Genomic DNA, 144,179 nt, shown 5'->3' with positions numbered 1-144,179 from the left:
CATTTTCCATTGAAACCACTTGATTTTGTTTCGGCATCCTTGGATGCAATTCAACTGACGAAATACCATTTTAAAAGGGCACATAATCAAAAGTGATGCAAAAAAGAAAAATAAATAACTTTATAATTAAATTTTAAAATAGTTGTCAATGAAATTAGTAATTTTATTTCAATCTATTTGTGTTCCATTCTCGGTTCCAACTTAATAAATTTTCTGTTTATAGCAAAGATTACAAAATGGCCATCTTTCATCCGAATCCGTTGTATTTTTGTTACAAGGCGTCACCAGATAGAGTTATGAATTTCTTTCATTAAACATCACGCGGTTTAAAATAGTTCCGCTATTTCCTTAAGTTTATTACGGTTAAATTTTATCCAGCTGAATGTTATGAAATATTAGTTTAACAAATATGTTGAGATAGTAAACACTGAGAATGAAAGCGGAAACGAGTTGAGGTGATGGCTTTGCATTTGCACAAGTGACGTACAGATAAAATTTCGGCAAATTTAATTTAAAAAATTAGTTCGTAGCATCAAATGTGAAGATTGCAGAAATGAACTTTTCTATAGTTTTATTGGCAGATTAGAAGTTAATGCCGATGTGTTAAAGGTGTGCAGAATAACCGAGTTGGAGGTAAAAATTTTAGAACAAAATCATCAAAGTATAAACTTAGCATACTATTGTTTATTGTTTATTGTTGCTTTTTAATCGTCTGACATATTTGTCTTAATGATAAAACTTAATTTAAGGTTACATAAATAAATAAATTGCTCGAGCGATGATTTTTCAACTATTATTTCTCAATTCGTCTCTTAGATAAGATTCAATACGACGTTTAAAGGTTGTGGTACATACATTGAAGTCGAAAAGCGTATAAAATCGTAGGAAGCTAATTTTTGCAGACCGTAAAGGGTCGTTACTACCATACCGCGTACTTCTTGATTCGAGTGAAAGCCAGTCTCGATTTCGAAGAGCTCTTTCTGGAGCATAGATATTACAGCGAGATAGCAACCATGAGCAGTCGATTTCATTTCGTAAAACCTTCGCCACGAACAGTGATTGGCCGATGACATGACGATCCGAGAGTGTGTGAAGACCCAGTAAAGCACAACGCTGGGCATACGGTGGCAGGTTTAGAGGATTCTCCCAAGGCAACTCCCGAAGAGCATATCGCACAAATTTTCTTTGAATAGCTTCAAAACGTGCAATCCATACAGCTTCAAATGGCCACCAAACAAGGCTATTATTATGATATCATGATAATTCGAACTCTGACACGGATTTCAAATGATGCACGGGATGTTTTTAGAGGATTAGCCGAACACATTTTGGATCAATATGCTTTAGTTAACTATCGAAACTTGTTGTTGAAATTATGTGTTGATTTTTATCTGAAGTTTCGGATGGAGTCCTTCGCTAAGCAACATAATGATTCTAAAGAATCTCTTCAAAAAAAAACTTACAAAGTTAATATTGTTTAGAAATGAATAAAATGTTGTTTTAAAATTTACCAAACCAAAAACCAATTACAAAGATTTTTGAATTAAAATTAGCTTGTGTATTTAATAAATAAAAGCCATTTGAAACGCTGACTTTTTTGACCATATTATCGTGTTTTTCTTTAGATATCAACTCCCTTGCCGCTGGTGATTCTTAATAATTGTTTTTAAAAACTTTTTTTTTCAATAAAAAAAAAATATTTTTGAAACCTTAATTTGTCGAACATTTCATTATCCACCCTTTCGATATGTTTGTTGAGTGAAAATGAGATTTTGACAGAACCAGAGAACCAGAAAAACTGGCACACGCGATTAGTATGGGAAACGTCAAGTTGCCAGGGGGTTGGGATCCGGTTCGGGCTCCGGTTGGGAGTCACCACGGCGCTACATCCGTTCGAATACGCCAAAGTGCTGATGCAGGTTAGAACTTATGGGATGGGAAGATGGGGTGGCGGAAAGCAAATAAGTGCTGAACTTTGATCATCGTTGTGATGTTTCTCAAGGTTCCGATAACATCTGATAAGCGCATAACACATTATCTATTTTTAGATCGGATTTGAGCCGATTGCTCCCGTTCCAGGAAGGACACTTTTCGGCAGGCCTACTATGATTCTACCCAATGTTTTTAAATATGGTGAGTATTGATTGGTTTGAATTTACGAACTTCTCCTAATCTGCTCTTGAAATTGCCAGCACAATTCATCAAAGATGTCGATGGTTTTAGCGGGTGTTTCAGGGGTTTAAGCGCCAAGATCGTCGGTAACATGCTGAGCGCTTATTACAGCGAGAAGGTAGCCGACGAAATGGGTTTGGAAGCAGCACCAGCTGACAAACGTGCGGACTCTGCTGCGCCAACTCCGGAAGAAGACAGCAAGCAACTGGACGAACAATTCAGGAAGCAACTGAAACGCAACGTTGTGGTGCACACGGCTGGGGTCGTCATTTCACACCCGTTCCATGTGATATCTATACGGATGATGGCTCAGTTTGTGGGCCGGGAGAAACTCTACACAGGACTGTGGCAATCAATCCGGGAGATTTGGTCTCAAGAGGGAATCGCAGGTTTTTTCTCTGGATTCATGCCCCGGCTTATTTGCGATTTGGGTTGTCTCGTTATTTCAAGTTCGGCAACCTATCTGGTTAGCAAGTACCTTGTCCGGGAGCGAGAGGGTCGAGTTTATGTTTCAAGCATTTCGCAGTTTGTAGTATCAAGTATGTTCTATCCGTATCACGTGGTATCAACTAGCATGATCGTTAACGGATCTAGGTGAGACTATGTTAAATATCGGTTGTTGTTCTTTTTTTTTCTTTTGAGAAATTTAACAGCAAGCAGTCGTTTTTGCCAAAGTTGATGTTGTATATAATATTATTTTTCAATACTTCCAGACTGAAGGCAGGCTCCATGCCATCCATGGAACAGTACAGCGATTGGAGAGACTGCTATTCTAAACTTAAAGCCGCTGGTCAACACAAACGGGGAAACTCGCTGTTCTTTAGGTGAGTTCTTCCGTAGTCTAGACGTATTTTCATTCACAATCGATCGATTTGAAATTCATAAATTCCTTTTTTTCTTTCAGATATACCTCACGCGCTTTGACCAACAGTTATGAATCGAAAAAACTGATGAACTAGCTCCAATGCTAAACAATTTGAACAGTGGGATCAAATGCCACGCTCGCAAGCTGGAACGCAAAAGCTACCGCCAAGAGTTAGTCATATTTAGCCCCTTTGTGCTTGCAAGATAAGTATCAATTCAAGTGACAAACATTTATTCCATTTACTAAACAATCGAATTGAAAATGCACATGTTAATCCCCTATTGAAAGATATATAGGTACTTACTTATAATTGAGCCTCCAAACTGATTACCGTTAGGAGATTTTGTTGAACTTCTTTTATTAGAATTTAAACAAATTTAGTGGTCGCATTTATTCAGCTCTACGCAACATGTTTTGAGAGGTTGGACCACAACTCATGGTTTCAAGAATTAAACAAAAAATCTGCCAAAAAGTCTTCGTGTAGAGCATTTGAATCATTTTAGGTGATCTTAGAGTTTTGTTCTCGTTAGCAAACTACACAACTTGTTCTTTATTTCTGTTTGAGCCGGACTCTTTTTGTTATGAAATTGTGCAGAATTCTCAAAAAGACAGCACTTCATGAGCTGTAACATTGCGAATTTAAAGATTTTCTTCTCCGATTCATGGATTAATTGCAGTTGTTGTTTTTTTTAGAAAGAAATCCTTTGTATGGCTGTTAACAACTGCTCGTTCACTTTGAGACTTATCTATAGACTGTGCCCACCTGATGATAAAGGGTTGCTAACCGCAGTTAAAGTGACGCTGACCAACTCAAATCAGACCAGCATCAACGATAATAAACAATTGAACTAGCTCCGCCAAACTTAGATTGAAGGAATGAAACCAAATGAACCAAACTGTCCCAACATTTGTTAGCTGATTACTTATACTCATAAAGTAACTGCCTATATACAAGGTCTTGGCGCTTCGATTCAAAAGCAATGCTGTCTTAAGACGTGGTTCAACCCCTTATCATATTCACACATGTTGTGGGATCTTAAAGGTCTCAAAAACTCAGCAAGATCTTCGCTGTAGCATGTAGAAGCAGAAAAACTATTCAGGGGTGGTGCTGACAGGATACTCACTTCGTCGTTCCCCAATTGGCCTTACCTTGACGGTTAAAAACTTACGAAAGGTGTTGCAGCGATGCGCATGAGTTACTTCGAAAGCGTTACCCAACATTGATTGTTCAAAACGATTGTCGGTGCTTTATTTAAGAACAACCCACCATCCCGAAAACACACTGAAGATGAATGTCAAGGTTATAAAAAAAGAGGTCAAAAATTCAAGAAATATTCTTCTATACAGATTTATTTAAATAAATACTCTTGGTATCACCAATGTATAAGAACAGCTAAAATTAAAATACCCACCGAGCTCATTAAACCAGTTGAAAGGACACTCACCGCGGCGCCTCCTCCGGCACAGTACAGCTTGGCACAATCCCCTTCGGTGAACCGGCGATATCGCCTCTGCAGTTCGCCCCAATTACACAACCCCACGTTACACCAATCGAACAGTAGTGCCCTCTCATTGAGGAAGAAAATAACTTTGACAGGTTCCACCGGGTCAGCGCACTGATACTTAACGGCGGCCACGTTTGCAGCAAACGGCGTTAAGACGCTGGATTTGAACAATCTATTCCGCATTCCGTGGTAGTTGTCCGCCCTAGGAGCCTCTCGGTCCTTGACGGCACCCAACGCCGTCAGAAAAAGCTGTATCTCCGATTCGTGAGTGAAGTAAGCCGTCACCAGAGGATCGTCAGGGGATGCGAAGTGCCTTATCATGTCCGAAACTGCGTAACATGCCAAATCGGAGCTCCTCTCGTAACCGTAACTGTTCTGATAGTAGTATTTCAGGTCTTCTCTGTATTCTAAGACGTTGACCTGATTTTTGGTGAATACGCTGCACCAGGAACTCAACTGCTGTAGATGCCAAGCCTGCTCGAACCTACATGCGTTCCACATGGCATCGACCTGATCCAGGCTTAGGTTGTACCGGAATCCCAACCGGGTAGAAATATCGGACAGGGTGATCTGGAACAGTGGCGATGCGATAAATTTGTTCAACTCCGAATCCGGCAACTTGTTCTTGTCCTTGTTGGCATCGTATGCCGGGCAGAAATCGTACGGTTTCAGTAGTTTGTCATCGGTTGGTTCCGGTTCCGGTTTGATGTACTCGGACATTCCATCGCCGAACAATCCCTCGACAAACGCCTTGAAACTGGCCTCCGTTCGCTGGCTATCAGTATGTCGGAACTAAAAAAGGAAACAAATTTATCTATGATCAAGAGCTGGGAAGATAAAACCACTTACCAAAAATCGCTCCTTCCGATATTGGCCCGAGAACACCTCGTAAAACCTGTCCTGGTACCGCTTGGCCATGAACTTCAAATCGTTCCAGCCCTGCACCGTTAGGAATGAATCAAAGTTGCTGGTGATGTTACGATCCCAGTGCCAAAGTCTAAGCAGCTCAAGATCGTCCGGGCACATTCGACCGACATCCGGTGCAGTGCGTCGATTTTCATAGTTATCGATAATGGAATCACGAAGCTGTGGAGAGGAAAGAATTTTAGCTTTAACCTGCTGAGATGATTTAGGAGTACCAGACTTACATTGGTCAAAATTTGCGGCAGAGACTCAATGTCTTTTTTCCCCGGAAGCCGCGTGCCGTGTCTGCTCAACAGCCATACTTTAGAGGGGATACAATCTGCAGGATGATGTTACAACATTTAGAAACGAACTAGGCAATCTTATCACAACTCCGAACTTACTAGGAACGATGTACTCTCGATTCGAGGTCGGTGCACGAATTACTTCGTACGCCGTTTTGGTGCTGAAGTGTTTGGCTTGGGTTCGATCCGAATCGATGCTGTAGCAGTAGTCCTCGCAGCACGTGGCCTGGCTGCCTACCTCTGGCAGTGCCATTAAAGGGACGAGGACGACGACGACGCTAATGAGGTAGCTCATTCTCTGCAGGTTTTTTGGACTCATCTTTATTGTGTTTCGACTTTTTTTTGTAAGTGTCTGAAATTATAAGATCAATCCGCTAATAACAAATTATTTTGTTGGAAAGGCTTCAGATTTCAAACTTTTTCATTGAGATGGCTAAAAACTAAAACTTGTAGGTAAAAGGTGTTGAGAACAAAATTTGAGCCGTTATTTTTAAGCCTGGGAGGATGGACTAATGTACAATACTTTTCGGCGCTAGATTGAGTTTATCTGCCTCTTTCATGACATTGACGAATTCGAACTTTTTTGATGCCTAGATTCAGAGGCACGTTTACAGCATGCCAACAAGTGGCAGTGTATATCACATGATCTCATCAGCTACCTTCTCAACACACCTAATGAATGAATGGTTCAGACACCAGAATCGATGACACAATAATTCTCACACCACCCGGTTCAAATCTCTCACGCGGCGTTTTCCGATGGGCCGCGTGTAGTGATAAACAATTATCACTCTCATGTGGTCCGCGTGTATAGAACCATACCTGGTTGAAGCTCATTCGAAGTGATGGAATGTGTTCTCTAAAAAAATGATACTTTTGAAGATGTCAAAGGACCTACTTTAGTCGAAAAAACAATTTGGTGTCAGTATCGCATTCAACAATTAAATAAGCGAAAGAAAGTACCTATGACCTAAACCAGTGGTTTTCAAACTTTTTTCGCTCACCGCCCCCTTTTGCAAAATTTTCGAGCTCAAAGCCCCCCTTAGCAAATGAAAATTTGGATCGCTTAAAATCATTAGCTTTGGCTTGATGTTGTTATAAGGCTTAACTCAAAATTAATTTAAATTTATATGAAGCCCTCAGAGCCAAAGGGGTATTATTTATAAGTGTAAAAATGGTCGATTTTGATTTATTAATGTTTAATGATTCTTATGTTTCGAACAACATTTGCTTCATCATTTTTCAGATTTTTAGTATTTTATTTACAAACTATTTTGTAAGAAAGAGAAATGCATTCTTTTAAATACATGGTTAATGACCAAACATAAAAAAATTAAAAGCGTGTTTTCTCGAAATTTGCTTTCACTCACTTATACTAAGGTTGCCGGAATTTTCCCAGCATGTACCGGAGCCGGACAAATCCGGGATATTTTATCTAAAAACCTGGCTAAATCCGGGCGTTTGATAATAAAATTGTCGATCAAAAACCGGATTATATCCAGGCAAATTATGAAAAAAAACTTGAAAAAAACTTTTCATAATTGTTTTTATGAAATTGCTCAAAAAATTTCTTTTTGACGCGTAAATAAAAATATTAACAACACATTTTGTTTATATTTTGATTGTTTTGGCTGAATGAATAGTTCCTGAGAAAAACAGGCCTTTCTCACATTGAATCCGGGCAACCGGGCTGGACCGAGCAAACCCGGATAAAACCGGGCAATCTGACAACCTTAACTTATACCCATTTGGTTCCAAGGGCCACTTACAACACTTTTTTCAATGTAAAGTTTCCTGCACACTTACTTGAACTAATTAATAAGTTTGATATAAAATCAAATATCTTAAATTTTGGTAAACAAAATTTTCTTTTTACCATTAATTTGCATTAGTGTTGAGAACTAAATTGCATTATTAAATACAAATACTGTCAAGTCGGTAAAAAAAATAAGAATAGTATTACTTCTTGATATCTGAATTCAAGTCCTGTTCAAAGTTCAAAGTTCTAATACAGATTTTTTTGAAGGTATTTTCTGTTTAGCAGCATTATTCTTTTTTTAGTATAACCCAAAATATTCTTACCAAACAAGATCAACATGTAGAGCGTATACAAAATCAGTGGCAATATAAAAATATCTTTTAGTAACATTAAAAAATAATTATTGAGATACTGGATCGAAAAAATTGCTTTCAGCTCTGTGAAATCATAGATATTTTAGTCTTCAACCTGATGTCTAGTTTTGTAACGTTATTTCATTTTTTGCATCTAACTAACTCGTTGTCATTCATAATCTACGTTGTTTCGGGATTTGTGAAAATATGAATTACGACCTCACCGCACCCCTGAGCCCTTCCAACGCCCCCCAAATTTCAACATTGAGCTCACCGCCCCCCTGGAAGCTCTCAACGCCCCCAAGGGGGCGGTAGGGACCACTTTGAAAACCACTGACCTAAACGATTCGGTTGACGATTAGTTTACTGACAAGGGAACTGAACCGAAAACGGATATGATGTGCAACAACCCGTTAAAACCGTTCTTCGTGACAATGGTAATTACACACTCCGCTTAATGTTCGAACGCCATACCCAAAAATCGCGGTCTTTTGTACAAGCTTCACGATCGAGGCAAGCACATCTATGCGATGCGAGAGCACCCGTATTCTCGAACGCGCAATTACCGAAATAAGAATGCCCATTTGGAACGTGTTGTTGTGTTTCGCGTCGTGCCGTATTAACAACGCGTGTGGATCATTTGGGGTCAAATGGGGGAAATGCGAAAATTAAAACTTCCACCCACCTACACACGAAGCTCAATCTCAATTTCCAGAAAAAAAACTTTCATTTTATTTTTACGAGTTGCTTATTTATTTTGGAAATACTCCAAAGCCCACCATAGAGAGTGAAACATGCTTTCATCCCAGGCTGATCTTGAAATGCATCGTGGTGCAATGAAAGAAAAGAAAGAAAAAAAGAAATTACCTACGTAACATGTTTCTGCATCTTCGGTCTGAGTCTGTCGAGGATAGCAGTGAAAAACCTTGTCCAGCACAATAACCCAGTCATGCGCGTCAGTTAAGCACTTTTATCGTTGGCCGGCGGGCGTGTGGTTAGATGTGATCGAACCAATTTGAATATCTGGACCTCAGCATCTAATTGCCGAAGTTTGGTAGCTCGAAATCTCAAGTCTCTTCTTTCAAATATCAAAAATTTACAAGTGTTTTCCGTTTGAAAGGGAATGCATGGAATGAATGCGAATGCATGGAAAAAGACTTTGATTTTTTTCTCAGATGTCATGCCAATTGCGAAAACCGTCCAACAAAGCCGGGCTTATCGCAAAAATCTGTGCAAATAGTTCGTGTAAAAAACCTTGATGTAATTAGGTAAAATTTACAATGGGTTTGATAACCTTTTACCTTAAATTTTTTATAAAATCACATTTTGCTTTGCATGGAGATAAATTAATCAAATGGTTCAACGAAATCATCTTTTTATTATTCAGCTCAACAATAGTCGTTTTTGAATACTAACAGTTACTTTAGGATAAGCATCGACTTTCGTAAAAGATTTTTCTAGGCAGTACCTAAACCATAATGTACTTCTATTTGATCAATATACTCGATCAAAACATCCAAAAAGTGCCAACCTCGGCGATTCCATCCATATTGCAAAGCGCTATCAATTGGTTTACAATAACACCCCCGATCGAGCTAGCAAATAAAATTGCTGACTACCGCACAAAAACTTGCTAAAATGTTGAGTCTCCACTCGACAAGTCTTGATAATCGTTGATGACACCATCAACCTACAAATGCCACTCAAAGCACTTGACAAAAAAAAAAAAAATAACAAAAAACTGCGCAATTGAACATACCTAGTACTTACCTCAACAACTTATTTTTCGGTTGTTTAATTTGCCTTAATAACTCGGCGAAAACAGGGCTCTGCTTTGAGAATGGATCCTGTATTCGACGATGGGACTCGATAGCCTCTTTATAGTTTACTACATATAGGTTTTCATGACATCTGAACAGGTGTATACTCATAGAAGTCAACGCACGCTACAGAGCCTCCGGTTGAGTTTGCTGGGGGACTCCACCCATTTTCTCAAATTATATGTGAACCTAACGACGTGCGGTAAGAATGTCTCGCGGGATTTGATACACACTGGAAAAGCACCCGGCCGCTTGAGTTGTGTCTACTCTGTTCAACAATCTAGGTGACGATCGTAACGGTTAATCCTCAACCAAATGCAACAACGACCCTTTGCCTAGGGTAATTCTTCTAGAGTTCTTGGGCGGGAAAAGAGCATGCAACTCTCTATACCACCAAAAGAAATAGGTACTTTCTCCTTTGGTGGAATTTCAAATGGTACCGACCCGACTGTAAAGCGACGACGCGAACACCGCGAGAACTGGATTAAGACTGGTTAAGGTACAAGCGCGTTCCTTAACACATACTGATGGATTGGTGCGGATGACGATCTGCCTGCTGTTGATCGTTCTTCTATACTACAGGCACCGTACCGGTGAGACCGGTGAGGAGAGCTCGCTCAGTTGTTGTTTCAGTGTTTCTACCGTTTCTACACAGATGTTGAGAGAGTGCCGCTGATACTTTTTCTTTCTTTTGTTTGCCCTTACCTTTCATCTATCTTTTTATCGTGTTACAGGTTCAATACAAATTACTGATTCTTGACTTAGTTTTTTTTACTTTGTACGGCATTTTCCATCCTCTGGGATGATTCATCCCTAATTTCATTCTTGACTTTGCCAAACTACTTTATGATTTCGTTAACGTATTAATGACCCGTGAACCTCAATTTCTTTCGGTAAGTGTGATATTTGTCTTAACTAACAACAGAATGTGAATTCTTCGTATCATGTTTGTTCTTTTATTTTAAATCAGAGTTTTACGTACGTTAATTATAGCTGATTAATCCGAATTTTCATAAATACAAGTACTGTGAGTACAACTTATTTGCATTAAGTGATTAGGTGCTAGAGTTACGATCTTTGTCACTAAACGTAGCAGTAAATTGGTAAAAGCTTTTTATTCCAACAACGATATCCTACCACCCGTTGAAGTAGAAAGCCAACCGTTACAACACGGCAGGCATTCGTTTCTCTTCTCTCTCACTCTCTCTCCGCAACCATTCAATGGTAATCTTGCTAATCAGTCAATTTAATCAACTTCCTCCATGTGCGAGGCATCCTCGGAGTCATCCACTAGTGGTGGGGCATCACCAGCGCCTCCAGTTGCAGCGGCAGTGGACTCTTCCGGAATAACTTCGTCTTCGTCGATGCCAAGACCCAGCTTGATCATACGGTAAATGCGGGAAGCGTGTACTCCAGGTTCATCCAGCGAAAATCCAGACGATAGCAGGGCAGTCTCGAACAGCAGAATGACCAAATCCTTGACGGCCTTGTCGTTCTTGTCGGCATCGGCACGTACACGCAGAGTTTCGACGATGGAATGATCCGGGTTGATTTCCAGGTGCTTCTTCCCGGCCATGTAGCCCATGGCAGACGAATCCCGGAGGGCCTGAGCCTTCATGATACGTTCCATGTTAGCGGACCAGCCGTACTGGGACGTAACGATACAGCAAGGCGAATCGACCAGACGGTTGGACACGACAACTTTCTCTACCTTGTTATCAAGGACTGACTTCATGACCTTGCACAAGTTCTCGAACTTGGCCTTGTCTTCCTCCCGCTTCTTCTTTTCCTCTTCGTCTTCTGGCAGCTCCAAACCTTCCTTGGTGACGGATACCAGCTGTTTGCCCTGGTATTCCTTCAGCTGCTGGATGACGTACTCATCGATGGCTTCAGTCATGTACACAACTTCAAATCCTCGCTTCTTGACACGTTCAACGAATGCGGAGTTCTTGACCTGGTCGATGCTTTCACCGGTGATGAAGTAGATGTGTTTCTGGTTCTCCTTCATGCGACCGACGTAATCAGCCAGCGAGCAGTACTCGTCACCCGAGGCCGAAGTGTTGAAACGCATAAGATCGGCCAGCTTCTGACGGTTCTGACTGTCTTCGTGGATTCCGAGCTTCAGATTCTTGCTGAACTGATCGTAGAACTTCTTGTAAGTCTCCTTGTCTTCGGCGAGTTCTTCGAACAGCTCCAGACATTTCTTGACCAAGTTTTTGCGGATGACCTTCAAGATCTTGTTTTGCTGCAACATCTCACGGGAAATGTTCAGAGGAAGATCTTCCGAATCGACGACACCCTTGATGAAGTTCAGGTAGTCTGGGATAAGTTCTTCGCAGTTGTCCATGATGAATACTCGTCGCACGTACAGCTTGATATTGTTCTTCTTCTTTTTGTTTTCAAACAAATCGAAGGGCATACGGCGAGGGACGAACAGAAGCGCACGGAAGTCCAGCTGACCTTCAACGGAGAAGTGCTTGACGGCCAGATGATCTTCCCAATCGTTGGTGAGAGACTTGTAGAACTCTCCGTACTCTTCCTGAGAGATGTCGTCAGCGTTACGAGTCCAGATGGGCTTGGTCTTGTTCAGCTCCTCATCTTCGGTGTATTTCACCTTGACGGTCTTCTTCTTCTTGTCCTTTTTCTCTTCATCGTCTTCAACATCCTCGATCTTTGGCTCCTCGTCCTTCTTCTCCTCTTCCTTCTTTTCTTCTTCGGCTTCATCATCGCTGACTTCCTTCTCACGTTCCTTCTCCACCAGCAGCTTGATCGGGTAGCCAATGAACTGCGAGTGCTTGTTGACAATGGACTTGATCTTGCTCTCCTCCAGATACTCAAGTTGATCTTCCTTGATGTGAAGAACAATCTTGGTACCACGGCCCAATGGCTCGCCAGGGTCGGAGCGAACTGTGAACGAACCTCCGGCCGAAGATTCCCACACGTACTGTTCGTCATCGTTGCTCTTGGAGTAAACGACCACCTTATCGGCCACCAGGTAAGCGGAGTAGAAACCCACACCGAACTGACCGATCATACTGATGTCGGCACCAGCCTGCAGGGCTTCCATGAAAGCCTTCGTGCCGGACTTGGCAATCGTACCGAGATTGTTGACCAAATCGGCCTTGGTCATACCGATACCGGTATCGATGAGGGTCAGTGTGCCGGCTTCCTTGTTCGGGATGATCTTGATGAACAGCTCCTTGCCGCTGTCCAGCTTCGAGGGCTCGGTCAGCGATTCGTAGCGGATCTTATCCAGGGCATCGGAAGAGTTGGAGATCAACTCACGCAGGAAGATTTCCTTGTTCGAGTAGAAGGTGTTGATGATCAGCGACATCAGCTGAGCGATCTCAGCCTGGAACGCAAAGGTTTCGACTTCGGCTTCCGGCATCTGGAGCGAAAGGAAGATGAAGAACAAGAGAAATGACTTAGTGTATTTTTAAGGATCATAGTTAATTAGTTTTTGGTTAGAAAGTTCTTTCTTCAATGGAAAGAATCGCTTCCAAAGCGTTTATGTTTTCTAATTAGCTTTTATTGCGGTTTGCGGTGGGTTTGTGATAACTTTTTAAATCGACAGCGATTGATTTGATATTTGACTTCCAACTCGACGGTTTTTTGTTAAACCTAATCCCTCATCAGCTCTAGTCTAAATATGACACAATTAGAAGTTTGGGGAGTTACCTATAACTTTTTTCAGACGCATCCAAGAAAAAAAATCTCTTCTGAATTCCATAATAAATTCACGAAACAATTAATGCTGTATTTTTGTGGAAGCCCATACAAAAAACAACCCTATTGAATTCTAAATGCATGTTTTATTGATTTTTTTTTTCTCCGACATTGAATAACGTAATAAGCGATTGTTGTGGAATTTTTTCTAAGAATTACAAGGGAAGGTGCTCGATTTTTCATATATTTTTCGAATTCGAGCAGTAATCTAAAGTGTTCAAAAACAAATTATAAAAATTCGTGTTGGCCCAGATGTATATGAAACATGAAGAATCGTTAGGTGTACTGAACTCAAAATTTATGATTTTGGACTTGCACCCCTCTGATCCTGAGGGCCCCAAATGTAATTTAAATACAATTGAATATTCGAGGAGAAGATTAACTACATATGTATGTGTGCATTCAAAAAAAAACATTTTGTGGTTGTCCTAAGATAGCTAAGACCAAAAGTCACAACTAGCCGAATAAAAAATGGTTAAAGAGTAAGAAATAAACGAATAACTCAAAAATAAAGATTATTCAAAATTCTAGTCTTTCAAACGAAAGACATATTGAATATTGACTCAAAAATTCTTGTTTGAGTTTCAAGTTTATTGTTCGAAATTACGGTAGCCTCAAAATTACATATAACTTACATGACATAGTTGTACAAGGTGAAGGATAGAAAACGCAAAGTGAGATTACAAAAGAATATATACGGTTTTTTGAAATTTTGCTCTTAATCACTGACGAGAAGTATAGCGATAGGGTTGTTTTTTCCAGATCAATGTAATTGTTTTATTGGATTTTTTTTTTATTTTTTTATCGAGGGGATAACGTGAAATTATATAAAAAAAAACTACAATTATTTTTTTCAAAGAAGAAAAATCTTCTCAATAAGGTCATTGAGATGTTAAATGTTGAAAACTTAAAATATCGAACGTTTTCAACTACATTCAGGACTATGAATGTTAATTGAAATACATACAATTGATACTTAGACAAGAAATTATGAAAGAAAGATTATAACATATTATTACAGTTGTTGCAATTAATGTATTTCCTTGACCCTAACTATGATTTTATATCGATGGGCTGACGTTAAATCAATAAAGCACAATTACAATTACAATTTGCCTTTGTGCTGACTCATCATGATGCACCATGAGCATATTTGGCAAGCAAGATGATGAAAATTTGTAATTTTAACGAAAAAGCATACATTTCTTAAATAAAAGCCATTTTCTCATCATAGCAGTCCTTTCAAATTAAAACTTTTTACAGGGAAAAAATCTATATTTTCTGCATTAAATGTAAGTCAAGGTTGAACACATCTAAAAGAAAATTGACCTAATTTTATCAGAAATCTGAAAATTCACTTTCATTCAAAAGTATTAAACCTCCCCAACTTTTACTTGGGGAAATTGTTCAATATTGCGGAAAAATTTTCTTGAAAAAAAAACGTGCTCTCGATTAGATCGATCAGCACCATCTTTCTTTTTTCCACAGTTAATCACTCACCTTGATAGCGTTTGCTTCTTATCAACAGCTGGGTAAACTATAAAACACTTTAAATTACACTCGGGCTCCAGTAGTTTACACTCTCGGGTAACGTTCGTTCCAGAAAATTCTGGACTTCCGGAAACACAATCGGTTCTAGAATTTTTGCAAGGGAACGAAAGGAATCTTTCTGCGACACAGCCGGCTTCGCAAAACGTTGAAGAAAGAATGATGAGCTGATGAGATGAAGAGCCAGAACAGGAGCGTTGCTGAGAAAACGCTTTGTTGAGAGATGAGAGTGAGAGATGAGAGAACAAAATAATGGCGCCGGCCGACGCGTGGAAATTCGAGAGAGACGCCCCTGGCGTTCGGTCGACGAGTCGGGTCGGCTTGAGTGAGAGGAAAAACGTTCGGCTAGTGGTATTTGCTTAAGTGGTCGAAACAGTTTTTGAGCCAATTTAGGAAGAACTGTTTTGCTTCAGAATTACATGACGATTGAGGTGAATTGTATTGATTAAATCAATAAATAATTATTATTCTTGTTTATTGTATGTACTGAGCGTTATGGGAGTGTTAAACCTATATTTTCTTGCATTGAACATCTGCTAATTGCGCAGTCCAAAACAAACACGCTCTTTTTTTTTTTAAACTCAAAATTAAGTAGTTTTGGTTCAAAACAGCACTTCAGTGGCTTCCCTCAACTTTGAGTTTGACAGGGCAATAACAAAACTAAGTTCTGATAGGTATACTCAATACTGAGTTCGGCAGCCGAACTCGGATTTATCCTTTTTTTTTCGAGGGTAGCTGATTTTCAGGGAATTAAAGGATGATTAAAATTTGTTGTACCCGGATGTTGCTGTTCCGGTACATTGCATTGCAATTACAGAGCGGTGGAAAGTTTTGACACTCCCGGTCAAAGAAAACTTCCGGATGTTACTTCCCACGGGAAGTAAACAACATCCGGAAGTTTCCGGACATTCCAAGCCGCTCACCATATGATGACAATGACGGACAGAATTTTACGCTGACACGGTGAACATGCATTTCATTATGAAGTTCCTTCATAGTCTTCCGGTATTTGTTCCGGAACGACATAATTTTGCGACGTGTTCGTTGGTTGCTGTTCCGGTTCGGACTGAACTCGCTAAGTGTTTTCAGTCCAACAAAGAGAGTTCAATTTTTAGTTCATAAGGTCGAACTCAGCTTTGATTCCTCGCAGAAGGAAAAAAAGGGATCAATTTTGAGTTTGCAGTTCGATCTCCGTTTTGATCCATCGCAAGGAGGAAAAAAGGGTACTTAACTTTAAGTTCATAGAATCGAACTATCTCATTCGTCTCCCATCAGTCAGTGAACACGGTCGTGTTTTTGTGCAGCCTCGTGTGTGAAAAAAGTATCCTTTGTTCGGTTGATAGGAGACAGTTACCGCGTTCAATCCGGTGTTTTTTTTGCCGTATGGTGACACAGAAGACAATCAAATTCCTGCTAGCTACCGAAGCAGAAAAGTGCCCTCGCTAGCAAAGTAAAGGACTTTCCCGAAACTTGGCCTTTCGAGTGCTGGAGGCCAGCAGTTTTTTTCTGCCTGCAGTTGTTCCCCGTGAAAGTGAAGTGGCCCCCTCTGGAAGTGTTTCCCCTACCAGGCGGGTGAAGGTCGTCGTCATTGTTTGACAAACGGCCTGATAATCTTCATTAGTCTGGTTGTCCCGCTCGTTGAGATTCGTGGCAGCCATCTTCAATCAACGAAGGAAGACCACGTGGTTGGAGCCATCGTTAGACACTGGACCATATATACGACTTGGAAATTGGCCGAATAGTCGTGAAGAACGAAAAAATCAAACAAGTTTGTAATTTCTTTTATTTTTTCACTGTTTCTACTCTATCTTTTTTCCCTTTTTAATATTTCAACAATTAAGTGCTTCGCTCATATTTTTAAAACGGAGACATTAGTGTCTCCGTTGAAAAAATATGAACGAAGGCGGGGGGTTAAACCCCTCAACTGATAATGATGAGAATATGACCTACGAGAATGAGGAGCATCTGGAGGATCCAGATGCTGCTGGTCCCTCAAATGCTCACATTTCTCAGACGGACAGTAATTCCTCATCATCAGTTGAGAGTAGAACAACCCGGCTCCGAAAATATGCGGAAGGTTCATCTTCTTCTGGATCTTGGGTGGTTTTTATCCGGCCCAAAAAGAACGGCAAGCCTCTCAATGTGGTACAGATCACCAAAGATCTGGCGAGGTGGACCTCTGTAACCAGCACTCAGAAATGAAAAAAATATGAAAATTATTATATTTCAATAACTCCGATATTTCTCTGACATTAATATCCAGAAATATTAAAAAATAACTATTTCAGATATTTAAATTTATGCATCCGAATAATTTCTTGGCGTGTAATGATCCAATGCATAAAATTTAATAACCGAGAAATTATATATTATTTTGTTCAAACAAACGCTTTGTGCGTTTGAGTCCCAACTAAACGGGTATGAGCACTGTAGTAAATGAGGTAAAGAATAGTAATGAACAATTAAGTTAGATGTAACTTTACCGGTGAATGACATAAGAAGTAGAAGAGAATTTTATTAAGTGTTTTTAGCTCAAACGCTTCGGAAACCGTTAGAATGAAATGGTACATTGACGAGAATTGAGAATTGCAAGAGTAAAAGAGAGGTGAATATATAAATCGGATGGATGAGGGTGCCGAAGAAAATACGAGAGCATTCTATCTGTGATTGTTACTGAAGGTAGACGCGCCGAGATTAACAATTTAAAACGCGAAAAATTCCGTCACAAAAAAGCGAAATTCACACAGGATACGACAATGGCGTAGTTGCTTCCGTAACCGCTCGGTAAATTGATAATTATAGTGAAAACAGTGAAACGTGACTTTTAACAGTGCATTTAAGGTTTTTTAGATCAAGTAAAGCAAATATTTAAGCAAGGCCACGCGGTGGAAAAAAAAATGGAAATTTATGAAAAAGAACAGAGCGAGAGCACTCTGAGATAGAGCGAGAGATCTCTGGATAAGAAAAATGGAAGTTTTCTCTGATTGAAATCCTCGGTTTGAAGCCTGAGGAAAGTAAGCCAGTTGCAGAAAACAGTAAAACAGAGCGAGAGTACTCTGAGTCAGAGCGAGAGATCTCTGTTTGAAAACATGAATAAATTAAATGTTAGAGCGAGAGACTCTGATATGTCAAATGATGCGATTATTGGCCATGCTATCTATTTGTTCCTTCTTTTTCTAATAATTTAAAAATCTCGGTTTGAAGCCTGAGATTGAAAAAAAACTTGCGAAAGTATGAGAATTCTTCGGTTTATGACCTGAAGCAATTTTTTTATCTTTTGGCAAACGATTTGGATGGGCAAATCAAACAAAAATAAACTAAAATTGTGTTCGGATTGGGAAGGTGAAAAAAAAAAACTTTCTGATGATCAGAATCGTAGAATTGTTAGAAAACAGTACAGAGCGAGAGATCTCTGAGTTATAATCAAAAATGTTAAGAGCGAGTGACTATTTGCACGATTAAAATAGAACGTAACAAAGGCAACGAGGCCAGTTTTCTTATGTCAACGTATCTAAATATCTAGGTTCTTGGTTGACATCCTAAGATTCCAAGATGTGGAGATAAAGCAATACAAAAATGATAGAAAATCCGTTGATCCTAAGGACAGGACCAGAGATACTTAAAATAAGATTGTTTATAGTTTAAAAGTAAGAAATTCTTTTAATGATGTTGAGAAACGGAAATAGCAAAAAAAACCATGAAAGGTACCTAATGTATTTTATGTTTTTGTTGATTCTGCAATTTGGAATTTTCTGATTATTTCAGATTTTTAGTCAATAAAAAGGTTTTCAATCGAAATTGTTTCTTAAAAAATCTGTAAGCACTTTCGGCAAGCTATCGCAAGCTATAATTAGAGCGAGAAAACTAAACATTAATCTTCCCGTATAGCGTAATGGTAAGGAAGCCAATAACGATCAAAGAATGATGTGTAAAAGCTGTCAGATATTGAATTAAAAGGGTTTCTTAAATGGCTTTTTGATGTGTCTAATACTTGAAAGATGATATGTAGCTATGATGAGCACAACTTCAAACGATGGAAACGCTATCGGGGGGTTGCATGAGTGCGAAAAGCATGCAGCTAAAATCTCGCCAAAATTTCGGACAGATCTTAAGGGATTTTTTTCTTAAAAAGAGAAAGAATTACTTTTTGCTTCCATTGTGCGGGCACAAAAAAAAAAAATAATAAAAAAAAGGATAGAGGGAGAGATACTATAAATGAAGGCAGAAAATCTGGCAGTTATGTTTTGTCATCGGAATGAGACTTTTCCATGTGCGCGATTAAGATCCAGCCAAGATAGGCGTGTTCAAGAGTGCTGTATATTAATGTTATGGCTTCTTTCACACGATTTGTAACAACTGTTTATTCATTACTAATAAGAAAAGAAATAAAAGCTTACATTTCCATGATGTGGTGTGTAATGTATTATATCTGAGAAGGTAGTATCAAACTATGAAAATCTTTCTGGATTGAAGTAAGCGAATAAATAATTGTTTTTCAATTCGCACGTATTAAGATTCAAGGATCAAAGAGACAACGAAACTGATTTTCAAGTAAAAAAAAAAAAAATAACAACAGCATGCGGTAAGAAATCTGCTAATTTTTTTGTAGAGTGCTTACAAATCGGGATAGCAAGTAGGTTTTTTTTAAATAAAATTGCATCAATAAGTATTAGTGAATTGATCTTAAGTTTTAGTGAATTGATATTTCAGTTCAGTAATTTAAAGAAAATATTATAGCATGATGGAATCAAGCATTTCTTAGATAATAAATTGTTGCGTAGCAATGATACCGAGAATTACAAGATTTTTTTATCAAATCAATTAAACAGGTTTAGATTGAGTTTTGTGAGTTTTATAGAAATGTTCATAAATTTTGAATACTACCGGATAAATTTATATATTGAGTAAATAAAATTTTGAATAAAATGAGAATAGAGAAGGAGGATAATGTAGTAAATGAGGTAAAGAATAGTAATGAACAATTAAGTTAGATGTAACTTTACCGGTGAATGACATAAGAAGTAGAAGAGAATTTTATTAAGTGTTTTTAGCTCAAACGCTTCGGAAACCGTTAGAATGAAATGGTACATTGACGAGAATTGAGAATTGCAAGAGTAAAAGAGAGGTGAATATATAAATCGGATGGATGAGGGTGCCGAAGAAAATACGAGAGCATTCTATCTGTGATTGTTACTGAAGGTAGACGCGCCGAGATTAACAATTTAAAACGCGAAAAATTCCGTCACAAAAAAGCGAAATTCACACAGGATACGACAATGGCGTAGTTGCTTCCGTAACCGCTCGGTAAATTGATAATTATAGTGAAAACAGTGAAACGTGACTTTTAACAGTGCATTTAAGGTTTTTTAGATCAAGTAAAGCAAATATTTAAGCAAGGCCACGCGGTGGAAAAAAAAATGGAAATTTATGAAAAAGAACAGAGCGAGAGCACTCTGAGATAGAGCGAGAGATCTCTGGATAAGAAAAATGGAAGTTTTCTCTGATTGAAATCCTCGGTTTGAAGCCTGAGGAAAGTAAGCCAGTTGCAGAAAACAGTAAAACAGAGCGAGAGTACTCTGAGTCAGAGCGAGAGATCTCTGTTTGAAAACATGAATAAATTAAATGTTAGAGCGAGAGACTCTGATATGTCAAATGATGCGATTATTGGCCATGCTATCTATTTGTTCCTTCTTTTTCTAATAATTTAAAAATCTCGGTTTGAAGCCTGAGATTGAAAAAAAACTTGCGAAAGTATGAGAATTCTTCGGTTTATGACCTGAAGCAATTTTTTTATCTTTTGGCAAACGATTTGGATGGGCAAATCAAACAAAAATAAACTAAAATTGTGTTCGGATTGGGAAGGTGAAAAAAAAAAACTTTCTGATGATCAGAATCGTAGAATTGTTAGAAAACAGTACAGAGCGAGAGATCTCTGAGTTATAATCAAAAATGTTAAGAGCGAGTGACTATTTGCACGATTAAAATAGAACGTAACAAAGGCAACGAGGCCAGTTTTCTTATGTCAACGTATCTAAATATCTAGGTTCTTGGTTGACATCCTAAGATTCCAAGATGTGGAGATAAAGCAATACAAAAATGATAGAAAATCCGTTGATCCTAAGGACAGGACCAGAGATACTTAAAATAAGATTGTTTATAGTTTAAAAGTAAGAAATTCTTTTAATGATGTTGAGAAACGGAAATAGCAAAAAAAACCATGAAAGGTACCTAATGTATTTTATGTTTTTGTTGATTCTGCAATTTGGAATTTTCTGATTATTTCAGATTTTTAGTCAATAAAAAGGTTTTCAATCGAAATTGTTTCTTAAAAAATCTGTAAGCACTTTCGGCAAGCTATCGCAAGCTATAATTAGAGCGAGAAAACTAAACATTAATCTTCCCGTATAGCGTAATGGTAAGGAAGCCAATAACGATCAAAGAATGATGTGTAAAAGCTGTCAGATATTGAATTAAAAGGGTTTCTTAAATGGCTTTTTGATGTGTCTAATACTTGAAAGATGATATGTAGCTATGATGAGCACAACTTCAAACGATGGAAACGCTATCGGGGGGTTGCATGAGTGCGAAAAGCATGCAGCTAAAATCTCGCCAAAATTTCGGACAGATCTTAAGGGATTTTTTTCTTAAAAAGAGAAAGAATTACTTTTTGCTTCCATTGTGCGGGCACAAAAAAAAAAAAATAATAAAAAAAAGGATAGAGGGAGAGATACTATAAATGAAGGCAGAAAATCTGGCAGTTATGTTTTGTCATCGGAATGAGACTTTTCCATGTGCGCGATTAAGATCCAGCCAAGATAGGCGTGTTCAAGAGTGCTGTATATTAATGTTATGGCTTCTTTCACACGATTTGTAACAACTGTTTATTCATTACTAATAAGAAAAGAAATAAAAGCTTACATTTCCATGATGTGGTGTGTAATGTATTATATCTGAGAAGGTAGTATCAAACTATGAAAATCTTTCTGGATTGAAGTAAGCGAATAAATAATTGTTTTTCAATTCGCACGTATTAAGATTCAAGGATCAAAGAGACAACGAAACTGATTTTCAAGTAAAAAAAAAAAAAATAACAACAGCATGCGGTAAGAAATCTGCTAATTTTTTTGTAGAGTGCTTACAAATCGGGATAGCAAGTAGGTTTTTTTAAATAAAATTGCATCAATAAGTATTAGTGAATTGATCTTAAGTTTTAGTGAATTGATATTTCAGTTCAGTAATTTAAAGAAAATATTATAGCATGATGGAATCAAGCATTTCTTAGATAATAAATTGTTGCGTAGCAATGATACCGAGAATTACAAGATTTTTTTATCAAATCAATTAAACAGGTTTAGATTGAGTTTTGTGAGTTTTATAGAAATGTTCATAAATTTTGAATACTACCGGATAAATTTATATATTGAGTAAATAAAATTTTGAATAAAATGAGAATAGAGAAGGAGGATAATGTAGTAAATGAGGTAAAGAATAGTAATGAACAATTAAGTTAGATGTAACTTTACCGGTGAATGACATAAGAAGTAGAAGAGAATTTTATTAAGTGTTTTTAGCTCAAACGCTTCGGAAACCGTTAGAATGAAATGGTACATTGACGAGAATTGAGAATTGCAAGAGTAAAAGAGAGGTGAATATATAAATCGGATGGATGAGGGTGCCGAAGAAAATACGAGAGCATTCTATCTGTGATTGTTACTGAAGGTAGACGCGCCGAGATTAACAATTTAAAACGCGAAAAATTCCGTCACAAAAAAGCGAAATTCACACAGGATACGACAAGCACATGCTAGATTCTTCAGTTGCTAAATGCCTTTCAACTTGACTGCATGCAGATTCCATTCTCTTTAAATATTTATCTGAATCGTATTTAAAAAGGATGGACTCAATTGCAGCATGTAATATTACCAGCGAAATGCACATGTTTTTATGCTATGGTCAATTATGCACATTGACCATAGAACATGGACGAAAATCAAACGATTTTCGTTTGGTTTTTCTGTTTATTTCTGCTTTAAGCGTTTGCCTTTACGTTACGGCTCAAACTTTTATTTCTGACCACCAGATGTCGTTCCATAACATTTCTCAATGCATAAATTTTAATCGCAGAAATATTTCTCAGTGAGAAATATCCCAGTAATTACACCATGAGAAATATCCGTGTGCGTAAAGAGGGAGATATGTGAAAATACCTAAAATATAACTGTTTGATATTTTATTTATTTCTGAGTGAGTGTTACAAAATTGCGTGCAAACAAGCTGCGCGTTGTTGTGGGTAACTCGAAAGCTGCTAACGAGATTGTAGCCAGCAATTTTCTGAATTTAGAGTATCACGTTTACATCCCGTCTCGAGACGTAGAGATTGAGGGCGTGATCACAGAAATGAGTCTGGACGCGAAATTCGTTAAATCCAACGGCGTTGGTAAGTTCAAGAGCCTCGATTCGACTTCTGTCGAAATCGTGGATTGCCGTCAACTCAATACTGCCAACGTCGTAAATGGAGTTACAAAGTACTCGCCTTCAGCTTCATTTCGTGTGACCTTCGCGGGTACCGCCCTCCCTCACTACGTCTTGATTGACGGAGTTTTAAGGCTTCCTGTGCGACTCTTCGTGCCTCGACCCATGCATTGTCAAAATTGCATCAAATTGGGGCACACAGCGTCGCACTGTTGCAATAAGCCACGCTGTCCCCAATGCGGGGAGAATCATGGGGCTGGAGCATGCTCAGCAATAGAGCAGAAATGTGTCTATTGCGGGGGCTCACCCCATGAAATCTCTTCGTGCGAGGCATTCAAGAGTTGCTGGGATAAACAGAAGCGCTCTTTAAAAGAACGATCGAGACGTTCTTATGCCTCTATCTTAAAGAGCGCTTCTCCACTGGCCCAACCTCATTCGAGTAACATCTTTTCTGTGTTGCCAGTTGACAACGAAGAGGCGACTGACGAGGAGAACCCTTTTGTTTTCGTTGCGAACTCCCGGAAACGTGCTAAAACAACTCCCAAGACACCCAAAATACCCAAGAAAATCCCTACAATGAGCCCTCCAATCAGTGTCCCTAAAAAGCCGAATGCTGCAGAACAACAAAAACTAAATCCTCCTGGATTCCGCACGATATTTTCACCACAGAATAATCCAAGTCCAGCAGGGACCTCAAAGGCCCCCATGAAAAATGCAGTTTTGTCAGAATCCACTTCCCAGCCGGGATTGTTTAAGTTGGCTGACATTCTAAATGGAATGTTTTCGTTTTTCAACGTTTCTGAATCCATCAGAAGCATTGTAACAACAATGCTTCCTGTATTAAAGACATTTTTGAAGCAATTGATGCAAACTTGGCCCCTCATTTCAGTGTTTATCTCTCTCGATGGCTAATTTACGCCGAGAGGTCGGAGATATCACTGTGTTACAGTGGAATTGTCGTAGTTTAATCCCTAAACTGGATCCGTTCAAATTTCTTCTTAATGAAACTAGTTGCGATATTTTTGCCCTTTCTGAAACATGGCTTTCTTCTGAATCAAACATCTCCTTCCACGATTTTAACATCATCCGTCTGGATCGCAACGATTCTTATGGAGGGGTGCTTTTGGGGATCAATAAGCGGCACTCCTTTTATAGAATCCACCTCCCTTTATCAGGAGGAATTGAAGCTGTTGCATGTCATACAACTATAAGAGGTAAGGACTTATGCGTTGTCAGTTTGTACTGGCCTCATAGAGTTGCAGTGGATCGAAATCACCTAGAGGACCTGTGCTCAGTGCTTCCTGAGCCAAGGTTGATCCTGGGTGACTTCAATTCACATGGAACTGTCTGGGGAGAACAAACTGACGATTGTCGTTCTACTCTTATTTATGACATTTGTGACAGTTTCAATTTAACAATTTTGAACACGGGTGAAAAAACACGAGTACCTAAACCTCCTGCAAAACCAAGTGCAATTGACCTCTCACTCTGCTCAAATTCACTATCATTGGATTGCCAGTGGAAGGTAATCCCTGATCCCAATGGTAGTGATCACTTGCCAATCAAAATTACAATCACCAATGGGGCCAGCACTTCAAATTCAACAAATATGGCATATGACCTTACAAGACACATCGACTGGAAAAAGTACTCGGACGAAATAACAGATGCCATTGATTCTATGAATGTTTTACCTCCTTTGGAAGAGTATCACTTCCTTTCACGTTTGATCCATGAAAGTGCACTTTGCGCCCAAACAAAACCCATCCCAGATTCAACTGTTCTTCGAAGGCCCCCAAATCCATGGTGGGACCAGCAGTGTTCCAAGCTTTATAAGGACAAATCAAAAGCATTCAAAGATTTTCGAAAACATGGAACCCTTGTCCTTTTTGAATCATACGTTTCCCTTGAAAATCAGTTCAAAAAATTGATCAAAGGGAAGAAAAAGGCGTATTGGAGAAATTTTGTGGGTGGTTTATCAAGGGAAACATCCTTGAGTACCTTATGGAAAGTTGCACGAAGCATGCGTAATCGATCATCTACAAATGAAAGTGAAGAATATACACATAGATGGATATCCAACTTCGCACGGAAAGTCTGTCCAGATTCTACACCTGTGCAAAAAATAATCCGGAACGTGCCTTCTGATAGGTGTGGTCTGGATTCCAGCTTTTCGATGGTCGAATTTTCACTTGCGCTCCTCTCTTGTAACAATTCAGCTCCGGGAATTGATCAAATCAAATTTAACTTGTTGAAAAACCTTCCGGACGCAGCAAAATTTCGCTTGTTAAATTTATTTAATCAATTCTTGGAGAACAACATTGTTCCTTAAGAGTGGAGACAAGTGAAAGTTATCGCTATCCAAAAGCCCGGAAAACCAGCATCCGATGCGAATTCGTACCGTCCTATAGCGATGTTGTCTTGTATACGCAAGTTGATGGAGAAAATGATTTTGTTTCGTTTGGATAAGTGGGTAGAAGCAAATGGTCTCCTTTCAGATACTCAATTTGGGTTTCGAAGGGGCAAAGGGACAAACGATTGTCTTGCTTTGCTGTCTTCAGAGATACAAATGGCGTATGCAAAACGTGAGCAAATGGCTTCAGTGTTTCTAGACATAAAGGGAGCTTTTGATGCAGTGTCGATAGAGGTTTTGTCAGACAAGTTGCACTCCCGGGGTCTGCCTCCTCTATTGAACAACATCTTATACAGCTTGCTTTGTGAGAAACATCTGAACTTTGCTCACGGAGATATTGCAATTAGAAGAACCTCCTACATGGGTCTCCCGCAGGGTTCATGTTTAAGCCCACTTTTGTACAACTTTTACGTAAGTGACATCGACAGTTGTCTCTCTGAAGGCTGCACTTTAAGACAGCTTGCAGATGATGGCGTAGTATCTGTAACAGGTAATACTGAGTCACATCTGCACAGACCTTTACAAGATACTTTAAACAGATTGTCATCCTGGGCTTTGGGGCTTGGAATCGAGTTCTCTCCAGAGAAAACGGAGTTAGTGGTTTTCTCTAAAAAGCATAGACCAGCTCAACCACAGCTCCAACTTCTTGGCAGGACGATCACTCAATCGAGGTGTTTTAAGTATCTTGGGGTTTGGTTTGATTCCAAATGTACCTGGAGAGCACACATAGAGTATCTGAAAGGAAAATGCCAACAGAGAATCAATTTTCTCCGATCAATCACTGGCACCTGGTGGGGAGCCCATCCAGAAGATCTTTTAAAATTGTATCGAACAACTATCCTCTCAGTTATGGAATATGGTAGCTTCTGTTTCCAGTCGGCTGCCAAAACTCACCTCATAAAACTCGAGCGTATCCAATACCGTTGTCTTCGCATCGCTTTGGGCTGTATGCCCTCTACGCACAACATGAGTCTTGAAGTTTTGGCAGGAATACTCCCTTTGAAAGATCGATTCAATCTACTCTCACTTCGGTTCCTCATTAGGTGTGAGGTCATGAACCCATTGGTGATCGTTAATTTTGAAAGGTTACTTGAGCAAAATTTTCATACAAGATTTATGTCTATATACCATGTCCTCATGTCGATGCAGGTAAACCCTTCTTCGTATTCTCCTGCTCGTGTTTGTAGCCCAGACTACGATAATTCTTCTGTCCAGTTTGATTTGTCTATGCAGCAGGAAATTCGTGGAATCCCGGATCCGCATCGTCCACTTCTGATTCCAAGAATTTTCGAAGCTAAATATAGACACGTCGATGCTGATAAATTGTACTTTACTGATGGATCACTTATAGAGGAATCAACAGGATTTGGAGTGTTCAACGAAATATCTAGCGCCTCTTACAGCCTCGAGTCACCATGCTCTGTGTATATAGCAGAGTTAGCAGCAATTCATTGGGCTTTGGACAGTATCGCTTCAAGGCCAGTCGGGCACTACTTTATTGTAACGGATAGTCTGAGTTCTGTTCAAGCAATTCACTCAATAAAACCGGGAAAGCACTCGCCATACTTCTTCGAGAAGATACGGGATAGTTTGAGTGCTTTATCAAAACGTCGCTTTACCATCACCTTTGTTTGGGTTCCCTCTCATTGCTCGATAGAGGGTAATGAGAAGGCAGACTCTCTGGCAAAGGTGGGGGCGATGGAAGGCGACACGTATCAGCGTGAAATCGCCTTCAACGAATTTTACTTTTTAGTTCGAAGAAACTCTCTTGTCAACTGGCAACGCAAATGGGACGAGGATGAGGATGGTCGGTGGCTGCACTCGATTATCCCAAGGGTAAGCCTTAAACCATGGTTTAATAGATTGGACCTGAGTCGGGATTATATTCGTATATTTTCCCGTCTCATGTCCAATCATTGTTCCTTAGACGCGGTACTCTATCGTTTTGATATTGCTGGCAGCAATTTGTGTAGTTGCGGCCAAGGTTACCACGACATCGAGCATATTGTTTGGTCGTGCGAGGTCCATCTAGTCGCTAGAACGAATTTCATAGACTCCCTTCGGGCCCGAGGAAAACCACCCTATGTTCCAGTGAGAGATGTGCTGGCAGTGATAGACTTGGACTACATGTTCGAAATATATCTTTTCCTTAAAGCTATTGATCTTCGTCTATAATTCTTTTTATTTTCATATTTCCCTATCTATTTTCTTTTCTTTAAAAAAAAGTGAACTAGAAGTAAGCAAACTATTGTAAAAAAAAAAACAAAAAGAGTTTGGCTCCTTAAAGCCTAAAGGTATGAGCCGTTTCAAATAAAGAATTAACAAAAAAAAAAAAAAAAAAAGAATCGAACTATGTTTTGTACCTCGGTCATACTTAATTTTGAGTTAAAAAAAAAGAGCGTGAAGGGACAGAAGGGACACATTTTTTAAAGAAAAAAGCTGGCAACGTTAATGACTGACAGCATGCTTCCATGCACGGTAAACAAAGTTACTCTGTTCTGTATAAAAATCCATACAGATTCGAGAAAAGTGTCTCCACTTAGTTTTAAGTTTGGGCGCTTTACGCAGAGCGTGAGCAAAAAGCTTTTATACATTCGAAAGCTTTCAGCCAGTTAGTCAATTCTGTATATTTTGACATGGGGATGCCCATGCATTTTTAAAATTTGTGTAGAAAAGTAAAATTAAAGAAATTTCTAGAAAAAAAGGCTCTTTTCGAAAAATAAATCTTTATTTTATATAAATACATCATGATAGGCAGCAATATACATGATTTGAATGCGAAATGAAACTATCAAACATATGACCATCCTCGCGTTCCACACGGAAGGTGCTCCGTATGTGGTCACTCAGCGCATGAAAGCTAATGTGCGAGCTTTACTGGAAGGCTGATAGACGAGGGCTCTGCACCGGTTCCTTACCGACGACACCGCTAGGAAGCAGCTAGGAACGTGTCCAGAGGGAAAATATTCTGCAGTGCCACTCTATTGCTAGAGCATTACATTGCAGAGCCACTAAAAAAAAACAAAAAAAAATTACTCATGGATTGTTCATCAGATTTTAATTCCAAAAACATACCATTTAAAAGTAAGCCGCCTGCTTCTCGCCATAGTCCATATAGAACGGGATCCAGACCTGGTAGGAGTACTAAGGGTCTTTCCGATCTCATCGAGGTTTTCTTTCGGAGACATTTATATTATCCGTAGTGCAGATAAATTTCACCTGTTGATTAAATTAAATTGTGGTCAGAGAAATAAAACCACATATAAACACAAAATATGATTAATGACGATGATTAAAGCAAAACTAATGGTTACCAAGAAAGATCAATACCTGCTTATTTCTCACTTGTTTCCCAAGAGCCATTGGTAAGGCTGCCATCGATCCTTTGAGCTGCATCGCCATAAATAGGATCTAACCAATGGATTGGAGTGTTATTTATGACACGTTACAGGATTCGATTTGTTTGGTGGTTTGAGCTAGCGCGGATCCGTTCTTCGCATTTTTCCAGAACTGTTGGCAGCTTCTTCCGATTCCGAAAAGATATCTCGGCCAATTTCTAAAATGAGATTTGTTTATAGGTAAACTAAACGGTATTTGGATTTAAATAGCTGCGATTCAGCCAACAGTAAACAGACAACAATACAACTGAATAATAAAAACTCACAGAAACCAGAACCAGGTCGATATTGTCTTCCGGCGGTGCCCTTCCAGCATTCTGTTGAAAGACATAATCCCACTGATGAACTGATGTACAAGCTAAGCCTTGAGAAGTGTGTAAAGTCCCAACGACTGTTTTGAATCAATTTATGTTTTTTGGTTGAGCCACCAGATGTCTCCAAGGACACCAGAGAGAACTGTCAAGAAGAAAATTAAATGTAAACAAAACAAAATAACAAATTTTTAGTCAATTATGAAAAGGTCGTATCTATTTAACGAGATTCGAGCAAATTGATTTTGAAGATTTATTACACATTTATGATTTGCGTTATCAAAGTTTTACGTTCAAAGCTGTTTTCCGAATTGCTTCAAACTAGCATGAAGCACTTAATATAAACAGATATGATGCGTGAAAATGCCCGCTCAGAGTAGCTTAGAATCTGCATTTCTTCGTTGGATTGTTAATTTTAAGCTCAACTTAATAAAATAACTGATTCGTCTGGCTTGTTCAAAGTTGTTAGTTAGTCCTTTTTAGTAAAAAGAATCAAGGTAAAATTTGTTTACGACGTTAGTTTATAAATTTTTGAGATCATATACAGTTGCGCGCTTCCAAGAATCAGGTACTTCGAAAGTTGGTTCGGCTTGTTTGAATGATAGCATTTGAAATTTAGAACACGTATCTGGAATTTAATAATTACAGCTTGTATATTTGTCATTTCGTCAGTCTCTCTAGTAACAACATTATAATGATGCTATTTTTCTAAGCTGAAATTGATTCGTAGTTCATCTAATTATGTAGAGCAATTCATGTATTCAAATTTATTTATTAATGAGTTCAAATACCATTGCGCCCTTTCGAAAAATTCTTACTTTCAAAAGAGCTATCTAGAAACAGTGCCATCTATTGCGCCGTTCAAAAGTTACAAATCAAGCAATAGATGGCACTGTTTTTCGTGTAACCGTCGTTACTTTTTTTGCGTGGCTCCGCCACCTAATCCTGACATCCCTGCCCTTAGTGGAGAACCTTACAAAAGTCGCTCAGAACGGCTAACTTCACCCAAATCATCTGTCATCCCGCACGGTCACTCTCCTTCTCTGAGTTATCCATAGGCGTCGTGCTCAACCAGGGACGTCACGGGGAAGTGTGGGCACCCAGAGAGCGACGCACCGTGTAAATTTGCCTCCGAATAGATATGTATGTGTGTCGGTCCACTGAAAGTAAAGTCTCGCAAATATTTTCAGAGCGGAACATGTTCTTTTCTGTCTGTGACCTCGTTAGAGTGCGCGTCGTGTGTAGTCGAAAGTTAAAAAGTACATAAAATTACACGTATTACGAACACTGAAAGTAGTACGGTGCGGTTATTAAAAATTAGTACGATTAAGGAATTGTTAAAAGAACATAAAAAGTGTTAACAGAACTAAACAAAAAAGCAACAAAGAAAAGGTCCAAGAGGGCCTTTTCTTATTTTGTCGGCTAATTATACAGGTTAACTGTCACTACGAGCACACGGCGATATCTCGCTAACCAGGCAGAAGGAAAACCAAAACCTTGTTCGACAAAAACAAGGTTAAGTTCTGAGGACCATCCGGTGGTAAAAGGCCCGCTACATAACCTCGTTCGACCAATTTGAGGTTACCGGCGAGGACCTTTCGGCAGCACCAGTCAGGGGTCACATACAGCCAGCATCGGGCTCTTCCGGGACGCCGGAAAGACGCCTGTTGTGAACCCTGAACTACCGTAGGAAACCACCATACGCATGTGGTTAACCGTTGCTGTTCACCGAGCCAGCCGCCTGTCGCCGTTCCAGCTAAGTTCCGTGAAAAACCAAAACTAACCGCAAGTATGCCTAAATCTATGTGACGTCACAACAGGAAAATTATTATGTACAAATAAACCCCCCCCACATTATGTAAAACCTAAACTAAAGGCAGAGTACTTTACTGGGAATAATTAGTTGATCTACACCTTTTTGATTTCGTTGTTCCATTTCCGTTTCCATATTTCACTCGAGCGAATTTCCATTCGAAATTACATGTTCTGTTTATGTCCGCGTTTTGAGTAGCATAATTACTGGACCTGGGTGCTAGCATGAGAGGTAATCACCCGTGTACGCCCCTGGTTGTCTGATTCCAGTTGGATGCCTCTAGTGCGAGTTCCGCCGAAGGAAAGTGTCACGTTGCAACACACCGACCCTGAGTTCCCACCTATGTTTACTTTCAAAATTTCCCACCCACTGAGCTTCTCCGTGTTATAATTGGCGCCCGCATAAAAATTAACTACGTTGCTTTTCCCAAAATTCCGGAGGGATGGATAGAAGCAGTTCCTGCTGAACTATTAGATCGTTCTCTAAACGATCGCTGGATGTTAGAATGCTGAAATTTTGCTGAACGAGACTTACATAAGTGCATATTTGATTCAAGAAATTTGCTCGATCTTCGACATCGTTTGCGTAGTGAAAACTAAGAAGTTTTCCCCATTACCACCCACAACTTGTATTTTGTGTCGGTTTTAGGAGTTGGAAAGCACAGCAGCTTTCTCAGTGCTTCTCCTCAACCGCAGTATCATCCCGACTTATTGACATTTGCTTTACTTTTTAGGAACATTTAAAATTATAAAAATGGAATTGGAAATTCAAAATCTATACCAAAACATGATGGTACACCATTTGGATAGAGAAGAAATTGTTTATGAGTTAACCATCCGAGCTGTTGAAGTTGCTGATAGAGATTCTAAAGCGGCTTTAATGAGACGACTCAAAGACCGTCTCAAGACTGAGAAAAATGAACTCAATCCAGATATTGACTTTTCGCGTTGTCAGACATCTATCGACCAGGAGATTAGGCTGATTGATAGGGAAGTAAAGTACATCGTTGACGTCTTAGAAAACAGAATACCGTTCGATGGAATTCGTGATACCCTCCGAACTAGACTAGCCCACTTCTATGTGCGATGCACTAGGGTACTAGAAGTAGCAGAAGTTGATACTGACTTGAAGGACTTAGACAAACTTCAGGCTGCGATTCGGGGACATCTACATACTTTCTTTTCGCCCCTAGCTTCCTTACAGAAGGCCCAATCTACTCTGATGGCGAACATCATGAGCTCGCTAGCTGAATTAAATTTAGCTCAAAAGAAAAAATCGAAACCTAAAAAGAAACAATCCTACAAGAAAAATAATTATGTTGAAAATGAACCTGAAAATATCGAAAAAGAAAGTTGTAACGAATCAGAGAGCGAAAATGATAGTACCGAAGAAGAAGGAGCGATCGGTTTTAGCCTCGGTGGTAGAAAGTCGTCGACTCAGCCGCGAATTTTGAAATCTACTAGCGATCAACCGCGAGTTTTAAAAACCTTTAGTAATTCGGCACGAAATCGCGTATCAGATTCGGAAGAGAACGAACGATTTGTTAACCGCGTGTCGCTTAGAACAAAAACGAAATACTTACCATCTCTTCTCGACAGTTCCGATTTCCGTGGATCAAATTCAGATTCTGATACAGATGTTCGGCCTGTTCACCCTCGACGACGCGAAGAAAGATCGCCGCAACAACCTTATCGTTCGCGTAGAGGCCGGCCAGTTTCCGATTGGAATCTCTGGTACGACGGCAAGGATAACGGCCAAGGTTTGATGGGATTCTTGCGCGAAGTCGAATTTACGGCAGATTCTGAAAACGTGTCTAGACAAGAGCTCTTCCGATCCGCTATTAATCTTTTTCGAGGTCCCGCGAAAACGTGGTTCATGTCCGGGGTAGAAAATGAAGAATTTTCGTCATGGAAGCAATTGGTCCGCGAAATTAAAAACGAATTTCTTTCTCCCGATCATGATCACGCGAGTGAAATGCGCGCAATTGCTAGAAAGCAAGGCCCGAAGGAGAAATTTCAAAACTATCTCACGGAAATGCAAAAGATTTTTAACGGTTTCACGAAACGCCTTACCGAGAAAAGGAAATTTCAAATCATCTTTCGGAACATGCGAGCAGATTACCGGGGTTTCGCGATCGCGTCACAGATTGATAATCTCGTGGACCTCAAATCGTTCGGTCGAAAATTAGACGCTACTTTTTGGTACAAATTCCAATCGGTCGACGATAATCCTCAGCGAATGAGAAGTCAGGTGAATGAAGTTTATACCGGTACGAAACCTAAAACTCGAAACGATTCTGAGAAATACCATCAAAAACCGCGTTATTTTTATGGAAACTCGAAATATGAATCAGGAAACGATGACAAACAGTACAAGAAAGGGTTTAGAGATTCAAACAAGTCCATTCAAGAAATCCCCTCGAAGAAAGTTGCCCCTACTGACGGTCTAGAACTTTTACTTGCACAATACTCACCGTTGCCTGAAGGTATCTGTTACAATTGCAGACTCCGTGGTCATCACCATAAAGAATGCAACAGACCTGCCCATGTTTTTTGCCATAGATGTGGTTTCATGAACTTTGAGACCAACAACTGTCCTTTCTGCTCAAAAAACTTTCAAAAGACTGCTTGAAAGGGCAAGCAGCTTCTCAAAATTCAAAAAATCCCTTAGAAAACCACGACTACACGATCGATTTGGTTCAATTAGGTTACCAAATGGTCGATTCTAACGATTATGTTACCCCAAACCAACCGGAAGTAAACGAATTACTTCTTAATCTCCAAAATGACGGTCGTCCTTTCGCCAAGATATCCATTTTCGACTTACCTATCATTGGTTTGCTCGATAGTGGCGCTAACAGAAGTGTTTTAGGGTCAGGAGCCGAAAATGTAATTAGAAACTGTCGTTTACAAATCCACAAAACATCTTTAGACGTTGCGACGGCAAACGGACAAAGCCTGGAGGTTTCAGGTTATGTCAATGCACCTGTGACTTTCAACGGATCAACTAAGATAGTGAGTCTGTTGGTCATTCCCACTCTGAAACAAAAATTGGTACTTGGTTCCGATTTTTGGGACATTTTTGGCATTGTACCCTCACTCCTCACTACCTTAGTTGAAGAAGTTGACTGTTCACAGAGTGCACCACAGTTATCACAAGAACAGCAAATCGAACTAGAAGAGGTCAAACAACTATTTAAAGTCGCTGTTGATGACAAACTCGATGCAACTACCCTAATTTGCCATCGAATCGAGATAAACGAAGAAGCCAAGAAGAAACCACCTGTAAGAATCAATCCGTTTCCAGTATCGCCAAAACGACAGACTCAAATCGACGCAGAGTTGAATAGAATGTTGGAGTGCGGGATCATTGAGAGATCTTACAGTGACTGGGCATTGAGACTGGTTCCAGTTGACAAAGCTGACGGCACTGTAAGACTCTGCATTGATGCCCGCAAACTTAATGAAGTCACGATTAGAGATTCATACCCCCTCCCCCATGCAGATAGAATTTTAAGTCGTCTAGGCCCGTGTGAATTCATTTCGACTATTGACTTGTCGAAGGCTTTTCTACAAGTCCCATTACACCCAAAATCCAAAAAGTTTACTGCTTTTTCAGTTTTAGGTCGCGGGTTTTTTCAATTTAGACGAATGCCCTACGGTTTGGTTAATAGTCCGGCGACGTTGGCTCGTTTAATGGACAGGATACTTGGTGGTAGTGAGTTGGAGCCGTATGTTTTCGTTTACCTCGATGACATCATCGTGGTAAGCGACACATTCGACGAACACCTGACTCGACTCCGCGAAGTGGCCTCTCGATTAAACGTAGCCAACTTATCCATTAATATTGCTAAGTCCAAGTTTTGCGTTTCCGAGGTCAGTTACTTAGGCTATATTCTTAGTAACCGTGGATTACGACCCAACCCTGATAGGGTCGAATCCATCGTTAACTATGAAAAGCCTAATTCACTTCGAGCCTTGAGAAGATTTTTAGGGATGTGCAACTACTACCGAAGATTCATTGCGAACTTCAGTGCAGTTGTACAGCCCCTAACCGATCTTCTCAAGGGGAAACCAAAACTCATCCAATGGAATCAACAGGCTGAGAAAGCGTTCGTTACAATAAAGGAGCTATTAATTAGTACCCCTATTCTAACGAACCCCGACTTTCGCAGACCTTTTTGTATCCATTGTGATGCCAGCGATCTTGCGATTGCTGGGGTACTTACGCAGTATTACGAGGACGATGAAAAACCGATCGCTTTCTTTTCGCAGAAATTAGGACCAACACAACAGCGTTACTGCGCTACAGAAAAAGAAGCATTGGCAGTACTGAAATCTGTGGAAAAATTCAGATGTTACGTCGAAGGATCCAAGTTCGTAGTTTACACAGATGCATCAGCCCTAACGTACATTTTGAGAAGCAGTTGGAGGACCTCCTCGAGGCTGTGCAGGTGGAGCATCGAGCTTCAACGGTATGATATGGAGATAAAGCATCGGCGTGGTTCAGACAACGTGGTGCCTGATGCCCTATCTCGGGCCGTTGAAGAACTCCATGTTTCACCTGGCCAGTCTAGTTGGTACCTTTCGATGGCTGCAAAAGTTGAAAACAATCCTGAAAAAAACAAAGATTATAGATTGGAAAATGGTATCTTAAAAAGATTCATAGCTTCTCCTGAACCCCACACTGATTATCAGTTCTCGTGGAAAGTATGTGTACCCCCTGATATGCAAGAGCAGATTTTAGTGGAACATCATGACGATGCTTTACATCTTGGATGTGAAAAGACTCTGGCAAGAATAAGAAAACTGTACTACTGGCCAAAAATGGCACAGTTTGTGAAGTCTTATATCGCAAAATGCTCGATATGCAAAGAATCAAAACCTACAAATCGTTCCCAACACCCACCAATGGGAACCCAAAGGATTGCTCTAAAGCCTTTTCAAATAATAGCTATCGACTTTATCCAATCACTCCCTAGGAGTAAACAAGGTTGTATTCACCTTTTCGTAGTGATGGATACCTTCTCTAAGTTCTGCCTCCTGTTTCCAGTAAAAAAGATTTCCACTTCCCAGGTGTGCAAGCTACTCGAAGAGAACTGGTTTCGTCGTTATTCCACTCCCGAGTGCTTGATATCCGACAATGCTTCGACCTTCTTATCGAAGGATTTCAAATGCTTCCTCGACAAATATGATATTCGTCATTGGACGAATCCGCGTTATCACAGTCAATCCAACCCGGTGGAAAGACTCAACCGCACCATTAACGCTTGCATCAGGACCTACGTGAGGTCTGATCAATCACAATGGGATTCTCGAGTATCGCAAATCGAACACGCGTTGAATAGCACTCCCCATAGTGCCACGGGTTTCTCACCATATAAAGTGATATTTGGTCACGAGATCGTGAATTCTGGTGAAGAACATCGAATAGATCGGGATATTGCAAGAATTTCGGATTCTGATAGACAACACGATTTACATTCCACACAAAAGTTTATTCACGACTTGGTAGCTAAAAATATAAAAAAGAATTACGATAAAAATGCAAAAACTTACAATTTACGATTCAAAAACGCAGCTCCGGTGTATGAGGTCGGTCAACAGGTGTACAAGAGGAACTTTCGTCAGTCCTCCGCCGTCGCGAAATACAACGCCAAATTCGGTCCACTTTACCTCCCCTGCACGGTCATAGCTCGTGTTGGTACAAACTCTTACGAGTTGGCTGACTCAACAGGAAAATCCATTGGTGTTTTTTCCGCCTCCGATTTAAAACCCAGTACCTGAAAAAGAGAGAAAAAAAAACAACAACAAAGCAGCTGCTCATTTATGCAAACGATACATAAAACTTACCTGACATTCCATACGATACTAATTTTCTTCCATTCCTTCCATCAGAGATCCTAGAGATGTGAAGCATAAACCTAGAATCCCTTCGAATTCCATCGGGATACGCAACCATTTCGGATGTGTTGTAGGGCCCAGCCGATCGAAAACAAAACACAACCATTGCTGATCCAGATGCTAGTAGAAAAGTATTCCTGGTTTTTCAGTCTTTTCCTCCTGCAGTTTTAGCTGAAAACAGATAAGAGATAGAAAAACAGTTAGAATTACCTAAAATCTGCCAATAATTAGCGCTTTCGAGGACTAGAACCGTGAAAATTACCTCGAAACTTTTCAAAAAGATCCATCAGCAGCTTTTCCCTGCTTTTCCAATGTTTACCTTTGAAACTTTTACCCTTCTTTTTTTTTTCATCTTCTGTTTGGTTGACTTGTGTCGTGAGTGACCGTCAAAAATAACCAAAAAAAAAAAAAACAATAAAACTGACGTTTGTCGTGAGTGACCGTCAGCAAAAATCACTACAACAGTAATACACTGAAATAAACGATACTATCCCAATCATGGGATGATTGTGGAATAGAAAACTCGTAAAAATTGACACAATAGTATAAAAATCTTATCTTGTTTAGCACAAAATAGGAAATTTCTCAATGGGACTGTTATATTCATCACCCTCACCACAAAATGAATGAAATTTCATTCATTTTGAGGAGGGACGATGGGGTAATGTAACCGTCGTTACTTTTTTTGCGTGGCTCCGCCACCTAATCCTGACATCCCTGCCCTTAGTGGAGAACCTTACAAAAGTCGCTCAGAACGGCTAACTTCACCCAAATCATCTGTCATCCCGCACGGTCACTCTCCTTCTCTGAGTTATCCATAGGCGTCGTGCTCAACCAGGGACGTCACGGGGAAGTGTGGGCACCCAGAGAGCGACGCACCGTGTAAATTTGCCTCCGAATAGATATGTATGTGTGTCGGTCCACTGAAAGTAAAGTCTCGCAAATATTTTCAGAGCGGAACATGTTCTTTTCTGTCTGTGACCTCGTTAGAGTGCGCGTCGTGTGTAGTCGAAAGTTAAAAAGTACATAAAATTACACGTATTACGAACACTGAAAGTAGTACGGTGCGGTTATTAAAAATTAGTACGATTAAGGAATTGTTAAAAGAACATAAAAAGTGTTAACAGAACTAAACAAAAAAGCAACAAAGAAAAGGTCCAAGAGGGCCTTTTCTTATTTTGTCGGCTAATTATACAGGTTAACTGTCACTACGAGCACACGGCGATATCTCGCTAACCAGGCAGAAGGAAAACCAAAACCTTGTTCGACAAAAACAAGGTTAAGTTCTGAGGACCATCCGGTGGTAAAAGGCCCGCTACATAACCTCGTTCGACCAATTTGAGGTTACCGGCGAGGACCTTTCGGCAGCACCAGTCAGGGGTCACATACAGCCAGCATCGGGCTCTTCCGGGACGCCGGAAAGACGCCTGTTGTGAACCCTGAACTACCGTAGGAAACCACCATACGCATGTGGTTAACCGTTGCTGTTCACCGAGCCAGCCGCCTGTCGCCGTTCCAGCTAAGTTCCGTGAAAAACCAAAACTAACCGCAAGTATGCCTAAATCTATGTGACGTCACAACAGGAAAATTATTATGTACAAATAAACCCCCCCCACATTATGTAAAACCTAAACTAAAGGCAGAGTACTTTACTGGGAATAATTAGTTGATCTACACCTTTTTGATTTCGTTGTTCCATTTCCGTTTCCATATTTCACTCGAGCGAATTTCCATTCGAAATTACATGTTCTGTTTATGTCCGCGTTTTGAGTAGCATAATTACTGGACCTGGGTGCTAGCATGAGAGGTAATCACCCGTGTACGCCCCTGGTTGTCTGATTCCAGTTGGATGCCTCTAGTGCGAGTTCCGCCGAAGGAAAGTGTCACGTTGCAACACACCGACCCTGAGTTCCCACCTATGTTTACTTTCAAAATTTCCCACCCACTGAGCTTCTCCGTGTTATATTCGTCACTTTTTAACGGCTTCTTTAAAAGAGAGCACTGGAAATTTTACACACGTTTCTGAAGATTTTTTGTTCGAGCTTGTACATCAGTTATCAGTGATAATCCTCCTATGTCACATATCCATGGGTTCGGATCAAAAAAATAGCCTATGAATGATACAAAAAAGACCTAAATTAATGATCCCTGACTATACATAGAATACCTTACCAGAAACCCTTTCCGACTGCTCCTATTTTTGTTTCATCCTTAATCCGATTCGATGGTTTTCGATTTCTGTCTAGGAACGACCAAATCACTTTCCATTCTCAATGTTTTACTTTCCGGTGATCTCCTTCTACGCCTTGATGGATTAAAAAACAAAAACAAATTAAATTCTGGAAGGTCGGGAATGTTTTTTTCCTATCGGAAGACGGAAGAAAAGGAGTTTATATTTACTTACCAATTTCCGGAGCACAATATATTTAACACGTACGAACTTTTCATCTTGCATACAAAGAATTGATTAACAATTAATTCACTATTTTTTGGCAAAGAACAAAGAATGTTTACAAATAAATCCTTCACTTTAAATAATCTTCCCGACGCAACCATCAAAAAGCTTTTCCAGTTTGCTTGGGCATCCCTTTCCAACATAATTCCAACAACAGCAACTTTTTATACAGAGCTGCATAATCAAATTTTAGTTTACTTTTGCATATCGGCAGCCCAAAATTACCGAAAATTGAATTGAGGATATACAAATTTTGAACAACAACCGATTAGTTATAATGGAGGTATAATCGCAACACAATTTATGAATAACTCAATTTTTCCGTGTGCGTTTTTTTTTTCAAAAACAAAAAGAAGGAAGGAAACCATCGATGTTTATTACTTTTTTATTGTAAAATTCGTTGTTTTATCTGTATCTTTTTTAAATTTATTCACTTCAAAATTTGGTTTCAACTGTTTTGTGTACCGCGTGTTTTAAAATTGTTATAGTTTTAGAAAGAAAACCGCTTGTAAAACGGATTCATTTTTCGTTCTGTGAGCCATAGTTGATGGCTGGTGTGAGATTACCGTTACTCGATGAGAATGTCGACGGGATCGTTCCCTGGGACGAGGAGGATGAAGACTTTAAACTGCTAACGGATATCGAAGCGGCCGCCGATACCGATATGGAGATAGACCGTGGTGCCCGCGAAATGGAACGGGAACATGAAAGTCTCATGTTCACCGACAACGAAAGTCTACCGGTAAGTACCCTGCAGGGTTTTCTCTTTTGACAAACTTAAAAAAAAACAAAAATCAATTTCAAGGAAACGGTATCGTCCGACATGAGCATGGACGGAATAGTTTTAGATTCTGACGACGAAGATGCTCTGGAAGAGTATTCGATCTATCAAGAGGCTAAAAAGATTAAAAAACAAGCGGAAGCTGAAACGCAGGAACAAGAAGCGATCGAAAACGGAAACTTTCACACTGGCGAAAGTGAACCGGAAAAGGATCTAGATGCCATTAACCGACGGTACTTGGGCAAGGGAAACGTGTCCCAGAAACCTCAAACCATGACCAGTGCGTCCGGTGAACTGGCAATATTGAATTTAAGGAGACCGATACTGCCCGCGAAACAGCTTCTATGCAACTATTTGAAGCGCATGGAACAAGGGCCACTTCAAGGAGAAAACCCGAAACAATCTAAGGAAAACATCAACAGCCAGTTGAAAATGTCGTCATCAAACTTGGCGGTCGACACGATTTTGGCGCCCAGCAAACGACGAGCGCTTTGCGAGAAAAATGGAAAGTAAACCTGCTGTGACGATCGGATCTCAAGAAGATCTTTATTTGTTTGAGATGATCTAACAAATTTTGATATCATTAAGACCAAATATTCAAATGTGAATAAAAGAAAGACGTTTTTTTTTATTCATTTTTCCTTGAAAATCAGCAGAAAATCAATTTTGATAAAATTACGATCAATGTGATGCAGAACATGTTGTAAACAAATGCTGAAGAGATGAGCTTGATAGACGCAAAGCGAGAAAATTTATCACGTAAATTGTTATGGACTGCTGGTGTCTTCACTTACCCCGCTTTATGGGGTAAGTGGGGACGGTAGATTTGCCCTTTGATTTCTCAGGAAATTGTCAACAAATTTGTGTTTTCTTGGTTGAATAGTTACTTTATTGCTTGAGCCGTCCAAAATTTTGAAAAAAGTTTTTGGTACCTACTATTAGTAAAGCATCTTTCAATGATTATTGAGTGTAATTTATGTTGCAATGCACGAGATCCGATTTTATAGAAAATATATACCTACTTATTCCAGAACAAACAAGTACTTTTCCCACCCAACTTTTCGTGATCCGAATGCTAAATAAAGCTAAACTGTATTGGATGAAGGAGAGAAAATTGAAAAAAATGTGTAAGCATCACGTCTGAATAAAGCCGTCCCCACTTACTCCTGGTAGGGTTTAGAGACGAAATTTTAGATTTTAGTAAATAAACACTTTTTTCTTCATTTTAACCGCCGTTTCCTTTCTTAACTGGTTGTTTCGAATGTAAGGATTGTTTCAATGTAGAGTTTTTTTGGCAAGATCCAGCTACTAGTTTACGAGAAATTTACTATTGAAAAAGATGTAAGTCCATTTTTATTACTTATTTACAATATGATAAATATGACACAAATAAACAGAATGCAAAAGACTTTGATTTATTCTTTAAAATAAGGTACACCGGGGCAAGTGCAAACTCGGGGCAAGTGCAAACGATCAACTTTCCTCTGTTACAAAAAAATTAAAAAATATTTCTTCTTCTAGAAGTTGTTGTTGTTGTCCAAACCAACAATCTGACATAGATAAACTGAACTTTCTTTCAATTATTCACTAAAAACACGGCACTGTTTGATTACACACGAATTCAAGTACGTACTAGACATGAAAAGTGTGTTTTTGTTTTGCTTTTTTTGGCTACAAAAAAGGGCATTCAAATCCGATTTTTCGTCGAAAGGTGAGTGCTTGGGACTGATATTCAGATGAAAGCAGAAAATTAATGATAAATTTTCAGTAGACCCTAAAAATTGTGAAAATAATATTCACTCCTGTCAACCCACACTGCGGGGCAAGTGCAAACGACACTACCGGGGTAAGTGCAAACGCACCTTTAAGCCATGTAACATCAGACATTAAAAAAAAATCATCTCAAAAATGGTTCAGCATTATATTAGAGTGGTCAGAAAGGGTATCCAAAGTGTTGTATCTGAAGCGGATATTCAAAATTCCGTAATGCCTTGGCAAATGAAGGTCTTTTGCTTCAAATAACAGTCAGCAAAACTGAAGTTCCAAAAAGTAATTAATATAGCAGAAAAACAGCAAATACATAAAAAAAAGTTGATAAAACATACCGGAACATGCATTAAATTCGTTTAAGTAACGATACACTGACGCATCTTTGAATAAGTTTGGAAAAAGCATTGCGTTTGCACTTGCCCCCATAAACGGGGCAAGTGCAAACTTAGAAATTTTTTCACAAAAGTGCCGTTATTTTTTACCAACATTTTTTAATTTTTCACTTTCTACGGGAATTTGTTGAGAACCATTTTAATGATGCAACGAACGATAATTGATAATTTTTGAAGATTTACATATTTTTCTAGGACATGTGAAAGTTGAACTATGGTGAAAACCGTTTGCACTTGCCCCGGTGTACCTTATATTAAAAGTCAACTTGGTTTAAATTTCCTTCAAATGTTCGCCTTTATTTCTGTATTTTACGATTTTACCTGACGGGGAAAAATGAACAGAAAAAAACATCTGTAACTTTATGTGCTGTAACTGTGTAATATACCTACCTACCTTACTAGGAAAATTATTATTATTAAATCATTATTAAATTTTTCTACATTTATGCCTAAAAAAGTGTACAAATTTTTTAAATAAATTTTATTTAACCCTTGAATCTAGACTAGAGCCAAAAACTGATTACACCTAGGTCTTTTTTTACACTGATAATACGTACCGCGTGAAAAAAAAACCGTGTAAAAAAACCGTGCTAATTGCGGAAAACCGTGTAAAAAAGACCTTCATATTTATGCAGCTTTGAAACTTGAAACAATAAGACATGTAACTAGACACTTTAGACCTTAGACCTGACACCAGAGACCTGAGACTTGAGACCTGAAACTTGAGACTTGAGACTTTAGACTTAAGACATGAGACCTGAGATCTTAGACTTGCGAACTGGTACCTTAGACTTGAGACCTGACAATTGAGACATGAGACCTGAGAACTGATACGTGAGACCTGAGACTTTCGACATGACACCTGAGACCCGAGACCTGAGACCTGAGACAAGAGACCTAAGGCATGGGAAATTAGACCTGAGACCTGAGACACAAAACATGAGACCTTAGACATTAGACATGAGACATGAGACCTGAGACCTGAGACATGAGTCATTAGACATTAGACCTGAAACATTAGACATGAGACATGAGACATGATACATTAGACATTAGACATTAGACATGAGACATGAGGCATGAGACCTGAGACATGAGACTCGAGACTTACCTGAGACATGAGACATAAAACATGAGACATTAGACATGAGACATGAGACATGAAACATTAGACCTGAGGCTTGAGACCTGAGACATGAGACATTAGACCTGAGGCTTGAGACCTGAGATATGAGACATGAGACATTAGACAAGAGACTTGAGACATGAGACATTAGACAAGAGACTTGAGACATGAGACATGAGACATTAGACATGAGACATTAGACATAAGACATTAGACATTAGACATGAGACATGAGACATGAGACATTAGACCTGAGACTTGAGACCTGAGACCTGAGACATTAGACATTAGACATGAGGTTATGTCTCATGTCTCATGTCTCAGGTCTCAAGTCTCAGGTCTAATATCTCATGTCTCATGTCTCAGGTCTCATGTCTCAGGTCTCAGGTCTAATGTCTCATGTCTCAGGTCTCATGTCTCATGTCTCATGTCTCAGGTCTCAAGTCCAGGTCTAATGTCTCATGTCTCATGTCTCAGGCCTCATGTCTAATGTCTAATGTCTCATGTCTCATGCCTCAGGTCTCATGTCTCAGGTCTCATGTCTCAGGTCTCAGGTCTCATGTCTCAGGTCTCAGGTTTCATGTCTCATGTCTAATGTCTCAGGTCTAATGTCTCATGTTTCATGTCTCATGTCTCATGTCTAAAGTCTCATGTCTCGTGTCTCGTGTCTGAGGTCTCAGGTCTCATATTTCAGGTCTCATGTCTCAGGTCTGATGTCTCAGGTCTCATGTCTCAGGTCTCGTGTCTGAGATCTCAGGTCTCATATTTAAGGTCTCAGGTCTCAGGTCTCAGGTCTCAGGTCTCATGTCTTATGTCTCAAGTCTCAGGTCTCAGGGGTCTCATGTTTCACGTTCTTAGTCTCAGAGTTAAGATTTTCCCAACTTCGAAAGATTCTAAATGTTTTCCTTTGAAAAGGACTATTTTCTCTCAAAAACCGTGTTAATTCGCGAAAACCGTGTAAAAAAAACCGTGTTAATTCCCGAAAACCGTGTAAAAAAAGCCGTGTAAAAAAAAAAACGTGTAAAAGAAAACCTAGGTGTACATTGTTTGTAATCAGCTCGGCACCAAGAAATTTAAAAATGTTGTGGGTTCAAAATTGTTCATTCCGATAAAAGATATTATTATAAAAGTCTGCCCTAGAAGCATTAATTCACGAAATTTCAATATTTTTCTGTTTTCCGGTTAACCGCATTCTCTAAAGTTCTAGCAAATTCTCGAACATGGGCCACTTTCGTTTTTCGACTGCTTGGCAATCCCCTCGTAAAACAGCACGCGGTATCGACCCGAATCGAAGTAAACAAACTCTCGAAATTTCCAAGGCGCGAGAGTTTTCCGTTTCCATCTCACAACGCCCGGCCGCCATGCTCTCACTCTCCCATGCGGTTTCTCAACTTATCTCACCACGAACGAGAACAATGCGCGCGTCTTTAACCCCAATCGAGAGGGGTGGTCTCTGGTAGAAACATCCAGAAAGTTCTCGAACCTTCTGGACGGTTCGCGAACGTTCTCCAGCTGACGGCTGAACTGTTTCCGGTTTGCTCGCTCTCTCACTTTCTCGCACGGGATAGCGTTTTGCTCGCCCTTTCGATCGCATGCATTGCACGGCGTCGTTCGGCGTCGTCAGCTGTGCCGGGCTTCCGTCGAACTTTCTAGCATTTGCCGGCACCTTCTATGATGTGTGCTTCGTACAATATAAACGCGCCGGCTCGTGGTGTTCGGTAAGTATTCAAACGCCAAAAGCCAGTGAGTGAGGAAGAGCTCTATCGCAAGCGCCTAGCCAAGAACATAAAACAAGAGTGTGTCATTGAAGGTTTTTCCTAATCAGTGAAGAAAGCAGTGAAAGAAAATTTAAAAAGTTGTGAATTAAGTGATAGTTATCTTTGCCAGTGGTACAACAAAAATCAGTCAAAGTAAGTATCGTCATGATGATAGCTTCTAAGAAACGGAATTTTCATTCATTTTCGCATGGTGATTAAGGTCAATGATTCTAGAATTTTCTTTAAAAGTTTTTCCTTCGAACACGTTTTTTTTCGATTTAATCAGTGAACTTAATAATTCACACGTGATTCTCTTGTCGAAGTTTCCATATGTGACAAGAATGAATCAATTATCTACACGTTTATATTTTTCTTTTTTTAAATAAAGTTTCAAGAAAAAAATCATTGCGTCATATTTTAACTTAACTGTCCCTACAATTTTCCGGATTCAGTTCAGGTTTTCTTCTTTAAAATATTTCATATTTTTCTCAGAATTCAAAAGCTTGGTAATTATTTCGATGTCTAAATTCGTTGAAAAATTTCATTAACGCAGATAAATTTTAATTAGTACCAGACATTTAAATATTGTAATACCTATTCGTTCTTTTCTTTCATTGACCTTCTGCCATACTACGATGATTTCTTGACCTTGACTTACTCATTAGATTTAATTTTTAAATCTTGAATGAAATAAAATACTTAGGCATGACGTTTCTTTTTTAGTCTGAAAATCGAATGTCGACTGAACCCTTAACTAACATTTTCTTCTCCATCCTCTTTCCAGATGCCGGAAGCCGAAGTTGAGACCTTTGCGTTCCAGGCTGAGATCGCTCAGCTGATGTCGCTGATCATCAACACCTTCTACTCGAACAAGGAAATCTTCCTGCGTGAGTTGATCTCCAACTCTTCCGATGCGCTGGATAAGATCCGCTACGAGTCGCTGACCGAGCCCTCGAAGCTAGACAGCGGCAAGGAGCTGTTCATCAAGATCATCCCGAACAAGGAAGCCGGCACACTGACCCTCATCGATACCGGTATCGGTATGACCAAGGCCGATTTGGTCAACAATCTCGGTACGATTGCCAAGTCCGGCACGAAGGCTTTCATGGAAGCCCTGCAGGCTGGTGCCGACATCAGTATGATCGGTCAGTTCGGTGTGGGTTTCTACTCTGCTTACCTGGTGGCCGATAAGGTGGTCGTTTACTCCAAGAACAACGATGACGAACAGTACGTGTGGGAATCTTCGGCCGGAGGTTCGTTCACAGTTCGCTCCGACCCTGGCGAGCCATTGGGCCGTGGTACCAAGATTGTTCTACACATCAAGGAAGATCAACTTGAGTATCTGGAGGAGAGCAAGATCAAGTCCATTGTCAACAAGCACTCGCAGTTCATTGGCTACCCGATCAAGCTGCTGGTGGAGAAGGAACGTGAGAAGGAAGTCAGCGATGATGAAGCCGAAGAAGAAAAGAAGGAGGAGGAGAAGAAAGATGATGAGCCAAAGATCGAAGATGTTGAGGACGACGAAGAGAAGAAGGACAAGAAGAAGAAGACCGTCAAGGTGAAATACACCGAAGATGAGGAGCTTAACAAGACCAAGCCTATCTGGACCCGTAATGCTGACGACATCTCCCAGGAGGAATACGGAGAGTTCTACAAGTCGCTTTCCAACGATTGGGAAGATCATCTGGCCGTTAAGCACTTCTCCGTTGAAGGTCAGCTGGACTTCCGTGCGCTTCTGTTCGTTCCTCGTCGTATGCCCTTCGATTTGTTTGAAAACAAGAAGAAAAAGAACAACATCAAGCTGTACGTGCGACGAGTATTTATTATGGACAACTGCGAAGAAATCATCCCAGACTACCTGAACTTCATCAAGGGTGTCGTCGATTCGGAAGATCTTCCTCTGAACATTTCCCGTGAGATGTTGCAGCAAAACAAGATCTTGAAGGTCATCCGCAAAAACTTGGTCAAGAAATGTCTGGAGCTGTTCGAAGAACTCGCCGAAGACAAGGAAACGTACAAGAAGTTCTACGATCAGTTCAGCAAGAATCTGAAGCTCGGAATCCACGAAGACAGCCAGAACCGTCAGAAGTTGGCCGATCTTATGCGTTTCAACACTTCGGCCTCGGGTGATGAGTACTGTTCATTGGCTGAATACGTCAGCCGTATGAAGGAGAATCAGAAACACATCTACTTCATCACCGGCGAAAGCATCGACCAGGTCAAGAACTCTGCCTTCGTTGAGCGTGTCAAGAAGCGAGGATTTGAAGTTGTGTACATGACTGAAGCCATCGATGAGTATGTCATCCAGCAGCTGAAGGAATACCAGGGCAAACAGCTGGTATCCGTCACCAAGGAAGGTTTGGAGCTGCCAGAAGACGAAGAAGAAAAGAAGAAACGGGAGGAAGACAAGGCCAAGTTCGAGAACTTGTGCAAGGTCATGAAGCAGGTCCTGGACAACAAAGTCGAAAAAGTTGTCGTTTCCAACCGTCTGGTCGATTCGCCATGCTGTATCGTTACGTCGCAGTATGGCTGGTCCGCTAACATGGAACGTATCATGAAGGCTCAGGCCCTCCGTGATTCGTCTGCCATGGGCTACATGGCCGGAAAGAAGCACCTGGAAATCAACCCGGATCATTCCATCGTCGAAACTCTGCGTGTGCGTGCCGATGCTGACAAGAACGACAAAGCCGTTAAGGATCTGGTCATTCTGCTATTCGAGACCGCCCTGCTGTCGTCTGGCTTCTCTCTGGATGAACCTGGAGTACACGCTTCCCGCATCTACCGTATGATCAAGCTGGGTCTCGGAATCGACGAAGACGAGAGCATGAACACGGAAGAATCCGCCCCGGCCGCTGGAGGTGATGCCCCACCCCTAGTGGATGACTCCGAGGATGCCTCGCACATGGAGGAAGTCGATTAAGTTCTCGAAAAGCCTTGAATGATATTTTAAGTAGCGCTAAATAAGCCAGGTTTTTACTTATTTTCGGTCGTATGAATGTGACGCATTTTTTGTTTGCCACGTGATTGGAGTTTGAGTGAATTTGTCGGGTTTTAATTTTACGCGGGTCTCGTATAGATAACAACCTTTTTGAGTTTAACCCGCGTTCTAGCGGTTTACCGTTCAGTAAGACGCTTAAAGTAGTAGTCATTAACGTTTTTGTGAAACTAAGCCAATCTTGTCTTGTTTCCAGAAATAACTTACACATTCTGAACTGAATACCTACATGTAATAGACAAAGTTAAAAAATTCAAATGCACTTAAAATCGGTGTAAATAAATAAACTTGTTTAAAAAAATCCTATCTTTTCTCATTACAAAATCCGAAATAAGTGGATGCCTGAATAACACAATTTAGAACCTCGAGGTTCTTCCTATCTTCTTAAATTTCAATGCTCGCTAGAAGACAAAAAAAAGGCAGCAACAATAAATTTAAAGTTAAATACTGATGGCAACATTCTAAGCCCGGATGAGGCATAAATAAAGATCAGAATATAAGACAAAATCAGCATAAAACTTCTTACTAAAATTTATTTTAAGACTAATTTATGGTTAATCATAACCCAGTCAAAAATGACGGACTCGAGTAGAAAAGGAAATTTCTCGAAGAGAAAGTTACCTAAAATCCTAGATTCGGATTTATTAGTACATATTAGATATCGTCTTTAAAAAAAAGTTGAATCCATTTTTTAAAAGGGGTGAGCTTACTGAATACAGATTCGCAATCGGTTGATAAAAATTAACCACACCATCGACAAATTTCGTGGAACTTCTGGATGGTTCCATCCAGCATGGTAGAGATAAAAGAAAAAGCGCGCGCTTTTTCGATACTCTTTTTTTTTAAAATTCGGACATGTGATGAATGCTGCACTGAACCTTGAAAATACCCAAACTTGAGAACTTTCTCCGCCAACCCGAATGAAACTCCCTCCCTACAGGTTTGGCTATTGGTGGCATAGCTCAAAGTTAAGCTCTTAAAGGAGAACTCATCCCCCAAAATCTGATACCACAATAAAATGGAAATCAAAATAAAAAAAATATCGCCAGGTACAGGAATCACACCCATACCTGCAATGCCTTTGCGATTACCATCTCAGGATGCTAACCGCTCGACCACCGGAGAGTCGTTGAGAGAGGCAGCTACATCATCGTATAAGTGAGACTTTCTGCGAATGAAGCGGGAATAAAAGTTATCCCCCAAAAAAAAACAGTTCTTCGCTTTGTACTTACCCCCCAAACCTAAATCTGCCACGATGGAGGTAACAGAATCAGATGCGCTTACAACAAAAACCCCCCAAACAAACAGTTCTTCGCTTGAAGGACAAGTTTGGCTTATTGGCAAGCTGTGATTTTTTCACAAACTTAAGTTGTCAATCTTGAACTTAGGTTTGGCGGGTGGCAGTTCTCAAGTTTGGGTATTTTCGATTTTCAGTGTGGCAGTTTTCCAGATAGGAATGCGACAAAGTGGTCGAAAAATCAAAATTGGCTCATTTTCGATCAAGGGTAATAAAATTAGACAACAAAACATCAATATTTTAAGTTATTGTTTGATAATATTTATTTAGAAGAACAATTCTAGTCACATGACAAACTGTATAAGTGTACAACGGATTTTGTTTCAGACCTTAAATTTTTTTATTAATATCTTGATAAATATTTTAATAAAAATCAAACAATTCTGATTTTTTTTTTAAGATGACAAAATTTATAAATTTAAATAATGTCAGAATAAAAAAATAGAATTCATCTTCTTATTCCATTGACAAGTCCAGAAAAATTAGATTTCGAATAAGTCTGTGAATTATCTGTCGTGAAAGCCCCAATTGCACCTGTCAACGGTTTTTTCATTCATACACTCAGAAATGAAAAAAATATGAAAATTATTATATTTCAATAACTCCGATATTTCTCTGACATTAATATCCAGAAATATTAAAAAATAACTATTTCAGATATTTAAATTTATGCATCCGAATAATTTCTTGGCGTGTAATGATCCAATGCATAAAATTTAATAACCGAGAAATTATATATTATTTTGTTCAAACAAACGCTTTGTGCGTTTGAGTCCCAACTAAACGGGTATGAGCACATGCTAGATTCTTCAGTTGCTAAATGCCTTTCAACTTGACTGCATGCAGATTCCATTCTCTTTAAATATTTATCTGAATCGTATTTAAAAAGGATGGACTCAATTGCAGCATGTAATATTACCAGCGAAATGCACATGTTTTTATGCTATGGTCAATTATGCACATTGACCATAGAACATGGACGAAAATCAAACGATTTTCGTTTGGTTTTTCTGTTTATTTCTGCTTTAAGCGTTTGCCTTTACGTTACGGCTCAAACTTTTATTTCTGACCACCAGATGTCGTTCCATAACATTTCTCAATGCATAAATTTTAATCGCAGAAATATTTCTCAGTGAGAAATATCCCAGTAATTACACCATGAGAAATATCCGTGTGCGTAAAGAGGGAGATATGTGAAAATACCTAAAATATAACTGTTTGATATTTTATTTATTTCTGAGTGTACACCTCATGTTCGCCGGTGTATTCGTGAGCGTAGTAGTGTACCGTTAGCTTTGGACACCAATAATCTTGTCAACAAACCCAAGCGTGAAACACTGGCAGAATCAACTCAAACACTTGACAAACTTCATCCAGTCATCGGTTTAGCCTGGACGGTAAAACAATTTTAGGTTGCCGAGTTTATGTTGAATGAAATAGTGCGGGTGAAACGCAAATAGTAAACCGTGTAGTAGTGAAACGGCTGTGAGGTGGGTGTGTTATGCTTGGCGCTGGCTGGCTGCCGTCGAAACTATTTTCGGTCGGAACATAAACAAAAGAGGCGTGCGATATTTTTAACCCGTAGTTCTCACGGTTCATTTACGTTCTTTCTCCTTTGTTCCGTGTTTTCTAAGTTCAAAGGTGCGACACAGTGATCAACCACCGCCTATAGTGAAGTTCCGTGAAAATGACACGTAACAGCGATTGATGAAACAGGCTTACAGATTCCTCCCATTAGAAGCAGAAGTAGCAGCAGCAGCTGCAGGAGAGAAACTATGTCACCTAAAGCCAGGTATTCGTCATCAAAGAGAAATGGATCTATAGCTAGCCTTGCAATTGTACTAGTAGCAACTTTGGGCGGAACCATTACGCTGGTGGCGGCCCAGAAGGGATCATATTTCGGGTGCTATCAGCGGGACCGCTCCGGGAAGGCGGAAATCGTAACCGATCGGCTGGACAGCTGCGTGACTCATTGCGAAAGGAATTTCTACAGGTAACTACTCGCTATGATTTTTTTACTCTCCAGTTTTGTTCTCAGATTTGAGCTATGTTTAAGGGGATTATATCAAAATTTGATCGATTAGGTATCATTGGTCAAAATTCCCTGGTGTATTGAGAACAATTATAGAAGTCTACTAGATCAATAGGGTGGCAACAATTTCTTTTTTTAGTTTCAAGAGTTGGTATCAACACATGATTTTTAAACGAAACTTACTATCCATAAATAAGAAATGGATCACTTTTGACTTGAACATGAAATCCGTTTAAAAATCTCTATTAAATTAATGGCTAGACAATGAAAGGCTCCACTCATGTTTGGTAAAGTGCTTGCCTAACTACTCACGATATACTCCACGAATAACCCCTGCTGCCTAAAGTCCATCTGGGACCCGTGACCTTTGGCCCCACCCCAAACTGTTGTTACACTTTCCTTCATACGGTCCGGAGGTCCTGAAACGACATTTGAATCGGCACCTGCATATTCCTCTGGTCGAACACGCGAATAGAGGTCTTGACCTCCAGATTCGCGTGTCAGACCCTGACACTTCTTGCGTATTAGAACTGGTACCTGGTACCCAAATGTACGAATCCTGCTCAGATTTGGCAAGGATCTGTCGGTAGCATCTTGTGGTTTAGTTGTTCCACTTGTCGTTAATCTGCAATCGTAAGATTTTGTACACACGATTTCACTCTGGACCACGGGTAGCTAGAACTAAAGCCCAGTGTACCTTTAGTAGCTCATCAGCTATATTCAGTAGACATGTGGACTTCTGTTGTTTAGAGGTTCCTTGGAACTTGGAGACACTGACCTATGATAAAGACTTTGGGAATGACACGAATACGACTGGACATTTTTGGCAAGATTTGGCAAGATAACTCTAATTCAATTATATTTGAATACTTGTATTGATTGTAAATACTAGCTCAACTAACCTTTTAATAATGACTAGTAAGCTATCTCAGCTTAATTCTGTTGTTGTTCGAGATTTCATTTGCTGACAATCTTCAATAATTTCCAATACACTCTTCCATCGTTTCAGATACTCCGCTCTTTCCGGGACCCAGTGTGTTTGCTTTAACTCGATCCGATCCAGGGTGGTCGAGGACAAGGAGTGTGACCTGAAATGTCCCGAAAGTCGGGAACAAACGTGCGGCGGAGAAAATACCCACAGTTTCTACGAAACCGGCATCGGCGTGCCGGGGCCGGTGCGTAACCTAAAGCTGATGCAAAAGGAGGGCGAGCGTAGCATCAAACTCGGCTGGGATCCACCGGCCTTGGATGGGGTTCCGGTGTTAGAGTATGAGATTACTGCTAGCGTGCTGAACACGTTCGCCAGTTTTCGGGTTTACCCGATGAGCTGGACCGTACACAACAATTCCAATTCCTATGAGTTGTTGAATTTAGTACCGGGAACCTCGTACAATATAAGCGTTACATCGGTGTCGGAAAAGGGCCAAGGTGGTTCGGAGTGGCTGGTTGCGGAAACCGAAATCGGTGTGCCGGATCCGGAGCCTGAAGAGCCGTTGATTTTGCGGCGATTGGACTCCAATATACAGATAGAGATTCCGAAGGCGATCAATGACAACGGGCCGATCAATTACTACAGAGTGGTTGTGCACTATGTCAACGATGATCTGGTGCAACAATTCGACGAAACTTTACTGGACACGTTTCAACGGTCAAAGGAAAAGGGCGTTCCTTATTACATAGCTGCTGAAGTTGAGATAAAGGTATGTTGAAGATTCTCAAATACTGTTTGATGGTTTTAATTCTCCTTTTTCCACAGAATGAGTCGCTGCAATTTACCGTGGGCGATGGTCGTTACTACCGAAATTATTTCAATCCACCGATTCCTCCACGTGCACACGTCCATATCTCCATCGGCATTGTTAGCGTGCTCAAAGGTGTTATCAAAGTTCGATATGCTACAACAACTCACGAGCAACACCAGCACCCGGATCACCATCATGTGAACAGTACTACTGCACCAGAACGCAATGAAGCTCTGATAACGGTTCTTACGGTGGCATGTGTGTTGTTCGGAATCGTGCTGCTGGGAAGCATCATACTCTACGTGTACCTGAGGTTCAAAACACCCACTCCATCGAGACCTCTAACCGACCAACACGAAATGGCTCTTCAGGGTCCAATTCTGGAAGTGGAAAACAATGGTTATATGCCTGATATATACGAACAGCGAGGATTCGAAGCCGAACTGCACGATATAATCGATTCGCTAGCTGTGCACCAGAAGCATGGCCGCAAGTTTCTGGGATTGGAAATCAATAACATCCTCGGATCGGGAAACTATGGCGATATCCTTAAAGGTAGCCTACAGCGCGAGGGAATCGACTTACCGGCCCAGGTCCACGTGGTTTCCGACGATATGGACAAGATCGATCAGATTGCTTTCCTCAATGAATTTCGACGCGTCGTCAAGCTAGAAACCCACCCGAATGTGCTTCAATTTTACGGCGTTTGCGTTACGCCTGATTGGTGTTACGTGCTGTTCGAGGAAATGCAGACGACACTGAAGCAAACTTTGCTCAACGCCAGGATTGCTAACACGGTCAACAGTCCGAAATTTTCTACCATTTCGGAGGAAATTATCATCAACATTCTTTGCCTGGTGTGCGATGGAATGCAGTTTTTAGTCGAGAATAATGTATGTTTATAACTTTATTAAACTAGGTATTCGAACTATTATCATGAACTTTTTTTTTTCATTTCAACCAGCTCGTCAACAAGAAGCTGTGTGCCCGCACCGTCTACGTTAACACCCGGTTCGAGGTCAAAGTGAGTGCCTTCGGACCTCCACTGTACGGTGAAAATGGCCAACAAATCGAAATCACGCGCTGGAACGCCCCGGAGGTGTTGAAGTTCCAAAACCACACTGCCAAAAGTGACGTTTGGTCGTTTGGGCTGCTCATCTGGGAGTGCTGCTGCCTGGGGGCCACTCCGTTTGGCACCAGCACCACAGACAATCTGTTTGCCAGCATACGATCGGGCAGCCGGCCCGAGAAGCCATCGTTCTTGTTCGACGATCTGTACCAAATGTGCCTCAACTGTTGGGATCTGGACGCCGGAGATCGGCCCGAGTTCGACGACATCGCTCGGTACCTGCGCCAAACGTTGCCGATGTTGCGTTACATGCTCTCTTTCGAGCGGAACCAAAGTGTTCAACTTCCACCGTACTTACCGCATTTGGAGTTGAGAAATTGAAGGGATATTTTAAAACGTACCGGTATGAGCAAGTAGATTTAAGCATTTTTTTTCCTTCTCTAGAATAATCTCTCTCGTAAGACTCGAATACAAAAATCTCAGTATTTTATGATACAGTCCGTCCATTTACAAATCTGACTACAAAAGAAGTAAGATATGTTTTTTTAGTGTGCCTTATGTGAACCACAGAATGTTGTATTTTTGTATAGATATATTTGAATAAATCAACTTGTCACTAACGTTTGGTTTCTCGATTTTTGTTACAGATGATTATTTTTGAAAAAGTGACTGAAGAATGCGAAAGAAATGGATCGCTGACAGGTTCAATCAGGTAAGTGTTCTTTTGTCGTTTTTCTTCTTTGTGTATTTCAAGAATATGTACATCGTTGATACATAAAATGATTCAATGGACTGGCAAAAAATTATATATTTTTCATAATGTTTCGTTCAAAACAATATTAAAAACTTTTCAAATCTAAAATTTTCATCAATGAAAACTGAGATTTCTTGGTATGATCAACACAAAATTGATAGATCATACACTCACATCCACACCGAGGGCTAAGGATGTGAATTGGAATTGAAAAATAAGCGATAAACGTGCCAGAAACGTATTGGGGTGTTTTAGTGGCTCCAGAGAGTGAAATGGATTTTCTCTCCTCTTGAAAGGTGTCTGAGCTCAAGTTTCTGGTTCTTGATCTGTCTCTGATTCATAATAAAATAGAAACAATCATATACATCATTGAAGGCGATATTCATTTTAGTAGAAGGCTAATCAGACAATTAAAATTTGTTAAAAGTTGTGTGTTTACCAGGAATAAAGGCGCCTTGAGCAGCGGAAAAAATTAACTAGAAGGCTAATCAGACAATTGAAATTTGTTAAAAGTTTTGTGTTTACCAGGAATAAAGGCGCCTTGAGCAGCGGAAAAATTAACTTTTACAGAAATCGATGAAGCACAATTTAAAAAAAAAGAACATTATCTCAGAGGAGATTGATCTTTTGCAACATTTTTGTCGGTTTAGGATTTACAGAAAGTGCAACTTAACCATTGCTAAAATCACAGGTTTCTTTATTTTCTTCACGTCTTAACATTTTAATGCAGTAGGTTGCAGGTGTGCCTTGGTCCCATTTCGCACCATGCCCAGCTAATTTAAATCGTGTAACTTAGTGCGAATAACTTTACATTGATAGTGGCTCCAGAGAGTACAATTTAGACGGAGTACGAACACGTAAAAAATATACATACAGTTCTGACGAAGTTTGATCACGTGATAAAGCATAAGGAAACGTCATAGTTCTCGGGCAAATCAGGTTGATTTGTTCTGAAAGTGTGGCAAAATAATGACTCTAGATTTTAAATTCAAAACTTGGGAAAATGTATTCAAAAACATTCAACGCGAAAGGGGAAGAAAAACACCTAGAATAGTATTGTTTCAAAGCCACATTTGGCCACAATTCTCCTTTCTATCTCTAGAAGACCAGGTAAGCCTCGAGACGGGAGGGCATCCGGACGGTTGGAGCCTGACCCGCTCAGGAACGCTTGAAGATTGGTCGTCTGCTTGATGTGTTTCTTCTACAACTACGAACTCTTCACTGCGAGCAGGGCTTTGTGGCTCCAAGGTGTCCTCGAAAACAACAGATGAAGATGTATTCTCGGATTTTTCGACTGTTCAACCGGTAGTAGAATTGCTGGATCTTGAGCTTCGGTAGTGCAATTCGAAGTTGGAGCCACGGATTGAGAGGATAGACCAAACATGTCCACGAAAATACTTAGTGGAGAGCATGGATTGGTGGTGTCTTGATTACCGTTGAGCCGAGGTTTCAATTGACCGTGACCACGGAACCCATTTCCAGCGGTTGGCTTCGTAAATTTTGGCGTAAACCTCATCATCAACCTTGAAACGTCGCACAGTGCAGCGTCCAATAGACAAAAATCAAAAAATCGAAATTTTTATTTTACCAAATCAAGTAGGCGGTGCTTTTCATATATGTTTGAAGTGAGCTGCATGTATATAAGTAATCATGTAGGAGCACTTTTATGCCTGTATCAGGCTTATATTGTCAGATAGTTTCAACGCAACACGTGCACAGCATTTTTTCAGAAAAAAATATTCAATTCTACTAATTTTTCTCTAATCTGTTGGTGACTTTTAATGTGCTAATCGCAATGGAAACTGAAGAATCAAGTAAGTAGAAGTCAGTAAGTCAGTCTAGGCCGCCGGTCGTGGCCTAGAGGATAGCGTTCCAGTCTTCTAAGCTAGAGTCCATGAGATCAAATCCCGATCACGGCACATATAGTACTCTTTCTCTGGTCTGGTGGTTTTAGCATTTGTAAGATGCTAGCCATAATATCCTTGAAAGATGTACACCTTTAGAGTTAAGTAAATTAGATCTCTTCAAAGAAACATGAAGTTTCACTGAGATCCTATATGTGTGTGTTCGTTCATTTGAGGGGTTATCTCTGTGATTTATTTCCATATATACAAATATGAAGGTGTTATCGATAAGCGTACTTTATATTTCAAGAAAATGGACATTCAAACTTCAATTGGACATTACAAAAATATATATCAAAATACCTCTCTGATTTTTTCTCCAGTTATCGTTTATAGTATCCTTTAAAAGCTCAAAGTGGTTTCAGCTGCCCGAAATTGCCCGTTTTACAGATATTTACGTTTTTCTAGATGATGTTTTGACTGTTGAAAATCACGATTTTTCACTAGTCTTGTTTTAAAGGGTGGTACAGACTGGCCGTTCCAAGCAAAAAGGTTGATTATTCAGTTTTCTTTCACCCCAGGTATTGGAAAAGGAAGGCAAATCTACTGCATTGGAAGAAATATCTTAATTTTCGCATAAATCGTCATTACACACGTGTTTTTCATGGTATTTTAGGTAAAAATGGCGTTTAAGCTACTTTTGCGATCACGAAAAACAATGTTTTTGGAATAAATTTCTATTCTGATCTGAATGAGATATTGTTCAGAAGGTAAAATCATTTTGTACAATTTTTTGTGCATATATGTATATGAGTCACTTTTGTGAAAATTGTTTTAACATACGCCAATCATGCCAATAATAGTTCACATAATTTCCAACAACTTTCTCTATGACATGTATGAGTAAAAGTGCCAAAAACCATCAGTTTTGATTTTTGTCCCGGTATGCCATACATTCAACGCACTGTGCGTCGCGAGGGAAGCATGCCTTCACTGGGGTTTGACTGTAGCTTGAGTAGAAAATCCAGTGTAGTGCGCATTTTCCTTCCGATCATAAGTTCTGCCGGAGATTTCCCTTTGAGAATCCGACTAGGAGTGAAGCGGTAGGTTTGCAGAAAAGTTTGAAGAATTTCTGCAATGTTTCCACCCTTGCCTTCCTCTATTTTGAACATGGAGCGCTTCATCGTATCGACAAACCTTTCTGCTTTCCCGTTTGATTGAGGATGGTATGGTGCAGTTCGCAGGTGTTGGATACCATTGGATTTGCAGATGTAAATTGCGTTCCGTTGTCAGTTACGATTGTTTCTGGAACGCTAAACCTAGAGAACAGCTCGTTCCTAACTCGACGACAATCAGGAAATGTTGGTTGAAGAATGGACCAGCGAAATCGAGATGAATTCGTTCCCAGGAAGCTGGCACAGCTGCTGCAACGCTCGATGTACTCCGTGATGCATTCAACGATTTTGGACCAAAACACGTAGCTCCGGGCCACAGCTTTCACCCTTTCGATGCCAGGGTGCCCTCGGTAAAGTTGCTCGAGTATTCGTTGGCTGTTCGGAATCATCAGGCAGCCTTTCACAACTGCTAGCGATTCACGATTGGAAAGAAACTGTTTGACCATTCCATGCTGGACACTGCTGAGATCGGAAGGTCATCCTTTTTGGGTGAACTTGCTCGAGGACAGGACATTTACTTGTCACACGCTGGACCAATTTGAAGGAAACAGGTAAAGGTTCGATGACATCATCCAAAGGAATCTTATTAGACGGGATAGAATGTCTGCATATCCGAATTGATTGGTGGATGTCAAAATTGTAGCACAGGAAAGTGAGCGCCCAAATCTAGGGATGAATCATCCTACAGGATGAAAATCCCGGAAAAAAAAGTGAGCGCCCAACGTAGGAGACGATTCGCTGTATGTAGTGGAATGCCCTTTTTGCCCTTTTTGGAAAGAAATATTCGGAGCAAGGGCTGGTGATCCTTCTGCAAAGTGAACCGTCGACCGAGCAACATGCGATGAAATTTGGTAACCGCAAAAACAAGGCTGAGTTCTTCCTTTTCGATCTGACTGAATCCGACCTCAGCTGACGTAAGCGTTCGGGAAGCATGAGCAATTGCCTTGAGAGAACCATCCGGAAATCGATGCATAATGACGGCAGCAATTCCGGATTTCGACGCATCAAAAGCAACGATAATGTCCCCGCTCAGATCGTAGTGGGTCAGCAGCAGATGTGATTGGAGCGTCGTCTTGAATTTCTCGAAAGCTTGTTGGCATTCTTGGGACCAGATAAACTTGACGTTCTTCTTCAATAGTGCAACAAGAGGGGGCTTAGGTTGGTGCATAGCGCGTACAAACTTGCCGTAGAAATTTACCGCACCAAGCAAGGAGCGGAGGGATGAGACGTCTGTTGGTGCTGGTATTTCGGTGATGGCTTCAATCTTCGAAGGATCTGGACGTATACATTTTTCATCATTAATATGGCCCATATACTTGATTCGCCGCTGGAGAATGTTGCATTTGTCTTTACGAAGACGGAACCCATACTCGCAGAGCCGGTTGAAGAGTGCTCGGAGGCGTTTGTGATGGTCCGATTTGGTCTTACTGAAAATGATGATGTCGTCCAAGAACGTTTTAACGCCTTCGAGATTCGCTATCTTTCCGTTCATCAACTGCTGGAATGCCACGGGAGCGGATTTGACACCAGTAGCTAGTCTGTTGCACCGGTACAGTATAATCCTCGATGGGTGTTGAAAGAGGATCCAAAAATCGTTATCCTTCGATAGGATTTGCCGATCAAAACACCCGTGTTGTGGATTCCAATTCAAATTTATCTCTTTTAACGTTAAGGATAAGTTCTCACTCCCGGACGAAAGAAAATTTCTCACTATTTTGCATGGAGTTAAGGGCGTGGAGAGTCAGAATAGACGTAAAATAGCTTGAAAAAGCACTTTCTGTGCGTTTGTTCTCTTGCTTACAGCCTTTTCGGGGAATATTCTCAGAACTAGAACTTACTGAGAGAAAATAATTTCGGACGAGTTATCTTGTTAATTGTTAAACAAGTGATGAGCCAGTTATGATTATCAGATCTGCTCGATTTGCTTCCCTGGGTGTTAATTGTGATCTGCATCTTTGATTCGTCGTCCACTCCAACTTGGAGATAAGCATCGGACAAATCAATGATGCTAAACAACTTGGATCCATTCAGCTTGGTGAAGATGTCGTCCGGTTGAGTAGTCCGCTTGACAACGACTATTGGGGCGGCCCACTGCACTGTGGTCCAAAAGGGCTAAAAGTGGAACTTTTTTCGTAGCACCTCTGTCTTTTATCTTAGCTCTTAAGTGCCTTCAGAACATTTGCTTCATGAAACATGCTTCATAACTTGAAAGCACCAAAAGTGCCCAACAAATGTTCAGAGCATCTTATTCGTGTAAATCCTCATCTAACTATAGTTAAGTTTAAAAAACTAACTTTTAAATAACTTTCATAATAAAACCTTTATAACTCTGCTCTGAAAAGAGATAGAGTTTTGATGTATTCAACAAAGCTTCATATTTTTACATATTCTACAATTTTGTAGTGTAAAGTAAAGCTCTATCTATTGAAATAAACAAGTTAGAATTTTCATTTTTTTTTATAGTGGACTTCGACTAACTTTTTGTGCTTTACAGCTATGAAGCATATGTTTGATGAAGCAAATGTTCTGACACTTAAGAGATAAGATAACAGACAGAAGCGCTACGGAAAAAGTTCCACTTTTAGCCCTTTTGGACCACAGTGCACTCTGAGAAATCCACTGGGGAAATGATTCCGAGATTTTCAAGACGATCCAATTCTTCTTCGACCTTCGGTATGGACATAAATGAAACTCGAGTTTTCGGTTTGCCAGAAGCTGATTTTGCCTGGTTGAGAGTTGAAAGAGAATCCAAAAATCGTTATCCTTCGATAGAATTTGCCGATCGAAGAGAGATTTTCATCCGCAAGAACACTATACTAGTGCTTATCAACTTCAATTTTGCTCTCGATAAGTTGTTGATTTTGTAGATTTTCAAGACGATCCAATTCTTCTTCGACCTTCGGTATGGATATAAATGAAACTCGAGTTTTCGGTTTGCCAGAAGCTGATTTTGCCTGGTTGAGAGTTGGTTGTAGGGGTGGTGATCCCAGTTTCTTCCATGTTGGCTTTGAACGGTTATATCGGAAGCCGTGTCGAATGGCACCTCGATATACACGCCATTGACGGAGACGTCGATGAATTTGCGTCGTAGTCCGCTGCTGATATGGTTGACAGCAAACTACCCATCGATCAATTTTTTTTTTGCTGTGCTGCTTCGCTGAGAGAAAGTTACAGTATCCCTTTTTGTGTTCAGTCTTCCCACAGGATTTGCAGAGAAGCTTGGTGAAGGGGCATTCTCGAACGAAATGCATAGCTCCACATTGCCAACACGGTGTCTTGGGTAAAGTTGATTGTTGCTTGCCTTTCTTCGGGGGTTGATTGTCGGGGTCACCTTCTGCTTTTTCTGTTTGAGTGCACATACTGAAGCAGCAGATGAATGGCGTTGCTCCTGCTCGACCAAAGCGGTATCGTGCTTGAGGTTCTGGAGTCGTTGAGATTCGACGATAAGCGTTTCAAACTTGCAGTTTCCTTCTTCCGATTCCAGCTTGGATAGTAGTTTGATGCGGATATCGGAATCCTTCGACTATTGTAGGCCTCGGATAAAAATCAGCGTATTGAATTGATCCGAGGTGATCCTGTTAAACTCGAAGTCCTCACAGCGTTTGTTCACCGTTCCGGCATACGCCACGAAATCCTCCTCCGGCTGCTTGACAAGTTGAAGGAAAATTGTACCTCTTGCTGAACAGAGAAATCCGGGTTCTAAAGAGCTGTTTGAATTTTTCGACAGTCTATTCAAACCTAAAATCCCTCGGATGTCGTCCAGCTTGGCTCCATCTTGAAGGAAGAAGTCCTCGTACTTTTGATACCAACGGTCAAATGTAAGTCCGTTTTCCGGATCGTAGCAGAACTCTCGAATATTGGACGACAGAGACTCGATGACCAATTCGGAGTTGTTAGTTGGCTGGTTGGAGGCTACTTGAGTGGTGAACCTTTCCATCATCGTCATTAACTGCGCGTTCTATTCCGTCATCTGCCGATTCTGGTCCATGATCATTTTGAAAATGTCTTGCATTTGGTTGTAGCTTCCTTCGGATAGATGGGACATCTTGCTCGGAATAGGCAAGGCTTACTAGATTTTGTGTTCGATAGTCAAATAGTAGAACTGTCATCAATTGGCTAAAAAGCTGCTTTATTGGACTTGAAAATTCGCGGGAACTGTTCAATGTTGAAATTTATTGAACAGCTTGAAACAAAATGTTAAATATGCTGTTTCGATATCGGACTCTAAATTGGAATTCGAGAATGGATTTCAAGATTCTGAAAAGTATCATGTGCTTTCTTTATGTAACGTACACCGCGGAAAGTGGGAACGATGGATATAAAGACAATACTGTGCACTATTTTTTTCTAACTTTCGATGCAGAATGTTAAATTTACTTGTAATCTATCCAATAACTGTAAAAAGATACGATTCCGACAATAACGGTTATTCACAGCGTCTTTTTGTTAACTTTTTAAACTACAATTGCATTGTAGTTGCATGATGTGCATAAATTTCAGTTGCAATTTTCTCCTAAGCCAGCTGGCTCTTGACGATAAATTCTACATTGAAACAATCCTTACATTCGAAATGATAAGTTAAAAAAGGGAGCGGCGGTCAAAAATGAAGAAAAAAGAGACCCTATCTGGGGTAAGTGGGGACGGCTTTATACAGACTTAATTCGGGTGATAAAAAGTTGGAAAAAGTACTTGTTTGTTTAGGAATTAGTATATATGGTTAAATAAGCGTTTCCCTTAAGGTGACCACCCAAGTAACACACAAAAGTAGAATAGGTTTTATAATTTTTGCAAGGAGTTTTATAAGTGATATATTATACTGTTTACTATTTTAAAATGTATTCATTGAAAACCCATTCACAACATATCGCCAGGATAGCTACAAGCGTCTTAAAAAGTCAATCTATGAAACAGCAATAAATTTATCTGATTGCTTTTTTTATGTGACTCTTTGTGCAAGCTATAAAACATTTTTATACCTTTAAACATAAACCATTTGAAAAAGTCATGAAACACCTGCATACAGACCCGTTTTGTTCTATAAAAGCCTTTTTACATTATTTTGTAGCACTTGTGTTCTTATATGATCCTTACGAGAAGCTTCGGTTTTATAAATGTTTCTTAATGACTGATTGTGGCCTCTCTAAACCGTTTATATGAAACAAATCCCTCTATAGGCCAAAATAAGCTTATAAAGGGTATTTCGCCAAATAAAGGGTTTATAAAAGAAAGTTATGCAGTTATTGAACAAAATGTAAATAATAAGATGTTTTTCGACAGCGAAAGGAGAAATATTTGTTTTCGAGTTTGTCAGGAACAACAACGGATGAAATTGACCTCGTCGCTCATCAGAAAAATGGATAGGAATGCTGCTCAGGATTAATTATCCACTGGAAGTGTACAGCTTACCGGAATTGCTCTTGTTCCGCGATAATTGAAGTTTTCGTGAAAATAATCGATGAACAAAGTTGTCTCTCAAGAGCACCAGAACATTGTGTTTATCTAAGTGAATAAAGGTATCTTCGAATAATTTGGAAAGTTGTGTCAATTAACTTTATGGCATGCTGCAATGCTGCATATCTGATTACAGCTGAGAAAGCGTAGTGTTGTTGTGGAATCTCAGGTGTAATTATTGAAAATGATATGTAATAATTTTCTATTCAATAAAAGTTTTAAACAAATGCTCTAATTTTTTTTTATTTGATTATCCATTCCTTTACCGCCAACATTATATAAATCGGAAAGGTTTTATAAGGCACATGTAATGGTCTTTCAAGAATTTTTCTAGAAGGCCTCGACACTTATCAACAAGTTATCAAAATGCCTCAAAGAAACGCATCAAGGCTAAAGCAGTTTTGTAGGGAAGCCTCACAGAATGCTATATAACTTTTCCGATTTATAGAATCGGCATCCAAGCCCCTTTTTCGAATTTTACACACTTTATTAAAACATAAAAGTTATGTAAAAGTTTATTATTTCGATATGTTATTTTACGAAAACAAAATCGTTTTTTAAGTGTTCAATAAAGACTATTATAAATTTTATATATTAGCGCCATTTTTTTGACAAATAATGATGAATGTATAAACGATGTCTTTCTATTTTAGAAAGTAAACTTTATCTTGTGCATGTTTTTAATACATTTTTACATCATTATGGCTGATATAATGTAGAAAAATTGTTTACCAACCGCATTAAAGATTAAAAGTATGAAGCGATATTATTTTAATATTATTGATCGGATTATTATTCATTTAAAGTACGAATTTTAGCTGGCCCCTAATTTTTCTCAACTTTTCTCATATATATTTGCGGTAAATTTGAAAGCGCAAGTGAATCAACAACAGGCAACGAAATTCAGGATGAAAAATAGCATTGATTTACAGAATAAAATGATGATAAACAGGATAAGCTTTGTGTTTCATTTTATTTTTATATTTGTTTCGGACGAGATTCATTTGTTTTAAAATTGATCACCAGGATCCTCATTAAGGAGCAAAATTATTTGTAGATGAAAATAATATAAGTAAAAGGTTTTATAAGAGGAATTTATAAAGAATTTTAAATTTGATTTGGCATGTCAAAGTTTTATAATTTGCTCTACAGAACCTACTGCAGAAGGGCCTTTTTGTGCTGCTAAGCGTTGTATTGCAGTTTTATTGATCCTTACATAACCGGACGCGGTTTTATAGCTTTAATTTATAGTTGGTATGGAGTCCCTTAGAAAACCTAAATTGTTACTTGGGCATTATGCCCTTATCTCCCCTACACTTCACTGTTTCGGGAGGTGATATTGGCAGCAGAATAGAAAAAAACCACCCTCTCATTGCTTCTCCGTCCGATGGTTACGTTTGGAAAAAATATTGTATTTGCATGTAAATAAATGATTGTAACAATATAAAATTCGCTACTAGACAACTAATCATTAGGGATCTACTCAACATGTTATGGTAACTGTCCGCGGCGCCATCGCTGAACGCCGTCGAGTTGCAGCACTGGGCCGCAAACGTAATCACGCTCGGGTAGTAGTGGTTCCAGAACTTGACGGCATGGAACCCGGTCGTGGTGTGGTCGCTCATATTGAAGTACCGATCGATGATCAGCACGCCCGGTTCCTCGTGGGTGAAGGTGTCCCACTTGATGTACACCCCGACCTGGGTCGGATTGGTGAACTTGGCAAAGTTGGCCCACATGGTCATCACTATGTCGGTGACCCGCTTGTCTGCGTTGTCCCATTGGGTCTTGTCGGCCAGCATCAGCCAGTACGGAAGACCCCAGAGGAAGAGCAAATCGAAGTTGTGCGGGACACCCATCCACATGGGGATGTCCTTGAGGGCAGCCTCGGTACGTGGCTTGATATCAAACCGATAGACGTAGGTTTCCGCCTGTTGGCTCATGTGCATTGCCAGTTCGATGGTCGGCGCCAGATACTTCCGTTCAGTTGCGAATTCAATGTAGCGCTTCCGCAGCATCATCGGATCCGTCGTCGGGGGATACGGTTTGTACTGGAACTGCACGGCATCCATGATAATTTCCATATTACCCCCACACATGGTATCGTTGAAGTCCATCAGTGTAAGGTCCATCATAACGGCATCCCCCAGCAAAGTATCGAACATTTCTGCACCAATGCCATGTTCCAACATGTCTCCAACGGCCAGTTCAAGGCCTTCCTCCATATCGGTGTGGCCTATCAGTAGAGGAACCTTCCTAAGTTTGCCCTGATGGACCAGCATCATCGGGTAATCAGGAATAAAAGGAGTTGTGGTATTGCTCAATCCCTGATCTACAACTGGTCCCCAATCGATGGGCGGCGAATTTTCCGCCAATATTTGACCACCAACTCTCCGTAAACAGTCTATCAAACTGGAAGTTGGCCGCCGGAAACATCCAAAAGCCGTTGCCATTTCGTCCAGCGCCGGGGCATACATTTTCGGACTCTTCACCATTGAATCCATCAGAACACTGCCGGACATGATGATAGCCTTGTGGAACATATCCTGGGTCCACTCGCCGGAAGTCAGATGCAACCCGACACACACTCCACCGGTCCCGTGGCCAACCACCGTCACGGACTCCTCATTTCCATTGAACAGTTTAATGTTCCGTTTGATCCACAGCAGGGCAGCAGACTGATCCATCAACCCAAAGTTCCCAGGTGCTTCTCCATCCATGGTAGTAAAGAATCCGAAAATACCTATCCGATACTGGACGATGACGACGATAACCTTCTGCTTGAACACCATCTGGAACGGATTGAGCATGAACGGGGTGTCCCCGTCGAAATCGGCCGTCGGAAACCACACCAGCACCGAGTAGCCTTCCATTGGCATGGTGGCTGTGAAGAGAAAGAGAGATTTAAGTGGTTATAGAAATATTTAGTCATAATAAAGTTAATTGGAAAAATAAAATTCTGAATCTAAATTTCGTTTTGGCAAATAATGTGTTCAGAACATTGTTATTGTGGGCTTAATATGTTCCTGGTACTCAGTAAGACACCAAGTCAGTTCAGCTCATTTGGTTAACTTTCGCTCGGGACATCTCATGGATTGTGCAAAATTGGCACCATTTGTCCTAAACTGCCTCCTTTCAAAGACATCGTATCTAAATGATGCCATAACTAAGCCTGCTTATCGTTGATTGGCTAGGGAAAACCTTCGTTTCGTTTCGTGGTTTCGTTTATCGCTACCTATGTAATAGAATTAAAGAAGGGTTTTTTTCTTGTAGGGTAAAGCCCACTGCGAACAGTAGTTGATCTATTGTGGTAGTTACCTCGCCTCACGTTACTATATTTTATCAGGCTCACCTGCACTATTATTTGAAGTGACTTTTGATTTCTGATTAAGCATCTTGTCCCAATCGGTTATGATATCAAAGATTTAAGATATAACCTTCTCAAGACCCATTTACACTTCTCGATTAAACTATACTCTGTAACATGATGGAATTGGTGTGGAATGGTTGAAAGATGAGATCCTTGGGGCTTGTGATATAGCTCTGTTGGCAAGTCAGTGATATCCCATTGGTTCAAGCCCAAGTGTAAACATCTAACGCAGTTGAACCGGATACGTTTTAGAATAGCAGTCAATAAGTGCGGCCTGGCTATCAGAGAAAATGTAGATACTTGTGTACCTTTATCCTGTTTCCAAACAAGCTGAAATGCATTCTAGAATTTCTTGAATGTCTGCTTCGAATAATATTGGCCTGTTGCCCATAGGAATTGAGATCCTGAGTCTAAGGCTATGATCATTTAGTATCCGGGCACTTTATTTCTGTGATAGCTACTATATTAGAGCTCGGATATGCAAAACTTTAGCAGAATTCTGTAGGTTATGAAAAGGACTATCTTGCCTATTTTTGCCAGATTTTTAAGTTTAAGTTTACGTGTGTTTGGGATATTTACGATGCAAAAAGCCATGGTAAAATAATTTTGCACAAATTTGCGCCTCGAAAATTCTTCATTGTCGACATGAAAACTCATAAACTGTTGATTTTTTTATGATTCTTTTTTGGACCGAATGGTTAAGAAGTATAAGGAGTCACTCTAGAATCCACACGAAGTTCAAATCAAGCATCGGAATGGAACCCTTGATCTTAAATATGGTAAAAAGTCTATGGTTATTGGGGATAACTGAATGCAGACCCCTTAAATAATGCAATTAATCCATTTCCGTCAGTCAAAAAGTGTTGTCCGACTAGTAGACACCAAGTAAATAATTAATAGTGAACAGTTCCTTAAATTGCAACATGTGCAACCGGTTTTTACGCAATGTGACAAATGTGTCCTGATGGACGAAGAAATTTATGTTAGAACCGGATTTAAGAGATCAAATTTTTCGAGATGCCTACTTATGAAAAGGTTCCAACCAGATTTCAATTGCTTTTTCCAGGTGAGTTTGTGTAAAATATCATGATTTTGCAAAGGTTTCACTTCTGTGGTAAAAATAATAGATCAATACATGACTGACACAAGTGTGCAAAGATAAAAAAGAGATTTTATGAAAAAGTAAGATTATTTCTTGAAATCATTGATAAATATTTTTTTTTAATATTTTTATATTAATTGTCATGTTAACACTTTCATTTTCTCTATAGAAAGTTTTTCGATCAAATGATTAGTTTTTAAAATACAATCGTTTGTAACTGCCCGGATACTAAATGATCATAGCCTTTGGTCCGAACATACCTGTTCCAGTTCTTTTATCCATTTTTGACTCATCAGTAAAGAATTTATTCGATCCTGGAAAAACCGCAGGCCCACCTGGCTCCCAAACGTTCTCATCTTTGATAGTTACATTGTATGGAATGTCTTGGTTGAAAACGAAATTTATCCAGTCATCATGCTTTACAATGAGTGAGTTTATTTAGAATTTGTTCAGATTTTTTAGTTGTCCTGTAAGATCCCGCTCAATGAGAGCTTTGTTTTTTGCCTCTAACTCAATAAATTGATGTAGGGTAAATGAGCCTAATTTCGCTATATTTTGTCAGAGGTTTTTAGATTTGATATTATTGCGCCGAATCTTTAATACTTAGATATACAATTTTTTTTGTAACTAAATTCCAAATTTTTTTCTGAACTCTGTTTTGGTTTGAAATAATCATTTCAAGCCTTAATTTACGAAAAATATCATGTTTTATAAAGTGTGTCGATGTTCCTGATATGGCACTAATTGTTCCTAATGTTAACATATGAGGAAAAATGTATCCGCGTACCCAAATATTACACTTTTTGTTTCTGATTTTGCATATGGGTCTGTTTTTTTAATACTTTAAAAAGAAATATCTTAAAACTCACCTTTTTATAAATATAACAACGTTTTTGGAATATGAATAGGGAAATAAGAACTATTTAGATCCTACACAATATTGCTTTACGCTAGTTTTGAAGAAAATAGTGAATATTGAGCTCATTTAAATTCAAAACCTTACCTTTTCCAATGAATACATTTATTTTATTTCAAAAAGTAGAAAATTCATTGTAATGGATACAAATAAGTTCAGTTAAACAGAGCATCATGCAACAGCATTGTTAGATGCAACATTTGGGTACCACAACACTTATTTAACTTTTATTTTAATATAATTGATTAAAATTATCATTTAATGATAAAAAAAACCATGATGCAATAGTTTCTCACATCGTGAGAGAGTTTTCTGAAGTTTTTGAATCTCTTTTGAATTCGAAACATCGAAATTTTTACATTTTTGATGCCGTAAAAAACTTTACACAATGGGACGGATTGACTTAGTGATATTACCTACAAATTTTATATGGAACTTGTTATCCTTCATCAACACTGTTGGTGTATGAATATTTTTCGAACAATCATTTAATTTTTTAAAATAAATATTTTTAAAATGCAAAGAAAAATATAAACTTTAATTCTAACAAAATCTTAAATAACTGCAGATCGTGCTTTATGCGTAACGACATCACAAATATGTCAAAAACTTTTCAAATTTTTTTTGTTTGATTTTTCATTAAGAACAAAGGTTTTTGCAACTTAGATACCCCTTTTTCTTAGTAGGGTGAAAATCGCATGTTATGTAAATTTAAAAATAACTGGTGAAACCAATTATTTTTTAGACTACGTTAGTTTGATGTCCCATTAACCTTAAAACTTTTGATGTACAAACGGTAGGACTATCAGTGGACATTAGGGTTTAAGAAGCAATTGAAGTTGAAAAGTGTTGCATGATGCCCCAAAAGACGGTATACAACGTATTTTATTGAGATTTTTTTTTAATTTTTCCTTTCGATTCTGTTCTCTTTAAGAAGCTCTCTGTAACGCGAAAGGTGCGTTCCTTACAACCTGGCGAAAATATTTTTCAACATTTTAAGCTTTGAGATATACTGAAGTAAAAAAAATCATGTTTTATTACCTCAAAACAGTTCATTTTAACAGATCGTTGAAAATTATGTTAAAACACAATTCTTTCAATCAAATTTATTTCAAATACATTCTATGACTTTGATATAGTTTGGAAACCTTTGACTATGTCCATAATTAGGAACACATTGAAAATAGTGTTCCTAATTGTGGACATTAGACTGAGTCGATTTGGGGTCATTTTTGAATTTCTCAAACCCTGGGGTCTTAAAAGCTTCATTTTGGTCCAAAACTCATCCATGATTTTTTGCAGAATTTTTAAAAAACGTTTACATGAGTAAATTTGAACTTTTAGATTTGTATAGGAAAATTGGATATTTTGTACTGAAAAATCAACATCATTTTTGTTGCTTCTGTGGAACCGAGCCTCCTAATGGTTTTTGTGCTAATTTATATATTTCTTACAGGAAATTTTCCGCTGAACAACTTTGTCGAATATCATAACTTCGTATCTTTTTAGACAAACAAGTTATTAGCTGTTCAACAGGTGTATGTCTTTTTGGATTGATAAATCATGAATTCAATTGACACCACTGCTTGTGCCCCACGAAGTATGGCATGAAAAGTCGTCTTGCAGTACTTCGCTAGGCACCCAGCAGTGGTGTCAATTGAATTTCTTGTTTATCAATGCCAAAAGACATACACCTGTTAAAGAGCTTATAACTTTTTTGTCTAAAAAGATACGAAGTTATGATATTCGACAAAGTTGTTCAGCGGAAAATTTCCTGTAAGAAATTTATAAATTCGCACAAAAACCATAAGCAGGCTCGGTTCCACAGAAGAAACAAAAATGATGTTGATTTTTCAGTACAAAATATTCAATTTTCCCATACAAACCTAAAAGTTCAAATTTACTCATGTAAACGTTACTTAAAAATTCTGCAAAAAATCATGGATGAGTTTTGGACCAAAACGAAGCTTTTAAGACCCCAGGGTTTGAGAAATTCAAAAATGACCCCAAATCGACTCAGTCTAGTGGACATATGCTTTTTTTAGTTTTTACACGAACAAAACATCGTTCTAACATACTTATTACTTAAATCATGATAAAAAACAATCCGACAAAAAATTTCAAAAAAATCGGTTGACAAATTCAGCTTTAATCTTCTATTTCTAAACAGGTGTTTTTTAAGAAATTTGCTAACAATTCCATTCAATTTGGACATACTTGGAAACCGGATTTTACAAAAATCTTGTGAATTAGAAAGCTAATTTGTTTGTAAAATGAAAGTTTACATGATCCTTTACATTATCATTTTTTTGATAATTGTGATAAATTAAAAATAACGTCAAAAACAGGCAAAATCGAACAGTATGTTAACATTAGGTACACATGCCACATTAGGGACACTTACCCTAGTAGCAAAATATTAAGTAGTGCTTTGCATGGGTCCAGCGCGTTGCTAGCCTTGTAAAGTTGTCTAGTTTCTTTCGCCCAGTTTTGGCTCACAATTCTTTGCTTTGTCGGGTCCCTACCACTGCGCCCCGTTGTTACACGCAAAATAATATGCACGTAGCATTTTCTTATAAAAATTTGAGAAACAGAAATACTCGAAACTGATGTAAAGCATCCACTTAGATTTTACGTGAAATTCAAGTGGCAATTATGCGGAAAAAAGTAGTTGTTACTACTAAGGCGCATTTGAAAAACTCTGGTTACTACAAGATTTACGTAGAATCGATATGATGCAACCAAAATTTCGGTTTACGTGAAAAAATCCATAAAAAAAAATTCTAAATTATTTTGGGTGTAGATCTTTTGTGGTTTTCCCCGTATTTACTATAGACACTATAATTTAATATAGTCTGGCAAAGAGAATGACGGGAGCCAATCGAACAAACTTTCTAAATATTGGAAAATCATGGATGAAGTATTGTGATTTTCAAAGCTTTTCAGGCGTTCTAGTAAGATTTACTTAAGTAATTAAGCATAATTTTCACTATTGTTTGTTCACTTATATATCTTAATGATTGAAATATTTTTCAAAAGCGATTGTTAGTTAAAGTGACAAAATAGCACTCAAATTACGAATCTGAGAAACTATTTATTATTTTGATACTGGAGAGAGTTATGAAGAGCTTGAACATTATCATAGAATGGTCGATTGGCTCCGCGCGAATTACAGTTCGATTGGCTCCCGTCATTCTCTTTGCCAGACTGTATGAAATTATAGTGTCTATACTATTCACTGTAGATAGATCAGCATTTTCCCAATTTTGAAGAGCAACACGAACGAAGTTAACAACTTTATTGGAACCTAGGAAGGATCTTATATTCCTTTACCGAGTAGATTAGTTCCCTTTGGTATAAGTCAAGGGCATTCACATAGATGGTGCTCCGATGTTGCCTTCTCAGCCTGACAAAAATGACAAACGTCGGATTGACTTTTTTCGATTAGTTTTTAATGATATCGGCATTCACAGTTTCAGTTTTTTTAATCTTTTTTTGGTAATGGCACAGGGGATTTCATAAATTCCGGATCTCTCATCTTGCGGGATCTTATCCTTCAAGGAGACCAACCGATCCTTAAGGGTGTTGCCGCTCTTGTATGCTGTTTTTCAACATGGTCTGAAAGCCGTGCCCAGCCGTTTACATTGGCCAAACTCGACGAAAATTTAAAGTTCGACTTAAAGAACATAGAAATGCTGTAGACAACAACAGGGTCAATGAATCTAGCGTAGCCACCCACGCAATGGAAATGGGTCACTTCATAAACTGGGAAAAAGTGATCTAAAAAAAATGTGTTAGAAAAGCCTTACATTTGAACGCATGGGAGTCGATGTTCATAAGTACTTCCGAGAAACCGCTAATGAATGAAGATGACCCACCAATTATGTCGCCGCTTTTTACCTTCACCAAAAGAAAAAAATTATAAAGGAACCATCCTTCGACGAATACTACGACACTCGTAGTACAATCCTGCCAGTAATTTTTTCGTGTGATCAGTCGGACATCGTCCTGTAGATGGGCAACATCGAGTCCGTAACCGGTCGACAAAAAAGGTAATTTTGAATCCTTTTTTCCGTTTGTAAAAACGTTAAGTGTCGTGTCCTGTAATACGTCGTGTGTTAATTGTGGGACAATCAAGCTTATTTATATAAAAATTGACTTGAAATATTTTCTCTCAAATTACGTGTTAATTTGCGAGAACCGTGTAAAAAAACGGTGCATATGGCAAAAATCACTGTAAATAGAAGTTATGTAAGAAAAGCTGAGCAAAATCAATCTGCGTTAAAAAAAAAACTTAGTGTACTTTCTATAAACAACTTTGGCTGATGGTAAACGTATAAGTTTGGCTACACATTTAAGCATTTTTTTTAAATTTTCTTAAATGTCCCGCTTTTTTCCGCTGTGTCCCGCTTTTTTTCGTGAAATGTTCCGCTTTTTTCTGAGATTCAGGACACAAAGTGTTATTTTTATATTTTTTTATTTTACGGACCACTTAGTGCTCTGGTCAGACAATTACAATGAGTTTCTGTGACGTCAAATTTGAAACAAGCGATATTAACACTGAACGAAGCAGTGGATTCCAGAACCAGGATGGGCGTTTGATAACGAAATATCAGAGTTCGATGTTAGAGAAGCTTTGACTCTTCTTAATCCTATAACGATTCTAAAGCTAAGGGAACTTGACGCATGTGTCAATAGAAGAGAAGTTACATACATATAAGTGCATGAAAGCTTATTTCGAGAAAACAGGTTTTTAAGTTGTTGTATTTGGCAATTTTCCATATATTTTTCGAAAATTTTTATTTTGTTTTGGAACGTAAAAAAATGTAAATAATATTCAAAAAATCTGAAATAATCACCAAATATAGTTTGAAATATGAAGACTCGTTCGACATCATTAACTAAAAATCGATCATTTTGTCACTCAGCCAAAGGGGTCTCTGAGGGCCTCATATATTAGGTGAAGTAGAGAAATTGGAGAACGGTTGCCATGGACCGAATGAATTACAAGTTTTGATCAAAAACTTGATTCAATAGGGAATTTTTTAGCCTTTTGGCAACCTAAACAAAAAACATATTATTTTTTTATTTTTTCCATGAAAACGTTGTATATACGGCTTCAGTGATTGTATAACCATGACGGACTTTTTAAAAATTATATTAAATGGCATTGACCACCACAAAATTCTGTTACCAATTCAAAGAAAGGAGGGGCCGAACACTTATCTAATACAAGGAAATTACACAAGACATTTATTTTTCGATAGAGAGTTAAACGTATCTGAGAAGTACTGAATATGTCGCCTCGTACGACATGGACCAGTATCCCAGTGGCAGTATTCTTTATGCTGCTGCCACACCGTCAAACTGAATTATTCTTTGCAAGTTATTCAAGTGCCTCAATACATCCCCATACCAGTTTTGAAGTACATTTAAGTGATTTTAATGATTACTAAAGCCTAAGAGATTTTGGGTTTTATTATGTAGTAAATATCCAGCAGACAATTGTCTGCTTTAAACCCACAGAGCTATCGTAGCCTGGGATATCACATGCTCTATCTGTGAATTCAATGAGAGCTTCGTGTCTAAATAGGGTAACGGACCTATTTTGGACTGTTTTGGGAAACGGCGAATCTACTTCTTGAGTTAAAAAAGTGTATGATACCTACAATTTTCAACAGCTTTGTCCATTTATTCTAAGATCAAGGCCTTTTCTATCGAAACATATCGTCGTTTATTGCTATGCAACAAGATTTAATCCTAAAAACTCGTTTATGTAAAGTTACTCTGGTATTTTGGACCACCCTCGGGATCAATTTTGAACTTTGCTACAGTTTTGACAGAGATTTTTTTATTCGTATAATTTAGTTATCTTTTTTCTTTAAACTATCGTAGCCTCTATCTATACTTGTTTGTTGGATATTTATTACTATATGCACCCATCTGTTATTTGTTTGCACAACTACGCTGTAAATAAAAAATTGATGAGAAGGAGAAGGTTCGTAGTTCGTTTAAAGATTTTGGAAATCCCGAAAGCACACTACAATCTCTTGATTCGGTTCAACTGTGAAAAATCAAAACTTTATTTTCAGTTTTCTATCCTTTATCAGCTTATTTAAATGAAATTTTAGATATGATTAGAATGATAGGAAGAAGCTGTCCAAATTTTTCATGGTTAATTTGATTTATGAGTGAAATATTGGAAAATAGTTGCAAGGTGGTAAAAAATATGTACCCGGTCCAACATAAGTCCGTTACCCTAGTAGAATGTCTAAGCATTTCACCTGTGATTCGCAGTTTTGTAATTCCCCATTTTATGTTAAATGTTTTAGTGCAGTTTTTCGTCTCATAGTGAATGCCAAATAAAAGAAGGGATAATTCAATGACAACCAGCAGAGGAGACGGCAAACAGACAAAATTAGGATGTTTTTTATTTAAATTTCGATTAGGTTTTTAATTTAAAAGCTTTTCAAAAAATAAATTACAGTGAAAGAACATCGATAGATGATTAAATCAACTCCTTAACCTACATCATACGAAACTGAAGTGAAACGAAATTTCTCGCTAAACCAGTAACTTCCCAATTTTCACAAGACGAGTGACGCTATTGAGTTGCCCTTTAACCCTCATCCGCATTAGATTTCATTACCCTAATCAGCACTAGTGGTGTCAATTTGACACCACAAGCTCAAATCGTTATAACTTTTGGCGTGTTGGACCGATTTAAACAAAACTTACATCAATAGATACCTTGTAATGTCAGTGAAATATGTTTAGAACATTATATATAGCTAAAGTTACTAGTTTTCTCGTTATTCAGCATGAAAGAAAAAAAATCCGAAAAAACATGCCTCGCGAAAACTGCTGTAGTTCATATGTCTCACGTCCAAAAAAATATTGGCCTTATGCATATGAAAGCTGAAGTTAATGCCTACATCATGAAGACAAGAAATATTTTTTTTAATTTTTTTTAATGAAATGGTCACAAAAAGTTCAAAAAAGTGGTCTAAAAAACCTACTTTTCATTCGATTGCTTGTAAATACTGTTTGAGCGATGGTAGAGTTTTGAAAAAAATATGACTACAAAATGTATTAAAATTCCAACATTTTGCTGTCTTTAGATTTTTGATGCAACAAAAATTGAATTTACTGGAATTTTTCAAAGTTCACTACTTTGCGCGATTTTTTTACAAATTGAAATTTCATCTGTTTTTGTGGTCCACCGTCAGGTTGTACCCGGATTATCAGTGCTTTTACTTTGTTTGGACCAACCAAGAGTATATTCATTGGAAAGCACATTTAATCTACATTCTAGTGAGGTGCTACAATTCACGCTGTGATATTTCACAAAAATATGAAAATTATAAACGTAAAATCATTCCTGAATTTCTAGAGCTACAAGCACCTCGTCCAGCAAAACGTGTTTGTTTGCTCTCCGAGTAGGTACGGTGGGTGGTGATTCGGGCAGAGAGCGAAGCCGACAGTCGAAATAATGATGCGTGTCGTGACTCCCAAATGCAAACTACTAGCAATAGAATATTTACAACCAAGAAATGCACGACACGCATCATTATTTCGTCCTTCGGCTTCGCTCTCTGCCCGAATCACCACCCACCGTACCTACTCGGAGAGCAAACAAACACGTTTTGCTGGACGAGGTGCTTGTAGCTCTAGAAATTCAGGAATGATTTTACGTTTATAATTTTCATATTTTTGTGAAATCTCACAGCGTGAATTGTAGCACCTCACTAGAATGTAGATTAAATGTGCTTTCCAATGAATATACTCTTGGTTGGTCCAAACAAAGTAAAAGCACTGATAATCCGGGTACAACCTGACGGTGGACCACAAAAACAGATGAAATTTCAATTTGTAAAAAAATCGCGCAAAGTAGTGAACTTTGAAAAATTCCAGTAAATTCAATTTTTGTTGCATCAAAAATCTAAAGACAGCAAAATGTTGGAATTTTAATACATTTTGTAGTCATATTTTTTTCAAAACTCTACCATCGCTCAAACAGTATTTACAAGGAATCGAATGAAAAGTAGGTTTTTCAGACCACTTTTTTGAACTTTTTGTGACCATTTCATTAAAAAAAATTAAAAAATATATTTCTTGTCTTCATGATGTAGACATTAACTTCAGCTTTCATATGCATAAGGCCAATATTTTTTTGGACGTGTAGCATATGAACTACAGCAGTTTTCGTGAGGCATTTTTTTTTCAGATTTTTTTTCTTTCATGCTGAATAACGAGAAAACTTGTAATTTTAGCTGTATATAATGTTCTAAACATATTTCACTGACATTACAAGGTTTCTATTGATATAAGTTTTATATGAAGTTCATAATAATTCAAACGACTTAAATAGATTTTACTTTTGTGGTGTCAAAATGACACCAAAAGTCGGAAAAGGGAGTTTTTTTGTCCAGACTTCCAGGGTTCGTCCATAAAAAAAGTAAAGATGCAATATTGAAGAACTTTTGAATTCATCTAGGGTCCCCGAAGAAATTTTTGTATTTTGAAGCTTCTGAAAAAAGTTACAAGCCTTCAAACTTGCAATGGTGTCAAAATGACACCCTAATGCGGATGAGGGTTAAAAATATAAAACAACGCCCAGTAACCTTACTCTCAATAGCCGCTATAAGCTTCTTAGAATGATTTCTTCAACCTGTTTTGATGTGGGTGTAGCATTTTTCAATGATTTATTCCTTCAATTGAAGCAAAAAAAAATATGTCGTGGAAAACTTCTTTTACTAGGACAAATTGGAATATGAAAATGCCTCGACTGTATAGTGAACTAGAAGGTAGTTGTTTGGTGTACCTCAAAAATCACAAGAGGAAATTTGATTTCATTGAACTCAATCGGGTACCTCCACGGTTTTCACTTGGAGGGCTTTAATTAAACTATTGCGTGATGTCTCTGTATTTGGAAGGCGGATTTCTTGCCGAACTTGAGCTCGTTCTTTCGACACGATAGCCAAGATATTGAATGACACAAATAATAATGAATATTGTTATTTGGACTTCGAACGATCGATATATGTAATTACTTTAAGGTCGGTTTCAAACGGTAACATTATTATGGGAGAAAATATTATAGCCTCCAGGCTTAGTTTTAATGGCATTATCATCTGAAAAAAGCCGCAGTTCCAGACCTACATCTCTAAAAGGAATAGTAGCCAAAAAGTTGAGCTGCAAATGTATGTTGTATGTATGATGGTTATCACCATGGGTGGACGGACAAATTTGTGTTCGAAAATTTCACTTAGCTAAAGAATCTCTTCTCGAATAGCTATAAGTTGTATAGAACTGGGTTCGATTCGATTTATCTAAGGTATATATTCAGGCTTTTTTCTCAAAAATTTACCTATATCAACATAAAAATGAAAAACTCTGCATTGTCTAATGAATAGCTGGACCTGTTATTTCCTAACTGACAGATGGATGAAATATGTGTTCTACATAGCAACTTAATTACACATCTCATGGACAAACTTTCAGCCTAATATAAGAGCTACAGGTTTTGGACTCAGAACTGGGTCATCACAAGCGGAAAAAATAGAAGTAAATTGTTGCGTACTGTTGGCACGAAATTCGCAAGCCCCCAATAAAAATATGGCTTTTTTCTTCTTTGTTCTACTTTTGATGAAAAAAAAAATAACGAAAAACTGAACCATGTGTGGAAACAGCCAAGAAATTTTAAGATTTACCACTGAATCACATTCCTTTTGCCGTGCTGATTGGAATGCGGAGTTTTTTTTTGCCACTACTTCAGGCGATAGGTCACGAACAAAAACGAAAGTAATTCGCACCGGAATCATAAGTTCTTCTGTTTTCCAAACTCGGGTACAATTATAAACTTTGACCCAATGAAGGTGTGGTAGAAATACAAAAACTATTAAGCCTCGAAACCATTCGCGGATAATTGTTTCCTTTGAAGGTGGGCGAAATTACCTTTCTCGCCAACCGAGAACCCCAAGAAATGACCCAGTTTGGTCGGCTGAATTCGGTGTCGCGCATTTTAGATTTCGAGAAAGAAAATATTATCGTTTATGTTGAACAATCACGTGTTCCGATAGCAGGAAGGTTTCAACCCCTCCTGCAAAAGCCGTTGGTTAAGTTCTATAATTTTGGCGATAAGAAAAAAATCGCCCTCCGCCCATAATTGTAGGACACGTGTGTGAGCCTCCGTTACAAGTCGGTCATCCTAATGACCGAAATTGTGAGCTGGGAACGACTAGGTGAAGGGTAACTTTTGATAGAAGAATATTGCGTGAAGAACTAAAGCTCAACGACTGCTAAAAGCAGCGGTAGGCTTAAGAGTTACCAACATCACTCGCTTGAAATTACCGTAATCAATAATGGGCAGAACTAATCGTCCTTAATCGAAATATAATAATTTGAAGGATCTCCAAGAACATTTATTGAAATTATTGAAACCTTTTTTAAAATACTTCTCAATGGATTCAAAGTTTTTATTTAGAAATGATTGTATTTTTTCTCCTTAAATACTTAATGTCGGAAAAAAAGAGGCTTAAGCATAGGCAAAACTAAATATCAAAGACAAACTCCATTTCAATCCTATTTATATTTATTGGATGGTTAAATATGCAAAATTCTTCTTCTTTCATACGGTTTTCCATACAAAATAAAAACGCTAATTCAGGAATCAGCCAAATTATATGAAATTCTAGGGGGGCCTGATGGCCCAAAAAGCATCAAAAACATATGGGAGCAAACATGGCCGAGAAATTGGAGAACGGTTGCCAGTTATGTCGTGAGACGGAAAACTATGAAAATAAAATAAAATAAAATAATTGAGAGCAAAAAAGCCATGGTGCCGGGTGTGACAAATTCTGCATATTAGATAGGCCGTATAGAAATTTAAATGGAATGCAGAGGTTTTCATACTTTGGTAAAACTGCGGTGAATCCGTGCACCTATAGTGGATTACCAACATACATAATAACATTATTTGTTCAGTCTTGGCTTTCACTGGACACCAGAATGGGGAAAATATAGAGAAGGTTAGGATGACACGCATGCTTTTTCATTATGCTGTTTAATGTATTATAATTCCGAAATTTAATTGAAAATATCAAATCTTGCCAACAAAGTTACAATTTAAATTAGCTAATTTTGTCTTTTTATAGAGTTTAGAATTATTTATATTCATTTAACACAGGTCTTTAAAAATTTCGAAGGCAAAATAGCTGATTTACAGAAACCCAAATGTAATATTCTATATTCTAATTTATTATTGCGATGAGTATAATGTTGGTAAGTATCGTAATTTCCTAATTCCTTATAAGCATTTAATGTATCAATATTCCATATATACTTTCCTAAATGACATAAATTCATATTTAGGTCTTTCCATATTCAAAATATTATATGAAGCGTTTGGTAGGGATCTCCACGCTTTATTCCGCCCCTGTATCCTGTATCTTTCGCGGTTTTCATCACATGGTTGGCCTGGCCGTAGTAATATCTGCAATGCATAGGAATATGTAACAGGTAATACGCTGAAAAGAAAAATGAAAGACGCAAGTCTTCCATTTTCCAGGATGCCCACATGTTTTGGCCATGTTGATGTAAGAAGAAGAATAAAATAATTTAGAGCAAAAAGTCAATTATACATCTGTACCAACAAAAATAGGTGTTTCCATTTTTTTACTATATGGTTATGGGATTAATTTGTCTTGGACTAGATTTTAGCCTTTTAAAAATTTCATTTTCTGGGTACCTTATATGTCTGTCACTTTAAAACGAAGAATTCGAGAGGTTATTTATCAAAACCGGTGGAAAATTGTAGAAGTTATGAATGTTTTACTGTAACAACAATGCTTGTTTTTTTTAAATAATATTAACCCTCATCCGCATTAGAGTGTCATTTTGACACTATTGCAAGTTTGAAGGGATGTAACTTTTTTCAGAAGCTTCAAAAAACTAAAATTTTTTCGGAGACCCCAAATGATTGAATATTGTATCTTTACTTTTTTTATGGACGAACCCTGGAAGCCTGTACAAAAAAACTCCCTTTTCCGACTTAGAGTGTCAATTTGACACTCCAAAAGTAAAATCTATCTAAGTCGTTTGAATTATAATTTATTTCATATAAAGCTTATATCAATAGAAACCTTGTAATGGCAAAAACAATATGTTTAGAACATTATTTATAGTTTAAGCTACTAGTTTTCTCATTTTTCAGCATGAAAGGAAAAAAATCCGAAAAAACATGCCTCAGGAAAACTGCTGTAGTTAATATATTACACGTCCAAAAAATATTTGCCTTGTGCATATGAAAGCTGAAGTTAATGACTACATCATGGAACCAAGAAATCACTTCCATCTGTACCGTTGAGCCGTCAACACGTACGCCGGAGCATCGTATCGTTGCTGTGTACCTGCAGGAACATTTTTACATTATTTATTTTTTGCTTACCTGTTTTTCAATCAGCACTTTTCAGTGCTAAAATTAAATTATTTTCATTTTCTTTTATTCATATTTTCTCTTTTCTTTCCAGCATGGGGAAGTCATCGGCCGGCTCAAGGGCCGGTAGAAAACGGATTGCCGAACCTAATTCAGGTCAATCGCCCAAAAAAGTTGAAATTTCCAATTCATTCGATGTCCTTCATAACATCGATGATGAGGAAATATTCATATTTAATTCTGATAAGAGTACTAAGAAACCTTCTTCTTCTTATACTCTTAAAAACGAAAAGATTCCACCAATAACGGTCACGATTCCTGACTTCAATGCCTTTCGAAAAGAAATCGTCACTTCCGTCAAGGATGTGAAGATTTCTTTTCAGATCGGTCGAAGGGGAACTGCTCGTATATTGGCGAAATCTTTTAATGATTTTCAAGAGGTTTTAAATTATTTGAATAATAAAAAACACCAATTTTTTACGTACGACACTAGAAGTGATCGTCCATTTAAAGTTGTACTTCGTGGTCTCACTGGCGATCAGACACCGGATGAGATCACAGCTAAATTAAATTCTTTGTTAGGTTTTTCTCCAATTCAAGTAATTCAAATGAGGAAAAGAACCAACACGAATAATACCAGTAGTGTTGGTTTTGCTCCTGAACTTTATTTGATCCATTTTAAAAAGGATCAGGTTAATAATTTGCAAATTCTTGAAAAGGCTCGTCTTATGTTTCATTGTCGAGTCAAATTCGAACCTTTTCGTAAATCTTCTACCAATTTTCTTCAAAATATTACGCAATGTCGTCGTTGTCAAGCTTTTTGTCATGGCACTAAAAATTGTAGAATGAATGCCAGATGCATGTTTTGCGGCTCATTCGATCATGAAAAATCTAAATGCCTTTTTGGTGGTGATAAGCCAAAAACAGAATTTTTTAAGTGTGCAAATTGCGCAGGTAATCATTCCTCGAATTCGCTAGACTGTCCCATCAGGGCAAAAATTATTGCTTCTAGGAAAAATCCCAAAGTTTCCAGAAAAGTTTCTTCTCCTCCTTCCTCTTTTTCGTCTTCACACGTCGGGCCGGCAAACAACCTGCCTGTTCGCGGTCAGCCTCGGCCTACATTGGAATCACGCGGCGGTTGAAAATGGGTTGCCCTCTTCAGGTTTAACTAATAAAAATGGGGAAAAACCAAGTCTCAACGTTCATGCGAAGGCTTGGGAAAATCCCCGAAATTCAAATACTTTTTCTTCTCCTTCCTTTTCTGATCCTAACAATTTTGTTGATTTGGGTGAGATTACTGAGGAAAAATTAAAATTTTTGCATCAAAATTTAATGGAAATGATGCAGCTTATGTTGAAAGCAAATTCAATGTTTGAAGCTTTCCAAACTTCTTTTAATTATGCTAACAAAATTATTATGACTTTGCGATTCCCTCATGGATCCAAATAGATGTTTAAATATTATGAATTGGAATGCTAGATCTTTGCTGGCTAACCAAGATGAATTCTTTTTATTTTTGAAAACTCAAAACATACATATTGCTGCCATCACTGAAACTTTTTTAAAGCCGGACAATAACTTGAAAAGCAATGCTTTCTTTAAAATGTTGCGAAATGATCGACTTGATCGACAAGGTGGGGGTGTAGCTATTGTCATCAATAGTCGTCTCAAATTTAGACTTCTTCCTTCTTTCAATACAAAAGTCTTAGAAACAATTGGAATTGAATTAGAAACGTCTATGGGGAAAATTATAATTATTGCCGCATATTTGCCTTTTCAATGCAGCGGTGAACAGAAAAATTTTTTGAAGGGAGATTTACAAAAACTCACCAGAAACAAATCTAAATTTTTTTATTATTAGTGACTTTAATGCAAAACACCGATCTTGGAATAATATTTCATCAAATTCAAATGGGAATATTTTATTTAATGACTGCTCTGCAGGTTATTATACTGTTGAATATCCTAATGGGCATACTTGTTTTTCTTCAATTAGAAATCCCTCCACAATTGATTTGGTTCTAACGGATTTAGGCGAGCATTGTAGTCAATTAGTTACTCATGCGGACCTCGATTCAGACCACCTTCCAGTAACATTTTCTTTATCCCAAAGTCCCATTGAAAACCCTTTAAAATCAGCTTTTAACTTTCAAAAGGCTAACTGGGAGCGATATATGAATTTTATTGAACGTAATTTGAATGTAAACGTTCCACTTAATTCAATAGAAGATATTGATTTGGCTGTAGAAAATTTGACAGTTTCAATAGTCAATGCTAAAGCCGCATCAATACCTAAAGTTAAACATAAATTTAATCAACCTTTAATTGATGATGATCTTCAGTTTTTGATACGACTGAAAAACATTCGTCGACGCCAATATCAACGTACTAGGGATCCTTATTTGAAATTAATTTATTGCGACCTTCAAAAAGAGATCAAACGTCGTTTAAATTTCATTCGTAATGAAAACTTTGCCAAAGCAGTAGAGGACATAAAACCCTACTCAAAGCCTTTTTGGAAATTAACTAAAATTCTGAAAAAGCCCCAGAAGCCAATTCCTACTTTGAAAAACGGGGATAAACTTCTTTTAACGAATGCAGAAAAAGCTAAAAAATTAGCCCAACAATTTGAGTCTGCTCATGATTTTAATTTAAACGTTGTAAGTCCAATTGATGCTCAAATTTCCCTTGAATTTGATGATATTCTTTCTAAACAAAACGTATTTGAAAGTTCTCATGAGACAAATATTGATGAACTTAAATTGATTTGCAAAAAATTTAAAAATATGAAAGCCCCAGGGGAAGATGGGATTTTCTATATTCTTATTAAAAAGTTGCCTGAAAGCACTTTAAATTTTTTAGTTAAAATCTTCAATAAATGTTTTCACTTGGCTTATTTTCCAAATAAATGGAAAAATGCCAAAGTAACTCCAATTTTAAAACCTGGAAAAAATGCTTCAGAGCCTTCGAGTTATCGACCAATTAGTTTGCTCCCTTCTTTAAGTAAACTATTTGAGAGAGTTATTTTGAATAGAATGATGATTCACATTAATCAGAAATCTATTTTCCCTGATGAACAATTTGGTTTTCGTCATGGACATTCTACTACACATCAACTTTTGAGTGTAACTAATATGATTAACGCTAGCAAATCTGAAGGTTATTCAACTGGTGTTGCTCTTCTTGATATTGAAAAAGCTTTTGACAGTGTTTGGCACAAAGGTTTAGTAGCTAAATTAGCTCGATTTGATTTTCCTGTATATCTCACCAAAATTATTCAAAATTATTTGACTAGCCGAACCTTACAAGTAAGCTATCAAAATTCATGCTCTGAAAGGACACCCATTAGAGCTGGTGTCCCTCAGGGTAGTATACTTGGGCCAATCTTATACAATATTTTTACTTCTGATCTTCCTGATGTACCAGAAGGAAAAGGTAGAAGATTATTTGCTGATGATACTTTGCTTTCAGCCAAAGGTCGAAATTTACGGGTGGTACGCAGTAGATTGCAACAAAATTTAAATTCCTTTTTGAATTACTTGAAAATGTGGAAAATTTCTCCTAACGCTTCCAAAACTCAACTTATTTTATTTCCCCATAAGCCAAGAGCTCAATTTTTAAAACCTAATGAAAATCATTCCATAACTTTTAATGGGGTTTCATTAGAATGGTCTGATCACGTGAAGTACCTGGGACTTACACTTGATCGGAATCTTACTTTTAAAAATCACATTGAAGATATTCAATCTAAGTGTAATAAATATACTAAATCTCTTTATTCTCTCATCAACAGGAAATCCAGGTTGTGTCTGCGAAATAAGATGTTAATCTACAAACAGGTATTCCGACCAGCGATAATGTATGCAGTTCCGATTTGGTCTAGCTGCTGCGCGACGAGGAAGAAGGCCATCCAGAGGATTCAGAACAAGGTTCTGAAAATGATTTTGCGGCTTCCACCTTGGCACAGCACCGAAGATCTTCATCGGATTGCGGGCATTGAATCGATCGAAGAGATGGCCAACAAAATCATCTCCAACTTCAGAGGCAAATCGATGCAGTCTTCCATCGCAGAGATTCGTTCTCTCTATAATTAGTTTTAATATAGGATAGTCTTAGTTTTTAGTAGTAAGTTTAAAATATTTTTTTGACATTACAGGATGTTCTCCTACATAAAAATACTTGATTGCAATCAGCAAAATTAATGCAAATAAATAAATTATAGAGATTAATAAACTATAGGGCTCTGGACAGTTCATCATTGAACTGAACACCTAATTTAATGTAATAATGTAATATAAATGTAATGATGAATTGGTACAAATAAAGACATATTAAAAAAAAAAAATGGAACCAAGAAATATTTTTTTAAATTTTTTTTAATGAAATGGTCACAAAAAGTTCAAAAAAGTGGTCTAAAAGCCTACTTTTCATTCGATTGCTAGTAAAAATTTTTTGAGCGAAGCCGAGAGCCGAAATAATGATGCGTGTCGTGCGTTTCTTGGTTGGAAATTTTCTATTGACAGTAGTTCTCGTTCGCTAGTCACGACACGCATCATTATTTCGTCTGTCGGCTTCGCTCTCTGACCAAATCACCACCCACCGTACCTACTCGGAAAGCAAACAAACACGTTTTGCTGGACGCGCTGCTTGTGGTTCTAGAAATTCAGGAATGAATTTACGTTTATTATTTTCATATTTTTGTAAAATCTCACAGCGTGAATTTTTGCACCTCACTAGAATGTATTGGCTTTCCAATGAATATACTCTTGATTGGTCCAAACAAAGTAAAAGCACTGAAAATCCGGGTACAACCTGACGGTGGACCACAAAAACAGATGAAATTTCAATTAGTAAAAAAATCGCGATAGTAGTCAACTTTGAAAAATTCCAGTAATTTCAATTTTTGTTGCATCAAAAATCTAAAGACAACTAAATGTTAGAAATAGAATAAAATTTGTAGTCATATTTTTCTAAAAACTATACCATCGCTCAAAAAGTTTTTACTACACCCAAAATTCAGCCTCTGTGCCAATGGCGTGTAGTCAATTACATAGCATCATTGGTACAAGAAGATAACGCGATCGGTGCTGATTCGATTTGCTCCCACCGGCATTAATCTCCCAAGTTAACCGAATTGCGTATGTCTGAAAGAAACAAAATAAAAACGCTTTCACGTCCCTCCCTATCGCATCACAAGACGAAGAAGGATGGAAATAAATACCGGCCAACACCAGGCAGCCAGCGAACCGAGCACTGTGCGTGTGTATGTAGCAAAAGCAACAACAAAAACATTCCTTCAATTCACTGGCAAACAACACCGGCCAAGCTGCCCGGCTTTAGCAGCTGTGTATATGTAGCGTGTGTATGTAATAGCAAGCAGTAAGCAAAGCACAGTTCTCATTCAATGGGTTTCCCGTTCCTTCACTCCCGTTCCCTTTCCCGTTTCCATCTTAAGACAAAGGAATGCATTGAAAGGAGGCCAAACGCCGGGAAGCCGCCGTTGTACCTACGTTTTGTTTTGTGATTGATCGGTAACAGAAAGCGTATGACAAATATACCTCGTCCTGCATGAAGCTCGAATAGTACACTGGTTAGAATGTCGGGCTGGCAAGACGATACAATTGGTGATGTGAGTTCGATTCTCACTACAGCGCTGTTGTTTTAATTTTTATTTTCTTGTTTCTGGGATGAATTATCCAATAGGAAGGAAATCCCATAAAATGTTTTTCTTGTTTCGCTTGAATGTAGTGGTCATCATTTTGGTTGGGAGCCGAGTCCTTATGCCAGTTACGGTTTTTCAAACATACCGTCTTCGGCACAGTGCACATTTCAGCGCATTATCGGCACAGAGATTTGCTAAATAGGCATTGGATTTTTGCAACCTCTTCTATGGGTGTAGCAATCGAATGAAAAGTAGGTTTTTCAGACCACTTTTTTGAACGTTTTGTGCCCATTTCATTAAAAAAAATTTAAAAAAATATTTCTTGGTTCCATGATGTAGTCATTAACTTCAGCTTTCATATGCACAAGACAAATTTTTTTTGGACGTGTAATATATTAACTACAGCAGTTTTCCTGAGGCATGTTTTTTCGGATTTTTTTTCTTTCATGCTGAATAACGAGAAAACTAGTAGCTTAAACTATATATAATGTTCTAATCATATTTTACTGACATTCCAAGGTTTCTATTGATATAAGTTTTGTTTAGATCGGTTGAACACGCCAAAAGTTATAACGATTTGAACTTGTAGTGTAAAATTGACACTCCTAGTGCTGATTAGGGTAACGAAATCTAATGCGGATGAGGGTTAAAGAATCATACCCGCTCAGAAAATAAAAACAAAATTATTTCAAGATGAAATTCTTTGATTTTCAATTTTCCCTATCGAAATGAGGTATAATTTAGCACTCATATGATTTTAAAATATCTCAGCAAATATAAAAAAGTTCATGCAAGAATCCCTATATAATATCACACTTGAAAGCGTTATTTTTGAACTAAGATCTCGTGACCATCCCGGTTCGAACAATAAAATTTCACTATATCAATTAGATTCAAGCTGTTAGAGGAACTATTTAAAATTGAAAAAGGTTTTGGTTTCCAATATCATATGCTGTAAATGGAAATATAAGAAAAACTAAAAAAATTATTGACTTTTTTTTCTTGAAACCTATGTTTTTTCACTGATTCACTGTAAAAATGGATTTCTGTCTGTCTGTTCTCTATAGACTCGAAAACTAGTGAAACTTGGCCGGTGGGGGTATTGGAGTTTCCTTTTATGGTTTAAGACCCCTCCTTCTCACATGACGGGGGAAGGGGGCCTCCTAAACAAAAGACTAATGTTTGCACAGCTCGAAACGATCAAGCAAATGGTACCGAATTTGGCGTGGAAGGGTATTTGGGTACGAGAAATGTTCCTATGTTGGTTGAGTACCACTAATTTTTTCCAGTGAAGAGATAAAAAAGGGGGAGGGGGCCTCTTTTACAATTTTTCGCATAACTCGAGAATTAATCAACAAAATTTAACCAAATTTGCCATGTTTTTGGATACGAGGAATATGTCTATGGTTATTTCCTTCCTCCCCACTGGAAGAAGGGAGGGGAGCTTCATACAATTTTTACTTAATAAATCGACAACTATAATAACAAATGCATAAAAATTTTGCATGGAAAGGTATTTGGGTACGGAAAATCCTTTTATGAATATTTGGAATCGCTTACTCCTTCAAAGAGGTGGATGAAAAGGGAGAGGGGGGGGGGGGGACTCCCTCACAATTTTCAGTATAACTGGAGAGCTGATCAAGCAAATGGAACCAAATTTGTCATGTGATGGTATTTGAATACAAGAAATGTTTCTATGGTAAATTGAAACCCCTCCTTTCTTTCAACGGTAATAGATAAAGCGCTTCCCCCTTCCATACCAATTTGTGCATAGCTCGAGAATTGATCGAGCGAATGAAACCAAATATGGCATCAATACGGTATTTGAGTAGGTACAATAAATATTTCTATAAATATCTGAACCCTCCATTCAATCGGAAGATAGGGAGGTGGGATGGGACTCCCTTTCAAGCCTATGCAAAAGTCAAGAACTAACTACGCAAATAAAATGAAATTTGGCGAGGGATGGTATTTCAATGCGAGAACTATTTCTATGTTAAACAATGCCTTTCTTGCATTATGAGGATAAGATTTGGAATCTAGGAAGGGAAGAGGAGGGCTTGCATACAATTTTTTTACAAAATCCGAGAAACTTATCAAACAAATGGACAAAATTTGACACGGAAAATCATTTTGGTTTGGTTCTATGATTATTTGACACACCATCCTCCTTCCAGTGAGTAGGTACATAGGAAGAAGGAAGTGAGCTCAGTAAAATTTTGTTAGCATAAGTTCTCAATTTATGCTAACGAAGCCAGCAAATGGAATCAACATGGCATTTTTTTTTTGTTTCGATTATAGTCGTTTTACCATCTTTATGGCATTCGCGACTTTATCAACGTTGCAGTGTGTGGATCGTTATATAGGGCTTGTGATATAGCTCAGTTGGCAAGTCTGTTGTCTCCTGAGCCGATGTCCACGAGTTCGAGCCCAAGAGTGAAAATCGAACACAGTTGTACCGGATAAGTTTTTCAATCAACACGGCATGGAAAGGTATTTGGTAACGAGATATGTTTCTACGATTGTTATAGACCCCTACGCCTTATAGTATGAAGAGGGGAAGAAAGGAGGGGGCTTAAAAACTTATCAACCAATAATGGAACTATATTTGATATGAGAGGATTTTTGGGTATTTTATAAGTTAGGTTTTTTTTGCGTAAGAATAATTTGAGACCCTCCATTTTCAGGGCGGAATCGGAAAGAAAGAGACAGGTTTTTTTACATATTTTATTAGACATAACTCGAAAGCTCTTATCGAACAAATGGAGCCAAATGAGGCATGTGACGTTTTTTAGATACTTAAAATATTTCTATGGTCCCCTCTGGCGAAGGAAGGGCAAGAGGGTGGGAAATTATAACGTTGAAATTGTCAGATCTTGGAAACAAATTTATGCATAAGATTCAGAAAAAATAGTATAAATCATCTTTGTATTGCAATCGCAATAAAAATTTGAATAGCTTTCGAAAATTTCATTTATTTTTGGAAAGGTGTAGCAAAGCACACCGGGTTAGCTAGTAATGTTTATAAAACTCTGTCGATAAATGATTAATTTTATAAAAACATAATAAACCAGTGAAAACTATTTTTATCCCATTAAGAAGCGCGAAAAGCGTACAAAAAAAGATTTGAGGAAATCCGAAAAGCCAACAAAAATGAATCAAATGTGCAGATTTGATATTCTTAAGTTAATCGGAATGTCGTATTTCATTTCTCATACTAAACAGGGTGACAAAAAAGTCCGGTCACACTTTTATGGGGTCGTCTGTAGCCTACACGTTGCATCTCTCTGGTGCCATCTATATGTTAAATGAAAGGTCTAACTTTGCTGCCCAAAGTGGCATAGTTTCGTTTCTGTGCAGTTTGTTTACATTGAGGTGTGAGCCATGGCAGAGTTAAGAGCAGCTGTTATCGCTGAATATATGAAGGGGTACAAATCCGGACACATATTCAAACACCTAAAACCACTAGGAATCAACCGGATTGTGTATAGGACCATAAATCGGTACCTAGAGATCGGAGGCACCGATGACAAGGCACGATCTGGACGACCAAGGTCTGTGAGAACTCCAAGGCTGAAAAAGATTATACGAGTTATCACGAAAATCTGGGACGAGATGTCGATGAAGCGCGTGCGCGCCGCTTGCGATGACATTCCGAGACGTCTGAAGCTGGTTCGATCAGAGAAAAGTGGTGTAATTCCGAGATATCGTCTGAGAAGTATCTTTATGAGTTACTGAATAAAGCTATGAAAGCCAGATTCAGATTGTCTTCTTATTCTTTGAAATATTGAGATTTTCCGGTATGACCGGACTTTCGCATCTAAAAGGTATAGTTCGGGTCATTCACATTAAAAATGACCTTCAGTTTACTGAGTTCAAAAATGCTGTAAACTAGTGTTATATAGGCAGCATTGACATTTCTTGTCTGCCAATTAGATGTAAACGAACGCGTTATTTTGTGAAATTTGTGGTTGTATTTGGAGTATTTCAGGATCTAGCAAGCAACCGACGCAGTCGCACAACCAGACGATATCAAGGCTAATTTAGGTGTTTCCATACGTTCAGTTGAAGACCTGAAATCGTTTAACTTGTGGTTTAAAAGATTTTTGAGATTTAGTTTCATTTTTAACACCATATTTTGCTTCGAAATCCTATACTCTACCGAACGGCAGAAAAAATTAAAATAAACATTCTCTTTTTTTGCAAAAGCCTCAATTACTTGTGGTCTTCTAGAAAGTGGACTCTTGATTAGAAATTGTTGATTAGAAATTCATGTACTAAAGTATAGTTATATTCACCAGTGTTGAATTTTCCCATCCGTTAAATTGACGAGTTCCCGTATAGATAGGTTTAGCTAAAAGTCCGTAAACCTAGTGTTAAATAAGTTTTCGATCGTTTCAGCATCAATTTTAGCATGGTTAAAAATTACTTGAAGAGTTTAAAAACACAACCGGTACTAAATTCTCGATCAACAAAACACATTTCCCCGCACATTCTTTATGTTCGCTATGATTTATGAAATCGCCCCCTCTCACATAGGACTATAAGGACTTCAGCGTTGGCCGAACACAATCGGAAACTACTCATTTCCATTTCGGTGTTCCCTGGAAAGGGTAGAATAAATTGTGCGGGAGGAAGTTCTAAAACGTTATTTTCTTTCAACAGGGTTGGCTCTCCACCGGGTTGGCTGCTTTTTTTTTCATTCGATTCGATAAGTTGGACAGAGAACTGGTGTGGTGACTTAGAACGAGGTCAAAGATTCGTTTGACCCAGCTCAAGGAAAAGCGGCCTACACTTTTTTTCGCGACCACACCAACTACATGTGACCGGCAAATTGGGGTTGCCGAGTTTTGAAACGAAAACTGTCTAAAGAAAATCCATTGTAGGTAATGTGTTTTGGGTTGGATGAGTAGAAGCGAAAATTCAACCGGAAAGCTAGCTTAGAATTCATTAGAATGGAATGATGTGAAAGCCGTTGCGAAATCGTGACCGGATCGGTATTTTGACATCGCAATGACTATCGGAAGCCGCTGTTGACAGATTGATGTATAGTAAAAAGTGCGCTGAAGACATTTTTATGTAAAACAGCCTTAATTGCTCATAACGTTTTGGCCATCAGACAAAGTCTAAATAAGTCTAAGAGAAATCAAACTTTTAAAATTGGAATTAAATATCTGAGTTCTAGTTTTTGAATTTCTGAATCAGGAAATTTAATTTGTTTGGAAATTAACTTTGAAACAAGAGCTCTAGATTAGATAAATTTAAAGTGGGAATGCCTGATCTTGCTCCTTATATCTCAGGAACTACTGAATCAATTTCTACTAACTTTACAGTGTTAAATTGAAGTCTAAAGGTTTTTTTTGTCAGTATTTTTTTGTCATGGGTCATGAAATTTGGCTCAGTGGTTGGCAATATATATGTAACTTGACGTTTTGACGTGTTACTCTGAAAATCCAAAACCATATAAAATCCAAAACCGTATAATCATTGAAATGGTTGAAAAAGAAATTTCACAATTTTTAGAATGTTCAATGAAAAAAGTTATTAAAAATTCCATAGATTTTGAAAACTTCCCATTTAATAACAGTGGCTTGTCGTTTCTTGATAGTGTACCCAATCCGTAGGACAATGATACAAATGTTCAAGTTTGTAGATCTCTGGGTAAGTGAAGAATTACTTTTTTTTATAAAGTTTGGCGTTTATTTATACTGTTAAAACTAAATTTTAGAAAGTAGAATTCAGCAAAGAAATTAAAAGTAATTAAAATTTTTAAATTTTTTTGTCAGTCCTGAGTCCTATTGAAAAGCTAAAAAACATTCTTTTCAGAGACTCAAAAGTATCGATAGAACTTTAATTTTTAAGCTGTGTATGTTGCCGAAAAAAAATTCTGTATTTTGACGAACACAAATCTGACATTCTGTGATTTTACTACAATATTTTTGATCGTTTACAGTGATGCTATTCCACTTAATTTTATTGAAAAGTCTTGCCAAATTAGGTCTGTTTTACATTTTGCGTTTGAATATTCAATTAATAATTAATTAATAATACATAATCAATAAGTAATTTCATCATATTATTTTTAATTAAAAGCTAAAAATTCAAAATCAATTTTCGCATAAAAACCTTTAATTTTGGAAATACAAAATTTTCAAAATCTATGAAATCTATTCATATTTCCAAAATTATGTGTTTTGTTACAAAGATTCTATAATGAAAATTTGCTCAAAATTATGTGGTATTATAGATTATTCTGTGATTTTGTCAATCGTAGCATGTTACACACGGTGAATAATCTTTAAAAAGGTAAAATTTACCGTGATGAAAAGGTGAATGCTCCTGAAATTCGAAAAGGTAACTTTTACCTCGTCGAGGTGAAACTCACCTCACAACGAGGTAAAGTTTACTTGAATTGAGCTGACAAAAATGGTTGAATTAACCTGGAAAAAAGGTAAAGGTGAAGTTTACCTGAATTGAGCGGAATAAATGAGGTACAATTCACCGAGAAAAAGGTAAATCTAAAAAAGGCACTTTCTAGGTGTTATTTCATTGAAGAACAAGTTTTGCATTCGTGTCCGGAGGAGGAAATGAATGTGCCAATCAATTTAAAGAGATTCAACAGCCATGGTTGCGCGGAAGGACACGAAGAAGGCAGCGTTGATGTCCGAGAAGAAGCATAAGTGTATTCATCCGAAAAAACGGAACAATCAAGAAAAAACAAAGTTAACCAAGCCAGATCGTCGAAAAGAAGAATTTTGTTTCGAACATATGTAGATCACCAAAACAACAAACAGTTTTTAATAAAATCAAATCTTGAATGAATGTGTGTCTTTGTTTTTTTCAATAATTAGGTGATTAGCCAGAACAGCTAACATTTACCTTTTTAGTCACTAAATGAAAACCCGGTAGAATGTTCCTTTATGGTCAGTTAATCCCAAACAGGTTAAATTAACCTTTTTGCTAGGTGAATGAAAAAAAGTAACAATTACAGAGAAAGATTGATGGAAAAAATCACCTCTCCTTTTAGGTAAATTTTACCTTTTTTTGTTTTCCGTGAAGATGCCATTGAGAAGGCTGAGTAAGCTTTTCAAAACCTGTTGTATAGAACTTTTGATTACTTGAGTCTTCCCAAGGGGCAGTTCAGATACCACGTGGATCGAAAAATGTGATCTTTGACCCCCTCCGTGGACATGCGTGTACATTTGGCAAACCCCTAGACCTCCCTCCCCTCTTGATGTCCACGTGAAAAGATTTGAAATCGTTTTTTTTTCAAAATCTAATTTAAAAGTTAGAAAACTCTACTTTTTGCTTTTTTGTCATTAAAATGGCTGATTTTGAAAAAAGAAATCGAATTAGTAGTTCCTGTTTATCATACTTTGTTTGGTCTAGGGTTAATCCTCAGGATTTGTAGACGGGATGGGTGTCTCCTCAGCTTCATTAAACTGAACTACAGTGTCAAAAATATTCAAGTAACGCAAACATTTTATTTTCTAAGAATCTACAGTTATTTAAATATATCATATAAATATATATCTTCACTTCCGAAGAGTTTACGTAATAAGGAAAGTACAATATTGGTTCATCTACCATTAAAACTTTTCTCGCTCACAAGTTATAATAGAAAAGCAACAATGAAGAATTGGCAACACTCAAATAAAAAGGCAAACGGTTGGAATAACTCACAAAGTGCTTACGTTAAGGTGACCAGTATTGATGAGATTCTTCATACGTTTTTGGACTTTTCATGTTGGTTCAGAATAAGATATGTATATGTACAGCAATCGCGAGAATTCTTTTTTGTCCAGCCAGTTTTGAACCAAAGACTGCAAAACAATTTGATTTTTGCTTTGAACTTACTTACTTACTTACTTACTTAATGATAATAGGGCCGTGGTAAAAGACCTCCACTGTTGACGATCCGGAGCCAGCGTCTTCACCTGGTCCCAGTCAAGATTCTCGTCGACAGTTCGGATTTCAGCGGCTAGGCTTCGCCGCCACGAATTTCTGGGTCTGCCTCTTCTTCGATGACCTTCTGGATTCCAATCTAGCGCCTCTCTGCAAATCTCGTTTTCATCTCTTCGCAGCGTGTGCCCAATCCATCTCCACTTACGTTCCCGAATCTCGATTTCTAGCGCCTTTTGATGACACCGGCGATGTAGTTCCTCATTCGAGATCCAGTTGCCAGGCCACCAAGCGCGGATGATATTCCGCAGGCAGCGGTTTACAAATACTTGCAGTTTTCGCGTCGTTACCGCATATGTGCACCAAGTTTCGCACCCGTACAGCAATACGGATTTGACGTTTGAGTTGAAGATTCGGATTTTTGTTCGTAGAGAGATCTGGCGTGACCGCCAGATGTTTCGGAGACTCGCAAACGCAAATCGGGCCTTTCTGATCCGTGTTTCGATGTCTTTTCTGGTACCACCATCAGGCGTAATCTGGCTACCAAGATACTGGAAGCACTCCACTTTCTCAACTTGTTGCCCCGCTACCATGAAACTGGAGGGATTTCCTGTGTTGATCTCCATCGACTTGGTCTTTCCGACATTGACTTTGAGACCTGCTGCCTTGGAACTTTCGGTGAGGTCGTCGAGTTTACTCTGCATATCTGGTTGTGTTTGGGCGAGCAAAACAATATCGTCAGCCAGGTCAAGGTCGTTCAGTTGCTACATTGTTGAAGGATTCCACGGCAATCCTCGGTTCGGTGCACAGTCAATCGATCCAATCAGAATCTCATCCATTACGATTAGAAAAAGTAGCGGTGATAGAATACATCCTTGTCTCACTCTAGCAGTTACCGAGATTGGTTCGGACAAGACACCGTCGTGCAAGACCTTGCACGAAAATGCCTCATACTGTGCTTCGATGAGATGGACTAGTTTCTCTGGGACCCCTCGTCGCCTTAGAGCCGCCCAGATGTTTTCATGGTTAAGTCGGTCGAATGCTTTTTCGAAATCAACGAACACCAGCAGAAGAGAGTCCTGGAATTCGTTGATTTGTTCCAGTATGATTCGTAGCGTTGTGATGTGGTCCACACATGATCGTCGAGATCGGAATCCAGCTTGTTGCCGTCGGAGTGTAGCGTCTATTTTCTCCTGGATCCTGTTCAGAATCACTTTGCAGAGTACTTTGAGGGTTGTACAGATCAACGTTATGCCTCGCCAGTTACCGCACTTGCTTTGAAAAATAGTTAAAATTTAAATCGTTTTAAAACTTCTTTTAAATAACTTCGAAATATCTAGGTTTTTTTCTGAAAGATCAGATAGAAAATCCATAGCCCATTAAAAGGCCAGTTAAACAGACCTGTGATTGAAGGATCAAAAACTTCAATGCGTGCGATTTAAGGTGAATTTTCGTATTACAAATCTGACATCAATATTTTCCCTCGAATGATTTAACATTTTTTCAAAGTTTGACCAATGAAAAGAACTTTAATATAGGGCTTGTGATATAGTTCAGATGGTCAGTCAGTTTTTTTCAATGGCTGTCCGCCAACTGCATTGTTGATATAAGTCGCGAATAACATCAAGATGTTAAAACGAAGGATGCTGCACACTGCCGCTTTTCTTCCAATTTGATCCACCCTCCCTTACCCATGTTGTTGTATAGCGGAAAATTTTAAGAAACTTTTCAATTATCTATTTTTTCTGAGCTTCTTTTTATGCAAGATACAAGGTAATCACTCATTCTTATTTTGGAACTACACGTTCGAACAACAAATATTCGAGATAAGTTTTTCATTATAATTGCTGATTTTAGAACACTGATATTTTTTTTCAATAAATCTGTTATATTTTTCCGAATAGTTGTTCGTAAATATCGTGTTATTTTTATCAATTCGGAAATTCATTTCTCATTGTGAATTGTGGTCCAACAATTTGATTTCTAAACCTAAATTTAATTTTGTAATAATATTAAGACATATCTTTATTTTAAAACTTTATTTAATCTGAAATGAATGAAATTAAATTCTAATCATTTGATTAGAATAGGAACAAATTTGAAACAAAGAGGATATAAAATGAAAAATTGTTTTTTTTTATTATAAAAAATTATATTGTGGCACAATATTCACAAATTTTTAAATAAATTTTCTAGAAATAATTAAAAATATATGATATGATGAAGGATCAATTTCTGATAGCAAATCACATGGGTGCAAAAAATTTAAGATCTAAATTTGACTTATTTGGGAGTGTTGAAAAATTTATGCAATTTTATGAAAAAACTGTAAAATGTTACAAAGACATTTGAAATAAAGGTTTTGTTTAAATGATCAACTTTCTCGATAATTGCGTGTAATTTTGACACCTGAGAAAAAGTTACATAAGTTTTTTTTTTTTTGATTTTTTTACAGTTCTACGATAATACAGGAATTTGACCAAATTTCAAAGAAATTTTAAACGAAAATAAATCTCAGATATCTTGAAAACCAAACGTTTTGCAGGCTTCTACATACATTTAAATTAAAACCATTTATGTCAAAATATCTGAAACGTTCATTTGAAGTCAGAAATAAAATAGTTATATAATTTTCAATGAAATTTTTGTCAATTGTCGAATTACATTTCTATCTAACTAAAGCAATGAATCTCTGATATTAGAAAATCTAGACAAAATCTTGATCCTTCATGAAACAAAGGATAATAAATACAGAATTAGTTAAAATCAGTTAGCAGTTTTTATAGGATAATTATTTCATTAGACTGCAATTAAGTAAAAATAGCTCAATTTCTATATTGAACGAGCCATAACACCAAAACTAGAGGTATGAAAATAAATATGAAAATATATGCAGTAAAATAGCTGTTGTCTTGTTTAGATAGTTTATTCTATTCTTCCAAGTAGAGTCTAAATCAACTTTTTTTTTGTCAAATCTGAAACTGGGTTATAACTTTTAATTAAAATTATCCTTGTGTGAATGATCTGGAAACAATATTGACGATAGGGTTGGTGTGGATTGGCGACAGGCATTAGTGCGCCAATAGGAGGAAGCTTGAAAAGTGTTGGAATTTTTCTGTTTCAAAAGTAATTTTTCAAACATCAATTTCAATCATAACTTATTTCATTATATTGTTGATTGAGAACGTACGAACCGGAAATGAAAAATTTTTAAAACAAAAATTAAAAAATAGACGCGTAATGACTTCACGACTTCAATCACTCACATCAATTACTATTTTATTGAGAAATAACGTTTTAATATCAAAATGTCGCCGCTAAAAATGGGATCACTAAGTCAACCGATTGATAGATGAAGCAGGAACGTCAAAACGTACACGAACAGATCATGGGTGAATGATCAAAAGCACATTAGAAACGTTTCTCCACAATTAGCTGATACGCGTAAATCCAATCGTTTTCTTTGAAATATCAAAATTATCGATCTGTATCGCCTTAGCAATCGCGAGTTAAGCTGTTTATAGTGCCAAAAGATAGGAAAACAAGGTACAAATATTGTAACTCCATTTAGTAACAATGCGAATTAATCTTAACCGTTAACCTCTTTCATTCAGGCCTGATCAGGGAACCGTCATCAGACAGTGTAATCTCGGCGATTTGATCGCACTACAAAATTGAAAGAGTCAGAATTAGCGAGTTAAAAACAGTTGCCAAGATTTGCAAAAGTTAGGAGCGTTAAAACGTAAGTTGAATTCTATGATAATGACAACGTCATGAACTGAAAACCTAAGCTACCTTTGTCCAAGCCCGACAAGAGTGTCTGAATAGCGGTCAACTAGGCATTTAAATCACGGTTGATTGAAACACTGAATCTGTATGCCTTCAATTTACACTTCTTAAACCAATGTAAACCAATGTTTATTTATTTTCTCAGTATAGTATAATACAGTCTTTATTATGCTTTCTGTGAAAATCGGGACTTTCAATTAAAAGCGTATCTAGAAGTTAAGAATTGAAATTTATATAAAAGTAATCATAAAAAAAAAACAAATTGATTCCTTTTATTTCTAAGTTTCTAATTTTTAATTTAAACCAATGTTAACAGGAAACAGAATTATGATTCAAAAAAAAAATGTTACCTCAATATGTTATACATGCCCGTCTTCAATTTCTTACTTCATGGAAAAAAAAAAATCAAAAATTGATTTTATTAACCCTCTAAAACCCGCTATCATTCTAATCGCGTCAAAAATCCTTGGTCCGTGTGTTTTTCGATTTAGAATGGCTATTGACAATTAGGTCTATAACTTCCCATAATATTGGTTTTCCTTTTTGTAAAAATATGACTTTATGTAGAAAAAAAGAAATATTAAACATGTTTCAAGGCGTAGTTTGGAAAACGACAAGAAATCAAAGAATAGGTTAAATTGTTGCAACCGAAAAAGTACTGAAATTTAGTTATTTTGTCCATGTGGTTATGCAATTTTTGGAGAAAAAAATTGTTCCTGATCGATAAAGTTAAAAACTAAAGTGGTATGTAAAAGTTTAGCCTTATAACTTTTGAGAATTTTTCAGCGAAAAATTGGGTTTTGGAGGTTTAACACTAAATATTAGAAGTCCTATGCTTCTGAAGCATCGCTTGGAAAATGTATAACCCCAATAAAAAAATTTGACTGCATTTGTGTGGGAAATATTCTCACGGAGTGGAAAATTTTGAAAAAAGGGTATACCGACTAGGAAAAGTTCTTAATTTTTAGAAAGTTCGAGCGTTTTTGTATATTTTTAACGGGTTTCCCGCCTTTCCCGCTGAACCCCGATCACCCCACTCCACAGTGTTTAAAACTCGAAAAACGTGATCATGGACTTTTTGATGCCTTAGATGTCAAAATAGCTTAATGACATGTTCTACAATGTTTCATAATTTTTAATTGCGCATATTTTGCCATTATTTTTTTCTGATCGATCCACCTAAAAGTGAGATTTTTTTTTTTATTTTTTGAATTTGTCATCCAATCAAAATGCTGTGTTGAGAAAACTTGTAGACAATACAATTTAAAAAAAACTTTATTAAAGACTTTGAAGCTCTATCTTTCAAAACAACAGATTTATAGACATTTTTTTAAAAACAAACCTCAGAAAAAGAAATTTTCGTTTAACTTTTTTCAAAGCGACTTTCGAGTCTTACTTTATATGAGAGAGTTGTAACAATTGTAAAAGTACACAACTTCATCGAAGGTGTCAAGTTTTTATCTTGACGTTAAATGGTACTTTTTGTGTAATTACGTTTTAAAATTGCATATTTTCAATGTTCCATGTTTCTAAAAGTTGCAAAGTTATGAGAAAAAAATTATATGCATTTGAAATGCACATTCTTAAGCTTTAATGAACATATAATTGCATTTGTATGTATCAGGTTTTACTACTAAAATCATTTATCTGAAAGATGGTAGTTTTGAAGTTTTTCTTAAGCAAGCCTGGCAATCTCTTGCTGTTTAACAAAAAAAAGGATGAAATATTCTTTTTTTTCTATTCCCACCATTGTTCTTAACGTATTAAGATTGAAGAGGTGGCCCTGTCTAGAAGCATTAGTTCCATTATAGTTAGTAAATGATTTATCCGAAAGAAGGTAGTTTTGAAATAATGGGTATTTTATGTATTTTTTCAACACACATCTTTACAAATGTTGCCACTTTAACAGGAAAGTGGCATAGATTTATGATTTTGTTACCTTTAATTTTCATGGCTTTCTTTAAAGTTTTTTCTTTATTTATAAAATTTTATTTTTGTTTAAATAGTTGTGTAAGAGAGTAAATTAGAATGAAATATTAAAATTAATATTCATGATCTTCTTCTTCTGATTGTTCTAAATCAAGCATGAAGTTTGCATCGGCAACAAAGGAAAAATGTGGTCTTGGTTTAGATTTTCGCTCTGTTGTGTTGTGAGCCTACTTGGTTGAATGATTAAACTGAATCAAAGCAATCGAAAGATTCCGATTGCTTTGATTCAGTTTAGATTTTTTTAGGCTTGTTATAAGAGGGTTCAAAGATTCGAGCATCCGATGCACAAGGTTGATGTTCAGCCGCTATAAAGCCTACCCCCATTTTAATACCTGAAGGTCGATGTTTGTTGCTTGGCTTGAAAATTTTCGAGTGTGATGTTCTCTAAATTTCGAATATCCTTATTCCTAGACTCTTGAGCGTCTTCGGATAATTGCCCAATGGGTATTAAAAAGTGTTTCAAGATTTGAGCCCCATGAAATAAAATTTTGTGACCTGCTGCGGGTATATAATACCACGGATACAAATTGACTAGTTTCATGGCCGTTTCCTTAGAAAACTTATCGAATTTTTCCACATTTATTTTTTGGCCAGAAGCCAAAACTTGCAGAATAGCACCACATCGTTGGATAACTTCCAAATCTATATTTTAAATATTAAAAGTTAGTACAGAAAAAACAAATCGTACTCTATAATTACCACTGATTTCTGCAGATTTTTCAGATTCTTGATAAAAAAACGCCTTGCTGTATTTTGCCATCAGATCTTTCAGATAAATGATTTACTAACTATAATGGAACTAACGCTTCTAGACAGGGTCAACTCCTTAATCTAAACAAATTAAGAACTGTCGTCTTCACTTGTCAAAGGTAGGAATAGAAAAAAAGAAGATTTCATCCTTCCTTTTGCTAAACAGCAAGAGATTGCCAGGCTGGCTTTACAAAAACTTCAAAATTACCATCTTTCAGATAAATGATTTTAGTAGTAAAACCTGATACATACAAATGCAATTATATGTTCATTAAAGCTTAAGAATGTGCATTTCAAATGCATATAATTTTGTTTTCATAAGTTTGCAACTTTAAGAGATATGGAACAATGAAAATATGCAATTTTAAAATGTAATCACACAAAAAGTACCATTTAACGTCAAGATAAAAACTTGACACCTTGGATGAAGTTGTGTACTTTTACAATTGTTACAACTCTCTCATATAAAGTAAGACTCGAAAGTCGCTTTGAAAAAAGTTAACGGAAAATTTCGTTTTTTGAGGTTTGCTTTTAGAAAAATGTCTATAAACCTGTTGTTTTGAAAGATAGAGCTTCAAAGTCTTTAATAAAGTTTTTTAAAATTGTATTGTCTACAAGTTTTCTCAAGACATCATTTTGATTGGATGACAGATTCAAAAAAAAAATCTCACTTTTAGGTGGATCGATCAGAAAAAAGTAATGGCGAAATATGCGCAATTAAAAATAATGAAACATTGTAGAACATGTCATTAAGCTATTTTGACATCTAAGGCATCAAAAAGCCAATGATCACGTTTTTCGAGTTTTAAACCACTGTGCACCCCCCCCAATAGGATCGCGCATGGTTGTGCCTTTTTTCAACAAAAATTTACAACTAAAGATGCCTCGATTAATACTATTGCACTTTCAATATGAAACATTTGAAAATAGGAACAGTGAACGAACCTCATACAACATCTATCTAAACATGTGTAGGTGTATCATGATAGATTACCGAATACGCTACAGTTTTCATAAATACTCAGAAATTCTTCCTTATCAAAACATTACTACGCCGGAACAAATTTCAAATCCTTCTTTTGTCACTCGGAGTTAAACATCGCGAGGGGTGGAGGGTTGGGGCAGTGCTTGCGGTGGCGCTAGATTAAAAAATAATGCAAAAAACATATAAATTTGAATTAATTGCACGAAAGCTTGTATGCAACAAAATTGCATACAATATTATCGCAAAAAACTATTAATTAAGTAATTTCTTATCAAAAAATTCAATAAAATAATGAAATAACTCCCATCTTTAAACATTTGTTTTTTAGTCTTGTTATTTTTCGAATATTCGAATTTCTTTTTCGAAATTTATATAAAATCCTTCAAACTTTATTTACTTCCCCCTTCGGGTTTTTTTGAAATTTCGAAGGGGAGGGGGGAGGGGAACAAAAGAACAATTTGATATTTGTTCAACAAATAGGTTAACCATATTGGTTAGCCATTGGTAAGAATTTCCTTGTTTTTTCTTACCCATTTTGAATCCCTGTTATAATTGAAAAAGGACCTACAAGGGGAACACCTGAATTACTCAATTTATACATTATACAACTTTGATCGCTCTTGAATCAACCGAATACTATGCACTTCTCTTTTTTCTGTTTTACTGCAATCATATCCGTTGCCCTTGAACCTCTGGTCGAATCAGCTTCCTGTGAATATTCCATCAAGCCTCGGACTATTGATGGAACAAGAAAGGAATGCTAATGACCGGCTTAGCGTCATTTTTCTCGAATCGTTTATCCAAAAAATCAGCGCCTTAAACGCTGTACTAGGCAGATGTTACATAACTACGCCACTCGAGTAATCGGCAGCTTTCCATCATAAGCATAATGAGTGTGATGCAGAGGCAAAACCAAACCTTCTGCTTGAACTTGACTTCTATTTGACATTTGACTTCCATTCGCCTTAAGCGTTGGTCCTACTAAAGGAATATCGGAATCATCATCTTACGAAGACCACCTCAGTCGACGGTAAGAAGAAATCCTTAACCTTGAAAGCGATTTTTGACCAGCCGAAAAGATTCGTGCACTCCCAAATAATATGTACAGAACAGCTAATAAAAGCAAAATTAAAATTCCTATATTATATAATAGCCAGTATTAGTGTAGTAACTATGGGTCCGGTTCTAACGAAATGCAGACTATTTTTGACGTTGATGGATCTACTGGACGGGGCTGCCGCTGCCGACCGGTGGACTTTTTGTTTTTCGGGAAACATAAAAACGTTAATCAACCAACTAAATCACTACACTTTTTTACCATCATCATCGTTAGAATTTGTGTTCGTTTTTTCTTGGAGTTATTTGGAAAACTCTAGATTGGCGGGTTTCATGAATATAAACTGACCAAATGGTATGTGCCTTGGTTGAAACTAATTTATACCTCAGATCTTTGATCTGTGATTATTAATTTAGTTTGGACTTTCTTTCAATTTTGTAGGTTTATGAGCAAAAGTAATGATTTTTTCAATAGTTTTTCTCACAGTTTTTTTTGGAAATTTTATATGAAAGAAATTCTATATAACATTAGGTGTCAACATTTTTTCCATGTTTCGGTTATTACACTGCTATAAATTCATTTATTGTTCCTTCGAGTATATGTAAGTGATTATAAACCAATTTAATCATCAAACATGATCTCTTATAATCGAACTTAATAACCCTTCTCAGTTAATATGACAACCGAAAAAATTGATTATATATAATAATCCATGTTTGACGGCCTTGCCGAGTTCCTTCGACGTAACCTTGAGAGAGGATAGGGTACCGTTTATTTTCCCCTTTTTTTCGTTGATAGCTCTAACATTTATGACAGGAAGGTGGAAAGGAAGCAAACCATTGTTCATGAGAAGGAATATCGAAAGAAAAACATTGTAATAGCCGTAACAATTTTCCACAAAAGAAATTGAAACGCCTGTTAAACAAGCGATCTACTACAATAGGTAGGTAACGCCATATCATGCGCGTCTGTCATGGTGCCTTCTGAATTGGCTGAAAGTTAACTTATGCCAATACATATGATAAAGTGTAAGGGGATGGCGCCAAAATTGCTCCATGTTCAAAGGGTGAACGGTTGAGTTTCGTACGTTCATACTATGCACATATGAGGATATTTCAGGGTAGGGTAATTTTCTGCCCTTCCGTTGTAGATGTGTACGATGAGATAGAGATTTAAGTATTAAAAAAATGTGCTCGTAATTGAGGAACCTCCACCTTAACATCGGCTGCAATGAACTTGTTTATTTGTGAATACCAAAAACGATTCTTTTTTTGTATATTTAAATATTATTGCTGGGTAATAATTTGTCTCTTAAAATGAACAAATTTTCCCCGATTGATATAAGAGTAGGCTTTGACTTTTTTGACATCGCACGCATTTTTTTCGAGCTTCGTGATTTTTTTAGTTACCTAAATGAAGTTTTAAATGTTTGATTAAGAGTTTTTTCCAGGTGTGTTTCTCTTAAATGTTTCTGAACCACAAATGCAGTTTTTGTTGTGATATGGTGAAAAAAAAATTCCTCAGCGTAGGAGAGCATATTGAGTCAGAGAAATGTTCCATCATGGTAGTGAATTTTCCCCCAGAACTGTCGCTGTTTCCTTAAAAAAGGCAGAAAAAAATAGGCCAAAAAGAAAAATTGTTCGAAAAAAATGTTGTTAACTATAAATTGAGGCCCTTGAAATCATAAGTGCATAAAAGGTTAATTGAGAAAACACGCTTTTGTTATTCTGTTTGGCAATTTTCCATATATTTTACGAAAATTTGGATTTTTCCGTTCAAACGTAAAAGTATGTACAGTTTCCCCACAATCAATATCATCAAAATGCATTAAAAATATAATGTGTGCGATTCATAACAGTAACTACTTCTACCAAATTCCACACAATCATGGGTCCCTTTTTTGCAAGCATAAGAGCAACTGTATCCGTGGTCCAAACAGCTGGTTTAGACCCAAATTCCGACCCGAGCAACCGCATTGGTGATCCATTATACCAGTTTCAATTCAACTTTTTTTAGAGCTGGTATAAGGATTGATCCAAAACTGATGAGATTTGGATCCAATTTGACGCAGTTCTAAACCGTTTGACAGTTAATGGAACACGAGTGCAGTTGCCAGTTTTTTCATTGGATCGGATCTAATTTCTATGGTCCAATTCTTGTATAAATTAGACCCAAGGATAGACCACGAGTACAGATGCCCTAACAAAACATTTACTGCTGCTAGCTCAACCTAATTGACCCTTGTATACTAGCAAAGAATACTCCCCAATGTTTGCTAGAAACTTGTTGATTTCTTTGTTGATAATCGGGTGTTACTAATAATTTTGAGCAATTATACCAATAATGGGCGATGGAACCGAAAAGTTATTCTTTCTCTCCTTAAGAAAAAAAACCCGTAAGATCTGTCAAAAGTTGGGTGAAATTTTAGCTGCATCCCACTTGCACCAATGGAAAACGATCACCCAAATTCAGCAGCGCTTCCATCGCCTGTTGTTACGGGCTACAATTTTGACCCATATTGTGGTTTTGAAAAACGTTGATTGTTCCGGTAAATTATGTTATTTTAAAAAAAATTGAAAAGAGGAAATAACCCCCCCACCCATGAGTGTCCAAAATGACAAACAAAATGTTCTTCTCCAAACTCAAAATTTTACATTCCTAATAAAATTTTGCGGAACGACTAAAGTGAATCAAAAATGACAATCTCGATTCAGAACTAAGGCCAAAACCTCGAAATCTTATCGCAGACTCACAATTCTTCTACAGTTTTCCATTTCTCACTTGTTGATAGACATTTAAAGACTTTACTCGAAAAACGCTATTAAAAGTTATTCGCCAAGGTGTTGGTGTATGAATTTTTGGTACAGTTCTTAAATTCCAATACCGAATTTTCAATAAGATTAAACTCACTTAGGTTGCCTGATTGCCAGGATTTTTCCCAAATGTTTTTACTTTATTTGCAAAATCAAAGAAAAATTTAAATTTTTTTATAACAATTTTGAATTTGGCCTCCAAAACACTTTTTGAGCAAAGTTTATCCAATAAGCTGGCTGATGTGTTTCGATGTAAAAAAAACAACTTTTCGAGTCTTTCTCTTCTTGACTTAAATTGATGAAACCCAAATCTGCTAGAATATTGCCCTGATTTGAGTTTTTGTATAAAAAAGCTCGGATTCTTCTGCCCGGATGAGTACGGAAAACACCTGGTGAGCTTAGCTTCAAATCGTCCTCGTAATCTGTTTATTATTCTTGATATTAATTTTTTTAGTTTCATTTGAAACTAAAATAAGATTAATTTTCCATGTTCGAAACTTATTATTCCGGAATATTGAAAGAAAATATTTAAAATAACAAACAATTTTTTAGATTCGGATTGAAAAATTTTACTCATAATTCTTAAGCAGATTAGAAACTTAAAAAAGTTCCATAATGTTAATCCAGAATTGAAATAGCAGAGTTTCATCATTCGGAATTTTTATTCAGATTCACCAGTTAAACTACGAATAATTAATTGAAGGAAGAATTCATATAGGAAATCAAAATTTCGTTATAAAATGCCATTCACGTTTCATAATTAATGTTTGGCATTTTGAAATTTTTGTTTAAAATTTAGATTCAGAATCGTTTTAAAATTAGAAATTCTGAGTTTTCAATTCAGGCTCAAAATGCAAAATTCAGATTCAGAATTAAAATTGAAAATCTTAACTTTAATTTTATTTTATTTCACATGATTTTTATTATGAAACAAGCTGACCCGGTGTGCTTTGCTACACCTTTCAAAAACAAATGGTATTTTCAGAAATTATTCAAATTTTTATTGTTTTGTTGGCATAATTTTAAATCAAATTATAACATAATTCAAAAGCAACCGCTATAAAATAAGAGCTGCAGCTGGAGTTTTGAATTGCAATACAAAGATGACTAAAATTATTTTTTTGAATCTTAATCTATAAATTTGTGTTAAAGATTTGATAATTTTTTTCTGTTTCTTTAAGCTTCGCCCTGCGCTGGGAGGGTCTAATCATACCCATTTTTTTCGAACCCGAAAATCCTCTTACATCAACTATAGATGAGTTTTCAAGCTTTACACAAAATTTATATGGAGCCCCCCCCCCCCCACTTTTCATCCCATTCTACACTGTAAAACTTAAGGGTATGAGGCTATAACAATCGTAAAAATATATCTCGTTACCAAATACCTTTCCATGCCATATGGACCCCCTCTCTCCTCTTATGTACCTACTCACTGGAAGGAGGATGGTGTGTCAAATATTCAATCATAGAATCATACCAAAACAATTTCCATGTTAAGTTTCGTCCATTTCTCGGATTTTGTTAAAAAAAAAAATTAATGGTCATCTTTCCTCTTCCCTTCCTGTATTCCCAGTTCTATCCTTCTGCAAGAAAGGAATTGTTTCACATAGAAATATTTCTAGTTTTGAAGTACCATCCCATGCCAAATTTGGTTTTATTTGCGTAGTAAATTCTTGATTTATGCATAAACTTGAAAGGAAGTACCATCCCCCCTTCCGTCCTCCCCATTGAATGGAGGGGTGAGAACTTAATATTCACAGTATTTTTCGTACTCAAATACTTTTTGATGCCAAATTTGGTTTCATTTGCTCGAATAAATTCTCGAGTTATGCAAAAATGCATTTGTGTAGAAGACCCGCTTTTCCCCTTTATCTATATCTTTCCGCTGAAAAAAAGGTGGGGCTTTAACTCATATAGAAACATTTCTCGTACCCAAATACCTTTAAATGCCAAATATGGTTCCATTTGCTCGATCAGCTCCCATTTATAATGAAAACAATATGGGAGACCCCTCCTCCCTCTTTTCATTCGCCTCTTTGAAATAGTGAGGTACACCAAATATTCATAGATGCATTTTTCGTACCCAAATATCGTACCATGCCATGTAACGGGTACACCATTTACTTGTAAAACCAACAACAAAAACTTCTGGAAAACATTTAAATTAATTAATTAGAGCCACTTATAAACCAAATAAAATGAAACAATAATAATAAAAATAACTATTTATAAATTACCTTGAATGAAAATATAAAATTAAATTTAAGATTCCGAGAACTAGATTCAACAAAAAAAAGTTAAGCAATTAAATCTGCCTGCCTGTTGCCACCCTAAAATAATCATTAACTTGTTCGTCATCAAGATCAGAAGCGCGTATGTAGATGTATTCAATCACCCGACACAATTTCTGGAAGCGTGGCTTAAGCTTGCTTACAATTAGGCCATCGACCACGTTCTTGTTGTGCATCAGGGTGAACGACCTCTTTCGTGATGCCTTTGTGCACCGAGACTTTGGGAGAGCAAAAGATGGGCCTCTGGAATTCGGTTTTGGAAGGGGAAGACAAGACCCATCCCAGAAATTCGCGATCGAGGGGTTTATTGTTTAACTTCACGATTCGACTCGTTCGTATCGGGTAGTTCCGGTACAAAATCAGCTAGTACAGGTTAATCGGAGGGCTCCGAAGACTTCCTGGCCCAATTACAACTGGTGAATAGAACAGGCAAGATCGTCGTTTCAGCTCGCGTAGAAGTAGTTTTTTTTGGAAAAGTTAACAGCAGGTACAATCTTGCGATCCCCCAACAGAGTTTTTAATTATTTTAATCGTAGTTCAGTTTAAACTAGACTTACTAGGCAAGCTAAGGCAGTGCGTGCAGTGCGTGCAGAGGGAGAGATAAAAATCTACCAGAATCGTAGAGTCACGAAGACGACGACAGTAGCTGCGTCGGAAGGCCTTTAGAACCGTGGTGGGTGACAGAGGACATCCCGCGTCACCGCTGCAACCTGACGAGAACGCCAACATTACCCACGACGTGAGAACCCGCCTAACCCACCGTTCACAGCAGCCGACCACAACAGCGCGCGTACTGGCCGCGCGCTACGCTATCGTTTCTTTCAAGCCACCGTAACCATCTGCCCAGGAGGACGAAGTCAAGAACTCCTAGTTGACAACGGACCACTTCGACGCAATCAGTCCAGATTGCGCCAGTTATCCGCCGATCAAAAATTATCTCCACCAGCGAACCCACCAGTGTCATACCCAAGCATCATACCGACCATCATAGCTACCATCATAGCTACCACCATACTCTTCGACCAGCATCTTTGGCCGGGAGAGCATGCGGCAAGGTTAGCAGCGCTTCAAAAATTGGCAGGGCAAGAGTTTCCTCAACGCCCCACCAACGTATAAGAAATCATGTGAGTACTCATATATGGCCAGACTTAGAAGTTTAGCGATTGCCTGATCAGCAAAGCTTTAGTTTTTCTACGGCACGCAACTTTAGCCGTTTCGTTGCACGAACGAATGTTATTCCGCTTTTCCGAGCGGACAACTGAATTTTCCGGACAGGCGAGCCCATTAAAGTAGCCTTTTTCCGTTACCACCCTCTAAAAGGAAAACCGATATTTGAAAGTTTTCAAGAATGCATAAATAGTTGTGACTGATTGCGATTTTCCGATTTGAACGCGATACTATGCGTCTCCATCGTCGGCGTACACACCCAATGTAAGCGGATAAAGCAAACGACAGTTGAACCCCACACGTGATTATAACTGCACCCGACGAGAAATAAACGGAACATTGTAAGATGCGAAACTGAATGAAACTGTCTAACTGAACAATCCAAAATGATTAATTGATTGGGGCTCTGGGAAGGGGGTTATGAGTTGTTCCTTTTCTTACGTTTTAGCGAAATAATTTACTGCGGAGATTGGCCGTGAATCCAATCACGAACCTTCTTGTTCACAGTTTAACGGGGCGGAAGCTCGTCCGACGGTTAGAAATCACCTGGCCGCTCATTGGTACCGAACAACGACTAACTCTCCTTTAGCGACTTTTCTCGGGGTTCTTCTCGTCATCGGGGCGGCCTCAAAAGGGCCGAAGTACGGATCCATTTTTCAGAAACCCGTCCGCTTCTTTCCCAAAACGGGAATCAAAAGGAACTCGCGACCGAGTCTCATTCAGCTGGGCAAACAGAGAAAGGGTGGGTGGTCTTCCGATTGGAAGTGGCGCTTAAGCCACCTGCTTAGAAACAGGAAGCGTGTCGGGGCTCTCGTTATATTTGGCGCCCAACAATACAAGGCATTTTTTTAAATTTTGAATCCGAACCTAAAATTTAAGTTATTCTAGAAACTTAGTTTAGTAGATCGTTTTTCGGATATTCAGATTTCAAATAATCATTCATAGAATCAAAATTTTAATACTGATTGATCTTTTTTTATAAATAAATCGCTCATAAGGATCCACACACAACCTCGTGTTCATAAATTGTTAAAATTTTCTTTACTATAAACAGATACATTTTTTTTTACTATTTCAATTAGTATTACTAAGCGTTTGATTTCCTTATTCAATTTTCTAATTTAGGCGTGGCCTTTCATTGTACATATATATCATTTAAAATTTCCAATATTTTTGAATTTCTTTTACCAATCTTATTAGTTACTGCACAGTTTTTTTTTCTCTTATTATCTAGCCAGTAGTTCCGCTTTTCTTATTTTTTTTTTAAACATCATTTTGGAATAAATTTCATCCGAATTTGGGCTCTGTTGGTTTTACAGTATTCGTTATTTTCTGCTTATTTCAATATTTCAATATCGTTCTCTCCATTTCTCTCCAATACATCTCTATAACTGTAATCGGGTCCGGGAAAGAGTTCCGTTCACGGCATCAAAATGATTCGATTTTTTCCACGACCGGAGGATCTGAATGAGGAAGAAGTTAATTACGAATTAGTTATTAGAAATCAGGCTGATTCAGTAATGAGGTTAGATTTGTGTGGCAAGCAAAGGCGTTTGAGGAAGCTATTCCATGACGACAAAAAAGAAAAGGTGGATTATGCTTCTGGGGTTAATATCATTGAGGAAGCACCCCACATTGAGGGAAGGATCGAAAACTTGAAAAAATCGTTAGAAAAGAAGGTAGAGGCCAAATTTGAATCGAGAGTCCTACACTATTGGACGAGGGTAAATCGGTCAGTATCGACTAACGAGGAACAGGACAGTATGAAAAACAGTTTACTAGACAAGATTGAGAAGTTGATAACAATATACAAGTTGGGAAACAATTCAATAGAAAAGGATCTAGGGAAAAATCACGAGGAAAACGAAGGCACAACGGAAGCCCAGCAAAAAGAAACAAGGGCGACCAAAGGTTGGAGGCCGTTAGAACTTCATTCTGATCAACCCTGGGAATCCAAACATCATCACGAGTCAGGCTCAAAAGAAGGCAACAACACCAGAACAGGAACCAAGAAAAAGATCACAGACCAACCGGAAGCAGATACAATAACACGACAAGAATTCAATAGATTGTGGCAGGAAAACAGTAGAAAATTACAGGAAACATTCGAGCGGGAAGTACACTCTTTGAGAAAAAGCTTGAATGAGAAAGAAGAACTGATTTCTCAACTGTACAACTCACAGGCAGAACGAGCACACCGGAGCTCACATAAACCTCGCCAACCTCATCGCAGATCAGGGTCAGACTCAGATAACGAGACATTTGGAGTGAATAATAGACCTCTCAGAAATCCACGAGACAGAAGCGAATCATCGGACAGTTCACCGAGTAGAATTAGTAGAAGAAATTTTCAAACCCCATTTCAGGAATCCAGACGTAGTCTCGAATCTTCAGGCTCAGTACTTCTCAGAGACGAGCACGCCTTCTCCCCGTACAGATATCGTCGAGAACATATCGGTAGGGTTGAGAAATGGAAACTCCGTTTCAATGGGGATGCGAAAGCTATTTCTGTTGAAAACTTCCTATACAAGATCAACAAATTAGCAGAGCGAGAAGGAGTTCCAAAACAGACTCTACTTCGGGACATACACATGCTATTAGAGGGTACAGCAGCAGACTGGTTCTTTACGTACGTGGACGACTTGGACACGTGGGAGATCTTCCAGCAAAAGATTACCCATCGTTTCGGGAACCCAAACATGGACCAAGGGATAAGGTCAAAAATACAGGAACGAAAACAACTAAGAGGAGAGACTTTTGTAGCGTTTGTATCAGAGATCGAGAAGCTCGAACGTATGCTTTCCCGTCCTCTTTCAAGAAGAAGAAAATTTGAAACAATTTGGGACAACATGCGCCCGTATTATCTCTCTAGAATCTCAACCATTCAGGTTAAAGATCTGGAACACCTAATGATTCTCAATCATCGAATAGATGCCACCAACTTCCAACTTCAAAATCAGTTACCTGAGCACCCAAATCGAAGATCGCTTAATAATATCGAAGTTGAAGATTTTGACGATTTTGGACACCTATCAGACGATACTCATCCTGTGAATGCCATAAGGGGACCGTCAACACCCACTCCTACTTACAGATCACACCAGGCGTACGGAGAAAACATGCCGAACCGATCACGCTACACGGATCAGCACCCGTCGCGGCAGCAGAACCATTTTTCAAACTCGCAAATTCAACAACCCTTTCGAAGACAACAAAATCAGACCACATCTTTTAATCCAACGACAGGAAATCCCGCGGGCGTTCAGACCGTAAACCCGCAGCATCCAGAAAGGAGGGCAAACGGACCCACCGAGGAACGGCCAACGCAGTTAGGAGGATGTTGGAACTGCAGAGATGGAAACCACAGTTGGAGACAATGCACGAAACCGCGAGTCGTTTTTTGTTTCGGATGCGGAAATCTAGGGAGGACTCTGAGAACCTGTGAGAGATGTCCAAAAACGCCACAGGTTCCCACTGTCAACAACGTCCAGGGAAACTAACAGAAGGGTGTGAGCTGGGGAAATCTAACACTCTCCGAACAAACATCATTCCCACCAAATCCAACACAGAAAATTATAATCCGTTTTTACAAATTTACCACGTAAAAATACATTCAAATAAATGTCCTCATATAAAAATTAAAGTTTTCGACACCGAAATAGAAGCCCTCCTGGACTCAGGGGCAGGTATCAGTATCCTGAATTCGATCGAGCTAGTACATAAATACGGCCTCAAAGTACATCCGGCAAACTACCAGGTATCCACCGCAGATGGGACCAGGTATGAATGCCTAGGTTACATCAACATACCGTTTTCCTATAAAGGTCTTACGAAAGTGGTACCCACTATCATCGTCCCGGAAATCGCCAGAACACTGATTCTAGGTGCCGACTTCTGGGATTCCTTCAAGATCAAGCCCATGATCGACTTAGGACATGGTCCCGAAATCTTGGAAACGACAGAGGAACAATCAGAGCACCTATGCTTCGCCATCGAACCAATACATAACCTACCGAAGATAGAGGAACCAGAAGAGGACGACACACTGGACATACCGATCTACGAGGGCCCAACAGAAACCACACCGGACCCTGAAGGCATCGAAATCGAGCACGACTTATCAGCGCAAGATAGAAAACGACTAACCGATATTATCAAAAGCTTTGAACTCACATCGACGGGAAATCTGGGCAAAACACACCTTATAGAACACGAAATAATTCTAAAGGAGGGGGCAGTTCTGAAGAATCCACCCATGTACAGATGCTCACCGTATATGCAAGAAGCAATAAGAGCGGAAGTAGAAAGATTCAAGAAATTGGATGCGATAGAAGAGTGTTTTAGCGAATGGACTAACCCACTAGTGCCAGTCCTGAAGAAAAATGGAAAAGTGAGGGTCTGCCTCGATTCCAGGAAACTTAATAAACTGACTGTAAAAGACAGTTTCCCAATGCGGAATATGCAAGACATTTTTTGTCGCTTGGGTAAAGCAAAATTCTTTTCAGTCATTGACTTAAAGGATGCATACTTTCAAATCCCACTGAAAGAGAGCAGCCGAAATTTTACCGCTTTTCGAACACCAGAAGGAGTCTGGAGATTTAAGGTTCTTCCTTTCGGAATACAAAATGCTTCTTTTAGCATGCAGCGTCTGATGGCCAGGGCGTTAGGTTACGACATGGAACCTAACGTGTTTGTCTACCTAGACGACATAGTTATTGCGTCGTGTACATTCGAAGAACACTTAAAACTATTGAAAGAAGTTGCGAGAAGATTGAAGAACGCAAGACTCACAATTTCCCTGGAGAAATCGAGATTCTGCCGGAAACAGGTTGTCTATCTGGGCTACTTGCTAAACGAGTCAGGGGTGGCAATAGACTCTGCCCGAATCCAGCCTATTCTCGACTATGCTCAACCCAAAAACCAAGAAGACATCCGGAGACTCTTAGGGCTAGCAGGATTTTATCAAAAATTCATCAAAAATTACAGTCAAATCACTGCGCCAATCACAGATCTTTTATCAAAGGAACATAAAAAGATGACGTGGACAAAAGAGGCCGAAGTAGCTTTCCGAGAACTTAAATCGGTTCTTACATCGGCACCAGTACTAGGAAACCCCGATTTTTCCAAGATATTCACGATCGAATCCGACGCATCAGATAGAGCGGTAGGTGCAGCCCTAGTGCAAGAGCAAGGTGGGGTAACGAGAATCATAGCTTACTTCAGCAAAAAATTGAATCGAACTCAAAGACGATACTCAGCCGTAGAGAAAGAATGTCTCGGGGTACTGTTAGCTATCCAAAATTTTCGCCATTATGTGGAAGGGGTAAAATTCAGGGTAGTAACAGACGCAAGAAGCCTACTGTGGCTGTTTAACATGGGCACCGAGACTGGGAATGCAAAACTTCTGCGTTGGGCCTTACGGATACAAGCATATGATTTCGAATTGGAATATAGAAAGGGTAAATCGAACATCACGGCCGACTGCCTTTCGAGGTCCATTCCAGTCGAATGCATCTCGGTTTCCACAGTAGACATCGTACACGAAGAACTAATGGAACGAGTACGTCAACACCCGAATAAACATCCTGATTACCGTATCATAGATGACAATCTTTACCGCTACGTCGCTCAGAAGTCAAAGTTACAAGATCCCAGGTTTGAATGGAAAATGTTCCCGAAATCCACCGATACAGTTGAAATCATCAAGACAATCCACGAGAAAGCGCATTTTGGCGTGGAAAAAACTTTAGCAGCTGTGAAGGAAAAGTTTTATTGGCCCAAGATGAACCGAGACGTGAAAACGTTTTGCCAGGAATGCATGACATGCCAAGTCAGCAAATCCGGCAACTCAAACATCACACCACCCATGGGATCACAAAAACCAGCCGAGCACCCATGGCAATTCGTAACGCTGGATTATATCGGACCTCTACCTCCCTCAGGAAAGAACCGTAACACTTGTCTGCTAGTTGCCACGGACGTGTTCACAAAATTCGTTATGATTCAGCCGTTTAGGGAAGCAAAGGCTCATTCATTAGTAGAATTTGTGGAGAACAACATATTTCAGTTGTTTGGAGTACCCGAAATAGTACTCACCGACAACGGGTCACAATTTATATCTAAAGCTTTCAAAAACTTGCTCGACACCTACCATGTGTCACATTGGCTCACGCCAGCCTATCACCCACAGGTAAACAACACCGAGAGGGTCAACCGGGTAGTCGTAACAGCAATCAGGGCCACATTGAAGAAAGCACATACGAATTGGACTGAAAATCTGCAAGCCATAGCTAGCGCCATCCGCGATGCAGTACACGTATCCACGAAGTACAGTCCGTACTTCATCATGTTCGGAAGAAACAGAATTTCTGACGGAAATGAATACGCCGTAATGAGAGAAGTTCCCCAAGCAACAGCTGTCGATCCGAAGTTACACGCAGAACGAATGGACACGTTATTCAAAGAAATAAAGCAAAACCTAACTCATGCATATGAGAAGCACTCTAAAAGCTACAATTTACGTTCAAACGCCAACTATCCTAAATACACATCTGGAGAGAAGATTCTGAAACAAACCTTCGAGCTGTCAGATAAAGGGAAAGGCTTCTGCAAAAAGCTAGCGCCTAAGTACGAACAAGCCGTGGTCCGAAAGGTTCTTAGTGCTAACACCTACGAACTGGAAGATCTGAACGGAAAACGTTTAGGTGTCTTTCACAGCACGAATCTAAAACGCCTACACTCACCCAAATAAACCGATTTTACAGCTATGCTCCTTCTAAAGAAGAGACGAGAACAACACAACAAACCTGCAGGGTAAAACTACCGTTTTCGAAGGACTCGCGAAGAAGGACTGTTTCCTATCTGAGCTGAGGGTACCGAACCAGTCATGAATAAACTCCAAAACTACTTTTATTCCAGCTATGTACCTTATTTCCACAAACAAACAAAAAAAAAACACCAAACGGGGAAACAACGATATCGAAGGACTCGCGGGGAGGGACTAAGTCTCTTTCGAGCTGAGGGAACCGACAAACAAACCTACCGACGACGACTATTCCAGCTATGAAAACGAACGAATCTTAGGAACAAAAACACCGATAGGAAAAAAATCGACTCCTCAACACACCCACGAGGGGAGGGGGAAACCGTTAATCGGCGAGAAGAGTACCGAAACGAGCGGGAAATTCATCAACAGTACCCGCCGACCTCGAAAAGCGACAACGCGAGTCGCGACAAAGAACCGAGCAATCGGACAAATCAAACGCGAAGTTGTAAATAGTTAGTTTTAGATAGTATTAGTTTCCTAGTTCCCTAGCACTTATCATTAAGATTAGTTTAAGCTAGATTAGTAAAACCAAAAAGTTAAAACTCACATTTCCTTTCAGATGGTTTGTCAGCCTTCATCGACTTAAGCAGGGGGGCAAGCGTCTTCTTCAAACGAACGGCTTCTGGATATCGAACAGACCACCAATTTCGAAGCTTCTTCTATGGCTCATCTCAGGCACAAGAATCGTAGGAACCGTCAAGGCTGTAGACGTTGCATCTGGGAGAGGGGAAACACGAAATTAATGTCTGATAGTACCATTTACTCACCTGTCTCGATACTATCAAGCCGGTACTAGAAGCCAGGGTAATCGATTTGAATGGACCTTCCTCTCGTTCCGTCACATCCAGGCCGGATCTTCATCGAACAGCTGAACCTACATCACCGTTTTCAATTCAGCCCGATGTATCCTACACAATCGATTCCGGATCTTCCCGCAAAGTTTAACCCGTCCCGCAGTAGCACAGTAGTCGTTGCAGCCAGCTGAAAAAAAAAAAACAAGAAACGAAACAAACTTACATCCGATGGTTGGAACGAAGAAAATAATTGACGGTCCTTAGTTCCACTATTTGATGCTGCCTCGAACTCCAGTCCATCCGTTCACAAGTCGATTTATTGGCCACCGTACCAGGATCGACCAGTTTTCAGCCGGAACAGCAGCGGAAGCCGGAACCGCAAATCCACGCGTCGAACTTTCGCGAGTTTGTTTTGGTTTTGGTTTGACGTTTTGAGTTGTGGTTGCCAGTTAGTTTGTTTTTTTTTTAAGAATGAGTGTCGGAGTTCGCAGAGATGGATTCTGCAGCATGAATGGATGGTGGGCGTATGAATGGATTTGAATGAATGAGTTAATTTTTAGTTTAAGGTGGTACCTCAGATTCTCATAAGAGAATCTGACTTTAAGAATTGACTTTCTGTGAGCATAACATAAGGTTTTTCTTACAACGCGAACAGGGAGCAATTCGGTTTTCGATTTCGAAGGAATGAACGGATATCCGCTAGCTCGTTCAACACAGGGGAGGATAGTTCGTTCAAACCTTAGGTGGTTTTTTTTGGCAGAATAGAATCATTTGACCTCCGCAATCGGTACGTCTTGGTACTGGAGCAAATGATTTCATCATCGGCTTAGAATTCAGCTACTATAAAACTCTGAATGAAGAGGGTTAGTTAAGGTTTAATAAGTTTTTTTTTTTGGTATGAAAGGGGTACCCACAATTCCAGAACGTCAAGCCAAAAATGGAACACTCTTTCTTAAACATCTTCGCCCACATTCAGATCAATCTCATTTATCTAAGTCAAAAGAATAGTTTTTTTTTCAAGTTGTTTTAGCATTTTTTTTAACTCAGATCAAAACCTTTAATCCAAATTATTATTTTTTTTAAACAAATTCCTCCTTTACCGGTCGTTATTTTGGCAAATCATTCACATTCACCTCGAATCAATAGTTTAGTTGTTTTGACAATTTCCTTTCCCTAACTTAATTCTATTTTAATTTTTTTTTTCTTCTTTCTTTTGTAAATTAGTTTCAGTTTCTATAAAACACGTATTATTAGTTTTTCTTATTCCATTTTTTTTTCATATGGTTACTAGTTCAAAGTGCTTTAGTTTGAGGTTTGAGATTCAACTCTTCAATCGATTTTCTTTGCGATTTTCGCTGGAGACCGGAGACTCACGTCGTTGATGGTCAGTGGCAGGCCCGATAAGGAGCTCCTGTAAACAGCGAGGAGTTATTAAGTTAACGTTGAATCCCTATGACCCCGAAAACCCATAAAATAGTTCGAATTGACAGAATCGAACCTACGAAAAATTTGATTGACTTTGAATCTCCGATTCAAGCCAATCAAATTTTTCGTAACTTTAGCACGGAATGATGTAACGGGTACACCATTTACTTGTAAAACCAACAACAAAAACTTCTGGAAAACATTTAAATTAATTAATTAGAGCCACTTATAAACCAAATAAAATGAAACAATAATAATAAAAATAACTATTTATAAATTACCTTGAATGAAAATATAAAATTAAATTTAAGATTCCGAGAACTAGATTCAACAAAAAAAAGTTAAGCAATTAAATCTGCCTGCCTGTTGCCACCCTAAAATAATCATTAACTTGTTCGTCATCAAGATCAGAAGCGCGTATGTAGATGTATTCAATCACCCGACACAATTTCTGGAAGCGTGGCTTAAGCTTGCTTACAATTAGGCCATCGACCACGTTCTTGTTGTGCATCAGGGTGAACGACCTCTTTCGTGATGCCTTTGTGCACCGAGACTTTGGGAGAGCAAAAGATGGGCCTCTGGAATTCGGTTTTGGAAGGGGAAGACAAGACCCATCCCAGAAATTCGCGATCGAGGGGTTTATTGTTTAACTTCACGATTCGACTCGTTCGTATCGGGTAGTTCCGGTACAAAATCAGCTAGTACAGGTTAATCGGAGGGCTCCGAAGACTTCCTGGCCCAATTACAACTGGTGAATAGAACAGGCAAGATCGTCGTTTCAGCTCGCGTAGAAGTAGTTTTTTTTGGAAAAGTTAACAGCAGGTACAATCTTGCGATCCCCCAACAGAGTTTTTAATTATTTTAATCGTAGTTCAGTTTAAACTAGACTTACTAGGCAAGCTAAGGCAGTGCGTGCAGTGCGTGCAGAGGGAGAGATAAAAATCTACCAGAATCGTAGAGTCACGAAGACGACGACAGTAGCTGCGTCGGAAGGCCTTTAGAACCGTGGTGGGTGACAGAGGACATCCCGCGTCACCGCTGCAACCTGACGAGAACGCCAACATTACCCACGACGTGAGAACCCGCCTAACCCACCGTTCACAGCAGCCGACCACAACAGCGCGCGTACTGGCCGCGCGCTACGCTATCGTTTCTTTCAAGCCACCGTAACCATCTGCCCAGGAGGACGAAGTCAAGAACTCCTAGTTGACAACGGACCACTTCGACGCAATCAGTCCAGATTGCGCCAGTTATCCGCCGATCAAAAATTATCTCCACCAGCGAACCCACCAGTGTCATACCCAAGCATCATACCGACCATCATAGCTACCATCATAGCTACCACCATACTCTTCGACCAGCATCTTTGGCCGGGAGAGCATGCGGCAAGGTTAGCAGCGCTTCAAAAATTGGCAGGGCAAGAGTTTCCTCAACGCCCCACCAACGTATAAGAAATCATGTGAGTACTCATATATGGCCAGACTTAGAAGTTTAGCGATTGCCTGATCAGCAAAGCTTTAGTTTTTCTACGGCACGCAACTTTAGCCGTTTCGTTGCACGAACGAATGTTATTCCGCTTTTCCGAGCGGACAACTGAATTTTCCGGACAGGCGAGCCCATTAAAGTAGCCTTTTTCCGTTACCACCCTCTAAAAGGAAAACCGATATTTGAAAGTTTTCAAGAATGCATAAATAGTTGTGACTGATTGCGATTTTCCGATTTGAACGCGATACTATGCGTCTCCATCGTCGGCGTACACACCCAATGTAAGCGGATAAAGCAAACGACAGTTGAACCCCACACGTGATTATAACTGCACCCGACGAGAAATAAACGGAACATTGTAAGATGCGAAACTGAATGAAACTGTCTAACTGAACAATCCAAAATGATTAATTGATTGGGGCTCTGGGAAGGGGGTTATGAGTTGTTCCTTTTCTTACGTTTTAGCGAAATAATTTACTGCGGAGATTGGCCGTGAATCCAATCACGAACCTTCTTGTTCACAGTTTAACGGGGCGGAAGCTCGTCCGACGGTTAGAAATCACCTGGCCGCTCATTGGTACCGAACAACGACTAACTCTCCTTTAGCGACTTTTCTCGGGGTTCTTCTCGTCATCGGGGCGGCCTCAAAAGGGCCGAAGTACGGATCCATTTTTCAGAAACCCGTCCGCTTCTTTCCCAAAACGGGAATCAAAAGGAACTCGCGACCGAGTCTCATTCAGCTGGGCAAACAGAGAAAGGGTGGGTGGTCTTCCGATTGGAAGTGGCGCTTAAGCCACCTGCTTAGAAACAGGAAGCGTGTCGGGGCTCTCGTTATAGCCAAATTTGGTTCCATTTGCTGTTGTAGTTCTCGAGTTATGCAGTAAAAATTGCATGAAACTCCCCTACCTCTTTCTTTTCTCCACACTTGAATAAAGAAGAGGTCTCAAACTATCATTAGATCATGTCTCGTTCCCAAATGCCTCACCATGCCAAATTTGGTTCCATTTGCTTCATTAGTTCGCCAGTTATTTTAAAAATTATAAAAAAGGTTTCATCTGGAAAGAGAGAGGGGTCTTAAATAATCACAGAAACATTTTACGTATCCAAATATCCTCCCATGCCAAATTTGGTTCCATTTGCTTAATTAGTTTTTAAGTTATGTAAAAAATTATAAGAAGACCCCTCCCTCCTTTATATCTTCCTACTGAAAAGATGGAGGGTTCTCAAACAATCATAGAAATATTTTTCGCATTAAAATACCCTCCCAAGCTAAATTTGGTTCCATTTGCTTTATTAGTTTTTGAGTTATGTCAAAATTATTAAAAAAGGCCCCCTCCTCTTTTCTACTGGGAAGAGGGAGGGGTCCCAAATAATCATTGAAATATTTTTCGTATCCAAATACCTACCTATGCAAAATTTGGTTCCAATATCTTGATTAGTATTCGAGATATATGAAAAACTGTAAGGTAGCCCCCCTCCCCCCTTTCTATCTCCCCACTGGAAGGAGGGAGGGGTACCAAATATTCTTAATAACATTCCTCGTACCCCAATGCCCACCCATGCCAAATTTGTTACCATTTACTTGATTGGTTCTCAAGTTATGGAAAAAATTGTCTTATGTTTGGGAGGCCCCTCCCCCCCCTTCATGAGAGAGGGAGGGGTCTCAAACCATAATAGGAACCTTCCCCGGCCTCCAATACCCCCACCTACCAAGTTTCACGCAAATCGGTTCAGTAGTTTCCGAGTCTATAGGGAACAGACAGACAGACAGACAGACAGACAGACAGAAATTCATTTTTATATATATAGATAAATTAAGATTGATAAATAATTTATTGTTGATAAAATAACTTATACTTAATCTTCAGGTTCAGCAAAATTAAGCTGGAAATATATAAAAAAACGAACGCACACATATAGGATCTCAGTGAAACTTTATGTTTCTTTGAAGAGATCTAAATTCTACTTAAGACTAAAGCGTACATCTTTCCAGGATGTAATGGCTAGCATCTTACTAATGCTAACACCACCAGCCCATAGAAAGAGTACTATGTATGCCGACTATGTCATGAGACTCGATCTCATGACCTCTAACTTAGAAGACTTGAATGCTATCCTCTAGGCCACGGTCGGCGGCAAAAATATAGCTGACCCAGTGTGCGTTGCAACACCTTCCAAAAATAAATGGAATTTCAAGAAATTAATTATATTTTTTTTTGTAGGTGTCATAAGTGTTCGGTTTATGCCAAAAAACTTTTATGGAAGCCCCCCTTTCCTCTCCTCATCCACAAATGCTGGAAGGTGGTAGGGATCCCAGTTTTTCGTAATCAAAAACTCTCAAGTCAAATTTGGTTATATTGGTTGATAAGTTTTGTACAATACATCAGCATTTATATGGAACACCCTCCGTGCCTCCCCTCTCCATACTGCAAGGCAGAAGGGTCTTTAAAACTCCATAAAAACATATTTTGTACTCAAATACCTTCCCATGTTAAATTTGTTTTTTTTTTCACTTGATCATTTCTATATTAAAAAATTGTATTGGAACCCCTCCACATTTCCTATGTACTCACTGGAAAAAAGATAGTGTTTCAATAAATCAGGAACCATTTCTCATACCCAAATGATTTTCCATGTCATATTTGGTTCCATTTGTTCGAAAAGTTCTTGGTTTATACCAAATAGTTTTCCCTCTTCCCTTACTTCATCCCCAATTGTAGGGGACTCCTTTCCGAATAAGCATATAACCGTTTATCGTATCCAAATGCCCTCCCATGTCAAATTTTTTTTCCATTTGCTCGATTAGTTCTCAAGTTATGCGAAAAATTGTAACGAAGCCCCCTTCTCTCCTTCCTATCACTCCACTGGAAGGAGGCAGTAGTACCAACTATTCATAGAAGTATTCCTCGTAACTACTCAATTACCCTTCCAAACGAAATTTGGTTCCATTTGCTAGATAAGTTCTTTGATGTAAAAATTGTGTGAGTGCACCCTCTCACCTTAAAATTTCCTCACAGGAAGAACAGAGGGTTTTCAAAATATCATAGAGACATTTCTCGTTTTCAAATACCTTCCCATGCCAAAATTAGATCCATATGCTTATTAATTTTAACAATAATGCTAGAAAATGTAAAGGAGCCCCCTCCCCCTTACTATCTCTCCAAAGGAGAGAACGGTATCAAATATTCATATATTCATCCCATGCCAAATTTAAAACCATTTGCTTGATTGGTTCTCGAGTTATGCAAACAATTGTCTTTTATCTGGGAGGCCCCTCCCACCCTTCATGAGAGAGGGAGAAGTCTCAAATAATATTAGGAACCTTCCAATACTCTCATCTGTCAAGTTTCACGCAAATCGGATCAGTAGTTTCCGAGTCTATAGGGAACAGACAGACAGACAGAAATCCATTTACATATATATAGATTGATTTGTTGTATAAAATTATTTATATCGTAAAAACAATAACAAAGATTAAACTAAAATCTGAATTTATCGAGTTTACAAGAGTTGAAAATAAATCTGATTTTCAACTTAAACTTTTACAACGAACACTTTTAGGCCTTTTTTTTTTGTTCGTTATGGCCTGCGGATCCGAGACCGACCGAACCCGCTTGTCCAGTAATAACAAGGTCACGATCGATGGCGACGAGCTGGAGATAGTCGAAGACTTTGTCTATCTCGGCTCACTGGTGACCGCAGACAATGACACCAGCCGTGAGATCCGGAGGCGAATTATCAGCGGAAGTCGTGCCTACTATGGACTCCACAAGCAACTGCGGTCGAGAAGACTTTGCCCTCGTACGAAGTGTAACCTGTATATGACGCTTATTAGACCGGTTGTTCTCTACGGGCACGAGACATGGATATTGCTCGAGGAGGACCTGCGTACACTCGGAGTATTCGAGCGACGAGTGTTAAGAACCATCTTTGGCGGCGTACAGGAGAACGGAGTGTGGAGGCGAAGGATGAACCACGAGCTCGCGCGACTCTACGGCGAACCCAGTATCCAGAAGGTGGTGAAAGCTGGCCGGATACGCTGGGCGGGACATGTTGCGAGAATGCCGGACGACTGTCCTGCAAAACAGGTGTTCGCCACGAATCCGGTAGGAACAAGACGAGCGGGGGCGCAACGAGCGAGGTGGTTAGACCAAGTGGAGCGTGATCTGGCGAACGGTTGCTATGAACCGAGTGAATTTTAGGAATTATGTTCGTCAAGTTATGTCGTGAGACGGAATACTATGTAAATAAATAAAAAAATAAAGGCCTTTTTTTTGAAATGGTTGATTTCAAATGAATAACTTTTAATATAAAAGAACTTAAGCCCAAGTGCTGTTACGTTTAAGTATCACTGTTTTACTATTTCTTACTGGAGAACGGTTGCTATGAACCGAGTGAATTTTAGGAATTATGTTCGTCAAGTTATGTCGTGAGACGGAATACTATGTAAATAAATAAAAAAATAAAGGCCTTTTTTTTGAAATGGTTGATTTCAAATGAATAACTTTTAATATAAAAGAACTTAAACCCAAGTGCTGTTACGTTTAAGTATCACTGTTTTACTATTTCTTATGTATGCATTTTTCAAACAAAAATGTTATAGGAAAAATGTCGTTACCAACCATCCCCCCCTCAGCTCTTCCTACGGCCCTGGAGAATCATCAAAATTTCGATGGAATTACCTTCCACTGATATTAAGAGGCTCAGAAAAAATTGATAATCGTTAAAATTTTCTTCTATTCCACAACAAGTCTTTTATTTTCAACTAGCTGATCCCATACGAACTCCGTTTCGCTTTAATGAACAGTTCGTATGAAAGTCAATTGCCAAGCATTTTCCAGATGCACTTCAGAATACATTTTTCAGTAATAATTGCAAAAATATTGGACAATCTTTTTTTCTGTCGTCTGTTACTTAATTTGAAATAAGGAATCAATTGACAACGCAATACAATCTTTGATTTCTGAAATCAATTGTTCTTCCCTCAAAATCCCCGGATGCAAATTTTCAAAGCAATCCATTGCATAATAACGTCTATATTGCTAAAAACAGTGAAAAAAAAAATTAATATGGACGACCCCTTTCGTCGACCCCTGGCAAAACATCTGACATCTGAAATCTATTGCCCGTCTCTGAAAACTACCGTGTGCAAATTTTCGTCCCAATCCGATGAATAATAACGACGATATTGCAAAAATATTGTAAGGTTAGTATGGACGACCCCCTTTGCCGGCCCTTTACACTGAATTTTAATACTTGAAATCGATTGCTCGTCCATCAAAACTCTCGTGTACCTTTTCATCTGAATCCGACGTATAATAACGACAATATCGCATTAACAGTGAAAAATTAATATGGACGACTCCTTTGGCCGACCCCTGATTTTAGTTTGGATAAGTGAAACCAGTTGTTTGTCTCTAATAACTTCCATGTGAAAATTTTCATCCCAATCCGATGTATAAAACGTCAACATCACTAAGATATTGAAAAGTTGATATGGACGACCTCTTTTGCCGGCCCCTTACACTGAATTTGATACCTGAAGTCCATTGCACGTCTCTCAAAACTATCGTTTACAAATTTTCATCTGAATACGATGTATATTCACGTCAATATCGCAAAAACAGCAAATAGTTAATATGGACGACCCCTTTGGATGATCCCTTACACAAAATTTGACACCTGAAATCAATTGCTTGTCTTTCAAAACATTCATGTGTAAATTTTCAACACAATCCGACGAAAAGTAACGTCAATATCGTGAAAACAGTATTTGTCTTGTATGGACGACCCCCTTCAAAAGGGGTCATCCGAAAATCCAAAAACATTTTTCATCATTCGTGGTCCTAATGAGCACCCATGCCAAATTTCAGCTCTCTAGCTCTTAAGGCGGCTGAGCCTATTGAAGACAAACATACAAACGAACAAACGGAAATTACTTTTTATACATATATATATATATATATATATATATATATATATATATATATATATATATATATATATATATATATATATATATATATATATATATATATATATATATATATATATATATATATATATATATATATATATATATATATATATATATATATATATATATATATATATATATATATATATATATATATATATATATATATATATATATATATATATATATATATATATATATATATATATATATATATATATATATATATATATATATATATATATTCCTTGAGTAATGTGTTTTTTTAACTTCCCGGTATACAAAATACAAAAATAATCTTGTATCACATTTACTCGTTATCACAATCTCTCGTTATAAATGTCATTATAAAATCTATATATATATATATATATATATATAGATTTTATAATGACATTTATAACGAGAGAATCCTTGAGTAATGTGTTTTTTTAACTTCCCGGTATACCAAATACAAAAATAATCTTGTATCACATTTACTCGCATGGAAAATTTATGATTCGCAAATTGAAGTTGTATCAAAGAATATTGAAAAAATATTAAATAAAGCTTAGTTCTTTTAGAAATGGGACACTTTCATTTGCTAATAGCTCGTTAACTAGTTATTGGATATTAAAAATTTTGACAGCATTTTGTTGCCTGTAAAAAGTAATATTCGACCTATTTTTTTCAAAATTTAAAATTTATGCGTCTTTGAGATATGTACGATGCAAGAGAAAAAGAAAAAAATAATTTTGCACAGTTTCCTTTAAAATACGTCATTATCAAATTGATAGCTGACAAAACCGTTGATTATTCAAAGAATTACTGAGTTTTTGTGGTGGATAAGTATGTAAACACTGTCAATAATGTCCACAAAGTTCTAATCAAGCATTGGAGTGAAGCACATGATCGGCAACAACGGTTAAGGATCATCAAGGAAGTCAAGTCTCATACCAGCATTTTTAATTTTCAATAAACGCAAAACTAAGGGTAGATCGCTGAAATGTCCAAAACAATTTTCTCCGATAAGCTGATAGTGTTGCCTAGTGATGACTTATTGAAATCCAACCTCAAACATCCATTTTTTGATAGTTCCAAAGCTCTTAAGCTGTAAAACCGGTACCAAAAAAAAACGTTCAAAAATGTGGTCAAAAACGATCAAAATTGTTCATTTCGAAACAACTGTATCCACTAAAATGCTTCCAGTTTCCAGTTTCCAGGGAAGTATTGGACCAAAAAGTATCAGAAATTGAAGAAGGAGGGTGAAGCCACCTAAAATATAGATTTTACGAAGTATAAGTTGGAGAAACTGATCAATACCATGACTGAAAAAAGTGTGCGCCGGCCAATGGGAGATACCACGAATAAAGTAGAAATTTCTTTAACAAAAAACGGTAAATATTTTTTTTCAAATTTTTTCATAAAAGACCATAACATTACCTTCTTTTTCTTCATAGAAAGTATTTCGTTCAAACGAATGGTTTTTTAGATACAGGCATTCGTAACTGTCCCATTTCTAAAAGAACTAAGCTTTAGGAAATGAGTTAAAAAAGTTTAAATTTTATTACTAATTTTTTCTAATTCTAATTTGATTTATTTAGAGAGGATTTTAACAGTAGCTGTCATTCGTCCTCTGTACGCGTTTCTTACATTTCAACTTAATGTTAAATTTTTCGAATTAAACATTACTTATTTTTAAATTTTTCAAAATACTCCAAATTTAGTTGAATTTCATAAAATTTGAGGAAAAGGGACAGTGTGCACCATCCTTTCCCCTCCATCGCTTTTTGGAATGAACGTTTATTCACTAGATAAAGGGTGATACGGTCAAAATTTGGTCAATATCAACTTGGCGTATTTCTTTCAATTTTGCATTTAAAGAACCTGAACACCCCTCATTTTGAAGGTGTGTGTGTGTGTGTGTGTGTGTGTAGAATGTTGCTCCTATTTTGATTTTGGAATTCACTCTTCAGTTGTCAAAATGCCGTCCAGGGAAGAAGAGCAGCGTATCAAAATTTTGCTCGCGCATCGCGAAAATCCGAGCTACTCGCACGCAAAGCTGGGAAATTCGCTAAAAGTTGCCAAATCAACCGTTACAAATGTAATTAAAGTGTTTGGGGAACGTATGTCGACAGCCAGGAAGTCTGGTTCGGGGGGAAATCGAAAACCGGAAGCCGCTGAGACGACAAAGAGAGTTGTCGGTAGTTTCAAGCGAAACCCTAACCTCTCTCTCCGCTATGCCGCAAATAAGCTGGGTGTATCGTCTAAAACCGTGCATCGAGCCAAAAAACGAGCCGGACTATCGACTTACAAGAAGGTAGTGATTCCAAATCGCGATGATAAACAAAATAACACAGCCAAAGCACGATCCCGGAGGCTACACACGACGATGCTGACGAAGTTTGACTGCGTGGTAATGGACGACGAAAACTACGTCAAAGCCGACTACAAGTAGCTTCCGGGACAGGAGTTTTATACGGCAAAAGGAAGGGGAAAGGTAGCAGATATTTTCAAGCACATGAAACTGTCAAAGTTCGCGAAGAAATATCTAGTTCGGCAAGCCATCTGTACCTGTGGCTTGAAAAGCAGCATTTTCATAGCTCCCGGGACTGTCAACCAAGAAATTTACGTGAAAGAGTGTTTGAATAAACGTCTGCTGCCTTTCCTGAAGAAACACGGATTTGGCATCTTGCCATTACGGTAAAAAGGCCATGGAGTGGTACGCTGCCAACAACGTACAGGTGGTTCCCAAGGACAAGAACCCTCTCAACACGCCAGAGCTCCGCCCAATTGAGAAATACTGGGCTCCTGTCAAGCGGAACCTAAAGAATATCAAAAAAACTGCTAAGGACAAGCAGCAGTTCAAGCCAAACTGGCTTTCTGTGGCGAAGAAGGTGTACACAAGGTGGCTGTACAAAATCTGATGGCAGGGGTTAAGCGTAAGGCCCGGCAATTCGGATTTGGGAAAGCGGAAGCCTAACTGAATATTTTTCCTTAATTTTATACTAATTAAACTTGAAAAAGAAATTTAATTTGATTTTTTAAATCAACGATTTCACCGATTTAACGCGTTTTTCCTTGGTCAAATTTTGACCGTATCACCCTTTATTAGAGTTTCTTTTTTTTGGTCTATTTTTGATTTTTTTAAAAAATCGATACTTCCCGTATCGAATTCATAAGCAATTATAATATGCAATTTTTTTTTCATATGTGTTCTATCAAAACAAACTATTTGTTGTGCATTTTGTTATAGTTATTGCGAAATAAAGAATTCTTATGACGAGTTCGTACAGCAAAACAGAGCCACAACAATGTATCGTTATTTGTTTTTTTTTTTGTAAAAATGGTGTCAAATGCTTACAAGATCTTTTTCAAGTAAGGGTCTCTCTGATTTTCAGAATATCACCAATAACTGAAATGACACCAGATGACTTGTCGCTTCTAGGGCGCGCCCAAGGCGTTTATCACCAAAGAGAATGGGTGAAATAAATAACATGAGATGAAAGTCGAATTTGAGCGAGAAATCTTCAAAATAGTTGTTGAAAAGAACGATGATCACCTTAAGCATACCATACTTTCCAACAAAAGGTTGGTCGATTCGATTCAAGACGATTTTTTGAAAATTTGTGAAAAAGGCGAGTCTAAACCAAATCTAGGCCAAAAACATTCAAGCGGAAAGTGGATGAAAATAATATGAAATTTAAAGTTTTCATTAAATCACAGCAGCAGTGTTGAAATCGTTTCTAAAAATTAAACAAAAAATTATGTTCATTTTGAAATCATCTCTTTCATATTTTACCGTCATCATCTTTGGAGCGAATGTTTCTGTGCCAGGCGGAAGAAAGTCTCGTAAGCACATGGATTCCACAAACGTCCTCGTCCTCCTAATCATTCGCATGGAAACCGGGGGTTTTGCATTTGTTTATTTATTTATTGATGAAAAATTTGTTGTAGGCAGGCAACTGCCTCGGATCGTTGTATTGGTTGAGCATGGCGAATCGTTCTGTTCGTGGAGAAATGCATGCTTTCGCTCGAGAGACAAACTATAAAACAAACAATACACGATAACATTTGCCTCACCTCTGGTTATCATTCTCTTTGTGCATCTTTCCTTCTAGTCAGATGGGAAGCGGAACTTAGTACCGAACAGACGAAAACAACTTACTGAAATGTGGACAACCACTCCTACTTATGTTCGTTGGCGGTATGGTGAAGGAGGTTTGAGAACAGGGGAATACTACCTGAAGTTTTATCGTAGTGTTTTTGACCTCAAAATCATAGCAAAACAGAAAGCGCGCTGCAAAATAAGGTGAATGACGGCTGGAGGCAGCAGTTGATGTTTGACGAAAAATGCTGCTGAAAACACGGTTTAAAGATTCTGGAGCTCTCGAAAACTGATTTATTTTCTGTATCCATCCATTTTTCAATATGATGAAATATTTACAAAATAGTATGTTTGAATCTCAAAAAATTTGAGCTTTCAAAGCATAAGTTAAAGTTAAAGTGGAAAAATGGTGGCTAACAGAAGGCACTAATCGGTTGCAGAGAAGATCGAAACTTGCTCGTTCCAATCGCCTCTTCCGCCCTGTCTAACTTAATTAAAAACTTTCAGCAATTTTCCCCGTTTGAGGTTTGTGCGTATCGCACCAAGCTTCTCCCTTAGTTAGAACCGTGTAGCGTCCGGTCTAGACTGGGTAAAACTTTCCAACAGCAACAGGCTTTTCGAAAACTTTTCAACCTCTACTAATAGATTTCCGAATGGCTAATCAAATTTGTCTATCGACAACCGATAGCTTCGTGAAGAGGTGGCTTGATTAGGTGTTGTTGATTTGGCTCACAAGTTTCTCAAAAAAGTTTGAAAACAATATAGATAGTATTACTATCATAGTAATAAAACCTAGTAAGAAACATTTTAGCTGAATTATCAAAGTTTTAGCCTGTTCAAGTTTTTCCTTTAGTATTCTAGAAAATATGCACCTTTTTATTGAAAGATAAGTTAAATGTACTTCCCTACTAAGTCCAAAAGCCTAGCTCGTTTGGCATTCTCATACAAAACGCGGTGTCAAAGAACTCGTATCAACCACCGTTCTACCCTTTAATAAGCCCTGCAAGGAAATTTTTCAGGAAGAAAATGACAAGTAAAAATTCCCCCGGATTCTAACAGGAAAAAAAACCCACACACTCAGCTTCGTTGTGCTCGCTCAGTAATAAGTGCAGTCACGCAATTAAAAATCCAGACTTCACACGTGCCTCCCCCCCTAACGCCCGGTTTGTTTGGGTTCCATTTCGAACAAGTAACTGCAGGAGGTGGAAAGTCAGGAAATCCTGGCATCTATCGGCAGTTGCGATCTAAGATTTGATTATGTGGGTCTAAATACTGTAAGAAGCGGCTTGTACGTATGTCACCATGAGTTTGGAAAACGTACAATGTTATTAATGATCTTTATATTTATCGCTTTTTTTTTTTTGGAATTTTGATATCATTTTCCCCTGAGCGCCGTACACGTAACGTTTATAATCACTTGTTTATTTTTTTTAACTTGCAATCATGATTTTATTTTTCTAATGTGTCACAGTCTCATTATACAAGCCATACGAAGCCCAATGACCGCACATTTTCAATTTTAATCATTATTTTTCTCGGTAATTAATTAGTTATATCTTTAAATATAAAATTTTATTATTCCTACACTTCTTTTGTAAATTTACAATTATAGAAAAAATAACCTACCTGTTTCAAAAATTGAAACCTGAATTGGAAATAAGGCAGACTTTCCAAAAACAGTTGAGGGAGTTGAGGATTCAATGTTTATTATTAAACATGAGTAATAGATTGAGTCGATTTGGGCTCATATTTCAATTTCTCAAACCCTGGGATCTTAAAAGCTTCGTTTTGGTTCAAAACTCATCCATGATTTTTTGCAGAATTTTTAAGTAAAGTTTACATGAGTAAATTTGGACTTTTGTACTTTAAAACCAACATCATTTTTGTTTCTTCTGTTTAACCTAGTGTGTTTATTGTTTTTGTGCTAATTTATAAATTATCCAAAGAAAATTTTCCGCTGAAATAATTTTGTCGAAGACCGTTACTTCGTATCGCATTCGACAAAAAAGTTATTAGATGTTAAATAAGGGCATGTCTTTTGGCATTGATGAACACTCAATTCAATTGACATCACTGCTGGGGCCTAGCAAAGTATTGAATGACTCCTGTTCACGCAATACTTCGCGGGGCACAATAAGTGATGTCAATTGAATTTAGTGTTCATTAATGCCAAAAGACATACCTCTGTTAAACATCTAATAACTTTTTTGCCTAATTAGATAGGAAGTTACGGTCTTCAAAAAAGTTGTTTCGCGGAAAACTTTTCTTTAGAGAATTTATAAATTGGCACAAAAACCATTAACAGGCAAGGGTCTACAGAAGAAACAAAAATGATGTGGATTTTTCAGTACAAGATATTCAATTTTCCCATACAAACATGAAAGTTCAAATTTACTCATGTAAACGTTATTTAAAAATTCTGCAGAAAATCATGGATGAGTTTTGAACCAAAACGAAGCTTTTAAGACCCCAGGGTTTGGGAAATTCAAAAATGACCCAAAATCGACTCAGTCTAATGGGTAATATCTTAGAATTTATGTATACATCCTAAATGTATACAATCCTAAATGTTCTTGTGAAAAGATCAAAAAGTGTACAAAACAATATATTTTTGGAAAAACTCATTGAAAATATCATGCCGGCATATTTTGTTTATGGAAGTATCTATATTCGACTTCGAAACACCCTATTTATGATGTTATTGAGAATTTAGTCATCAAATAGCAAAATTATAATGTTGGTTGTTATTTTGAAAGAGTATCGAGAATGTTTCAAGTTTTTTGAAAAGCAACTATATATATATATTTTGAAAATTTTATTATTTACGATAAATCGCTTTACTATTTCCCACATCTTTTTGTGAAAAGCAAAAACTTTCATTCGATCCTGGTCTCACAAATTAAAATCACTCAAAACTTATTCCAAATTTTTCCAATTTATGCATGATAAAATAGAATGATCCATACATAAGCCTAGTTGAATTAAATAATTACTAAAAAAAATATGTATTCGATACTTTATGTCGTTTTAAATGTCGTTTAGTGCAAAGAAGCAGCTTCTGTTTCAAAACCTCGACCAAGACAACTTTCAGGCTAAAGCGCTGAATTCTTTTCTTGAACCTATTTTCAAATGTAGGGTACTCTTCACTTTCTTTTTTGATAAAACCAATTCTTCGCAAATTATTTCTTCAATTAATAAACAAAATTCAGCTTCAAAAAATAAAAACTCTGTCAGCTCCGGGCACAGCCTACCTAGTCCCTTATATATACACGTATATCACTAATCACTAATCACTAATCGTAGTTCCACAGCCAGAACTTATGTCTGAGTCCCAAAGAACAATAAAAGTGTTTTATTATTCTTCTTGTCTTTCTTCGTGTTTTCAATTATTTTAACATAAAAACATTAAAATAATCAAAAACATAAACCGGTTGGGCCTACCATGGAGTAGAGAACGCAGAGAAATCTGGAACACAGGAACAGGAAGAAACGTGGACCACCGGTACCATACGTTTCGAAGGGGCAGTATCGTTGGAAGCATGCTAAGAAAAATGTTCCTTGATGAGGAAAACCACACGTTATGTAAAGTATTATCACTATTCACTAGGACCATTCTTCAGCAGCTGGAAACGATTTATTTTGTACACAGAAATCACAGAACCTTAGAAAAGTGGCATATTTTAGAAGGTGATGTTTAAGGTTTTAAACTTCTAAGATTTATTATGATTCGTCAACTCTTTTGAATTTCAATGTTCAATAATTTCTGGTCATTGACCAAGGATAAAGCGCCTTAACTCGCTCTTGAAAATAAAAAGAGAATCGAAAAATTTTAAAAGAACAAAAAACCATTCGAGGTCCCAACTCGAAAGATTTTTTGAAAAATGTTATCCTTATAGTTCGATGCATTCAATCAGTTCATTTGTTCAAATGCATAACATTCTGGAAATTGCTGAGCCAGAACAAAATCTAGAGAGTTCAGAGTGAAAACACCCTGACTCCTATCCATATTTTAACGAAATGTAAGTAAAATAAACAATATGGAACAAACTCACCAAATAAAAAAATAAACATCTGGCCTTTGTTAGTTGATGGTGATTTCCTCTTTCCAGTCAGCTCCCGAAAATTTCACCTAAGCGGAACGAGGCTCAAAATTCCAAAATTCATTCCATCCGCCAAGAGACACCCTTGACGATCACACTCGAAGATGAAAGATTCATCCGCAAAATAGTTTCACAGTTATAAACTAAACCATTTTACCAAATTTGTGCGACGAAAGAACAGTGGCTATAATATTGACGACCAAAACTTCCGGTCATCGTGAAAATCTTTGTATTCAAGTACTCTTAAAATCATTCAAATCTTTTTAGCAAACACAAAACCTGAACATATTTATTCTCATTTCATCAGCATCGGACACTTGCATTATGCTTGTTACATTTATAAATTTCGGATCAACGAGAAAATGTTATCGTTATATTTAGTACTTGATTAGTAGGCTTTGTCATGGACAAAAGCATACATGAGGGAACTAGCCGAAAAAATGTCATTCCGGAATTTAATTTGTTTTTTTTCCATTTTTCTAACCGGGGCCATCCGAATGGGCATTCTATTTGAAACACAACGGTTATTCACATTTCTACTCTGCACACAAAATAAATCTTTTAGATCATTGATATCCCACAATCGGATCTAAACTTATTTGATATTTAGCTAGAAAATGGTGACGACGAGAAAATTAATTCACACGCGAACACTACCCATTGTTTTCCAACATAGGATCAACAGCTTTTTTATGAAGCTGTAACTACCATATTTATGAAAGCTTATTAAAACCCACTCCGTTGTCTTCGATTTTTTCACTTTTATATTTTTACCAATTAAACACATTTTTCTATATTTAACAGATGATTTCCATTTTGCACGATCCGCAAAAAACAAACAAGAAAATCGCGACGTCGGAAAAAACGCGTCCGTTTTCGAGCACCGCTTAATGTGTCCTCCCCCTAGTCCCTTCTATATACACGTATATGTACATTAATAAGAACTTATCTAAAATGCGAAGGATGATTTTAGTACTCTGGATTGCTCTCCAAAACGATTGTTGTGTACGTGCAAACAAAGAAATCGTTTAAAAAAAGTTTACAACAACCGGGCAAGTTTCATCGCTAATTTTGAGTAAAGTGGCCAACTTGGACTGTAAATTGATCATTTGCACCCAGGTAGACCATTCTGAGCTTATTTGAGTGAAATAGGAAAGTTAAAAGATTTGCTTTGGGTTGTTTCGGAACTTCTGTAGAGTCTCTAAGTGGCCATTCCGACCCATGTTTCTGTCGAAAAGCAACGTCCGAATCAATTCATCAGCCAAGAGTGGTTCTGTGGCCCAAAAAATTGTAGGCAGCATTTTTTAATTGCTTTCATACTTTTAAATTATGTTTTAAACATATTAAATTATGTAAAATTTCGAAAACAGCATTTAAAAATTGTAAAAATATTTCAGAGTTTGAAAGGAATTGACTCATGGTCATGGTATGTATATAGACGATATGACAAAAAATTTGAAAAAAAAAACAGTTTTAATTTAATGCTGAAATTTATACACATAAGAAATAATTTAAATCTCAATGAATAACAAACATCTTCCAGTACTCAATAAACAATGTTTGTTAGAAATTAGGAAAATAGTATGGGCATTTGGGCATACCATTTCAAGATTTTTTTTTAATTTTATGAGGCACAGCTTTTATAGAACCCAAAATAACGGCTTTAAACAAGTTTAGTTGTGTTATTGCTATACTCATTTAAAAAAGCAATATCCAGAGAAGTGACTTGTGATATAGCTCAGTCGGCAAGTCAGTTGTTTCCTAAGACGATGTCCGTAAGTTCGAGCCCAAGAGTAAACATCGAAAACAGTTGTACCGGATGAGTTTTTCAATAACTGTCCGCCAACTACAACGTTGATATAAAGTCGCGAATCGCACAAAGATGGTGAAACGAATAAAACCGAAAAAAGATATCTAGAGTTGCTAGCGATTTTTTCTTTTGAAATTTCGAGGTTTTTCCAGGTTTTTCTCGGTTAAAAATTATGGCTTATCAAAAAATTTAACAGTTTTGAGAAAACTTTATCAACAAACCTATTCTGAAATTATTATAATTTTATACTTATTTCGAGTCACATCACAAAAGTAAAAACTTTGGCTTCTGAAATTTTTTCCATAGCTGTACTAAAATGTTAATAGCTATAAATAATCGAAAATGTATCACGTGGAAAAAATCCTTCTCCCAAAAATCGTGTTGGGTTATCGTTTAATTTAAACACATAAAGTAAATATGATCCAAAACAGGAAAATTAAAAAAAATGTGACGGTTTAAAAATCATAATTCACAACACTGCCCATATTTGATAAACGGTCTAATGTGCCATGAACACCAATGCGAGAAAATCGCAAAATAAATGTTTTAACAATTTTTTTTGCATCCTAATATTCAAAATAAATTAGATAAATGTGCATAACAATCATTGTAGGTGTAGGACATAGGCGGTTAAGTTAAATTGCGAATTTAAATAAAGAATTTATGAAAAAAATAAATTTCAATCTCAGTAGCCACTTTATCAAATATAACGTGAACAAAAGTTGACAAATAGCTCTGAATTTGCCTGATGTGCATACGTTTTCAAATATTGCTGCGATTGCTCACGCCCATAACCAACAAGCCACAAGATCACAACAAGAAGGGATTAGAAAAACTTTCTGTACAAAGACACCGGTTGCTGCGAAGAATGATTCAACACATCATGCACATTAGACAATTTATCAAATATATTGCACATTAGACAAATTTTCTTTAGGGTTGTATGCCTCCACCAGTGGATTTTTTGAAAAATGAATGAAGTAGGGATATTATATAGAGTATAAGCTATCAAATGGTACAATTTTCTTCATTTTGAAAAAAATGGCATATTAGACCGTTTATCAAATATGGGCAGAACATTTGTTTCCTTTTCGATATAAAATATAATTATTTTTAAAACTATGCAGGATAGAATTCTTTGAGTAAGATCTTTTTTTCTCCAAGATGTGAAAATGTTTTTGAGGAAAAATTAAGCCGGGATGATTTTAAGCCAAATTTTGTTCAAATGAATTCATTAATACGTCTGCGATAAATCTTCTGTATACTTTAAAAAAATTCTAATGAAAAATATTTCTATGCTTTTAAAGAAACTTTGTTATTTGCGTTATTACAAACGGAACGTTTGTAAGAATTCTGGCAATAAGCTAACGTTAACGAAAAATTGTATTCTAAATGCATAGAATAGAACCTGATGCTTTCCAATATTTTGAAATTTGTGTTAAAATCCCGTATAAAGTCCGAAACTCAACGTATTTTGGCGTTTTGTTAATGCTAGGATTTTAATTTAAGCTTTCGAATAAATTTATACGTTAATAGTTTGCACGGATTTTCGAGTCCAATGAAGCGACTTCTTACTGCCTCCAAAGCTACGAAATTATTTGATTCAAATTCTAAAGAAAGAAAATCGTCTTATTTCAAGAAAATCGTTTAAAATAAAACCGTGCAAAATAAGATCGTTTAAAAAAAAGAATCCAGTGCATTTATATCCAGAAAATGTAATACAATAATCTTTGAGAAAGAAAAATTTGCGTAACTAAACCTTAACACACAGTCACACACATTAACAGAAAAAAATGAGTTTTCAAGGTTAGATTTGATATATTTTATATTTGCGATCTCCATCTGGAATGCAGAGCCAGATCTGACTCTGATTGAAATTTGAAAATATTCATATTTCGAATTTCTAATTTTATTCATAGGCCAGCAATTCCGATTAGAATTTCTTATGATAAATTTTCACCTTGAATTTATTATGTCGATTATGAAACTTGATTACCAGCAACATTTTTATTGTTCAATCAGATTTCTCATTCTGAAATTTGTGTCTAAAAAATTCAAATTCTTCTGATATTGTGCCCCAAACGGCTTAAGAATGATTCAGAATGTTAAAAAACGGAATAAAAAAAAAATTGAAAAAAAAAATTAAACGAACCTTTTGCAATTTCAAATTAAAAAGCTGGATCTGCAACTAATTCAAAATTAACATATACTTCTATCTTTTATTTGTTTTTGAAATTTATTTATTTAAAGTGCGTGACTCGCTATTACTCAATGTGAAAATTTAGATATTTTTTGGTAATTGATACAGAACCTGATGTCTTGGAACTGAAATGGACTTCTGATTTTTGCAAGAAAACTAAGAGGCCTGTAAAACATGTAAATTGGTTCTGATCGTTTTCAAAAATTATAATCGGATCTGATGTCTACTTTCTTTTATCTCTTACATGGGCAGAATTTTGAAAAAAGTTTATCAGAAGTTTGGAACTTAGATGAGTTTTCGATGTCTTTATATTGGTTCGAAGTTAAGATTTGGATTTCGATTATTGAATCGCATTTATGATTCAGTATATTTCAAAAGGAAATTTCAATTTAAGATATGTTTTGCAACTAGATGACCCTTAATGTTTGGAAATTAGAAGAAATTGTGGTATTTATTATTGTCCAAACTATTAGACTATTTGTTTTAGAATTCGACGTTGGATTGAATACTTGTTATTATTTGTAATTTTCTAGCATTCTCAAATTGACATATTTTCTGCTCAATAATTCTCAGGTTTGTTTTATTTCTGATTTTTAGTCTAATGCAATATTGTTGAGTGTTTAAATATCCAATATTAACCCCCAGTGTTGTGAGCAATCTTGAGATTTTTCTGTATAATTAGCCGAAAGAGTTTTATGAGACAAATCTGCGATACTGCAGACGTACCTACTTATTCCAGTAAAAAAAAATCTCTGTAGATCTGAAAAAAAAAAACCGGTTGTTAGATGCCATGTAGGATAAAAATTTTACTTAAGCAAATCCAAAGGGAAAATTAAAAGATCTTGCCGCCAACCGTAGCCTAGAGGACAGCGTTCAAGTCTTCCAAGCCAGTGGTCATGAGATCGAATCCCGGTCACGGCATACATAGTACACTTTCTGTGGGTTGGTGGTTTTAGCTTTTCTAAGATGCTAGCCATCTTATCGTTGAAAGATGTACGCCTTAGGGTTAAGTAATCTAGGTCTCTTCAAAGAAACATGAAGTTTCACTGAGATCCTACTTATACGTGTGTGTTCGTTTGAAAAAAAAATAAACTAACTAAACTTAACTAACAATACTTTTTGCAACTCCGAACTAAAGTGTTTGTGTTTCGTTACGAAGTTTGGTTTGTAAACGACCTACTTTTTGTACCGAAAAAAATAGTGTCGATAAGGGATAAGTTTTCAAAACAGTGAGCAAAGAAGATATTGACGTACAAATTCTTCCACCATCATTTTTCCGATGGTGACTTTCAGGTTGTTGTCGAAAAGTGCTATGATGCGTGGCCTACTGCGGTCGTGCATAAAACTTTCCCAACAGTTAAATTGAATTGTTAGATTCAAAACTAACGCTTAATTCAAATTTCAATTCACGAATTAATGAAGAGTGTCCAAACAACGATAATGGCAAGCTAAGTATACTACAAGCTTTCATATTAAAAGATATTTCATTTATTTTATTCAACATTGAAAAGTATGATATTGAGGTTTATACCGTACATGCTTTTTTTCAAAACTGTTGGATCCTACCATGGTTTCAAAGTGTTGATGTTATGTTGTTTTTCTTTTTCTGTATTTCTTTTCAAAAGTGAGAAAAGGCGCTATAACCTTGTTCATTGGGCTGAAATGAATACAAGAATTTCAGAATTTATATCAAACCATTCAATGAAACCCGTTCAGCTGGAAGTTCTATTAATCCTTCAAATGATACTAATTTTTGAGATTTTAAATCTTTGCATTGAAAATATGCCATTTTCTACCGTTCATTGATTGCGATTCAAAAGTGTATCATCAAGAAAGCAATCAATCTTTGTTCATGCTTCCAACGAAAAATCCATGGCGGTCCATGCTTTTTTTCATTCTTTGTTCCTGACGTCTCTGCGTTCTCTGCTCCACAGTGCACCTGACCGCCTGTTGTTTTTGATCATTTTAAAGTTAAAATAATTAAAAACAAGAACAAATACAAAAAAAAATGTCAATTTTTTTTTGTTATTCGGGATTCAGACATAAGTTCTGGCTGTGGAATAGCGACTTCAAACCTGTTCAGTTATGTTATTCGAATTAAAATTATATTATTTCACTGAATCAATAATTGCTATTCTCATTAAAAAAAAAACATGCACTAAGGGGGAAAATATGAGCAGCGGTTCTAAAAAATCGACTTTTTTATGTTGGTCTAGGATCCAAGTCACACAGGATATCTTCAAAAATAAGAAGTTATGGCCAAAAGAGTGAACCAACTCCTGAGCGCGCCGTAGCGCGACCCTTAAACGAAAACATATTCAGACCAGTTATGTTTTGTGTTTTCGACAACAAAATTTGGAGAGTTTGAACATTCCTTCGGCTGTGGAAGACGGGCCTGGTATCGATGATTTCATGTAAGTCCTTATAAAATTACCCGACCCTTGACGTACGAAAATTTACTTAGTTTTTTTTATTGTCAAAACTCAAAATAGTGACGGAATTTTAAGTAAAAAAACGCTTTTTATGTTCAAACGTCCGCCATTTTGTCCAAAATCAATTTTCCCAAAAAAGCTCTACGTCAAGGACTCGGCACATGTTTTTACTTTACAACTAACGCGGATTCACTCATTTCAGATGAAAACTGCCGCCGTAATCGCGATCACCGCAAACCATGATTTGCCAGCAGAGCACCACGGAAACCGTCATAGCGTCGCCATTTCTGAACCGATTTCAATGGTAAACAAAGAAAAAGATACACAAAATGTAGTACTATAGAATAAATAAAACGTTGATTCGATACACACAATAGTTGATTTTTAATAAGCCCCTGAAAATGACCTATTTTTGGTCTCTACTCATATTTCCCCCCTTAATTGGTTAAAGAGAATTTTTCGAATTGGGTATAAAATTGTGTTTGTTAAACTCGATTTTTTCATCACTGAACGTAACTCGACAAGACTTGTTGGACAAGTTTGCGATTCGTGCTGAAAAAATCAACTTCTTACAACTTGTTGCAGAAATAATTTTTTTAGATAGGTTTTAAATAGAGTGGTCAGAGAAAAAATATATTTCAACCCAGCAATTTATTCAGATATGAAAAATGGTCTTAAAACGCGTGAAATTTTCCTCACGCGCTTTTTGGTAGGTACATATGTAGATAATATCATATTTGAATTAAATAATTCAAAAGGAAAAATATACTTACCATCCGGCACATAGATGTTCAGAAACAGACAATCCTCGTCATAGTTTCCACCCTCATCGGCCATGGCCGGTTTGATGAGCTCCAGGAAGAGTTGGTTGTGGCGCCGATGGGTATCCCTAGGGGAGGGCCAACACTGCGGCCCCATAGTGGAAGCATTCTTCGTTCCCTCCCAGCTGGGCAAGTTATCTACCACCGGAGGGGAGAACCGTTTTTCGTTGGTCGGAGCCTGAGCGTACGGGATCCCCATATAGGCCAGAACCCTCTGGGTCCGAAACATTTTCACGTACATCCCCATAACCTTGCCCTGGTCCGGAATGTCCACCGTCGGTGGATCCCGGGCTCGGCATCCTTGGAAGATGGCGTACGTTAGCAGAAGCAAAAGCAGTCGATTATTTCGCATGATTCTGGGTTCCGAGATCAAGCTTTTCACATTGGCCTTTCATATATAACGACCAAATTACACTTTTACGGACTGTGAGCGGTTTCAAATTTTCCGTTTTATTTGGTACACTTTGAAATCACACTAGTTTGCTTGTTTTTTCTTCTTATGAATAGAAATGCGGTGTCGATTTGCTAAAGTGTGAGTGGTTTTCTTTTTCCCCTAGCCTAGCCATAAACATCCGTTGGAATCGAATTCGGTTAAAAAATGGGAACAACAGCACTGGGTAACTTGGTACGAAACATAGCACTACTACCACACAAATCAAATGGAAGAAATATTATGCACAAAACAGACTGGTAACCTAAAAAATAAGGAAGCAATACTGGAGCAGTAATCCTGGATTTTGTTTTTTGTTTTTGGAAAGGAGTTGGGGGAAGTTTCTGATTTTTTTCACTGGGGATCCTCCGGGTGCTGGTAAAATCCTTCCGATCGGACCGAGTGCTCGTTGTTGAATGAAAAGCTGGCCTCAGCGAAGGTTTTCGGAAAGGACGAGTTCCGTTCCATGTGCCGAAACCGAAACTTGCTGAGCGCGGGATTCTCTTGCCTAGGATTCGGTAGGACTACAAAAGACCAGCAGAAACATTAGGATTGGCATATATAATGTAAAATCCGAGCCGAGCTCATAAAAAAACTCTATGACGGCACCAGGTATTGCAGTCACGCGAGGAGCCAAACGCGAATCTACCTTAAAGGTACCGGATTGTGGGCCGCCTTTCGCTGTTTGCCGACGAGGTTTCTGTTGAATAAAAGGGGTGTTGATGAGGTTGTGGGCCCTGTTAAGTTCTAACTCGTGAGGGGTTCGTTGGTTAGTTGACTGCTACTATGCCGAGATTTAAATGTGTTTGACTGAATCAAGAAACTAGGGACCAGGATGGAGGTGTGGTGAGTGGGTTGGCAGGTACTCGTGAGCAGGGGAAAATCCTTCACTCGTGTCACTGAACGAGGATCTTAGAGCTAAGTAAGAAATACAGTGATTGGTGAATTTCATCAACTTCATTATTGTTGGGAACCATTTACTCCCAGAAAATGTGATCTCTGGCATTTGCGAACTATACAAAATAGTTCCTAATACTATAGAAACATCTTTTATGCCGTATTGATTAAAATTCAGAATTTTTATATTTCCGCGTTCCACGGGAAAAATTTTAACTGAAGGCTTTCTTAGAATTTTTTTTCTATACTCAAATAAAATAAGCTACATCTATCAGACCATGGCCGTGGGAAGAACCGACTCATAGGGGGGGTTTTGGTGACAAAATTTTTCCTATAACATTTTTGGTTTAACAATGCATACATAACAAATAGTTTTTAAAAAAAAATTTCAACTACTGTAATTATTTTTGAAAGTTAGATATTAAAAATATAACTTACAATTTATGTAAAATAACTCAAACCTGTTTAAAAAGTCCCAAATAAAATAAAAAATAAAAAAACTCAAACCTGAATAATTATATAAGGTTTGAGTTTTTTTAATTTTTATTTTATTTGAGACTTTTTAAACAGGTTTGAGTTATTTTACATTAATTGTAAGGTATTTTTTTAATATCTACTTTTCAAAAATAATTACAGTAGTTGTAAATTTTTTTCAAGAAGTTTTAAAAAATAAATTAGAGATTTGAAGATTTTATTCTAAAGAAAAACTTTTGATCAATTAAGAAAGTAGTAAGCTAATTCTTTTTAACCACAAGCATGG

At 37.8% G+C, this 144,179-nt stretch overlaps 8 protein-coding genes across 11 annotated transcripts in view; 4 read left to right on the top strand and 4 right to left on the bottom strand.

The window, feature by feature from the left end:
* Positions 1-3,708, top strand: part of LOC129754798 (mitochondrial carrier homolog 2-like) — a 4,044-nt gene extending 336 nt beyond the window's left edge. The window contains exons 2-6 of the mRNA XM_055751041.1: positions 1,854-1,919; positions 2,049-2,133; positions 2,193-2,766; positions 2,886-2,996; positions 3,077-3,708. Of these exons, the coding sequence (XP_055607016.1) occupies positions 1,854-1,919; positions 2,049-2,133; positions 2,193-2,766; positions 2,886-2,996; positions 3,077-3,131 (891 nt within the window). The 3' untranslated portion in view covers positions 3,132-3,708. The remainder of the gene's footprint in view (positions 1-1,853; positions 1,920-2,048; positions 2,134-2,192; positions 2,767-2,885; positions 2,997-3,076) is intronic.
* Positions 3,709-4,369: 661 nt separating this feature from the next.
* Positions 4,370-10,222, bottom strand: LOC129750868 (multiple inositol polyphosphate phosphatase 1). Of its 4 annotated transcripts, none has more exons than XM_055745990.1 (5): positions 9,633-10,222; positions 5,850-6,124; positions 5,691-5,785; positions 5,392-5,628; positions 4,370-5,334 (listed from the first exon to the last, which is right to left on the bottom strand). In XM_055745990.1, exons 2-5 carry the CDS (start codon positions 6,067-6,069, stop codon positions 4,411-4,413), a joined length of 1,476 nt encoding a protein of 491 aa, XP_055601965.1. In that variant the 5' UTR covers positions 6,070-6,124; positions 9,633-10,222; the 3' UTR covers positions 4,370-4,410. The 4 variants fall into 4 exon arrangements, with proteins under 4 accessions (XP_055601965.1, XP_055601964.1, XP_055601963.1 ...); XM_055745989.1 differs by having other exon boundaries at positions 5,850-6,102; positions 9,633-10,221; XM_055745988.1 differs by lacking the exon at positions 9,633-10,222 and adding an exon at positions 6,573-6,602 and having other exon boundaries at positions 5,850-6,102.
* A 393-nt stretch (positions 10,223-10,615) lies between these two features.
* On the bottom strand, positions 10,616-15,125 carry LOC129750867 (heat shock protein 83-like). Its single transcript, XM_055745987.1, has 2 exons — positions 14,909-15,125; positions 10,616-13,070 (listed from the first exon to the last, which is right to left on the bottom strand). Exon 2 carries the CDS (start codon positions 13,068-13,070, stop codon positions 10,929-10,931), a length of 2,142 nt encoding a protein of 713 aa, XP_055601962.1. The 5' UTR covers positions 14,909-15,125; the 3' UTR covers positions 10,616-10,928.
* A 24,951-nt stretch (positions 15,126-40,076) lies between these two features.
* On the top strand, positions 40,077-41,483 carry LOC129757872 (uncharacterized). The gene is made up of 2 exons (XM_055755226.1): positions 40,077-40,463; positions 40,527-41,483. Exons 1-2 carry the CDS (start codon positions 40,269-40,271, stop codon positions 41,013-41,015), a joined length of 684 nt encoding a protein of 227 aa, XP_055611201.1. The 5' UTR covers positions 40,077-40,268; the 3' UTR covers positions 41,016-41,483.
* A 4,006-nt stretch (positions 41,484-45,489) lies between these two features.
* On the top strand, positions 45,490-48,843 carry LOC129751657 (heat shock protein 83). Its single transcript, XM_055747294.1, has 2 exons — positions 45,490-45,700; positions 46,332-48,843. The coding sequence occupies exon 2, from the start codon at positions 46,332-46,334 to the stop codon at positions 48,465-48,467; it is 2,136 nt and encodes a 711-aa protein (XP_055603269.1). The 5' UTR covers positions 45,490-45,700; the 3' UTR covers positions 48,468-48,843.
* A 2,407-nt stretch (positions 48,844-51,250) lies between these two features.
* On the top strand, positions 51,251-55,302 carry LOC129753918 (putative inactive tyrosine-protein kinase Wsck). Its single transcript, XM_055749769.1, has 4 exons — positions 51,251-51,832; positions 52,881-53,571; positions 53,628-54,506; positions 54,578-55,302. Exons 1-4 carry the CDS (start codon positions 51,615-51,617, stop codon positions 55,061-55,063), a joined length of 2,274 nt encoding a protein of 757 aa, XP_055605744.1. The 5' UTR covers positions 51,251-51,614; the 3' UTR covers positions 55,064-55,302.
* A 3,158-nt stretch (positions 55,303-58,460) lies between these two features.
* Positions 58,461-58,901, bottom strand: LOC129752191 (uncharacterized protein K02A2.6-like). The gene has a single exon (XM_055747981.1). The coding sequence runs from the start codon at positions 58,899-58,901 to the stop codon at positions 58,461-58,463; it is 441 nt and encodes a 146-aa protein (XP_055603956.1).
* A 6,385-nt stretch (positions 58,902-65,286) lies between these two features.
* On the bottom strand, positions 65,287-143,025 carry LOC129757590 (neuroligin-4, Y-linked). Its single transcript, XM_055754861.1, has 2 exons — positions 142,045-143,025; positions 65,287-66,790 (listed from the first exon to the last, which is right to left on the bottom strand). Exons 1-2 carry the CDS (start codon positions 142,442-142,444, stop codon positions 65,298-65,300), a joined length of 1,893 nt encoding a protein of 630 aa, XP_055610836.1. The 5' UTR covers positions 142,445-143,025; the 3' UTR covers positions 65,287-65,297.
* Positions 143,026-144,179: the final 1,154 nt, after the last annotated feature.

The sequence above is a fragment of the Uranotaenia lowii genome, chromosome 3 (assembly GCF_029784155.1).
Source record: "Uranotaenia lowii strain MFRU-FL chromosome 3, ASM2978415v1, whole genome shotgun sequence".
In the NCBI taxonomy this organism is placed as follows: domain Eukaryota; kingdom Metazoa; phylum Arthropoda; class Insecta; order Diptera; family Culicidae; genus Uranotaenia; species Uranotaenia lowii.
Note: the sequence above shows the minus strand (reverse complement) of the source record. Positions and strands in the feature narration are given on the sequence as shown.

Coding starts and splice junctions, on each gene's coding strand:
- LOC129752191 (XM_055747981.1), bottom strand. CDS start 58,901: ATGGTCAAACAGTTTCTTTCCAATCGTGAATCGCTAGCAGTTGTGAAA.
- LOC129751657 (XM_055747294.1), top strand. CDS start 46,332: ATGCCGGAAGCCGAAGTTGAGACCTTTGCGTTCCAGGCTGAGATCGCT.
- LOC129757872 (XM_055755226.1), top strand. CDS start 40,269: ATGGCTGGTGTGAGATTACCGTTACTCGATGAGAATGTCGACGGGATC. Junction 40,464..40,526: donor CCGACAACGAAAGTCTACCG/GTAAGTACCCTG, acceptor ATCAATTTCAAG/GAAACGGTATCGTCCGACAT.
- LOC129753918 (XM_055749769.1), top strand. CDS start 51,615: ATGTCACCTAAAGCCAGGTATTCGTCATCAAAGAGAAATGGATCTATA. Junction 51,833..52,880: donor TGCGAAAGGAATTTCTACAG/GTAACTACTCGC, acceptor CCATCGTTTCAG/ATACTCCGCTCTTTCCGGGA. Junction 54,507..54,577: donor AGTTTTTAGTCGAGAATAAT/GTATGTTTATAA, acceptor CATTTCAACCAG/CTCGTCAACAAGAAGCTGTG.
- LOC129750868 (XM_055745988.1), bottom strand. Junction 5,629..5,690: donor TGCCGCAAATTTTGACCAAT/GTAAGTCTGGTA, acceptor TCCTCTCCACAG/CTTCGTGATTCCATTATCGA. Junction 5,335..5,391: donor ATCGGAAGGAGCGATTTTTG/GTAAGTGGTTTT, acceptor TTCCTTTTTTAG/TTCCGACATACTGATAGCCA.
- LOC129757590 (XM_055754861.1), bottom strand. CDS start 142,444: ATGCGAAATAATCGACTGCTTTTGCTTCTGCTAACGTACGCCATCTTC. Junction 66,791..142,044: donor GAACATCTATGTGCCGGATG/GTAAGTATATTT, acceptor TTCTCTTCACAG/CCACCATGCCAATGGAAGGC.
- LOC129750867 (XM_055745987.1), bottom strand. CDS start 13,070: ATGCCGGAAGCCGAAGTCGAAACCTTTGCGTTCCAGGCTGAGATCGCT.